This window comes from Antedon mediterranea, chromosome 4 (genome assembly GCF_964355755.1).
Source record: "Antedon mediterranea chromosome 4, ecAntMedi1.1, whole genome shotgun sequence".
Taxonomy (NCBI): domain Eukaryota; kingdom Metazoa; phylum Echinodermata; class Crinoidea; order Comatulida; family Antedonidae; genus Antedon; species Antedon mediterranea.
Window position 1 is genome coordinate 19,712,253 of NC_092673.1, and position 143,820 is coordinate 19,856,072.

The 143,820-nt window shown below is 33.4% G+C and overlaps 14 protein-coding genes and 2 long non-coding RNA genes across 26 annotated transcripts in view; 9 read left to right on the forward strand and 7 right to left on the reverse strand.

Moving 5' to 3' along the window:
* The window catches only part of LOC140048076 (netrin receptor UNC5B-b-like), a 7,663-nt gene extending 675 nt beyond the window's left edge, over positions 1–6,988 (forward strand). Inside the window, exons 2-7 of one of the 3 annotated variants that reach the window (XR_011845050.1) lie at positions 2,322–2,840; positions 3,849–4,381; positions 4,930–5,070; positions 5,455–6,217; positions 6,339–6,437; positions 6,729–6,988. Coding sequence is in view for 1 of the 3 variants with exons in the window: in XM_072093083.1 (XP_071949184.1) it covers positions 2,588–2,840; positions 3,849–4,381; positions 4,930–5,070; positions 5,455–5,616 (1,089 nt within the window). In the remaining 2 variants the exon portion in view is untranslated. Of the gene's footprint in view, positions 1–2,321; positions 2,841–3,848; positions 4,382–4,929; positions 5,071–5,454; positions 6,218–6,338; positions 6,438–6,728 lie in introns of those variants that run through there. The other 2 variants (XR_011845051.1, XM_072093083.1) reach the window with 2 other exon arrangements.
* Positions 6,989–7,184: 196 nt separating this feature from the next.
* Positions 7,185–10,290, forward strand: LOC140047669 (uncharacterized). Its single transcript, XM_072092706.1, has 4 exons — positions 7,185–7,244; positions 7,702–7,761; positions 8,719–8,737; positions 9,995–10,290. Exons 1-4 carry the CDS (start codon positions 7,185–7,187, stop codon positions 10,162–10,164), a joined length of 309 nt encoding a protein of 102 aa, XP_071948807.1. The 3' UTR covers positions 10,165–10,290.
* Positions 10,291–21,409: 11,119 nt separating this feature from the next.
* On the forward strand, positions 21,410–27,589 carry LOC140047670 (extracellular calcium-sensing receptor-like). The gene is made up of 3 exons (XM_072092708.1): positions 21,410–22,268; positions 25,178–25,710; positions 26,604–27,589. The coding sequence occupies exons 1-3, from the start codon at positions 21,410–21,412 to the stop codon at positions 27,534–27,536; spliced, it is 2,325 nt and encodes a 774-aa protein (XP_071948809.1). The 3' UTR covers positions 27,537–27,589.
* Positions 25,719–26,602, forward strand: LOC140048077 (uncharacterized). Its single transcript, XR_011845052.1, has 3 exons — positions 25,719–25,842; positions 25,927–26,050; positions 26,578–26,602. It is a non-coding gene; the product is annotated as an uncharacterized lncRNA (long non-coding RNA).
* A 447-nt stretch (positions 27,590–28,036) lies between the features above and the next one.
* LOC140047671 (uncharacterized) lies at positions 28,037–39,423 on the forward strand. Its single transcript, XM_072092709.1, has 18 exons — positions 28,037–28,106; positions 28,558–28,982; positions 29,333–29,387; positions 29,597–29,722; positions 29,840–29,898; positions 30,173–30,200; positions 30,824–30,946; positions 31,112–31,179; positions 31,327–31,648; positions 31,960–32,018; positions 32,114–32,464; positions 33,205–33,525; positions 34,195–34,335; positions 34,799–34,871; positions 35,479–35,622; positions 36,052–36,110; positions 36,597–36,974; positions 37,216–39,423. Exons 1-18 carry the CDS (start codon positions 28,069–28,071, stop codon positions 37,551–37,553), a joined length of 3,108 nt encoding a protein of 1,035 aa, XP_071948810.1. The 5' UTR covers positions 28,037–28,068; the 3' UTR covers positions 37,554–39,423.
* A 91-nt stretch (positions 39,424–39,514) lies between these two features.
* Positions 39,515–41,749, forward strand: LOC140046819 (BLOC-1-related complex subunit 7-like). The gene is made up of 5 exons (XM_072091543.1): positions 39,515–39,636; positions 39,993–40,055; positions 40,195–40,238; positions 40,572–40,592; positions 41,074–41,749. Exons 1-5 carry the CDS (start codon positions 39,544–39,546, stop codon positions 41,123–41,125), a joined length of 273 nt encoding a protein of 90 aa, XP_071947644.1. The 5' UTR covers positions 39,515–39,543; the 3' UTR covers positions 41,126–41,749.
* Positions 41,627–49,114, reverse strand: LOC140046818 (vesicular integral-membrane protein VIP36-like). 2 transcript variants are annotated; one of them, XM_072091542.1, is made up of 8 exons: positions 48,939–49,114; positions 45,749–45,864; positions 45,427–45,541; positions 44,874–44,956; positions 44,521–44,682; positions 43,369–43,483; positions 42,886–42,999; positions 41,627–42,458 (listed from the first exon to the last, which is right to left on the reverse strand). In XM_072091542.1, the coding sequence occupies exons 1-8, from the start codon at positions 49,054–49,056 to the stop codon at positions 42,295–42,297; spliced, it is 987 nt and encodes a 328-aa protein (XP_071947643.1). In that variant the 5' UTR covers positions 49,057–49,114; the 3' UTR covers positions 41,627–42,294. The 2 variants fall into 2 exon arrangements, with proteins under 2 accessions (XP_071947643.1, XP_071947642.1); XM_072091541.1 differs by lacking the exon at positions 44,521–44,682 and adding an exon at positions 44,287–44,448 and having other exon boundaries at positions 41,633–42,458.
* A 203-nt stretch (positions 49,115–49,317) lies between these two features.
* LOC140048078 (mitochondrial proton/calcium exchanger protein-like) lies at positions 49,318–61,410 on the reverse strand. Its single transcript, XM_072093084.1, has 14 exons — positions 61,149–61,410; positions 60,842–60,914; positions 60,202–60,679; positions 59,602–59,745; positions 57,063–57,197; positions 54,927–55,130; positions 53,778–53,897; positions 53,492–53,623; positions 53,136–53,297; positions 52,608–52,685; positions 51,984–52,115; positions 51,099–51,310; positions 50,376–50,517; positions 49,318–50,141 (listed from the first exon to the last, which is right to left on the reverse strand). The coding sequence occupies exons 1-14, from the start codon at positions 61,294–61,296 to the stop codon at positions 50,022–50,024; spliced, it is 2,280 nt and encodes a 759-aa protein (XP_071949185.1). The 5' UTR covers positions 61,297–61,410; the 3' UTR covers positions 49,318–50,021.
* Positions 61,411–61,651: 241 nt separating this feature from the next.
* Positions 61,652–71,346, reverse strand: LOC140048079 (uncharacterized). 2 transcript variants are annotated; one of them, XM_072093085.1, is made up of 9 exons: positions 71,203–71,346; positions 70,456–70,596; positions 69,762–69,912; positions 68,829–69,188; positions 68,043–68,128; positions 67,266–67,398; positions 65,139–65,325; positions 63,986–64,090; positions 61,652–63,426 (listed from the first exon to the last, which is right to left on the reverse strand). In XM_072093085.1, the coding sequence occupies exons 1-9, from the start codon at positions 71,252–71,254 to the stop codon at positions 63,256–63,258; spliced, it is 1,386 nt and encodes a 461-aa protein (XP_071949186.1). In that variant the 5' UTR covers positions 71,255–71,346; the 3' UTR covers positions 61,652–63,255. The 2 variants fall into 2 exon arrangements, with proteins under 2 accessions (XP_071949186.1, XP_071949187.1); XM_072093086.1 differs by lacking the exon at positions 68,829–69,188.
* Positions 71,347–72,117: 771 nt separating this feature from the next.
* Positions 72,118–87,514, reverse strand: LOC140046821 (DNA nucleotidylexotransferase-like). Of its 3 annotated transcripts, none has more exons than XM_072091548.1 (9): positions 87,361–87,514; positions 76,056–76,257; positions 75,504–75,611; positions 75,001–75,186; positions 74,501–74,572; positions 74,277–74,400; positions 73,667–73,799; positions 72,497–73,115; positions 72,118–72,291 (listed from the first exon to the last, which is right to left on the reverse strand). In XM_072091548.1, the coding sequence occupies exons 2-9, from the start codon at positions 76,146–76,148 to the stop codon at positions 72,205–72,207; spliced, it is 1,422 nt and encodes a 473-aa protein (XP_071947649.1). In that variant the 5' UTR covers positions 76,149–76,257; positions 87,361–87,514; the 3' UTR covers positions 72,118–72,204. The 3 variants fall into 3 exon arrangements, with proteins under 3 accessions (XP_071947649.1, XP_071947647.1, XP_071947648.1); XM_072091546.1 differs by lacking the exon at positions 87,361–87,514 and adding an exon at positions 76,444–76,658; XM_072091547.1 differs by lacking the exon at positions 87,361–87,514 and adding an exon at positions 76,550–76,622.
* Positions 79,773–95,447, forward strand: LOC140046822 (uncharacterized). Of its 3 annotated transcripts, none has more exons than XM_072091550.1 (7): positions 79,773–79,894; positions 92,104–92,297; positions 92,818–92,931; positions 93,049–93,163; positions 93,372–94,246; positions 94,371–94,457; positions 94,765–95,447. In XM_072091550.1, exons 1-7 carry the CDS (start codon positions 79,854–79,856, stop codon positions 94,848–94,850), a joined length of 1,512 nt encoding a protein of 503 aa, XP_071947651.1. In that variant the 5' UTR covers positions 79,773–79,853; the 3' UTR covers positions 94,851–95,447. The 3 variants fall into 3 exon arrangements, with proteins under 3 accessions (XP_071947651.1, XP_071947650.1, XP_071947652.1); XM_072091549.1 differs by lacking the exon at positions 79,773–79,894 and adding an exon at positions 90,955–91,079; XM_072091551.1 differs by lacking the exon at positions 79,773–79,894 and adding an exon at positions 91,713–91,754.
* LOC140048081 (uncharacterized) lies at positions 85,691–87,066 on the forward strand. The gene has a single exon (XM_072093087.1). It carries the CDS (start codon positions 86,008–86,010, stop codon positions 86,995–86,997), a length of 990 nt encoding a protein of 329 aa, XP_071949188.1. The 5' UTR covers positions 85,691–86,007; the 3' UTR covers positions 86,998–87,066.
* Positions 95,448–95,546: 99 nt separating the features above from the next.
* On the reverse strand, positions 95,547–109,427 carry LOC140046820 (ATP-dependent RNA helicase SUPV3L1, mitochondrial-like). 2 transcript variants are annotated; one of them, XM_072091545.1, is made up of 14 exons: positions 109,364–109,427; positions 106,116–106,193; positions 105,683–105,760; positions 105,054–105,276; positions 104,422–104,590; positions 103,494–103,605; positions 101,753–101,830; positions 101,357–101,629; positions 100,891–100,984; positions 98,289–98,589; positions 97,671–97,847; positions 97,071–97,219; positions 96,429–96,619; positions 95,547–95,843 (listed from the first exon to the last, which is right to left on the reverse strand). In XM_072091545.1, exons 3-14 carry the CDS (start codon positions 105,750–105,752, stop codon positions 95,647–95,649), a joined length of 2,034 nt encoding a protein of 677 aa, XP_071947646.1. In that variant the 5' UTR covers positions 105,753–105,760; positions 106,116–106,193; positions 109,364–109,427; the 3' UTR covers positions 95,547–95,646. The 2 variants fall into 2 exon arrangements, with proteins under 2 accessions (XP_071947646.1, XP_071947645.1); XM_072091544.1 differs by lacking the exon at positions 109,364–109,427 and having other exon boundaries at positions 106,116–106,527.
* Positions 109,428–114,751: 5,324 nt separating this feature from the next.
* LOC140047673 (uncharacterized) lies at positions 114,752–121,241 on the reverse strand. The gene is made up of 3 exons (XM_072092710.1): positions 119,861–121,241; positions 114,961–115,011; positions 114,752–114,777 (listed from the first exon to the last, which is right to left on the reverse strand). The coding sequence occupies exon 1, from the start codon at positions 121,239–121,241 to the stop codon at positions 120,063–120,065; it is 1,179 nt and encodes a 392-aa protein (XP_071948811.1). The 3' UTR covers positions 114,752–114,777; positions 114,961–115,011; positions 119,861–120,062.
* A 2,290-nt stretch (positions 121,242–123,531) lies between these two features.
* On the reverse strand, positions 123,532–124,892 carry LOC140048082 (uncharacterized). The gene has a single exon (XM_072093088.1). It carries the CDS (start codon positions 124,786–124,788, stop codon positions 123,928–123,930), a length of 861 nt encoding a protein of 286 aa, XP_071949189.1. The 5' UTR covers positions 124,789–124,892; the 3' UTR covers positions 123,532–123,927.
* Positions 124,893–133,828: 8,936 nt separating this feature from the next.
* On the forward strand, positions 133,829–135,040 carry LOC140048083 (uncharacterized). Of its 2 annotated transcripts, none has more exons than XR_011845053.1 (3): positions 133,829–133,878; positions 134,387–134,501; positions 134,739–135,040. It is a non-coding gene; the product is annotated as an uncharacterized lncRNA (long non-coding RNA). The 2 variants fall into 2 exon arrangements; XR_011845054.1 differs by lacking the exon at positions 133,829–133,878 and adding an exon at positions 134,067–134,108.
* The last annotated feature ends 8,780 nt before the right edge of the window (positions 135,041–143,820 follow it).

Genomic DNA, 143,820 nt, shown 5'->3' on the forward strand with positions numbered 1-143,820 from the left:
CCCTTTGTCTGCAAACCCTCATTTCCCAGCAAGCCCTTTTGATTTATGAGGATAAGAAACATCAAATCATGTCAGGACAAGATGTCTTTAGATAGGGGTGTGACCAGGGAGTTGTTACAAATCCATGGTTTGAACATAGATATAAAGCTCTGTCTACACTATCAAACTTTATGTGATGTGCCCATATGGACATGATGACATACCATAATTGGGCATATCACTACCATATTTGGGCACATGACACCATTTTTGTCAAACTAGTTTGATGTGTAGAGAGAGCTTTATAGTAGTTTACTCTTTCATTTTCTCCTTCTTGGACTACCTAAGGCATGTGGTGCACCCTAACCTTGTGTTGCTCCCAGAGCCTGAATTAATTTTAGCGGCTATTCAATACCTGAACAATGACTCAACATCATCTGTTGAAATTTCATGTTTAACTAAATTTGTTTATACCACACTTTCATTTCAAAAGATATAAATAATATAAACTGACATTTCTGGTTTATTTTAACATTTGACTGAAAGTTATGTATCTGTCTCTACAAATGTTTGTGAAAAAATTATATAAGGTTAAGGATATATCTAATATGTAAAATTTCCTAACCACATATTGATTGTGTGTGTATTGTTCACCATCATGTAACATTTGCTATTGTTAAGCCACATTGATATTATAATATGTATTGTGCATGTGAGGTTCAAGGGTTACATCAGTCTTAGAAGACGTCTATGGAAATGAACAAATCAATAATGCACAAACACAATGGTACTGTAAATTGTAAAAAAATGGATATGGATGTCAACATGTATTTTGCTTTTTGCATAGCTGGTTATGCAAGTTTCTCTGTAATTTCTGGCACTTTAACCTCTGAACCTTGGAAGCCTCCCTTTCTCCCAGCCTAAAGTTGCTCACTCCACTAGCAAAAACATAATAAAGTTACTGGATTTGTTCTTTAGTTCCCCTCACACCTTCTAAAACAATTTTCTAGTTAACCCAGGGTATTTTTTTTCTAGGAATGATATGTTATATATTTATATATATTATAAATTTTAAGTTCTGTTGTCATAGAATAAAAAATACTATAACATGCCGTAGAAACTAATCGTAAAATGCACAGATGATAATACTGTTTTATTTGGCAATATATATCAAGCATTTATAAAGACTCTGAAGCCCTCTAAACACACAAAACTCATATTTAGGAACCCTATAGCATCATATTTTCTGTATTCCTTTAAGATTGGTAAGATATATTCGTCATTAAATGTGTTATGCTGAATTACAGTATATACCACCATGGTAGTTAAAAAGCTAGTTACAACCATTCTCTTCTGGGAATATCTGTACTAATATATTTCTTGACTGTGTCTTAAATGTTGCATAATCTCCAGGTCACTTTTAGTGATACGTTCGAACAAATGCATCAATTATTTATTATATTATCATTATAACATAGAATCAATGTTTTTTGGACATATTAAAGGTGTATTGTCCTCCTGAAAATATAATTCTTATGCCATTTTAATGTCACATTAAATAGTTATCCGCTATGACCAAAAGTTGGATTGAAAAAAAAAATCGTATTTAACTTAAAAAACCCCTGTAATTTAAAGCAAAAATCAGTCAAATTAGCTGCCAGCCAACGGGTTTTTGGTTGAATTTAACCATTTATTAGAGTATATCATTGTATGACTGAACAAATTATTGTTTTTCTTTTTTTTTCTATAGAAGTGATTAACTTTATTAAAACTACAAAATAACCTATAGTATTCAAAGTCTGATTTAATTAATCTTCATTTTTCAAGTTTTTGGGGGACAATACAATATCTTTAAGCGACTCCCTTCTATTTTAGTTATATCATGGACGAATAACAACTAGTTTACCTCCATGGTTATATAAAGTAGCTGAATTATTAGCTTTTCTTAACCAAGCATTCCTCTCTCCAGACTAGACAATCACAATACTGTATGTTTGGTAACATTTCCACTCAAAGAAACAAAAGTCTAAATATCATACATTATTGAGTTAGGAAATAAAGACTTTAGTTTAAGAATTTTGAAGTCATAAAATTGTCTCAAACATTTTGGGGTTCAGTTTCTTCAAATCAATAATCAAATTATCTATAATTCAAAGTGATATTGTTAAAAATCACACAAAGTGTGAACATGATTTATTTCTTTATTCTTTATGGATTTATTGTAGATGGTGTCATTTTAAGAATCTTCCATGCAATATAATCTGTAACCATAATTACATGACACCATTGGATGTAATCAGTAGTGTACAGGCTAAATAATATTCTTTTATGGAATTTTGCAGGCTAAAGCAAACTTTGAAATGGAAACAAATTTCCAGCAACTGAAATTGTCTTTCAGTGGACACTATAGAGGTGACAAGTATAAGTGGCTGAGGTTCTTCCTTTCGATCACGTAACTGTAGAGGATATTACACATTCTTTTAATAGTGATTTTTTAATAGACAAACTCGAGCAGGAAAGTATAATCTCACCACAGAATGTCAGCCTTCTGTTAGATATTGCTTTAGTAACACAATTGACGGATGCCGTAGATCTGGTAATTCAGTATATGAATGTCAATGGTCAATACACTGATAAAGAAATTTCAAAATATCGAAAACAACTATTTGAGGTCTTAAGAGAAAGTGAACAAACTAATTTGAGCAGGGTTATTGCTCACTATGGTATGAAGTCAACTGAAATTAAAGATATTTGGGATGCAGTTTTGATGTTAGAGATTTGTGGCGATTTAGAAGATGACAATGACAAAATTAAACATTTTGAGAGTCTTCTTAAAATAAGCTCAAAGGAAGCACTAACTGGTAATAATTTTTTCCTTTTGATTGTATAGTTTTAATTTTTTAGGGTAAAAAAAAGATAATAACATCAGAGGGTTAACTAAGGCAATGTAAAGATGTAAGCCCACCGTAAAGTAATTTGGTAGGTCATTCAAACTGCTTGTGATTGATCAACTCACTTGCGTTGCGCCTACATTGTTGCGTTGTGTCCAAGTAGGAACCAAGCTTAAGCTATCTTTTGTACAGTAGATCAACTTTATATTGTGAATGAAAATATGGCGGTGCAGAGATTAAAGCTTCAAAACGCTTCCCTGCTCAGCATTGTTTGTCATCTATTGAAGTTGTCTTCCGTTTTGTGTGAAAAGTGTATCCCTTGTGGTCAGCAGCTTGATATTTGACCTAGGCATATGAAAATTGATTCACATGTTCCCATACAGCAATGAAACCAGTCTTTAAAATCTTATCGGGAATCGGGAAATAAATTTTTGAGTAATCCTGCTAACTAACAAACACACACAAACACACCCGATCTACCTCATAACCTCTTGCCATTCTGGCAGAGGTAATAAGTATTAAAATAATTATGTAGAATATATACTGTACACAAATTTAAATTATAGTTTTTGTTATTACCTACCTAAAAAACCATTTTTTGTTGAAAAAAGATTACTAAACACTGCAAAATTCCAAAAATACAGCAGCCGCCATCAAAACCAAAACAATTCTGGCAATTTTGACACCCCAAACTTTTTCCCTGGGGTGAATAAAATATAGTTTAAAACCTCTGGTCATTTTGATACCTCATTACGCGCTAGAATCCCCTCCCCCAACCTCTACTGCTGGCCCCAATAAAGAAAAAACGTGAACAACTATTTTTTAAATGTAATTAGACTATAAACTAAACACATCTGTTTGATATATCCTGTTGAAATAAAAAAAAATTGCGGAAAATGGCCAATCTTGCATTGTACTGAAGGTGATCATGGAAATTGCTATAACAAATACCATAAAAGTAATATTTTTATTCTGCAGATCAAATTGTGGAGGTAATTGTGGATTCTACAGGTGGAACGCTTCACCTTAAGGATGAAGACATAAAGTTAGAGATACATTCTGAAGCAATTGAAGGGGAGGAAGTGAAAGTAACGCTAGAAATTTTTTCTGAGGAAATAGACATTCCCATATCTCATCCTCGGGAATCAATAATATCACCTATAATTAAATGTGGACCAGAAGGTACCACCTTCAACAAGCCTATTTCATTGTCATTTCCACACGATGCTGTAAATGAAGAGAATTGGGAATTCACTCTACTTGTTAAAGATCACATTCAAGATGAATGGAAACAAATAGCATTGACAAATGATAGAAAGGACGTTCATTTTACTTTAAACAAAGGTCTATGCTGTATAACATTAAATCATTTTAGTTGGTATGCACTAAAGGGTCATGTCAGAAATGCCGTTCATGCTAAGAAAAGAATGTTGTTAGGAGTTTTTGGAAAGATGCTTGCAAACGATGAGTATCAACTTCAAACAAGACTTTGTAAGCCGTCGGATGTAAAGGTAATTAATATATAATTAATTGTTATATTTGAATAATGTAGTTATAATTTGTATTATTTTACTTACATTAACCTTTTAAAATATAGATATATTTTAATAAATGCATTTTGCTAGGTAGCCTTGTACTTTTTATTATGCCAAGTTAACTACTTTAGGTAATATTACTATTGACCAAATATCTGATCCCAACCGAGAAGTAACAGTGACTTTTGGCTTTTCGCAGAATTATTATTTCTAGAAATGGTGACAAAGTGGATTTTCTGCTTCTTTTCACAAGCACTAAATTTGAGCTAACGTCTAATACATTGATTAAAATTGATGGCAGAAACATTCAAAATGTCATGTTGAATCATAAATTGAATTGATTCCTGATCATTATAAAATATACAGTGAAAAAGTGAACACGATGATTACATCTGACTTCCCTCAGATAATAGAAAACGTGTAATAAATCGGGAGATCAAACCTGGTTAAACAATTTATGCAGATTTGAAAAGGGTGTAGGAAACAAATATGTACACAAATAACATTAAGTTTATGTATTTCAGAAGATAAAAGAAGACCACAGAGAAACCGGTGAGCAGCTTTTACGACCACCTGTAGATTTACTTTTTATGTATAAAAAGATGAAAATTACTGTAGCGGCAGTATCAGAACAAGAATGGAATGTTCAAGATGAAAATGTACAAGTAAGAATATTTGTTCTAATTTACATTACATGTATTATACAAATCATCACAATTTTTTAGGTTTGCATGGTAAAGAATATGCATTAAACACGTTTTTGCAATAATACCACATAACTTGGGAATTCATAACTTGATCAATAAATAACAAAATCTCCATTGCTATCAGTATCAACCATGGACCATGATGCTGACTTAACATAGAAAGTCTGTCTTTGATTAGTCTCTTTGAAGGATGCACACCATTCTTTTTGTGGATTTATCATTGAGAAAAAAAAGAAAATTAATTTATATATAAATAAATAGTAATATTAATCACCGCAGCAACCAATTTTTTATTTACAATGCCTTAGAGCTGTAACATTTTATGCATGACTTTTTTCCTAGACTGTCACTGCTGAATACTTATGGCGTGGAACACCATTGAAGACATTTCTTTTAAGAAGAAGCAATTCATTAGAAAATGTCTTAAAGGCAACAGTATCACTGTCACAAGAGTCAAATCGTATTGATCCAGTGCCTGTGTATTTTAAGTATTTCAAATGCTAACATCAGTTTAATTTAAGTAGCAAATCAAGTCTACATTTATGATGAAGTAAATAAAATGTGGTATTCAAAATGTTAATCAGACATTAACCATTAGAGTGGGGTTGGCTTGTTTTTATCTGGCACTACAATATATTGTTACGTTGTTATTTCCTATTAAACACCTTAATTCTTTTGAGATTCTACTTTTAATCCACACATTTGGAATAGAGATTGAGTGTAAATGTTACATTGTGTTTTACATTTTGTAGGGCGTAACATTTTATTTTACTATAATTCAGGAAAGTGATTTGAAAAGCTTATTAATTATCAATTGTGAATATTGGCGCATATAATGTAATAACATATGTTAAAATTCCAATTACCTACACAACATGTATATGACGTACGTCTGTATTTGATTATTGAAAATCTTAGTTGGGGTGGTTTTCCTGATCTCACAGATTTCCTCTCTTCATCGTATATAAATTATTAATTTCCAGTAAAATATCACTTCACAATTGTACATTATTTTGTTTCTTTTTCTATTGAAATAATTATGATTGTATATTTTTGTTTGTATTTTTTGTTACAGGTGATGTTGAGACAACAAGGCCAAATCCAGGTATGTTATATAATTATATTATGATAATGCTTGAGATTAATTTCTTTTTCAATAATGTTTTATGAAGAACTCAAGCTTTAATTATTTAATTTTTTATTTGTTTCATCACATGCCGGGACAGGTGTTCCTTCCAGTACAGATGTGTCTTCTGGTGCAAGTGTGTCTTCTGATACAGGTGTGTCTTCTGGTACAGGTGCATCAGACCAATGTATTAAGCAAGGTAATAACACTCTTTAGTTACAGTACTAATGTACTTACATTTAGAAAAATAAGTAAAAAAATAAGGGTTTTCTCAAATCTATCATGTTTACTGTATCTGTACGGTGACATTTAGCTGAGACAAGATTGATACAAGTTTGTACCTTGGTCTGATGGCTTAAAAATATATAATCTGAATCATCATGTTTCATTTAAAATGGTTACTTCTTATAAATTGGTTGTAAACATACTAATATTCATGTTATTAGTGATAGGTTATGGTGACTAAAAGAATATAATTAATTTGTTGCAGAAACAAGAAATCCGTTGACAGAAAAGTTAATTGTGTTAAATGATGATCTCAGTGAAGTCTTTACAAAGAATAAGAGAAAGTTACTTTTTTTGAGATGTTGTCTAAATGAGCATGTTGAATTACAGGTCCTTTGCAATAAACATTACAAAGTAAAAGATTATTTTAATGACCTCTCTGATAAAGCAAAGATTAAACCTACTGATGTCAGCCTTCTGCTGGAGATTGCAAGGCTATCCGAAATTCAGGAAGCTGAAGATGTTGTACAACAGTACATGAGAGACAACAATGTTCAAAATACTGATCAACATAGATTGTCTCCGTATAGAAAGAGGTTGTGCAAGGCATTGACACAGTTTAACCCAAATGAATTAAATAGAATTAATGCTTTTTATGAGTTGGAATTACCAACCATTTGGGATGTAACATTTGAGTTAGAGAGGAAAGGAAAATTAAGAGATGAATCACAAAGAAAAAAGTTTGCAGATCTTCTTGGAGCAATCCCAAAGGAAATACTATGTAAGTCAATTTATGTAATTTATAACCATACTATAAATCTAGGAAAAATAAACAATAAAAAATAAAATATATATAATTAAATTAAAGAAAGGAAAACAAAAAGTTATACATTATTTTAATAATGCCTAATAACCAGTCAAAGATTTTTTAAATTATTTTCTATTTCCTTCCGTTTTAACTTTATTTTGACCCAGTCATTGTTCGATGAATCAATTGATCAAATGCAAAATCTGATAGTGAACTAATTCAGACATGTGAAGTCTCAAAAAAGCTATACCCCAGTGGTTAGAATTATACCACACTTTTCAAATCTCATAATAGTAATTACCATGCCCTCTAATGATATATAATTTTGTTTACTAATCAATGAATGTTACATTTATACCAAACAAAAATATTACTGCACATACTGACATGCTATGGAATTATAATATTACCAAAATCTATGTTTTCACAGATGGACAAGATGATTTCAGTTTTGCATCACTGCAGTCTGTCAACCGAAGCAGTCAACAAGGTATGATCTATTAAAAATATATTGTCACCCTGAAAAAAAATTTTTTTTTATAAATATTTTTGTTGAATATGCTATTTTATGTCACATAATCGTTATTCAGTTTGACCAACAATTGGATCAGATAAAAAAATATTGATTTACCTGAAAAATTGTAATTTAAAGCTATAAATAGTCAAATTGACTGAAAGTGAATGGGTTTTTTTGTTGAATTTAAATGTTTATTTTTGTTTTGAGTGAAGTGAGTGTGAAAACATTACTTTTTTAAATTTTACTGAAGTGATAGGCCTAAACTTTATTAAAACTGCAAAATGGCCTATTCAAAGCATATTATATTAATCTTTAAAATACATACAAACATGTGTATAAATATGAAATTGCAGTTGTACTGTGTCAATTATTTTGCCAATTACTAGATGTATATTTAATTAACCCAGAATTAAACAAATGACCCACACCACACCAATATTTTGGTTCCTTTAATTGTTCAGTCAGCAAAAATACTGAAATTATATATGTCAACACTGACCTGTTCTTGTACATTACATTTTCTATTGTAAAATATTATGCATTAATCTTTCCTACAAATTGTTTTAGCCCTAAATTCATCAAACTATTTAGTTAGATATTTTATTCATTTATTTATAAACATATTTTACATGGATACAATATTTATTTACACATATAAATTACAAGATAAAAACTACAAACTTTGATAAAAATAAGAAAATAGAAACTTGTTATTAAATCTTGGCAACGTGTATACTTGGAAATCAGCGCCATCTAATTTTATTTTGACAAACACAAATTCACTGAATTTGTGCCATGTAATGGTGAAATTGTTTGCAATTCTGATGGTTTTAAATTTTACTATGTAGGAAGTTTAACACAGGTGAAATGTTTAGTTATGTAATACATTAACATATAATACAATCTTATTTTAATCATTCATTATTTCAGGTTCACAGCAACCACATAGGTAAGTGTTATCTTTATGAGTAATCTCACTATAGTAGTGTAAATATGCAATTAGAGCACCAATGGTACAGAAACAATTTTATATTGTTATTGTGACTTTAATATTAATTCTCAGTACATATATTCTGGATATATTCCACAATGTCAATATAGCCTACTTAGAGTGAACTGTAACATTTGACATCCCCGAGGGAATGACATTTTTCTCAAGGAACTATATATTTTCCTGAAACAAGGCTGAGGGAAATATCATTTCCAGTAGGATGTCAAATGTTGTAATGCACCAATATAAAATGTGATATTTGTTTTATTATATAGCCAAATATCAGTAGACCTGGCTGGGTATGCCAACTCATCTGCTGGGTCTGTCGGCTTTTCGGGTATGTCCCTATCAAGCCAGGTCAAAACCACATTTGGTATATGCCTAATAGAGCCTAATCTATTTATTTTGTTATAAAGTTTAAAGACTAGATGTTCGGCTTATTGATCGGAAGGAGTGTGCTCCTTCTAATAAACAGAGGTGTCCCCTGCACATAAAAGTTTATAATCCAATCCCAAGTTGCTGCACATAAATTACTCTTTCAATATAATACTAGTCCTCAAAAGTAAACAGAATTTACAGTCAAAATAAACTCGATGTTTACAATCCACAAAACGGTAGCCATTCCAACCAATCACGTTCATGTATTCACATAAGTTATATAGAACATTATAACTGGATCCATAACTTGATCCATGATGAAAATTGTTTGATTGATTAATTATTATGCATCATCTTAATTCAATATTTATAAATAAAACAACAAGTTAAAGAAACAATTTGAGACATGCTAAGAAATGTTCATAAAATTAACATTCATCAATATCTTTTGAATGCATTTATGCGATCTATTTACAGTGCTAAGCAAATAAACCAATTCTTAATGAATTTTTAATTTTGCGTATATATCTTTATTTAAAGGAGACAAAGGATACCGACAGGTAATTTAACCATTCTATTTTTAACTCCTGACGCATTTTAAAGTTTTATTTCTCTTGAAAAACTAAATGCAATTTAGGATATGATACGATATTATTTATTTTCATTTTAACAACATGGTTCAAAGGAAATTTGGTTCGTTTGTAAGAAAAATAAATGATTACCTAATAAACAATTTTGTAATTTCCAAAAAGATAAATTTATATGAATGTTGTATTTTTAACTAATGGTGATTTAAAAAAAACAACTTTATGAAGTTTAAATTTGTTTGTATTTCAGAGTACTGGGTAGCACTTATTTGTATTTTAGTAGCAGTCTTTGCAGTTTATATTTATGGAAATATAAAAACCTTATTTTTGTATTTTGTTGCTATTGTAATTCTAGTTGTATTTATTGGTTATTTATGTGATAAACTGTGGAAGTTTTACACTCAAAACAGAGGGTGCTAACAGCTGACTTAATCAACAGTCTGATTACTAATTAATCAATATTTAGAAATGTAATAATAACTAATCATGGTACCATTTTAAAGGCAAAGAAAAATAAATGTGAAGTGAAAAGAAGTGAAAATATATGAGAATAATCAAATATCTATATGTATTCCTATTATGAATCTAAATAATAATTTGGTAAGAAATATATACATTTCATTTTTGTTCTCTTCATTTTATAATAAGCGTAATCAAATGATATATAATTTAGTAATTAGTTTATAGCATTATAAGTGTATCTTCTGAGTAGTAGTATTACACATTTTGTTCTCAATTCATTCTTTATGCAAACTTGATATCTGCTGTCCGTACCAAATGACACAGTCATAGTCCAATTCTTTACATGGCTAAATTGTTGAATGTGACACTCTCGCCATGTCTCCACATATCAGATTGATTGCAGTGGAAATTGTAAGGTCTTTGAGCTCAGCATTTCATTTCATTTCATTTCATTATTTATTAGGTCTATTTAAGTATATACAAAACAAAAAAAACTGAAATTGGGGAGACCAGGGTCAACCTAAGTGAACTTAATCACTGTAGCTGAGCCGGTTGACCCAACCCCAAAGTCAGTTTACACATAAAAGACAAAATACAGTTAACAGCGAATCAAAATGAATATGAACTTTTCTAATGAAGGCTGATGGGCTTTCTAGGACTGCACCATCTGTCAACGGCATCATCCAATGTGATCGCAAGATTGATGACCTGTTGACGGTAATCTCGTAAAATAGTATAATAATAGTTTCTGAAACAGGAAGTGCCTCTCTTCATCCAGAGGTCGTCCAACCTAAGAAAACAATCATTAAAATAAAAATAAAATAAGCATCTCTCAAAAAGTAAATAATATTACCAATTAATATACCTATAGCCTATGATTTATACCTTGACATTTTCAACAGAGTGTTCGAACAGTGTCCTGCACCTATAATAATAATAATAATAACAACTTTATTTAAAAACGGATGCAACTCTTGAATCACCATATTGGTGTTTTTCACAAGGCCGTTACTTACTACAAAACTATTAGACACAAGTTATCATTTAAAATACATATGATTAAAAAACTATACAAAAAAATAAAACAAGATGATACAATGCCTCTTCAGCTACCAAATCTATGATTCCAGACAGACGTCCAGCAGCAACCTCATGTCCCCATGCATCACCTCGTTTCACTGCTGTTTCCATAATGTTCCTTTTCAGTTGATCCTTATAACGGTTATCAGGGACACGATAACATTTTCTAGCCTTGTCTGAGGATGGACAGTATTACAGAATAAGATTTACGATTAAATAGTTTCATTTGAAGACTACTGTGTAGCATATTAAGGAGAAAGTTTAGAAATGCAACTTACTAGGGTTTTTGGCAAATGCTCCAACATTATTTGTTACACAATATATAAACTTCACGATAGGATTAGGGTTAGTGTGTTGGTGGTCAATGGGAATTGGGATTGGGAGTCTTTTTATCCTGACTGACAATTGGTCATCAAGGCCTTGTTCTACATAAAATAATTATTAGTAAAATGTTATATAGTTTAACTTCAAACAATACTGTCTGCAAAAACTAATTATTGTAATTTCAAATTACTGAACTTGCAATAAAGAATATTGAACAAGAAGTAACTCTACGCACGATTAGAAGTTGAAGTAGATTTTACAAGACTATATAACTATGTTTTACAGTCTACATGTCATCTACATTGTGGTTCAAGTCCTCATTTAGTCTTCTTATCAGTGGTGCATTGTCCTACAGATAAAACGTCTTAAAGCATGGCAGCTTACAACATACTCTTCTTTTTCCTAAACAACAATGTTAATTGCATGTACAGTATAACATATTGATTGGAGATCAGAGAGTAAATTTAAATCTTTATAATCCAGATTCATTTCTATTTTAATGAAATGAAAAGTAATAAAAGTAGTAGAATTTTGCTAATAACACTCTATAAAATTTCAACTGAATAATTAGTTTATTGAATGAGACGATAACATACATGGTAACCTAGACCAAGTAGGCCAACCCTATAATTAGCCTCCTGAGGAGGCTCTTTGTAGGCATAGTTTAGTCTATAAAAGTAGGAACTGGTTACCTTAAACAAAGCCTAAGGTCATGCCTACCTAAACTAAAGTCTAATTACAATAATAATCTATTTATTTATTAAACTACTTCATTCAATGTTGCATATAAAATCGAAAAGCAACTAAATTAACTCAATATAAAAACAATTAAATTATTATACATTGTTCATAACATTTGTTATGCACCTGTATGGTAAATGTTGATGGTTTGTCGGTTGACATTTTGTCAGTTGTCAAGTGTTGCTATGTATCAAAACACATGATCAGGACACATGATTAAACAAAGCTCTTTGCTGATTGGATAAAAGTTGATCAGTATTGGAAATGCCATTTCAAATCACTTGGGACAAATATCTCCATACACTCTTTTAAGTAGGCATTTGCCGAACATATTTTTACCACAATACCGTATTATAACCAATAGCTTTTTAAATAAGTTCAGGTCGAAGGTCAAGTTGTCAAAAATTATATTTCTATTTAACTTTGGGGAAAAAGTTATATTAGATTAAATACAAATATGGATGTTTGGATGAAGTTAAGACCGATTTAAAGTGTCTGCGACCAATAGTTACCTAAATTAACACTAGATTGGGTCAAAGGTCAATAATGGTATTTCTGGTTAGTTTTGTAAAATTAGTTTTATTAATGTAAATATAAACATGTATAAATTGAGACCAGTTTGAGGTATCTATGACCAGTAGTTACTGAGATACTGATAAGGTCGGGTCAAGGGTAAATTGGTCATAAAACCATATTTCCGGTCATTTTTGGAAAAAATATTCCATTAGAGTAAATATAAATATGTATATTATGAACATTTTGAGACCAAATATAAGTCTCTATGTTTATTAGTTAACGAGATATATGAAAATGTCTTGTTAAAGGCTGCCATTTTGAAAAATGGCTGCCAAAAATTTTCCTCTAGGAGTTGAGTTGGAACTAATTGATAGATGTTAGTAGACATGTTTCTTGACACTTTGGCGAAAAAAGCTATTAGTAAGCAATTTTTTCCTAGATTTGAGACAAATTTGCTTAAAAGTTAGTTACTCCATCCATGATATTTTGTCCACGTGCGATGTTGCCGTGTATGAGTTTTGGGGATTCCCTCATCTGTAACCAGAGCATGATTGGTAAAATGTGATCACGTGGTACAGTTTTTAAGACGTAGAGGATAATTTGAAGTGTAATGTTCGCCCTGACCAAATCACTCACGCCGTGTATATTAAAATAAAGTACAAAAATATGAAACAGTAATAATTGCAACAGAATTTTTTTCAATGCAATGCATTTCTTTGAGGTCCCCAGAACACTATACTAAAAGTCCCAACAAATCCTAATAAGGGAAGACGTCTAATTTGCATAAATCCAAAAGGGCCACCAAAATTAAATAATTTGACATATTTTGACTTCTAAACGGTCAAGGCGCTTTTGGGGAAGTTTCTCTGATGAGACACACTCCGACCAACTCATTGGTTGCTGTCAAAACCATCTTAACTGGCAGTGAAGATAACATCCACCTAGAGGCTCGCACAATGCAACTATGTTCTGCTCACCCATCATCCGTTCATGTTTGGCGTAGTAAGAGATGATAATAACATCATTCAAATTGTCTCTTCATTTATTGGAGTTGACAGTTCATCTCTTACTCTTCGAAAAGCAATAAAGAGTATTAAATTCGCCAACATAAACAGGAGGTCAATTCTTAACATCCTATTGACAGTATCTGATGGTGTGAAGTTTCTTCACCAGAAAAAAATGCACATAATGATATAAAAGCTGAAAACATTCTCCTGTCAAGAAGGTTAGTTTACTAATTGTTGGTTTGAAAAAAAAGAATATTTCCAAAATCTACAAACCAGATGAACATTTTCAATCATTCTCCTTTCACATGAAAGTGATGAATGGGTGGGCAAGATTATTGACATGAGTGGAATAACATCACCACTTGTGGAACCACCTGCTGCTGAAGTAACATCAAGCGACATCTTCGCCCTCTGCTTTGTTATGTGTGAAGTAGCCCAGGCATGCCATTAGCAGCAACTTAATGAGTTGGCCGTGAGATGCAAGAAAACTCGACCACCGATTAACACATACATTATGTTCAAATTCAATAATCAATATTATATTTAATACTGAATCTCTGTTTTAATCATGTTTGCAACTTTCAACATAGAGCAATATTTGAATTATAATTATTTATAGATTTTTATACAAAGAAATGTTTTAAATACAATAACGGTATAATTATATGATATAACAAAATGATATCTAAAATGTGTTTGTTGTACGTTTAGACAATATTGGTAGGCCTACAGTAAATCATTTCGTTGTAAAAACAGAAAGGGTTGCTTTCTGTGACGGATCCTCGCGAATTATTTTACAACCTGATACAGAGACAGTGATGGCGATGACTGGTAGCGGTAATAACGCAAGCTGTTTTTTCTCTATCATGTGCTTTAATAATGTGCGATATATTTTATTATATAACACCTAAATAGATTCCTGTAATTCGATTGAACGATTGTTTGGTCGTTTGTTTACTACAGTAGGTGTGTTATAAAATCCAAATGAATATAATGTAATGTAATACATTATTAAAAACCAAATGTTACTATTTCAATCAATAATGCTAGGCCTATCTTTTATTTGATTCAAATGATAGGAATCTGTTTAGTTGTATAAAACAACTAATAATTTTTTTATATTCGTGTAATGGTACAAATAATGGCATTTGGTGAATGATGAAAGGTTATAATAATATGTCAACTTGGCTTCGCCTCGTTAAAGGCCGATAACAATCGACGATAAATAGATAAAAATACATTTTTTTAAAGAACAGTTTTTGTTATAGGATAATCATGTAGGCCTATGCTGTATTTGATAAGAATAATATTTTTTTAAATCCAATCAAATGTCATGATCAATAAAAACAATAAACTTGTTGTATTGTAACGATATTATTGCTCTTACTAATCATGACGTCATTTGATTGCACGTGTGGAAATATTATTTTCATCAAAGGCAGCAGAGGATAAAACTTTGTAAATAGGCCTACGTGAACGTAATTGGTTGAAACTGCATCACATGACTACCGCTGCGAGGATCCTAAATCGTATAATTATATCTTCGAGTACAATGATATTAAACATATAAAATCCACCAAATTATCGAGTACGATGATATTGACTGTGTCATTTTCGTGTGGCAACACTCGCGAAGAATCAGTTTTCAGACATGAGCACAATAGAGAAAATCTTATGTATCTTGAAATTAGTTTTTCAGCATTTCCAGATATAGCCTTCTACTTTTGGCATTTAGGCCATAACGAGCTGCTGCAAATATGAAAGCATACGGTAGATGCTATATCTGAACCTATAGCTCTCATTTGTACAATCGTGCCTAAAAAGTTATACCATCTAATAATACAGCCACAGTAATGCTCTTGATATCTTTTTGACTTTCCGCGTCTGACGGAAAATGGCAGTTTTCTTTTTCTAACTATTTGCAATCTTTACGTCACATTGGTTGATCGAAGGTTATTATGACTGGCAGATAAGCAGCTAGATTTACATTTGTGCATAAATGCAGACCATTTAGGGTGACTAGTGTTGATCTCCCAGTGTATTCATAAGATCTGTTACTTGCTTTATCCATAAGTTGTACTTTAAACTGCAAGTTGGCCATGTTTCTCTCTATATTTGGAAAATATCTTTACAGTCTATGTAACTTCTTTAGAATATCTTGTTTGTTAGTTTCTTCTCGCGAATGATAGTTACCTTACACTCTCTGGTATCTTCTTGTGTACCTCCTTGGTCGTAATCAGTATGGAACTCGATCTTGTGATTAACTCACGACGTCGACATAGTAATAATAAGGATTGTGATAGCGATAGATCTCGGAGACTAGACAAAGAGGATTGTACATAAATGTTATTATTGTGCCCGTTTGATTGGGAATTTTAAAACTATTACTGTATTTAACAAACTGAATGCAAAAAATGAAACATCTAAAACCAGTGGAGCAGAGCCTTCAACTATGAAGTTTGGTCCTAAATGGAATAAGAAGATCTGATCCCTTTCCGACTATGTATTTTAGAATGCTGATTTTCTATTCTGTAACCATCAAAACATAGACTTAGTTATCAAAATCATGTCTTCATTATGAGCTAAGAAATGGTGGCCATTTTTAAAACAAAATGGTGGCCATTAAGTAAACTTTAAAAAAAATGCTGTAATTGAAATCCTTGACCCTCAAACATATACATTGCCACCAAAATCACTTCCATACATTTTGATTTAAATTTATATTTATACCTCTTCAGTCAAAGACTGGTTTCCCAGAGGGCCCAGTTGGTGATCAGTGGCTGTGATGTACTAATACACCGGGGTAACCCCCTACTCGTCTCGAAAGATGTACTAGGTTCTTTAAAGTGCACACGAGCTAGTTGTGTACACTGGACCTACGGTTTATACTCCTTATCCGAGAAGACTCCTACTCGTTCTACCACCAGGACCATGGAGTGAGTGAGCCTCGAACCCCTGCCGATGTTATGGCTACGTAATTACGGTTCCACTGTCTTAACCGCTCGGCCACTCACTCACTCACTCACTCACTCACTCATGCCGTTGAAGCTGAGATAAGAGCAAAAATCTGCAATTTTATGGTGAAAAACAAAATGGCGGCCATTTAGTGAATTACGAATATGCTGTTTTTCTATTTCTTGACACTCACAACTACACTTTGCCACAAAAATCACATTCATACGCTATGTAGAAATTGAGATGAGTACGGTACAAATCTGTATTTTATGGAGGCCATTTTGAAAAACAAGATCGCGGACATTCAATAAACTTCAAAATGCTGTATTTGGATTCATTGACCCTCAAAACATATACTTTGCCACCAAAATCATATCCATACATGATGTACAAGCTGATATATGAGCAAAAATATGTATTTTATGGCGGCCATTTTAAAATCCAAAATGGCGGCTTTCCCCAGGCCAGATGAGCTGGAACTTTTTTTGTGGATATATAGAACCTATTTAACTCAAATCAGTTGAGAAACACTTGTTTCTAATTTTTTCCCAGATTGACCCTTTTTAGACTTAAAATAGGGATACTATTGGCTGGCAGCCAATTTGAATATTTTTTGCTTTAAATTACAGTTTTTTAGGTAAAAACATTTTTTCTGATCTAATTTTTGGTGACATAAAATGGCATATTAAAAAAAAGACAACAATTATTTTTTCAGGGGAACATATATATATATATATCTATAAATTAATCTTAATTACTAAAAAAAACATAAATAAATAAAGAAATTGTATTTTAACTTGATTTTAGATGCATTTGTGACAAAAATAAATGGAGGATAGTAATATCCCTTTTTCATAAATAGCTTATTGTTTAAGCAAAATACCTTAACATATTTGTTTATTACATAATGTAATAGGCCTATGCTAAATATGTACAAGAAGAAAGCACATTCTTTAAAAAAAATCACTGAAACTATTTAATATTAAATAGTAATAATAATAATATTGAAAATACATTTTGTTTTCAGATGTTAGAATCAGTTGAACTCCGTTATAATTTAAGGATATTTTAATCATACATGTTTTAGCCAAATAAGTGTTTTGGTATGATTTAAAAAACAATATTTATACTTTCCAACTTTGAAATTAACCTTCTTAACTACAAGGTATCAACCAAAGAACTTATAATGGCGCCGCCCATTAGCTCTATTCTATCCCACAATGCCTTTCGAAATTGTTAACTGTGTTTATAAATGTGGCAATTTCTCTGAGTATATGTACACTGATTAGCATAAGCATAATAATATGAATATGAATATTTAATATGAATCAGTACATTACTTTAATTGAATTGACTAGCAACATTTTGAAATATCTACATAAATACATATGCGAGACCAGCTCTATAATCCTGCCACAACTTTATAACGAGTTTTATTAACAATACTCAATATTAGGTATAGGTGCATTTTTGTTTAATTTAATGTTATACTTGAGCATCAAACTAGATGATACCTCTTAATATTTAGTAAGTAAAAATATTAGATATAACTTGATTAAAAACATCTCTCCATAATCGTTCAATTGTTTCATTGTGTTATTGGGACCCTGAACTAGGTCCATAAAAAGAGCAACGAAAAAGTTTTCGCCACCATGATCTGATCGTGTTCTTGATGGAAGGTCATATTGTATGGTAGCATTTACAAAATGACTCAAAACAGTTTTTGAAGAGTTATCATGTCCACAGTTAAAAAGGTAATGCACCGTGAAAAACCTTCAATATCCATGGATGACAAGCTTCCACCTGGAAGAAAAAAAAACAATCATCAAATTTTCAATAAGGATCTATGCTTCGCTAATGCTAAATCACAGATTTTACTTTTAGCTTTCTGAACAATTTTTCTTTTATTTGGTATAAAACAAAATCACAACCCCAATGGGCAAACCTGTGATTTACAAAACAAAGACAACGGTGATGATTTCTACAGTATTTTCATTTAAATCAATTTATCAAAAAACATTGGCAGAGGTTTGTAGGTACAGGTGGCTCAAGGTTATGAATTTTGTGCTACATCTTATCCACAGCTCAGACTTTTGTACTATAAATACTAAGTATGAAGAATTTATATTAGAATCGTAAAGGTGTAACAAAAAATCTTTATAGTAATAATCATATTTACAGACCCCTTTAAAACTACAATGTAGTAATAATCTTCGCCTCATACGATAAGCAAGTTGAGCAACATTTTTCTATTTGTTACCTTATAAGCTTCATATCCATCCATACGGTATGCCATAAACTGTTAGGTGTTGGGAAATAATAGAAAGGTTTCGCAATCTTACGAATACGATAACGAAAACGGATACGTCACGCACACGTATTCGTTTTCGTAAGCCATAAAAAAATCTGTTTCGCATGGCAACGAAATATTGAGGCGCGTCTAAAATATGACTGCGATAAATTTGAGCGAAGCGCAGGTACGTGTTGCTTGGTGCTTGACTGCCTAGGCCTAGCGTAACATCAACGCGAGTGAGGACTTTAAAAACTGCTATTTATCAAAATTGACTTGGCATTTTAGTAAATTACTTTAGTAAATTACTTTCAATAAATCTATAATCAAGTTTCAAGTTTCAAGTTTCAATTATATTATAATCATGAATCATTCCTGATTCAAATGCAAAATGTGCCAAAATAGATCAAAAACTATACTCGTTTTGTAGTTACGAATAGGACTGGTGATATTCGTCAACACGAATACGCTTTACGAATATGAAATGGGGATCAGCTCAAAAGTTTCACAAATGTATGACGTATCCGTTTCGTTATCGTATTCGTAAGATTGCGAAACCTCTCTATTATTTCCCAACACCTAACAGTTTATGGCATACCGTATGGATGGATATGAAGCTTATAAGGTAACAAATAGAAAAATGTTGCTCAACTTGCTTATCGTATGAGGCGAAGATTATTACTACATTGTAGTTTTAAAGGGGTCTGTAAATATGATTATTACTATAAAGATTTTTTGTTACACCTTTACGATTCTATGATAACCTCCCTATTATGTTCTCCTTTTTACAGCTTTACTCCATCGCTCAGCTACAGCTGGTGGGTCTACCCGATTTGGCGAGCTACAGTACGAACTCTCCTTCGCTGTATTACACACACAACCATTTACATTAAAAAATGCCCTCATCATCTAAGAAAGAATTACAATATAAATTTATAAAACATTTTGTTGAGTTGAGGTTTGACAAATTTAATATGGTATTTTTTATAATACAATATTTTTTCTGTAAGAAGGACATTAATAAATTTTTATTTAAATTAATTTTAAATTGATACCGTACGTTATTCATTTACATAACAGACTCAAATGAATTAGTTCCACCAACATGTTTGTAGGGGCTGGGGTATGTACTTAAATTTTAAAAGGGGTTATTTCCAATGAATAATATAAAAGAACCTTCAAATGACAATGACAGGTTTTATATTGTACTATTTTATTCTGTATTTCATTTTCACTGTTTATTAAATATTTTTAAATATTTTTTAAGAGTTTGGCATGAAAATGTTTTAAAAATATAATATGAGGGTTGTATTAAATTACCTGGTGCCCTGCATTTAGGAAGTCTGAGTGAAGAGACTGTACTTCTTGATCTATTTCCTCATCTGTGATGCCCGAATATTTTGAACGGAACCGTAAACCAAGCGATGCTAGCTTCTTATATACAAATGATGCTGAACATCCTAATTGTTTTACTTTGCAGTGTAAACCTAATTATGGACGTCAATTGCTCAATAGACATTTTGATTGTGGGTCTTCCTCCTTTTTTACCTGCAGTTATTCAAATTATAAAATAGACATGACATACATTAATATAACAAGCCTATATAATATAATTCAAAGCCGGAACTTTAATGTTCTTGCATCTGGCCCAACAATGGCCAGGACAGGAGGTGGCTAGGGGAGCTCGAGTGGCATAGATATATACATTTTTCGTATGATTGAAATAAAGAAACAAACAGAGGACTATAAAGTAGAAGGACGTATAAAATGAGGCCCCTTCTGCTTAGTGTAAGTGTCCGAGTACATTTCTCACGTACCGATTAGAAAAAAAAAAGTTTTTGTCTACGTTAGGTTCCGATGTTGTGCTGTCAGAATTTACCATGGGATCTTCCTCTGTGGAAAGATGATCATTCAACGTTTTGACTTCATCGGAGCATGTTTATTTATAACAAATTGATAATCGAACTAATGATACGTTTGACTTACCTTGGTTGTTATACGGATTACAGACTATTCTAATTAAAAAAAAGTCGTCATTTTTAATGACAACGCTAATGAAACAAGGAAATAAGTGATTGGCTGGTTCATTGCTATACTTGAGTTAAAAGGCCTTGGCTTAATTTAAAATCATATCGTACTCTCGGGGATACGTTCTTATTAAATGATCGAACTAACGTATCTCACCTTTTGTACGTTCCTGGCGGTTTACGGTACTGTATTTAGATGTTGTCTCTATCGACTACACAGCAGATAATACCAAACTGACTTCTAGACAATGTATTCCATATACATGTATCAATACTTTGTAATCGTAATATCGGCAGTGTATGCAGATGATACTTATCTTCTCCAGACAACAGCGCCTCAGACACCCGCCGAAAACTGCCAAACGATGTCTGGTAACATTTACATCGGTGGTCTTGTTAATATCCATCGTGTCAGCGAGGTAATAGACGATAGCTTGACAGAAGGACCAATTAAAGAAAAATGCTCAGAACCATACGATAACGGAATATACACTTCCTTGTCCATCATCCACGCTATTGAAGAAATAAATTCTCGCACGTACTTAGATTTGAAAAATGTAACTCTTGGATACGTGTTGGCGGATAGCTGTCGTTCAAGAACTGGTGCCCTTCGAGGGACGATTCAACTCTCCAGTGGTACATGCGGTCCTGAAGAAGCTCCTATTGCAGTCGTTGCTGATACTTTCTCCGGTTCTCTTAGTCCCGTGGCTCATTACTTACAGCTTACGACAACCCCACTTATTGCCGTATTTTCTACAAGTGTTGAATTCACTAACATGGAGTTTTATCCGACCTTTTTTCGAACTGTGCCGAACGACGACCACCAGTCTGAAGCATTGGTTCACATTGTCGACAGTTTTAATTGGAAGTGGGTGGGTGCTATTGCCACCGATGAAAACTATGGTCACTACGGTGTTAGCCACTTTAAGGAAATTGCTATGAAAAGAGGAATATGCCTTGCTTTTGAATCCTACGTGCCAACATTTATAGATTCGAATAGCGTTTCTGATGTTGTCGATTTAATAATGAAATATCCTAAGGTTAAAGTTATTATAACTTTTATTAGTAGCGGTTACGAAGTGTTAAAGGTACTGGAGGAATGTGACAAAAAGAACATTGACAGTAAGTGTTTATTATATTTACTAGAATATTTACTCGCTTTGCCCACGGACCACCTAGGCCGTGCCCTCTCGAAAGAGAAACCATTTTAAAATATATTCTTTATCCATTTAGTTACGAAATAATAATTGTTTTATGTATGTAATAATATACCACTAAACACAGTGTCACAAGATGAGTCCAAATGTTTGAGTCAAATTTACACAAATAGTCGATTGAAATAGTAAAGTACAAGTAACGATACACCACTATGACGTTTATATTTTATGTAATTCCAGTTTTAATTAATACAAACGTTGAGAAGCAACTGTCAGTAATAATTTATTTGTATGTGTTTATATAATGTAAAACAGTTTGTGTAAAACACCTCTATTGGGGACAAATCGTAAATTCGCTTCAATCGTCAATAAATTATCTAAATAAATCTAACTAAATTAGTAGGCCTAATGGTTTTCAATTGTTTCTTAGAGCCAATTTTATTTTTTTTTTTTTACATACTATGTGTTTACATTTACATATTTTGTGTAATTGCGATAATTTTGTTTAATGATGACCATTACTTTACTTGTCTTTTGAATGTATATTGTTTCTTACCATGTAATTCAGCAGATTTGCTGAAAATTGGTTTGATTTTTAATAAAAAAAAAATTTATACTTAAGTGGGTTCCTACCCACCAACGTTGTTCTGCGTTAGGGTATGTGATCCTTCGTAGGCTAATGTAGGCCTATCCCAATTTGTTTAGTATCTTAATTAGAGCCAGTTCATACGGTACTTAGTTATTTACAAGAGTAAGTTGGTTCCTACGCACCAAAGGTTGCGGTAACTGCTCTCAAGAAAGCAACTAACTCGGGTATATAACTATGTAACCCTTAGAAAGTTATGTGATACAGCGGTTTTGGTAAAAGCATTGAGAAAAATGTTACGCGCGATTTACTGAAATGTCCTAATACGAATACGAATAAAGCCCTGAATACGTCCTATAAAAACCTACGTCCTTACGTAAAGGAATACAATGTCATACGCTCTTTCAATTGCCCAAATGGCCCTCGAATACAGAACTTTGACGTTAATAACTGGAAATGGTAAAGATGAACACAGAGTGAATGAATACAGCGAATAAATAAACTTTAGACTTGAATTGTCTGTATCGCATGGTTACTGGCCTGCCACATTCCTGTCTCATTATTTTAAAATATGATAGAGTGGTATCTTCATATTTATAAAATTCTCATCAAACATGGATTGTTTTCTTACAACAACGTCTTGCAATTAAGGAATATTATATATTATATGTATTTGTTGTTCACTACTCATACATCTACTGGTATTATTAGCATTATATATTTTAACTGATCAATTGAAATATTAAGATGTACTGGCTTTACAACGTTACTAATGACATTGAGGGGGGAAGGTGTTGTGGGTGGTGATTGAACTGCAATAATAAAGTTGATTGTACAGATATAGACGGCGACTGAAACTGTCAGCTCATTTCTGTTTAAAAATACTTATATCCGCAGTATATCTGCAGTCACAGATTTTTAAAATCGATCGATGAGTGTACTTTCCTTTGTTATTACGCCTGCGGGAATAGACGCTTGTGAAAGAGCGATTGGAATGTTCCATTTATTGCAAATCAATACATTTGTATAAACGTATATCAAATCTATCAAAACAGTATTTTTCTATTCTTCAACATTATGATGCTGTACTAGAGCTGTGGATTTTCAAATATTAAAAACAATTATCGTAGAAGGAGATAGGTAAATGCGAAGAATCCTCGTATTATTGTGTGCGGGTATTTTTCAAGATGGACATCCATTAGACCGTGTATACCACGATCGGAAAATCGTTGAACCTAAATTCGTTTTAGTTGTCAATAACTAATTCTAACTCAATTTAATTAGTAAATAGAGTTACATCAGGTGGTTAAAATCAGTACCCGAACCAACTTTATATACCATCGAGTACGGTAAACATCTAGAAGTAACGCGCGATTTACCGAATTTTGCTCTAACGTAAATTTATATATAGATAAATACCATAAATAAAGTAATTATTTACAGAATAAAAAATAGAGAAAATATGAACCGAAGCGAGGCGATAATTCATCCTTCAAACAAAAAAGAAAAGAATTATGTATATGAATTATCATATACAGTCACGTCACCGGTACATTTCATCATCATCATTTTATATAAATCGTTATTTTAATTTTGTAAAGATGTTTTTAATTTCGATTGATGCATTTTGACATTTATAATAACCTTGGGTTTTAAGCTTTCACAATATCTATGATTAAAAGATTTCTATGATTTGCAAAAAACTATAAGGTAGATTGATTTACAACATAGTTAAAAAGTACATTATTATTGTATTTAATGATTTACAAAAAATTCAATTTCAAATTCAAATAAAAAAAAAATCATTATTATTTCCTTGAGAAAAGACCAAAATACCTCTGATTTGATGGATTTCTTTCCATTTGTCGATAACTTAAATTTCTCCCTGAAATTGTTTTTGTTTATTAGGCCTATGCCATTTTAATGTTAAATAATAGTTGTTCACTTCTACAAAAAATTGGATCGAAAAGAAAAATATTTACATAAAAAACTGTCAAATTTTCTGTCAGGTGTTTGGTCTTTATATAAGTAAAATCATTATTTTTGTTTTGGTTTTTATTATGTGACATTAAAATGGCATTCAACAAAATCAATTTTTTTTTAGGGGGCAATATATCTTGAAAGCCCGTAGTCTCTTAGACATTATGATAGACTATTCAGAAAAATATATAATGAATAGGCACAATTCCAAAAGAAATAATCGGCTCTCTGTCCAGTTTGTAAATCATGGGAGGTGGTGTTCATTGTGATCTATATAAATCAATCCAATGTATTTTTGTTTCTATTAGAAAAGGTTTGGATAGGAACAGATGCTTGGATAATTTCACGAATATTTGCTTCAAATGTATTTTACAATGTCATTGATGCGGTGATTGGTACCTCTATTGAAGAAGTTCGTAATGAAGATTTCTGGAACTATTTCTTATCTCGTAAACCCAACAACACTAATCTGAATTCTTGGTTTATTGAATATTGGGAGAAAATATTTTCTTGCCAGTTGTTTAACTATAAAGAGAACAACGAAACGGAGGTGAATCAAGAATGTTGGTCGCATTCACTAGAAGAAAAGGCTGATGAATTCAGAACATTCATTGATTTTACAACGTATAATGCCGTGTATGCTATTGGTTATGCCATTTATGACATCATTGAATGCAGGCCTCCTAATGGACTGTTGCAGGATGGACGTTGTCCTGACATAAACAACCTTGAACCGTGGGCACTAATGCAGTATCTTAGAAACGTGAACTTTACTCATCCTATTATTAAAGATCGTCAATTTATGTTTGATGACAATTATGAAGTTTTAGCTCGCTACACGGTTTACTACTGGAAACGTACGTCAGAAAATACCGTTAAAGTTGAAGTAATTGGAAGTTATGACCAGTCAAGTTATCCACACTTGGAAATGAACACGTCAACAATATTATGGAATGGAGGAAATTTGACGAAGGTATACCACTTTCCTTGTAAAAAATGTTCTATAAAAAGTTTTCTCTCATGTATCAGGCACTTATGTTTATATTTAATTTTAAAGATTCCAATGTCGGTTTGTAGCTTTCCATGTCAGCCAGGTAGCAGAAAGGCGATTGATGCGAGTAAGCCTAGTTGCTGCTTTGATTGCTTCAAATGTTCCGATGGTACAATTTCGACTACTCAAGGTACGGTGATGGTATACATACTTTCAATCAGTATTTTAACAATTATTCATTTTTTATATTTCTAAAAATGTTCTTATTTCCATTTATGTGACGTCAATATTAATTTTCATTGTATTGTCCTCCTGAAAAATGTAAAAAAAATTTGTTGTAATTTTAATGTCAGATAATATTTATCCGCACCACGTGATATCCACCACAAAATTGGATTGAAAAAAAATGATTCAAATTGGTTGCAAGCCAATGAGTTTTTGGTTGAATTTCACCATTGATTTGGTCATTTTAGAAATGAAAACATTAATTTTCCCGTTTTTTTCTACGGAATTGATTGAAACTATACAAAATATGAAATATGAAATATGAAATAAGATATTGAAAGTCTAATTACATTATTCTTCAATTTTCACATGTTTTTTTTTTTTTTGGCGGGGGAGGGGGGAGTGGGGGACAAAACATCTTTAAGTATAATTTGCTTGTCGGAAAATATTTGGATAATTAAATAAAATTATTGTTGAAAACTTTTTGTCTAGACCAAACCAAATGCACAGCTTGCGAGGATGGTTACTTCTCAAATGAAGAAAACACCAAGTGTTTATTAAAACCTCTAGCAGTAGTGGAATGGAGAGATCCAGTTGTAATTGGTTTCCTAATCTGGTCCGGTGTTGGCTGTATTTTCACTTTCATCACTGTCGCTATATTTTTCGTAAAACGAGAATCGGAAGTAGTAAAATATTCGTCACGTGATCTGAGTGTAATACTACAAATCGGAATCATTGCTGGTTACCTATCTTCAATATTGTTCTTAATTCCTCCTACTGACGTCATATGCCAACTGCGCATTGCGGTTCCTAGTATTATAGCTTGTCTGTTGTTGGCGGTATTTCTAATCAAGATATATATGGTTATCAAAATATTTAACCGCGGGAAAAAGGGAAAGTCAATGATAAATGTAAAAATTCGGTTTATCAAATTCCGTTTGTTGTTTGTTTTGTTAATTACCGGTTTTCAAATTTGCATAGTACTTTTATCGTATTTTACATTTTCTGTTAAGAAAGTAGAGGACATTAAATCATCTACAAAAGAAACAATAATCGAATGCAATGTGACGATTGAAGCCTACATATCCAACGAACTATTCAACTTAATGTTGATTATCGTCTGTTTCGTGTTCGCATTTCGCGCGCGTAAAATGCCGCATAATTACCACGAAGCACGCTTTATATCCGTCGTGATGACGTTTTGGATAATAATCTTCTTGTTATCGATCACCACTCACTTGTTCACTGTTGGCGAACTACAATCTATAATTGCTGTCATGTTCGTCTTAATTCTTTACACGCTCATTCTGATCATGCTTTTTGTACCGAAATGTTACATTCTAGCAATGAATAAAAACAATAACGCGGGAAATCCAATCAAGTCAAGTGGTTCGTGTGCCACAATATCTACTATAAGAGAGACCGAGATTCAACATTGTTCACATATTTAAGACACTTTCTTGCTTCTATTATTATATAGACTTGTAACATATTTATTATTATAACTTGCATTGTTACGGTAAATAAATATTGGTGTTGACTACAACTTGTTTGTGAAAAATTAGTACCTGTGTTTAAAATAAGATCGTCACAATTATGACAGAGATAGCACGCCATACATGATAGGGTAGTTTATTTGGTTTACTTGTCTGTAAGTTACACCGTCACCTGGAATGACCTCCTGTTGTATACAAAAACAATCGTCAGGATCTAGGCACTGACGGAAATTACAGTAATTTGATTTTCCGTTAGTGATCTCTCCAATTTATTCGTATTAAGGTAACAATACGGAACTATGCTTATTACATTTTAAATTGAAAATAACATCCTGTCGCAAATTCAGGGGCAACTAGAAAAATATGCCAGAAAAAAATGTGGGATTGGTTATTTTTGCTTCCTGTCTAATATTATAACAGTAAGGTCGAGTCATATTGAAAAAACGCGAACACCTCAATCAAGTGTTGTTTCTGCAATCTGATAAACATGTATCCAAATTTCTTAACTCTGCTGATATTTGTAAGGTAAGTGTAAAGTTTTACTACGTACGGTATATTGTCATTAAAAAATTATAACCAGCTGAGTAATAATGTTCATATTCATCCGAAAAGTTATTATAGTGTAGGCCTAGCCTACCACTATTACGTGTTTTCACTTAGTTTTGGTTCCACGCAACGGAAAATAATGGAAATCCGAAAGCTGTATTCTATAGCAATATAGAATAACTACGTATACAGGGCAGGGAAAAATGAAGGGAAGAGTGAAATGTCACTCTTTCACTCTTCTCTGTTCTAACTTAGCCAGCTGCCCTAAGCCAGGCTGCCAAAACATAAACAAAGCTATTTTACCTCCAGCGTACCTCTGGTACCTGCATGGTGGATTAAAAATAATAGTAGTAGGAGTATGGTAATTGTATACGATAATCTGAAAGATATAACATAAATGTTATATTAAATTATCAATTTGTTTTAGTAGTTGCTTACAGATAGTTTATGCAATCGTAGGATCAGGATGTGAGAGGCGTTTTGATGTAAATAACGGCGAGTTTGGAGTTGTTTACGAGTATTTTCAAGCGGGCAACAATGTATCTTGTTCATTCCAATTCCACGGACAAGAAGAACATCGCGTTATGTTAGCTATCAGCCATATTGGTCTGTTACCAACAAAATCCGATGAATGCAAACCAGAATTGATAATAACAGATGTATTACCGGATGGTAAAAAGGCAACTTCAACGGTGATATGCGATGAACATGATGCCAAGGATGGCTTTGTATCCTCAACAAACATGGCTACAGTTGACTTTAGGGGTCCATCTGCAGTAAATGGGATACTTCTTCTGCAGTATTGGTTTGTACAAGACGTTACATTAGTTTCTAAAGACGATGACACTTTAACAGGTAACAGATGAATTTAATAATCTTCTTTATAATGTTAATTAATATAATAAAGCCTATCTCCTAATTTCCTAAAACAAATTGCCATGAACAATCATAATCATCAATCAATCAATCAATCAATATCATTAATTAAATTCTAAAGAATTTTAAGAATTCTAAGAAACCATAAACGCAATAAAGCTTGGTTCCCATTGGACCAACGCAACGACGTTGGCATTAGTGCGTTGACCAATCACAAACAACAGTCCCTGTGATCCATAACATCGGGATTGGTACAAAATTGCAAACGTCTATTGTTGTTGTGTCAAATGGTACAAGCTTACTTTATTTTATTTTTTTTTATCTTATAGGTAGCACTACAGTATCTCCAATGATTGGAATGCCTAACCTGACAAAATCGGAAGGGTAATTAACCTTTTGCTCATTACCACCATGGAGAAATAAGTTGACTAATTTATCCATGTTATCCATTTTACGAATGTAATATAACATATTCAAAGTCTAATTTAATTAATCCTCTTCATTTTTCATGTTTTTATACATCTTTACATCTTTACAATACATATTTAAAAATCTCCCATCACAATATATATTATTTTGTGTTCATACATTAGGAAAATTGGTTGCTCTGGACGCAAGATGGACTTTTTAAAAGTTGGGATCGAGGCGCAATGTGATGCGAGTGATACATTCAGACCGTTGCAGTGTTCAAAATGGGGTTCAGAAATCAACCTTTCTCGGTAGATTAACTTTATTGATTCTAATGGGGATAATGAGTAAAAGCCAATTTACGGAAGATCTTGATATATTCTTACCTCAGTATTATTGCTCATCATTATTTTGAATTATCATTATAGGTGTATGTGTGTTGATGTGGTCACGGGCGAGGTAAACGGTCTAAAACCTCCTTACTGTTGTAAGTTACCAGTATTTGATAAACGCACGTGTCGAATACGTATATCATGTATTTTATATTACAATTTATGCATTTATTTTCAATCACATTCGACAGCGGGAAACCCGCCACTAATAGAATGGATTAAAAATATTTTCCTTATTAGGACTATAGCATGATTGTTCTATTCTACATTAATTCTACAAATTAACATGTTCTATAATGATTCTACACATTTTAAAACGTATATGACAATATTTATTTAACTAATTAGGATATTATTTATTTTTGACAGTGGTTTCATCTGAACAATTTGAAACCAAGTAAGTTCTTTTAATGATTACCATTGCATTGAAATATAACAAAACCAGAATGCACGTTCTTGTTTGATCTTCCTGTGTTGTGTCAACGTCATCTAACTTCTAAATCAATCATAAATGTAATCATACACAAGAAATAAAGCTTGGTTTCAATTCGACCAACGCAACGACGTAGGCATTACGCAAGTGAGTTGACCAATCACAAACAACAGTTCGGATGATCCATCACATCGTGATTGGTCAAAAATTGCTAACATTTCCCGGAATATAACATGATCGTGAGCTCCGGATATCAAGGCTTTATCTGTGGCTGCGACACGATCAGTTCCACACCCCCTTAACCAGGGAAGAGTGAAATAAAAGTTACAAAATTACACTCTTCCCTGCCTTAACAGACACCGTATACTGTTGGTATTTGTCGCAGCCAGACATAAGATACAAGGACTGTTACGATATTCCTATCTTGGCAAGACGAGATGTCCTGTTGTTAGATTGCCTTGTGGGAACCAAGCTTTATTAACATTCAAATACATCATATTTATAAATGTAATAATAATCAACAAAGGAACACTTAAAATATTGATCAATATAATACAACATGAAATATTATACATAATTGTTTTCAGGTGTTTACAAGAGCTTGCAAAATTCCGCCATACAGTGACTCTTATTAACGAGGCTTTTCTATTACCGCCATCTTGTGACACTTCTGGTAACTACGACAAGTTACAATGCACATTCGTTTATAAGTAAGTAATTATATTAGTAAATTATTTAGTAAATTATTCCTTTTAAAATGAATAATTATTTTTACCGTACGGTGTTGTTTTGATAATTCTGACAATACTAAATACCATTTGGCCTAAATGAAAATGGCTAAAGAAAAATGTAATTCAACAAATTTAACATTGCAGAGAAGACATTTGTAAATGTGTTGACCAAATTACTGGTGAAGTTACCGATCTCGCTCCACCTGCATGTGGTAAGTACAATTGTAATATACATATACATTCCTTTTAACGGGACATCACTTTCAATTATATTTAACACAACAATTGAGGGACACATTTTGGGGTTCAGAAGGAGGATGTTGTAGCATGTGTTCTAAATTTAATTTTTTTTCCAACAGAATCTCCATTGACCACTCCAAGACCGTTAACTACTGACCCTCTAACGGCCGTCAGTTTACCAGAACCAAAATGTTTCGTTTTCTTCTGCACTTTGGTTTGTGAATCTGGTTCGTATGCCATTGATGAAAACGGTTGTCAGATGTGTGCTTGTAACCAGACAATAACCGAACAAACAGCTGAGACATGTCAGCAAGCAAGGACCCGCTCTATCGAAGAAAACCTTTATCAATTCAATCAAGAAGACCCATCTCCGCCATATTCGTGGATTCCAGAGTGTCAGTTGTATTTATATGAACGAAGACAGAGAAATCATTTGGCAGGGTAAGAAATTAAAATAGTAGGCCTAGTGAGCACCGGTACCATTAAAGATATAGGCCAGAGATACGGTATACATATGTTTTTTACGTTCAAACGCTGTTACCATTGAAGATATAGGCTAGTATGGTCCGGTATGATAACAGGTTATTTAGGCCTACGCGCGTTCAAACGCTGTTACCAGAAGACTTTGTGACCAGTGAAATAACTATGTAAAATGATTCATGGTTCGAAACGAAGGCCATGGTAACAATTTACTGGTACACCAAAAGGTCATTTTAAGCTGAAGGAAGCATCTTAATACTTTTCTATTACAGTTACTTCTGTGCAGATCAAGAAACTGGGAAACCAAGCGGAAAAGACTTTCCAACATGCGGTGAGTTAGTAAAAAAAAAAAAAACGTTGAAAAAAGTTTGTTTGCAGAAACTATAACATTATTATCATTATTCCGTGTTCATTGTTTGTTTTCAGATACCTACAAAGCTTGTGTTAATAATAGAATTATGGGATTTTCAAAAGCGCTTCGAAAATCCGGTTACAAGCAAACATCTAAAGAAATGAAAGGATTACTGTCTAAGCCTAACGACGCAAATAGTTTCCAGAATATTTGGAATTTGATGAGTGATGTAGAACGAGAAAACATTTTTAGCAAAAGTAGTATTTTTGTCCCAAGTTGTAACGCATATGGAGATTTCAACCCGTTACAATGTAATTACGCTACTGGAAATTGCTGGTGTGTCGATGTGTTTGGCGCTCAGATCGAAGATAGCAGACGATCGATTACTCAGCAGATGCCAGATTGTACTAAATTTGTCAGATGGTGTAAGTCTTGCATACATTTTTTCTCTTTTGTGAAATTCACTCACATTTTTTCATATTTTTATACTCATTTTGACTAAATACATTTTTTGCAATCAGTTTCAAATTATCTTTTTTTGTTTTTGCATATACAGTATAATTATGATGACCTATTTATTATCACTGTGCTCAAGTACAACCAAAATGGGTATGATAGCGCACAGTGCAAAACTAAATCCTATTTATTATCAAAGTGCTCAAGTACAATCAAAATGGGTTTGGTAGCGTACAGTGCAAAACTAAATCCTATTTATTATCAAAGTGCTCAAGTACAACCAAAATGGGTATAGTAGCGCACAATGCTAAACTAAATCCTATTTATTATCACTGTGCGCGAGTGGAACCAAAATGGGTATAGTAGCGCACAGTGCTAAAATGAATCCTATTTATTATCACTGTGCGCGAGTGCAATTAAAATGGGTATGGTAGCGCACAGTGCTACATGCGCCAAAAATTAATTCTGAACCGCCCGGATGATGTTCTTAAATGAATTATATGATATACATATATTTCTTTTTATATATTAAGTTTTAGATTTGCGTACATTATTAAAGACATTGATTTGTTTATCTATATTAATTTTTGTTAATTTGTGTTTAACTTTTGCAGTGGCACAATTGTCTTGGTCTGTTTCAAAAATCGTATCGTTACATTTATTTATTTTAATCATCTCGTTTTTAAATTCTTTAAAATTTGTTTTACAGCCAACCCAGTCCCGCTTTATCTAGAAGACATGTATGATTTTACTTTTCAAGTGAATGATAGTTGGGGTATTCACGCAACATTCGACAATTTTAACGAATCATCCAAATTTGACTTTTATAACTTCTGGACTAAAGATGGCGTACCTGTACCGTTGATGAATGAGGAAAAATACTCACTTGACACTTGGTATGATGAGCAGAAATTTACAAGTGGTCTCAGTGTTTACGATACAACCGAAATGGATGCTGGGTCCTACGTTTGCCATCTAGTCAAATTGTCTATAGGTTACGTTTATTCATCACCTTCAGCCACCGCCGAACGTGAGTGCCATTACTATTAAACTTAGACTTTTTTGTACATCATCGCCAGATTTATATATTTAAGTCATTTAAACCTTATGATATAGATCAACAACAACAACCGAGTCTGTAGGCCTAATTATAGCTAAACGAACTCTCAGGATAAAGTGAAATTTCACTTTTCCCTGGTATAGCCTATAGGCCTACTCGACACCATCGTCGCATATTAAGTACAAACAAGGCTGAGCTATTATTGTTTTTTTTTTATCATGTATATAAATATATTGTATAATCCGGGTTGTAAAATGAAAACAAACAAATGAAAATGTGTGAACTATTTTAAAACGGGATAGATGATAATGATGATCCTGTCAAGTGTATAACAAAATATAAGAAAATTAATGAAAAAAGGAGTAATACAGAATTCATATATGTAAAAATGTTACTTATGAACTGTAACGACATTTACAAGTTAAATAATACGATTTTATGTAATATGAGATAACATGAATGTGAATAAAAGTGGTGTTTGTGCCACAAAAGAGAGAAAAAAAAAGTACAAACAAGGCTTTATATTTTCCTTATTAGATTATATAAAGGGTGCATACCAGGCTTAAATCCAATGTAGACAAACCATATTTACTTATTTCTTTACTTAATACTTAATACGGTACATCTTCTGTTTTAAAGTTTTTGATGACTACAAATACGACTACGACTCCTATAACTACGGCGACGAGTGTGATGCGCCGGACGCTTGTAACAAGGTATGCGCATTTGGATATTCATACAAAAGGTCGTGTGCATTATGCAAATGCAACGAGAGAAAAGGTACGACACGAATTTCTATTTATTTATTCAACTTCTCACGAAGATGTAAATTAGTAAAGGATGCCACCAACAGGTGGTAAATACTTCTAAACGTTCCAATGGCATTTGCACAGTGGATGTGTGTGACAGTAGCTGTGTGTGTGTGTGTGTGTGGACTACTGTAGTACACCGGTATAACCCAAACTCGTTTCGAAGTAGTACTAGGTTCTTTAAGGTGCACATGAGCCAGATGTGTACACTGGACCTACTACGGTTTATAGTCCTTATCCTTATGGTTTTCACAAGCGCCTTGCACTTTAGTGGATATGTGCGCTGTATAAATCTTATTATTATCCGAGAAGACTCGTTCTACCACCAGAACCATAGAGCGAGTGACCCTTCCGAAACACAAACATTAGTAATTGCGCCGAAAACTGAGGCCTTTTTGCAGAAATTAATGTAATTTCTTTTAAATCTTTTATAGATATAATACATTTCAAGATTTTGGAAGAAATTAAATTTGTGATTGCTACTTCTTTTGGAACAAATGACGGAAGGTATAGGCTCTACTTACTATCTATACTACTATATTATTCTGTTTTAAGTCTTCAGCTCTGTCTACGCTATCAAATTTATGTGACAACAAAATGTGATGTGCTCATGATGTCATATCACTACCATATTTGGGCACATTACATTGGGTTTTTTTTCAAACTAGTTTGATAGTGTAGACAGATCTTTAGATTTCAGTGGTGGATCTAGTATGAGTTGCCACAACTACTCGTTTGAAAGAAATATACCAATATCAGTTTCCAATACATTATCATCATTCATACACTAATACATTTTGCATGGTGGTTTTATAAGTAAAACCCTCACAAGTCCCTTTAAAAATTTAATCAATTATTATCATATTGAGAATAACTATTTTGAAGTAAGGAATCTAACAATAGTTGTTAGATTTACCTTGTTCAAAATAGGCAACAAAACAGCGAACGTCAGGGAACGAATTTAATTGCTCAGATGTTTGACCTACTCTGTATGTACATTTCGCAAGTAGGCCTATTCAGCATAACGTACCATTACGTCATAGTATAGTAAAAACATCTGATACTTACATTTTGAATTATTGGACAATTTGATGTATTTATACCTTCGTTGTAGGTGTGAGGCAAAACGACAATGGATCATAAAAAATATAAAAGAAACTAACTTAGAAGAATATACAAGATTAACGCATTTTGATATTCCTCCTTCGTGTGACGTCAACGGAAATTTTGCAAAAGTACAGCATATAGTGGAAACCGGGTAAGTACGTACATTCCATAAACAACAACACAGATACTTAAATTATTAATATTAAAGTTTACGATAACGATACAATTTTATTGTAATTATCTTCATATAAAACAAGTTTAAATCAAAGTTTGGTGGAAAAGAGCAAGTTAAAGAAAAACACATTATTACAATAAAGATCTGTCTGTGCGAACTTTAGGTAGTGCGTGGTTTCTTAGCCGTCTTAAATTGTGTTTGTGAACTTTTCTTTAGAGAGGAGATGATGAAGTCTGTGATTTTCATTCTTTAAGTTAGAAAAAATATTGTTCGCTTAGTCTTAAGATTCTGTCGTTTTTGTTGTTAAATTTAATAACTGCAAAACATGAAGTTTAGAAGATATAGTTTAAGGGTAGAAAATAATTCGGGAAACATTATGTAAATGTTCATAACTTTTAATCGCAGGCCAGCCTGTGTTGACGTCATGACAGGTCAACCAAACGGAAGAACGCTACCCGACTGCAGTAAGCAATTCAAATTTTTAAAAATTTAAATTCATAAAGTTTAGGAACACCGGAATATAGGAAACTTTGTTTTCAGTTCAAAGTTTCGGAAGCAGCAATTCACCAAATTGTCATCAAACCGAGTGACCTGTAGGTTGAAGGTTAACGTGCTCGCCTTCCAATCCCAAAGTCCAGGGTTCGATCCTGACTAGTGCCATTGGGTTGTAATAACTCAGAACTTTCACTTATTTCACATCTTAAGCCTCAACTGAGATAAATTATTAAAAATAGTTTATCCATCCTCTAATTGGCGAGTTTATGAATGATGCGTATGAAAAAAAATAAATAAATGGGAGTAGGTCCAATTTTGTTTTACAATACTAACATGTAGGTTTATGTACAATTAATAATGTACGATTGCTTCAACAATTTAACTATGATATGTTTGTATTTCAAGTCAACATACGTTATTTAATTATTACGTTACTCATTATTATATTAATTTAGGAGAATTGAGTCAATGCTCCAAAGACAACATACTCGGAATGGAGACGTATCTTAATGCCTTTCTAAAAAACGAATCAGTTACTGATGATATCATTGCGAATGTAGCTAAATCGACGAGTTTGAGGGAGAAAAACATAATATACTATAATTCGTATCTTGACTTTGATGCACCCACCTACGTAATGAAAAATGAAACTTCAGCAGACCTTCTACCCGTCATGATTTGTAACCAGCAAACGGGACGGTTTTTTGGAAATCATATGTGTAGCGATGAGGAGCCTTGGAATTGTTTGTGTGTCGATGTGTACGGAAACAGGAAAGAACGTTCTCTTGTTGGAACCAATCAAACAGAATATTACTGTGGAGAATTAATGCCAGGTAAGTATCAAATAGACCTACGGTATAATTGTACCACGTTTGTGAACACATTGCTAGGGTCCCAGGAGTCCAACTACAGGCTTCCACCTCCCCCAACCAAAAAGAGCGTAGAGATTGGCCGTGTTTAACGAACCCTTTAGCATAAACTTTTGTAGTTTTTGGGGAGGTAGAAAAGGAGTGCTTCAGCAGAAATTCATAATTATGTGTGCTAAATAATCACTTTTAAATTATTCCTTTATAGATGACGACGCCACCAAAGTTTCACTGAAAACGGCAAACGACACATACCGGTATCTATCCGTCCACATGGATACGACAGTAACGCTTCTTTGTGCAACAGAAACAACAGTCGACGGCAACAACATCTATGGTGTGTGGAGAACGCCAAACGGATACCTGCAACAAGTTAAGATTGTTGATAACCGTATACAAATGATAGGAGACGGAATCAATGATTTTACGTTGCAAATTACGAATATCAATAATAGCGATGAAGGATCTTATTATTGTGAAGTTTACAATACCATTTCTGGTAGAATGCAAAGTGCTAATTATTACATCACGGTTTATTTGGGCTAAACAAGGCACCCTTGGTCATCGGGCGTCGGCTCATAAAAATGTTACGTAATTGTAATCGTGATTAGTGTAACTAAACTTTGGAAGTCTGGGCGTCCGGGCCTAGAGGCCTACTAGGCCTATGAAGGGCAGCTATTTTGTGATAGGAAAAATGTCCTTCTAAACTTAATTAGCGCCAACGTGAAAATATTTATAACCAACGTCCACATCTAACCCATACGCCTAACAGAAATCAAAATCAAGTAACATTTAACAAATTGTAATCAATTATTTTTAACAATTGAAATATACCATATTTCATTTCAATTATAATTCATATATTTGTACTAAAACATTCTTAATGTAAAAGATTCTAATTATTTTAACACTGTGTAAATGTACTCATATTATTTCCATTTTAATTGGCAAAATAAATTGTTTCTTTTTTTTTGTTTCGTAATATTTATTCAACCAAAAAACATATTATTCAACATAAATATTAAACATTTTAAGATAACATTTCTACTTTTTTTTTTTTTTGGCTGGGATCTGATTTAGAAGTATTAAACTTGTCTCAATCAGACCCCTAACAAAACAAATATTAGAAATAGTTTAAATAAGGAAAAAGGTATACGTCTTATTTAGACTTCAAATTATATAAGTAATTATGAGAATAAATACAGTATATGTAAATGACAGTTATATTTTTACTCATGGTAATTAGACAAATAAAAATACTTTATACATTTCTTAAAAATTATTAAAGTTTTACAGTCAGTAAGTTCATCATCTAAATCATTCCACAGAGTTGGTCCTGAGAAGGTTATACAATATTTAGATTTGGTTAATCTAACAAGTGGTACAAGTATCTTACGTGGATTTCTAAAATTATATTTGTTTATAACAGTAGATTTAAGAATTCAAGAATAGGTCTAGGTAGTGAGCCCTTTATGAATTTAAACATAAAAATAGAGATTTGAATGTTATGGATATCAGTAATTTTAAGAATATTTGATTTCTTAAACAATGGTTCAGAATGAGAATTAAATGGAGCTAAATGCATAATTCTAATTACACGTTTTTGCAACTTTAATAGTTTATCAAGATGAGATTGGTAGTCAGCTGCCCAAATAAGGTTACAGTATTGTAAATGGGGGAGTACAAGTGTGTTATAAAGTTGTATTAAAATATTGTACGGGAAAAAATGTTTAAGCTTATTTATTACACCCAATACTCTTGGAAATCTTATTTGCTATATAATGTTGCCTGTCCAGTTTAGATGTTCATTTATCAAAACACCCAGGAATAATTCTTCACTTTTTCGAGTGATTTTAACACCATTTAGTAAAATATTATGATTGTTATTGAATTTTATTCTTTTTTGATGAGAATGAAAGACAATACAATTTGTTTTTGTTAAGTTAATCAGCAATTTGTTTGCAATAAACCAGGTGCTAATTTTTTGTAATTCATTATTAAATACATTAAATAAGGTATCTATATTATCATGTTGGAAAAAAAACTCATCTGCAAATGAGATTACTTGAGATAGGTCATTTACGTAAATTAAAAATAACAAGGGGCCCAAAACAGAACCCTGTGGCACTCCACATGTAACCTGACTTGCAGATGACTTACAATTATTGCTTTGTACAAATTGTTTGCGGTCATTAAGATAATTCCCGAATCTGAATCTGAATCTTATTTGTTGGACTTTTCTTAAGAACTGTGTCTCTATTATGAAAGAGAAACATTAAAGTCATTGTCAATATTAGTATAGACATAATTAGAAGTAAAAACGTTATTTTAAATTTTCAAAAAAAGGAATTTTGATAATGTAATTACGAACAATTTTTATTTTTATTTCACCAATATTTGCATTGGTAAAAAATTAAACGGCATACCTGGTAAATATTATACCATAAATTTTAATCTAATTAAATAAATTAACGATAGCGCCCTCTATATATGAACGCTTGCAAAAACTTCGTCGTGGAAAATAAATACACATAAAATGGATACAAGATTACCACTCAAAATTCAAGAAAATATAAATGATTTGGGATCACTCGCAAGGCATATAGCAAAATCTTCGAAAAGTAGTGAGGTAATTATGTTATTTATAAATGGCAATAACTATTTTTTATTTTCTTTAGCAATGTTTTATCTAGGCCTAGGCTACCTAGCCCAAGAAAGGATATCTCACTACGTAAAAAGCTCACTTTTCATGCTGATACTGGTTTACCAGGTCGATTCGCCCGGTAGATATATACGCCCCTGTCTGAAGGGCGTGACGCGTATTAATATAATACAGTTTATAATATGAATGTTTAGTACTACCACTCCACTGTGTTGTGTAATAATATTACAAGCGCAATTAAATGATTAATATTGAATATTAGGCTACATACTGACTGAATATTTATATTATTATATTCACTTCTCTCTTTTTTTTAAATTTAGCATATTCTTCAGTCAGCTAGAATCTTTGCCGCACAAGAGCAAACAATCTTGAATTCTGAAAAGGTGAGAAATCAACTGTCATTCAATATTGATGAGTAAAATTAAATATTCTGAAACATTAATAACTAGCCTAGGCCTAGCCTAGAATATTCACAAGAATTCACATTTATTAATATTTTTGATTTCCACATTCAAAATCTAGAATTTAGAAAAAATCCAGATACAAGTATCTCACTTGGAATTTCAGTAAGTTTTAAATATTCTGAACTACTTTTTACCTACCCAATATAATGCTCTGTCTACACTATCAAACTTTATGTGACAAAATGTGATGTGCCCATATATATGGACACGATGATGTCATATCATTACCATATTTAGGCATATCACTACCATATTTGGGTACTGTACATCACACTTGTTTTGTCAGACTAGTTTGATAATTATAGTGTAGACAGAGCTTAATACACTTCTTGCTACACTTCTTTGTACCATTTCGTTTGCTGTTTGTGTACGTGTAGGCAAGTCTCATCCATCATTTATCCATTTTAAACTTATCCTTTCTGGTTATGCTTTCAGAGAAGAAGCTATAGAAAGAAGGTTAGTATTCAGAGTTATCTTTGTTTTACATACCCTGATTTTACATGGATTTTACATACGCATATAATGACCGATGACGTCATCATTTTTAGTAATTTAATACATAAATTTTCTTACATTGAGGGTGCAATTTAACAACAACAACGAACCATCACAAAGCCATGGCTGATTTGAGACAAGCCACACACATCGCACAGCCTGCATATACTTTTCTAGTAGGCTAGGCCTAGCTAATGACTGCTGCATGTTGTAAGTAAAGTAGGCAAACACGGCAGCCTTTTTAGCTACATTCTACGTATTTGGGGGTCAATTAAAGGTCAACCTAGATTTTACGAATCCCATTTTTTACATACCTGTACCTCTTACGGTCCCGTATGTAAAATGAATATTCTAATATACTGCAAGAACGAACTATTATTATTACTGTACTAACACACATTATTTTGTAATAAGTCTATATAACCACAATTTATGTTCTTAGCTTTGAAGTCTTCGATACTCTTCAAGATCAGCTTCAAACATTGCAAAGATGATGCCAAAAGTAACCCACGTCATGTGTAGTTGTGAGGTCAAAAATGAGATGTGGCCATATATGGATGTGATGATGTCATCATTACATTTTTTTTGTCAAACTAGCTTTGGAAAGAACAAGAATAACAAACTTATGAACGATCTACTATTGGTTTGAGCAATTCTATTTATAGCGATGTAAATAAAAAAATATATATACAGTACTGATCACAGAAAGATTATTCTGTAGAGATAGCTAAAAGTAATCTTGCATGAGAAATCATGGAACATATGCAGTCAAAAATGAAACAAATTCCAACACTATAGTTTATTGCTTTGTATATAGAAATTATTGTAAATATTAAAGCACAAAAATAGGTATATTTCCGTATTCTGTGTCTGTGTTTATGGATGTCCACATGTATAAATGACAACAATAAAACACTCATTTATAACAAAAAGTATTTATTGAATAGAGTTTGTGAGCTAAATATAAATCTTTGTTTACAATTTAAAAAAACACCAATAAACTAGTAAGGCCTATCATAAATTAAATTATTTAAACTTGTGGTTAATACAATGTTTACTCCTATATTATTATTAATGCCAAATAAAAATGCCTTTTAGCCGAAGCCCAATTTTTAGTACAGGTAAAAAAATGATATACGATCTCCATTTAATTTAGTCACTTATTTACTGGTATACAGTAATATTAATTGATATTTGATGTATAAATATTACCTGGTATAAGAAAGGAGGTTTAGACAAAATAAATCAGCAACATTGTAAAAGAATTTGGAATACAGTACAATCTAATTATTTGGATATTATAAATTTTATATCATATAATGTAACATTTCTTTAGCAATAAAAACATAGAACAAAATGTATAACAATGAGGCAGGATTACCGTATTTATTCGAATAAATGCCCTGGATGTTTATTGTTCAGGAGTGTTTTTAGGGGGCCGTTTCGAGGGAAGCGTAAAAGAAACCATAAAAAACGAGTTGTAAAAATAAATACATTACAGGATTCAATTATTTACTATATTGCATGATACTGTACTTTGAAAAAGACCAATTAAAAAATTAATTCAATCCACATTCAGGATAATTGGTTAAAATGTGTCCACTTTATTCTTCTAAAGCCTCTCCAATAAAATAAAAGTTTAGAAAATGTTATAAACGAAAGTCTAATAGAATCGTTTGCGATTGTGTTCCTGTCTTTTCATAAATACTACAGCTCCAACTATTACGCATACAGCGATGCCGAGTAGTATACAAAATATCATTAGAAACATTTTTTTCCAGGTTAGCGTTACATTCTTGAAAGCGCCCTTAGGATCGTCAACATGATCTGTGAAAATAAAATTTAATTTCAATATTACTTTCATTTCCAATTAACTATATACTCGTTTTTATAGGTTAATCAATAAAATGTTTAATTCCAACAAATGTGTACAGTATTGTCGAACATTAAGTAGCGAGTAAGTGGCCGAGTGGTTAAGACAGTGGAACCGTAATACATTGTCATAACATCAGCAAGGGTTCGAGGCTCTCTTGCTCCATAGTTCGGGTGGTAGAACGAGTCTTCTCGGATAAGGTCCAGTGTACACATCTAGCTCATGTGCACTTTAAAGAACCTAGTACATCTTTCAAGAAGAGTAGGGGGTTACCCCGGTGTACTAGTTCATACACAGCCACTGTCTCAAACTCCTCACAGTACTATATACTGAGCCCTCTGGAAGAAGTCTTTTGATAATTTTAAATAATTGTTAACAAACCTCTAGGTGGTGCAAAGAAATCAGCACTTGGATTTACATTTGCGTAATCATAGTCTTCTTTAGCGCCCTCTATCTCAAGATCAAACACTTTGTATGATATGATGTCATGATTATCTGCAAGGCGACAAAAGATCATGTAGAATTAATATAGCAAATGTGTGTTTTACTTTTGAAATTTAATGAATGAAAACATACTCTATTTCTCAAAAAAGAAAGTTTACAAATTTTGTTAAGTTAATAAAATATATAAAATTATTTATTTATTTTTCACTGTACAGTCAACTCTCCTAATACTGGACTCTCTCAACTCTCTCAAAACCAGACTTTTCTCGAGGTCCAAAATTATTCTTTACTGTCATTAACAACATATTCCAAATACCAGACTTTCAGGAAAACCAGACATATTAGGTTAGCCCAAAGGTGTCCGATATTAGGTCAGCCCACAGGTGTCTGGGATAAGGAGAGTTGACTATATTACAATACCTGCTAGTTGGCCAGTGGCAGCTGAAGCGCCAAAGTAGTAGCCAGTTGGTAAATGAATACCTGGTACATCAAGACATGGTTTCCATTCACCTTTACCATCGATGTCGGTCATTATCTAAACATAAACATTACTGTGACCTTAAAACCTTATCTAAAGCTCTGTCTACACTATCAAACTTTATGTGACAAAAACATGTGATGTGCCCATATATGGACATAATGATGTCATATCACTACCATATTTGGGTATATCACTACCATATTTGGGTATATCACTACCATATTTGGGTATATCACTATAATATTTAGGAATCCAAAGGCGAATCCAAAGGCAAATTACTGACAAAAATGACAATGCTGTGGGTATCAGTGGCTGGATCTCAATGGAGATACAAAAATAAAACGAAAAGCTAAATCAAAACGATAAAGTAAACAGCCAGAAAAGTTAGCAGAGCTAATATTTAGGTATATCACTACCATATTTGGGTATACAGGTATCACTACCATATTTGGGCAAACTAGTTTGATACTATAGTGTAGAAAGAGCTTTTTAATTGGAGTCAGTCAAATTGCAGATGGTGTGTTTGATAGGACATACCAAAAATTAAACATTAATTATTTTCATTAATGCTATGATGGATTTAAAACAATAAATGGAAACTAAAAAATATGAACATGCAAAATATGCTTAAATTACTAGTAAATAAAGCTAAGCAAACATGCAAAGAAATCATGCATTTAATACTAAAGTTTCTTTTCAATTGAAGACCAGTTTTAAAGACATTTTACTGAGTGCCTCAATGGTTAGTAATCGGTACTGTATAGTTGGTCTTTAATTGAAAGAAAACATAGATAAATGATTATAAAGAAAAATGCAGACTAATTAAATATAAAAGCAAGAGAAGCGCCAGTACTCACAGTCAAACGTTGCTTCGCATACCTAACAGCAATTTGTGTATTGTGATTTTTATTACGAAATGAACAAGAACAACCCGCCACCTCTGTATGAGTACCATCAGTGTCATGATCATAGTGCGTTGAACCATTATTAATCTGAGCAGATATGTAAGGATGCGGATGCTATAGAACAGAAGAAGGACACATAAAGACAGACAAATAAAGAAATGAAAAGGCGAAGTTCTTAAAACTTACAATTAAATGATCTTTGGAATATCGAATGATAGCAAATGTATCGTCTTGTTTGTTTCTAAATGGAAAATGACAGCCACCGACTTCCGTATGGGTGCCGTCTCTGTCGTGGTCATAACTTTTTTTACCATTATTAATTTGTACTGAAATATAAGGATGCTCATGCTAAAAAAATAAAGGCAAGACAGTTAACATGTGTAGGTATAGTATCAGTTTTAAGAACCATGTCGTTTTCACCATTCACATTTTATCCCCCTGAAAAAATATTGAAAGAAATGTTGTTGTTGAATATGCTATTTTAATTTCACATAGTAGGGTGGAGCTAAACAAATTATTTAATAATCTCATCAACTTACATTGTGAGGACCATTGTGATTACTATATGTGTCAAAATATAATCCAAGTCCTATGTGATAATCCTTATTTCCAAAAACTGGACCTGAAAAAATATAAGACAAGACACTTAATTATGTTTGCCTCACTCCCCAGGTGTACTGTACAAATAGGCACCTGGGTGTACTGTACAAATAGGCACCTGGGTGTACTGTACAAATAGGCACCTGGGTGTACTGTACAAATAGGCACCTGGGTGTACTGTACAAATAGGCACCTGGGTGTACTGTACAAATAGGCACCTGGGTGTACTGTACAAATAGACACCTGGTAAAGGCACAACATTGCACTGATTACTAGTAACATTATGGGAGTATGTTTCCATATGTGTTTGATCCAAAAATGATCAGGGAAAATAATATGTACTGTACAACACTTTCACAGCATTAGACGCTTTATACATCCAGAATTATTATTTCCAGGTCTAATTAGTATTAATGTGTGTAGTTAATATTATTCATGCATTTTTGCAGAGTATGTAAAATAAAGTGAAATCAGCTAGGATTTATTCTTTACCTAGCTGCATTCTATCCTTTGTGTACCAGATAGCGAATCCATCTCCATATAGTGTCTTGCCTTGACCATGTACTTTAAAATGTAGATGTATCTCCCAATTTGGCGATTCATTTGGCTGAAACAGAAGATACATAGCACATTACTTTGTGAAATTTGAGAATTGTTTTAATTTCCCTTTTCCGTACTTGTAATATGTATCCAAAAAATGGCCGGGGTATTAATGTGCAGCGTACTGAGCTTGCTTTGTATGTGCTATATAAAAATAAACCATTATTATTATTATCACTTTCGGAGACTACAACGTTTGAAACAAATTACTTACAACTTTATTCCAGATTGCTCCTCGCTTACTCTGTCTATCCGGAGTAAGTCTGATATAGTTATTTGTTACTATTGTACTTCCAATGAAGTCCCACATTGGCATGCTAGCTCCAGCACCTGCAATAGATCAAATTAAATATACTTGCATTTTAAAATTATTTCCATTATTATCCATTACATTAGCTAGGAAGGTAGCCGATCACTCCAGCCGCCGTATCAGTTTAGCGCGATGTTATGCACTCCGGCCGCTATTCAATTCGACTTAGTATGGAGCGCCCATATCTACGTTTTCTATACTGTTCAGTGTTATAACAAATTCTTGGTGAATTTAAATGGAACTAGTTGAATATTTATTAGCAACAATTTTACTTGTTTCATTAACAATAACATTCAAAGAAGTTGGAACTGCTTTTTCTTTCAAACTAAACTTAACTTAATTAAATTCAATAATAAAATAATAATCGAATACCCGTCTAATTAATGCTTGAATAACAATATTTAATTTCTTTCTATGTACATTTATTTTTATAGCTTTACATTTATTAACATTAAAAATTAGTTAAAACCCTTATTTTTATAACACTTTATCTTGCCAGTACCCATACTTACTAATTATAGTTAATAACAATATTTACAATATTAATTAATTTATTTCAAATAATCAAATATCCGTCTAATTAATGTTACCTGGAATTGTATCAAGAATTAATATATCATTTTTGTACAGTCCAATTTACAATGATTTTATATTTTAATTTATATATGATAAAAATAATATGACATATAGGGTACATTGCAATAAATTACATTAATTAATCACATTACAATTAATATACTAGCCTATTACATTGGATAAAACACAAATTATTTTATTCTAGCATTAGACCTAATTTAAAACACTTGATGTTGTTGTGATCCTGAAAGAGAAAAAATATACTGTATGATTACAAATGTTTATTTTGATTCTCTACAAAAAACGTGTCTCGGTTGTAAAAGACTCATTGGGCGCTCCATAGCTGCGGCCGGAATGAAGCGCGGCCAGAGTGAAGCGCGGCCGGAGTGATCTGTATTCGCTAGGAAGAGGGCTATGCTTATCTGGGACGATTCGGCCTGGGATGATTTGGCCCACTATACTGTAGGTGGCACAATTCAGGTCCAAAATGTCCAACACACTTACGAGTACAGGAATGATGTCAACCCAGTTCTGATTGGTCGGTTAAAATGCTTACGTATAATAATTAATATAGTATAGGCCTATGTTTTATTCATTCATACAAAAATAAAACCAGATTCGACAGACGAGCTGGGTGGTGTAATGATGAGGCAACACTGCTCTAGGGGTTGTGGGATCGAATGATTATACGCGATGATTATATGCTTGGCAACATTATTTTTGTGGAATTTTATAATAATTTTATGTGGAATTATTATTTCGACAACTTTGTTGTTTGCATCATTATCCCTGCCTGCCCTCCAGGCCCTGACCCTTCCCTAGTAGTAGTAGCTAGTACTAAGTAGACTAGCCTAGTGTAGTGCCAAGGAATACAGATCACTCCGGCCGCGCTTCACTCCGGCCGCGCTTCATTCCGGCCGCGATTCATTCCGGCCGCAGCTATGGAGCGCCCAATGAGTCTTTTACAACCGAGACACGTTTTTTGTAGAGAATCAAAATAAACATTTGTAATCATACAGTATATTTTTTCTCTTTCAGGATCACAACAACATCACAAGTGTTTTAAATTAGGTCTAATGCTAAAACAAAATATTTTATGTGTTTTATCCAATGTAATAGGCTAGTGTATTAATTGTAATGTGATTAATGAATGTAATTTATTGCAATGTACCCTATATGTCATATTATTTTTATCATATATAAATTAAAATATAAAATCATTGTAAATTGGACTGTACAAAAATGATATACAGTATTAATTCTTGATACAATTCCAGGTAACATTAATTATACGGATATTTGATTATTTGAAATAAATTAATTAATATTGTAAATATTGTTATTAACTATAACAAACATCAATAATAATTGATTATTTGAAATAAATTAATTAATATTTTACATATTGTTATTAACTATAATTAGTAAGTATGGGTACTGGCAAGATAAAGTGTTATAAAAATAAGGGTTTTAACTAATTTTTAATGTTAATAAATGTAAAGCTACAGTATAAAAATAAATGTACATAGAAAGAAATTAAATATTGTTATTCAAGCATTAATTAGACGGGTATTTGATTATTATTGAATTTAATTAAGTTAAGTTTAGTTTGAAAGAAAAAGCAGTTCCAACTTCTTTGAATGTTATTGTTAATGAAAAAATTAAAATTTTTGCTAATAAATATTCAACTAGTTCCATTTAAATTCACCAAGAATTTGTTATAACACTGAACAGTATAGAAAACGTAGATATGGGCGCTCCATACTAACGGCCCCTTTGCACAAGTTGTCGAATTGAATAGCGGGCCGGTTTACATATTGTTATTAACTATAATTAGTAAGTATGGGTACTGGCAAGATAAAGTGTTATAAAAATAAGGGTTTTAACTAATTTTTAATGTTAATAAATGTAAAGCTACAGTATAAAAATAAATGTACATAGAAAGAAATTAAATATTGTTATTCAAGCATTAATTAGACGGGTATTTGATTATTATTGAATTTAATTAAGTTAAGTTTAGTTTGAAAGAAAAAGCAGTTCCAACTTCTTTGAATGTTATTGTTAATGAAAAAATTAAAATTTTTGCTAATAAATATTCAACTAGTTCCATTTAAATTCACCAAGAATTTGTTATAACACTGAACAGTATAGAAAACGTAGATATGGGCGCTCCATACTAACGGCCCCTTTGCACAAGTTGTCGAATTGAATAGCGGGCCGGAGTCGAGTGCATAACATCGCGCTAAACTGATACGGCGGCCGGAGTGATCGGCTACCGTGCCAAGTAATACTTGCTAAACTAGCCTAGGCCATACTCCATATAAATCTCTCTCTTCCAAGTTTGGAAAAAAGGCTCATCTATGCTTATAAAATAAAATGCATATCAAAGCCGATAAATATAAATGGGCCGAATCGTCTCAGGGCCGAAATGTCCCGGGTCAATACAGCAGCATCTCGCCTTAACTTTTCTAACGAGCGTAAACGGTCTCGGCCTAGCCAAAATGCTTTACTTTCTTACCTGTATAGGGGCGCATCAAACTGTGTTCTTTTCTCAAATAATCACTTGCCGTTTTTCTGTTTGCATTTACAAAACAGCTTAAAAACAAAGTAGTTACAATAGCATGAATTAACGCCATTTCTTACACAATTTGGAAAGAAGTCCAGCATGGGCGCAAATGGAGAGCAATCTCGATATTTCTAATGTGGCAACGTATACCATTTTAGAAATACTAATCAGACGGCGGTCGTATATCGTAACTCGTTAGACGGAATACCAATAATGATTTCCAGCTACGGTCAAATAGAATTCAACGCTAGTCAAAACTAGTAAGCACGCTCTGAGAACCATAATGCGCATACAGTTTCCTTAGTATTATTAATTTGGTTGTTTTATTTTGTAATGCAATAATTTAAATATAAGCATGTTTTAACATGAATGGCATTTAGTTATTCTGCTTTCAAAACGTTTTATTATTCGTTTACAAGCAATCTAAAAGTAGAGGGCGCTTTACATAACAAAACCAAAGATATATTAATACAAAACATTTCATATATAATTTGCTACACCACCAATATAATGTATTCCATTATTACAAGTTATTTCACAAGATATTCCTCCCATTGTGAAGCATTTCTCCCCATGATGATTACCAACAACAAGAGCACACACCAATGAATTGAAATTTCAACATTTGAAGGTACTAAATAACATATTCAGTAACTGGTCTACTAAAATATTTACAAAATTAAATATATCAAACAAAATTAATGCAAGTATTCTTCTTTGGTTCAGATTACATCACCTCATTTTCAGCATTAAATGGACAAAAGTAGGAATAAACAGAAAATAGGAAATAAAAGACTATATATTTATGATATTATATAGCTTTTTAATAACATTATCTTCCCCAATACAAAATAATCGTTAATGCATCCCAATATACAGTAATCAATGTCGTCTGATCGAGGATACTTGACATTTTATCACAATAATTCAAATTTATATCCTATATATTATCATCTTGATGGTTTAACTATACACTTTAAAATAATTTAAATGATATTAGCATCTGGCAGGAAGTTAATTTTAGGATATCGTAGGTCAAGGGTTACTGGTCTTTTCTGACTCTTCCACTTGTTCTTCTTTTGACAGCATATTAATGATGTCATCAATTTGTTTTGGTGATAGATCTACATCCTGTTCTGTAATAAAGTCAATCACCTGAAAAATTCAAAATGTTACATGGTTAAGAGTGAAACAAAAAGACAATTCAGAATATGGTAAAACAAAACAATTATTGTCATATAATGACAGACATTAAAGATGCAGGGTTGTAGCCACCAGTATTGTTGGTTTTTGTGATCACCTAATAAACTACTTTATTTCTCATGGCTATGAGAACTCTTGGTACTGAAAGTATATTAAACATAGCGACACAGTCTAGAATCAACTTACTTTTTGAACATCTTGGATGTCTAGAATACCATCAGAATCTTTGTCTAATAGTTCAGCAAGCTGACGGAATTTTGCCTCATCTGAGAGATTACTAAACTTGCGCATAGCCTCTTCAAATTCCTCAATACGCAGCAGTTGTTTCCTAGAACAAAAAGTTAAATACTGTAAAATTCATTCAGACCTTCCAACTCTCCCGATAATGGCGGATGTCTCTTGATATTTCGTGTCATCTCTTATTTTGGATAAATATATCCCGATAATTTGCGTCATTTCCCGCTAAAATACAATATTCTTGACATTTTCTGCCTTTGGAATGCCATTAAATACTCTAATACTACTAATTATTTGAGGTAATTTTCAACATATTAGTTAGTTTGGACATGCTTTAAAAAATCCTCCCGATATTTATTTTTCCAAGTTGGGAGGTCTGTATATTCATGTGATTTGACATGCTAGTCTAATCTAGTGTAAAGGCCAATTTACACAGATGAGCGGTAATGATAATAAAAATATAGAATCTATGTTATTCCTTATGACCATTTACACACAACGCAGAGTGGACGGGTGGTTTCCGCTCTATGTGGGACGAGCTACGCGATTTTCTGCATACCTTTATTGCTCGTCTGGCCTTAATAGTTAATAATCAACACCAGGAAGCAACATTTTACAGAACAAAAACTGAAAGACACTGCCTAGTCAAGTTACACAAAAACAATAACCAACCTATCTCTCATCAATTTCTCAGTATCAGAATCTTCATCACCAAGTTCATCTTGTTTCTTAATGTCTTCTTTAAGTTCATTTTTACCCTTTTCCACTTCATCCACTATCTTTTCGAGTCGGTTTACGATACGATCAATTCGCTTTCCAAGTCGGATGCTTGCTTTAGACTCAACAGCTTCAGCTTCCATTTCAGTCTTCAGTTCCTCAACATCCTAAAGATATAAAAAAAATAAATTGTTTGTAAATATGGTGCAATGGTGCTATATCATAGAAGGTTATTCTTGTGTAAAACACCTAAATGAAGTGAATTAATATTTGTCGGTGGAAGACCGGAACTACATGAACGCAACCTCCCTAACAACAACGATCTCTGGTTGAAATTTTGAGTGATGTTGAAATTACTAAATTACATGAGAATCAAATGAAACTTTTCATTTTGGTTAAAAATTAAATTTTCTCACTTGGTGGTCTCCTCGTGAAAATAAAACCGTCATCTTTCACCCATGAAATTATTTGTACCATCGCACTCATAAACATTCATTATTTTATTTTGTATGCATGAAACTGTAAGCAACTTGCCAATTAATACAGGATGGATAATATAATTATTATAATTTATCGTGCTCATAAACTAAGTCTCATTTGAGGCTTAGGGAGTGGAATTAAGAGAGCCGTGAGATACAACCTGTCACTAGGTCAGGATTGAATCCTGGACCTTTGGATTGGAAAGCAAGCATGTTAACCATCAACTGATTTGTATAATATTTTAGTAAACTATTTAAAATAGTTTATTAAAATAACAGTACCCTCTGCTTATTTATCTTGAATCTGGCCCGGAGGTATGTCGCCTATCTCTATCAAGTACAAACGTTTTATAAAGTTTACCTCTTTATATTCCGCAATATCCTCTCTCAGTTCTTCTAGATCTTCTTTCTCATGACTCAGTTTCTCCTTCTCATCAGCTAGTTGATTTATTACTTCATTTAATTCCTTAAACTCTTCTTTTGTAACTTCCTCCTAAAAATTGAACGAAATATCCATTTAAGAAAATCTCACATTAAGGTTTACCAATGTATATACTGTATAAAGAGCAGAAGGTATCTATTTTAAAACATACCGTATTTATTCAAGGCAGGCATTTATTCGGGGGAGGCGGTTTTTGGGTGTAATATATGGTAAGATGTATAATCTATTCTATCAAATAGACACTTCGTAGATATGAAAAAATACAACACAATTAATTTCGAGAAATGATAAAATACAGTAATATTGTATTAAAATGCTTGGTAAATTGTAGATCATGTCAATCAATGAATTCTACTACAAATAGAAATGTGTTGTAACACAATATTGTGTATTGTATGCATGTGGTGGGTGGTTATTCCAGGAAATAAATAAAGGCCCCTGGGCGTTTATTCAAAATGATGTTCTATGGGGTGGTGGGAAGCGTTTACGGTAATAAACTGCATTACAGTATCTATACTATGGTATACATTAAAATGTTCTTACGATTTCTTCTTCAAGGTCTTGTCCAGTCATCTCTAACACAGGAGCTTTGTCAACTAGTTCTTCAGCCTCTAACTTGGCCTATATATCAAGATAGAAATGATAATACCAAGTGACATACTGTACAAGCGAAAGTTTTGGGATGCTGGAAATTATGGCGATGAATTGTTTTTTTTCTATACTTTTAAAAATGCCATATTCATCAAACAGCAAGCATCTATTTTATACTTTATCATGCTTATAAACAAAGCTAATTTGAGGCTTAGAGAGTGGAGTTGAAATAGTTGTGAGTCACAACCCTGGCACCAGGTCAGGATTGATACCTGGACCTTGGGATTGAAAGGCAAGTACCACTAAGCTACATCTCCACTACACACTAGTTGAATATTTTAAGAAGAACGATGTTGGTGATATGAGTGTTGATGGTAATGATGACAATATAAATGTGCATGAGAAAGTCAAAATCAATCAATGATGATTTGACAAGGATAATGAGGATGATCAAAATGAAAACAATAACACCAAACCAACCATTTTCTTTTCTAGTTCTTCTTTCTCCTCCAATTCTTCCTTGATCTTATCTTCTTTTTCCTTCATAATTTCTGCCTCCTCTTTCTTAATAATGTTCAACCTTGTTGTGTTGTCCACCTTTTCTCCTTCTACCTCTGCTAGTTTCACCTTTGCTTCTTCAGTCTATAAAAAAAACATTGAAACAATACATTTGCCAAATAAATCCGGGTCATGTGAATTCTAACAGTGTTAAAGATTTTCTCAGATTATAATCAAACATTTACACGCAAGTGGGATTTTTGTATGTTTGAAGTAGTGTAAATAGATACATTTGTATGATAAAAAAAGACAAGAAAACACATGACTATTTAACTTACAGCAGATTCTGAAAGCACAGCAATAGTCTTCTGCAATTGCTGAGCTGTTGGAAGTTCATCAGGTAAGTAGAGAGCTCTGGATAGTAGAAGTAATGATGTTGGGATCTGCTCGTCAAGGTGTAGCTCTAACCACTGTAAAGATAAAACATATGAAATCAGCTACAGTACTGGCTACCATTTCCTTCAGACCTCTATCCATCCATTTGCCTTGTCCTTCAGATAGGATGATAAGTGGTATTAAAATTGCACCTCCGTTTAAGATTCAAATAAACTATTGCTTTTTTACCTGTTGCAATTGTGACTTCAATCGTTCAACAGGCAGTCCAAGCGCCCTCATACCTCTTGCTTGACAAGCAGTTTGCATCTCCGAAACAGTTAAACTATCAATACCCTCTTTTTGGATCATCTAAACAAAAGGAGATTTTTTCATGATACCAAAATAGAATAACATGTGAGAATACATGCCTGTGTCCATAGAGATATCTCTATGCTGTGTCATTTTGATCTGTTGTTTTTAAGGCTCTGTCTACACATGGAGGTATACCTCCATGGTCTACAATATCAAACTGGTTTGACAAAAAAAGTGTGATGTGCCCAAAATATGGTAGTTATATGACATTTTCATGTCCATATATGGGCAAATCACACTTTTTTGTCACATAAAGTTTGATAGTGTAGACAGAGCTTTAGGCTAAAATATGTTAATCTAATTACCCTGTGTTACATTGTTGTAACACAGACTTGCTAAACAATAGACAATTGCATCCTATTGTTTGTGCTTATCATGGCAGAATAGCATTCTGTTTACTGACATGTCTATAGACATGATAGTGTCTATAGACACATTACTTTAGAATGCACTTAATGAGCAAATTAAATGTTGAAGTGTTAATGTATTTAAACACCAATACAAAAAATATTTTATTTCATTTTATATTTACTTAAGTTACAATGTTGTGTTTTTATAAGTTATTTACAAAAAATTCTGCACAGTGCTTTACATATTTTAAACAAAAATGTTAGCCTATTGTTTGCTTTGTGTAATTTGTCTTGTTTGTTTATGCATAGTCCTATCATTGTCATGTCCTTGTTATTGTGCTTTTTATATGTATAAGGGTAGCCACACTAAGGCCATAGCGAGAGGTTAAAAACAGCCGCCTAATATAATTATTATTATTATAAAACATGACGATCTGTGATGGGGAATTGGAGTGGATGGTGAGAATTGAAAATTTCAGACAAGGCGAGCACCTCGTCTACCTCATGCTGGCTACAGCACTGTACACAAACGAGCATTGCTCTTTGTTTTTTTCCCTCAGTTTTGCTTCAGTTTAATTATTTTATGTTATTATTTAATCCTATGAAAATAAATTAATTTTTTTATACTTTAATAGTTTCTTAGAACAACTATATAAAACATTGTATTATACAGTACCCTGTCATCAGCCATTAATGTTCTGAGTTTCAATCGTAATTGAAATCGTAGGAAGTTGTTGGTACCATAAGGTTGAAGCATCAGCAGCTTGCAAAGAGCAATTAGCTGCTCCCGAGGTAGATTATCTAAAGTCAGTTCATCTTCAAATAGTTTGGAGTATTTCAGAATCTCTTGATTGGTGGCCTGTTGTCCACTGGAGCGAATCTGACATGACAAGTAATGAAAAATTATACAAACATTTCATTTAATGTGTTTTAGGGATTTATTTTAAACCAAGGTAATCTAACAACAAGATGCTGAACTCCGGAGATCAAAGGGTTTATCTGTGGGTGCGACGCAATCAGTTCCATTACGCTTAACAGAAAACGCATGCCGCGGAGAATATGTAGATAGCACAGTACTGTTGGTATTTGTCGCAGCCAGTCATAAGATCAAAGGACTGTTACAAGTTCATATCTTGGCCAGCTCAGTAACCTGTTGTTAGATTCCCTTGAATAAACACTTTTGTACTTCTGTATTCTCATATGCTTCTTCTTCTGCATTAATTCAAAAGGCAAATTATTAAAAAAATGGCAATGCTTTGGGTTTCAGTGGCTGGATATCAATGGAGATACAAAATGGCAATGCTTTGGGTTTCAGTGGCTGGATATCAATGGAGATACAAAATGACAATGCTTTGGGTTTCAGTGGCTGGATATCAATGGAGATACAAAATGGCAATGCTTTGGGTTTCAGTGGCTGGATATCAATAGAGATACAATATGGCAATGCTTTGTTTGGGTTTCAGTGGCTGGATATCAATGGAGATACAAAATGGCAATGCTTTGGGTATCAGTGGCTGGATATCAATGGAGATACAAAATGGCAATGCTTTGGGTTTCAGTGGCTGGATATCAATGGAGATACAAAATGGCAATGCTTTGGGTTTCAGTGGCTGGATATCAATGGAGATACAAAATGGCAATGCTTTGGGTTTCAGTGGCTGGATATCAATGGAGATACAAAATGGCAATGCTTTGGGTTTCAGTGGCTGGATATCAATGGAGATACAAAATGGCAATGCTTTGGGTTTCAGTGGCTGGATATCAATGGAGATACAAAATGACAATGCTTTGGGTTTCAGTGGCTGGATCTCAATTGAGATACAAAATGTCAATGCTGTGGGTTTCAGTGGCTGGATCTCAATGGAGATACAAAATGGCAATGCTGTGGGTATCAGTGGCTGGATCTCAATGGAGATACAAAATGGCAATGCTTTGGGTTTCAGTGGCTGGATCTCAATGGAGATACAAAATGACAATGCTTTGAGTATCAGTGGCTGGATATCAATGGAGATACAAAATGGCAATGCTGTGGGTATCAGTGGCTGGATATCAATGGAGATACAAAATGACAATGCTGTGGGTTTCAGTGGCTGGATATCAATGGAGATACAAAATGGCAATGCTTTGGGTTTCAGTGGCTGGATATCAATGGAGATACAAAATGACAATGCTGTGGGTTTCAGTGGCTGGATATCAATGGAGATACAAAATGACAATGCTTTGGGTTTCAGTGGCTGGATATCAATGGAGATACAAAATGGCAATGCTTTGGGTTTCAGTGGCTGGATATCAATGGAGATACAAAATGACAATGCTTTGGGTTTCAGTGGCTGGATATCAATGGAGATACAAAATGACAATGCTTTGGGTTTCAGTGGCTGGATATCAATGGAGATACAAAATGGCAATGCTTTGGGTTTCAGTGGCTGGATATCAATGGAGATACAAAAAAATAAGCAAACAACTAAATCAAACGACCAGAAAGAAATTGCAGAACTTTCAGGAACAACTCCCTGCACTAACCCTTCCTTAAGTTCTGTCTACACTATCAAACTAGTTTGACAAAAAAGTGTGATGTGCCCAAATATGGTAGTGATATGTCCAAATATGGTAGTGATAGGACATCATCATGTCCATATATGGGCACATAACCTTTTTTTTGTCACATAAAGTTTGATAGTGTAGACAGGGCTAAATGAATGAATTTAACATTTTGAATCTTACACAAAATAGGATGACTTTTTTTTTTGTATTTTCACATTGATTTATAAATAGAAAACAAACCTAATAATAACAAAATGAATAGGCCTACCCTTTCTATGAATGATCCAAAGTTGAGAGTCTCAGATGCAGCCTTCTTATGGTCACACGGAGTTTCTTCAATCGTGTCTTGGAGAAACTTTGCCATCTCTAACTTTACTTTCAATTCTTTCTTGAGTTTCTCTTCCTATTCAAGTAAAATATAATGATGAGGCACCTACATTGCTATTAAGGTATGGAATAGAACCCATAATGATGAGGCACCTACATTGCCATTAAGGTATGGAATAGATCCCATAATGATGAGGCACCTACATTGCTATTAAGGTATGGAATAGATCCCATAATGATGAGGCACCTACATTGCTATTAAGGTATGGAATAGAACCCATAATGATGAGGCACCTACATTGCTATTAAGGTATGGAATAGAACCCCTAATGATGAGGCACCTACATTGCTATTAAGGTATGGAATAGAACCCATAATGATGAGGCACCTACATTACTATTAAGGTATGGAATAGAACCCATAATGATGAGGCACCTACATTGCTATTAAGGTATAGAATAGAACCCATAATGATGAGGCACCTACATTGCTATTAAGGTATGGAATAGAACCCATAATGATGAGGCACCTACATTGCTATTAAGGTATGGAATAGAACCCATAATGATGAGGCACCTACATTGCTATTAAGGTATGGAATAGAACCCCTAATGATGAGGCACCTACATTGCTATTAAGGTATGGAATAGAACCCATAATGATGAGGCACCTACATTGCTATTAAGGTATAGAATAGATCCCATAATGATGAGGCACCTACATTGCCATTAAGGTATGGAATAGAACCCATAATGATGAGGCACCTACATTGCTATTAAGGTATGGAATAGAACCCATAATGATGAGGCACCTACATTGCTATTAAGGTATGGAATAGAACCCATAATGATGAGGCACCTACATTGCCATTAAGGTATGGAATAGAACCCATAATGATGAGGCACCTACATTGCTATTAAGGTATGGAATAGAACCCATAATGATGAGGCACCTACATTGCTATTAAGGTATGGAATAGAACCCATAATGATGAGGCACCTACATTGCTATCAAGGTATGGAATAGAACCCATAATGATGAGGCACCTACATTGCTATTAAGGTATGGAATAGAACCCATAATGATGAGGCACCTACATTGCTATTAAGGTATGGAATAGAACCCATAATGATGAGGCACCTACATTGCTATTAAAGTATGGAATAGAACCCCTAATGATGAGGCACCTACATTGCTATTAAGGTATGGAATAGAACCCCTAATGATGAGGCACCTACATTGCTAATGCTATTAAGGTATGGAATAGAACCCATAATGATGAGGCACCTACATTGCTATTAAGGTATGGAATAGAACCCCTAATGATGAGGCACCTACATTGCTATTAAGGTATGGAATAGAACCCATAATGATGAGGCACCTACATTGCTATTAAGGTATGGAATAGAACCCATAATGATGAGGCACCTACATTGCCATTAAGGTATGGAATAGAACCCATAATGATGAGGCACCTACATTGCCATTAAGGTATGGAATAGAACCCATAATGATGAGGCACCTACATTGCCATTAAGGTATGGAATAGAACCCATAATGATGAGGCACCTACATTGCTATTAAGGTATGGAATAGAACCCCTAATGATGAGGCACCTACATTGCTATTAAGGTATGGAATAGAACCCATAATGATGAGGCACCTACATTGCTATTAAGGTATGGAATAGAACCCATAATGATGAGGCACCTACATTGCTATTAAGGTATGGAATAGAACCCCTAATGATGAGGCACCTACATTGCTATTAAGGTATGGAATAGAACCCATAATGATGAGGCACCTACATTGCTATTAAGGTATGGAATAGAACCCATAATGATGAGGCACCTACATTGCTATTAAGGTATGGAATAGAACCCCTTCTTTGGGGACACTTCTTATTAAGGGGACACTTCTCCATGAAGCAAATGAGGGAAATATATGTTTTAACACTGTGGTCAACCCTCATTCAGGGACACTTTGTTAGGTCGCAATGGTGCTCTCTTAATAGGGAATATCAAATAAATGCAAAGGTAATTCAGTACTACCAGTATTGGATCAATAAAAGTAATAAACTAGTAAAAAAGCTACCAATACCCTCAATACAATACTTTCTGAAATTGTTAATTCCTTCATTTCCTTTATTTCGGATATAGTACATCCATACAAAACAAAACATTTAAAACATGTTTGTCACCAGGAAAACAATAGTATCTTCCACAAAAACAACATAATATATCAATTTGCATCAATGCTGATGTAGGATGGATTACAACTATTTAATTACAACTGTAGTGTCATGGATTCTGTTCTTAAAACTATGGATGGAGTTCCTTCAATATTCTTAAAACTGAGGGAACGTTATTTGTTAATTGTATGTTATGTACTGTAGAAGTATATTTCCCCCCTATTTAAAGACTTTAATGAATAGAAATTATAAGAATGAAAACTCAAAAATAAAGAAATGAATTTCTAACCTTCTTTGATTTGTCCTGGAACGTACTGGGAAGCATTTGTGGGAAGAGTTTGAGAGCAACTGGTAACAAGAATTCCATAAATGGAATAATAACAAACACCAAGAAAGGAACAAGACGAAACATATCAGAAACTGTCCTGGTAAACTACACAAGAAAAAAATACATGTATTAAAAACTGAATAGAAAAGAATAGGAATAATATAGAATAATTATTTTAAATATATATTAAGAATACTTAATGAATTAATTTTATTGATTCTTTATACAGATATAAAAAAAAAAATTGTATGACCCCAAGAGAGGTGTGTCATTTGTCCGATGTGTTTATACCTTATGTATACCATGGCGCACCCCTGCATCAAAAAAGTGACTTACCTTTAGGTGACCATTACTCACCCATTTTGACACACTGTGACCTTGTTGTTCAGGGTGGGTGGTAAAGTGACTGACATTAACACACCATTGTTCATTAATGTGACGTACCATCTAGGTTTTTTGACGCACCCCTGTTTCAATAATTATTTTAAAATGACTACGCATCTATGACTCAACTTTCCCGGAGATCGAATAGTGGGTCATACATAATACCTTTGTACTAACCTGTTTGTACTCTCTTCTTGAAAGTGAATTACCGTTGAGAATTTGTCGTAGCATTCTGAATGCGATTGCCACGTCAATTCCCAACAAACGGAAGCCATGATAATAATGCACCACTTCATCCTTAAAACGAATCCAGAGCGACTTCTGCGCCGGTTTGATTTCTAGAACTATCGGTGGTTCTTGCTGGCTCGGAAGTTGTTGTAACCTCTCCACAACACCCTCGTCCGATTTTAGTTTCTCTTTTTTCTTTTCTTTCAAAGCTTTCACAGTTTGTTCTACTTTAGATTCAGGTTCAATTAAGTCTTTAAAATTGATGCTGGATATATGAAACTGTCTGACAGGTAAAAACGAGGTTAAATCTACAACAGACTGTGAGGTAACATGATTTGTTGGTAATATTCTTCGATTATTATTGCACCGTTTACATTCCTTAATTACAAACTTATAATTACAATCTTCAATAGTTGTATGCTTGCATCTGAAAGAAAGTATAAACAAATTCAATCCAAAAAATTACTAGTGGCATATTTTTGTGATAGTACAGCAGACGTATTTAAATACAGTATACAATGTAACAATAAGAAAATCTTTTTAAAAAAGCATTGAGGCATGCATGGCACCTACAGTACAGTATACTCACATATAAAATCTTTGACAACTTAATGCACCGTATTGATTTGCTTGTATGTATTTATGTAAGGATGGAGAAAGTCCTATAAAAAAGAATTTTTTAAAATGAATTTGTGCATTTCCATCATTCATATTAAATAATAACATATGGATTATCGTCTAGACCTAGGCCTAGCTAGGTATTATAATAAATCATGTATTATTAGTAATAGTATTAATATTAGTTAGTCAAAGCTCCCAAACCAATCACATTTAATTGGCAGTCCATTGCTAGGCATAGTAGGCCTAGAACAGCTTACCAACGCAGCCGTACTTACCCACTGGAAGAGGACTTTGACCACTGACAAAACTTTGCTTCGACGGGAACCTGTTTGGCCTAACTCGCACATTACGGGCCCTGATAGTAACACATTTAATACTATTTAAATAAGTACACACTTGGCCACTGGAGTATATACGTATCATCTTTAAAAATTCTAGCTTATTTAAAAGCAATTAATTAGTTTATTTAGTTGTAAAAGACTGACAATCGTATCAAGGTTGTATCTAGGCCTGGCTATACCCAGAGTTCATGTACCTTTCCGCCGGAAGCCGGTGCTGTAAACTCGTCAAAAACCAACTCGGCTGTGCGGCCTACATATCAACGTCAACTCGGACACAGTTTACTCAACCGTGTCGATTTGTGACCGGACCAGTAGTGCTTTTAAATTCATACAAAGTCTATGATAAACAAATGAAAACAATGACAATTGATGTTTTACTATAGTATTAGAATTTATTAAAAATATATGGTAATTTAATTAAAAAATGTATCAATTTATTTATATATATTTGTATTATTAAATACACTGTCTACACAAAAACACTTTTATTCATCAATTAAACAAATTGCATTGATGTTTGCTTAAAAATCAACATTTCATCAACAAAATAACATATGATAATATAATATATAATCTTAAATTATAAATCCAAAGGTAAATTGCTGAAAAAAAAAATTATATAAATATTTATGCAGATAACCTGATTAAGTCATAGTACAAAATTAATAGTAAATTAAAGTATTAATCCACAAACGACATTGACATCATTAATATTATCATGGAGTAAAGAATAACTTTACTCCATGATATTATCGTTGTTGTTAATTACTGGCAGTACAGAATGGCAGTCAAAAATAAAATACAATCAAAATGTACTTTTTACCACCAACAATTAAGTTCCTCTTATTTTTTTTTTATCAACATTTTGTTTTTATTCTTAATTAAACTGTCAGCCATTGTCTGTTTTATGTGACAAATCTTGTCATTATACAAAATATATTTTTAGGTTTACAGAATTTTCTACTTTAACTCTAGTCTTAAATTAATACATCTTTTATCAAAATTAGTCAATGGAATGTCATGAGATACACATTAGTCTTCCGCATGATAACCATTATTAATATTCAAATATTGAATTCTTACATGATGGTAAGAATACATGAGATTCATAATATATTTATATATAACGGTTCATTTATTATTAATTTTAAATTAACTCTAAAGCATATTTTAAATGTCTGAGAGAACATTTCTAACTTTTTATATCATTTATTATTATACTAACAAATCAGGCAAAGAACAGTAATTCTAAACCGCCCGGTAATATACTGAAATTTAATTAATTAATCTTAAACGATAAAGATGAGGAAATCTGTGAGAATGAGAAAAAGTCGCCCCAACCGAGACTCAAACTCGGACCGCCTGCTTGATATGCAGATGTCCTATAACCATTAGACCACTGGGGCTTTCATGGTATTGTTCAAACTCGATTGGATAGCGACTCTTTAACATTTTCGGCGTGGTACGGCGGAACAGCACTAGTCCTCAGTTATACGCACGCGCACCAGAGATCAAATTGATACGCCCTCATCTTTCAGTATTTATTATATTATGTATTTTCATGTACTTGTATATTTATAGTATATTTTCTATGTAAATACATGAATGAGATTGGTTGAAATGGCATCACATAGCTACTGCTACATGGATGAAAAATTGATTAACAGGGTTCATTTTAGTGTCAAATTATTCAAAACATATTGTGTTATTTATACATATATCTTATTGTCATAATACTACACTACCATTTATAGCACTTTGACCTCGTCTTCTTATATCTCAGTACTGATAAAGTAGGTAACTATTATGCAATAACACACTAGTTATATATATGTATAGTAGAACCCCTGCTTTCCTCTATTCAGAGGACACTCTTATTAAGGGGGAGGGGGGGGGGGGAGAGACACTTTGTTTGGTCTCAAAGGTGTCCCCTTAATAGGGTTATACTGTAATATTTAAGTACCCGCACATAAAAACAACATCTAGTTGCATTTATTGTACCAATAATTTGGAATTGATGAACATTAAACACCGTGAGAAATCATAACCCTGCATATACAGGGTTTTGTCCCGACCGTCCCAAAAGAGGTTCGTGCTGTCCGCTTCGTCGTCGCTTTCGGAGGTAGACTGTAATTGCGACGGCTATAATGATGGCCATAGCAACGGAACAAGTACAGACAATGATATAAAATTGAGCAGTAGGAACACATCCCTGGAAAAAAAAAATACAATTTAAGAAGTCGATATTTTAATGTAACGTTTTCAACTTTCATACATAGTAAAAGGGCCACTAACAATGTTAAATAAAGCCTTGTTCGCACTGGACTGGAAAAATGGTAAATTTAACCATGATAGCTTTACAAAGATTTGACCATTGTTTTTTCATGCAGTTAGTTTACTGAGACCATGGTAAGTTTACTGGACTGGCAGTGGTCAGTAAAAGTAAATATTGCATATTGGTTAATAATTTAACCCTGTGGGAATTGTAGCTAGTGTTCGAATTGGACTTTCTTGGTCACTTTAGCCGGTGACTAGGTTAATTTGAACAAATCAAGTCCAGTTTGAAGACTCTAGAGGCAGAATTACACATTATTTTCATATTATCTCATCAAGTTTAGCTAGAGGTAGATTTGGACCTCATTAGTATTTAGTAAGTATTTTGCAACTAAACATACAAAATCAATGCAGAAAATCAACTGGATTTTAGGAGTGAAAGTTTGAGGAGGTGCGTGCGATATATTTATAAAATATTTAGAGATAATTACACTCACCTCTTCCTCATTACTGTACCATGTTGATTTACAATAACTGGGCTGTACACTCCCTGCTGGACAGTTGGCGTTGCTAGGGCAAGGCTCAGGTACACAAAATGGACACTGTAAAAGTTATTTAAAGATTGAAAAGAGGAAAAAAAAGCAAGAAATATAATTTGTAAAATGGTGAACTAAAAATAAAACAGGCAGAAAGACAGACTTTCAATCTACAGTAGCAATGGGATCCAACAAAATGTCCCTTTAATAGGGCTGTCCCTTTAATAGACGTGTCCCTTTAATATGGGTGTCCCTTTAATAGATGTGTCCCTTTAATATGGGTGTCCCTTTAATAGATGTGTCCATTTAATAGATGTGTCCATTTAATAGATGTGTCCCTTTAATAGGAGTGTCCCTTTAATAGGAGTGTCCCTTTAATAGACGTGTCCCTTTAATATGGGTGTCCCTTTAATAGGAGTGTCCCTTTAATAGGAGTGTCCCTTTAATAGACGTGTCCCTTTAATATGGGTGTCCCTTTAATAGACGTGTCCCTTTAATAGACGTGTCCCTTTAATAGACGTGTCCCTTTAATAGACGTGTCCCTTTAATATGGGTGTCCCTTTAATAGACGTGTCCCTTTAATAGACGTGTCCCTTTAATAGGGGTGTCCCTTTAATAGACGTGTCCCTTTAATATGGGTGTCCCTTTAATAGAAGTGTCCCTTTAATAGGGCTGTCCCTTTAATAGACTTGTCCCTTTAATATGGGTGTCCCTTTAACATGGGTGTCCCTTTAATAGATGTGTCCCTTTAATAGGGGTGCCCCTTTAATATGGGTATCACTTTAATAGGGATTTCCCTTTAATAGGGTGTTTCTTTCATAGAAGTGTCCCTTTAATAGGGGTGTTCCTTTAATTGGTGTGTCCCTTAAATAGGGTGTACCTTTAATAGGGGTGTCCCATTAATAGGGGTGTCCCTTTAATAGGCGTTGGCTGTAGTGTTAAAACATATAAGACACTCGCTTCACAGGAATATTCTAGAATTTAACGTTAAAACTCTGCCTACACTCATACTAATTTGGCCAAAAAGTGTGATGTGCCCTAATATGATAGTTTTATGACGTCACCATGTCATGTTGTCATTGTAAATTGAATGCAAAATCGCAATTTATCTTACTGGACAGAAGTAACCTTGAGGGCACTGAATACAGGATGTCTGACCAGTCTTGTCCTGATACCAGCCTTGATGGCACACAGCACATAGATTGGTACTGGTGGATGACTTGTGGTATCCTTTAGAGCACTTTGTACAGTTTGTGGCGTGGATTTCATTTGCCTCATAGCCTGGCCCACAGCCTGAACAACTACAGTGGGAACAAACAAAAAATCTTTAACAAATAAAATTACTATTTTAATTATTACTGTAATGTAAAAAACATTTAAGACAATGTAATGCAGTAAGTTACATCATCCTCAAAAAGAAATTTTGAATTATACTTAAAGATGTATTGTCCCTTTGACTAATCCCAAAAAAAATAAAAAATTAAAGATTTCGAAAAAAGGTGGGTCATTTTGAAGTATCATAATAGTTATTAACTATCACCAAAAATTTGTCGAAAAAAAAATCATTTAACTAAAATACAGACGTTTTTTTGTTTAAAAAATAACTTTGACTTCCAGTCAAAGTTTTCCATCAAAACATATCCCATAATGAAACGCGCTTGTTTCGCTACTCTGTATGCATATTTCATAAAACTTCTTTACGATCTGTGTGAAAATACCTTCTCAACTGTGACGAGTTGTAAATAATCCTAATTAGCATATGCAATATGCGTACTCGTGGTTTGAAATCTTTGTTTACTTTCGCTCGCGACAATTTTCCAGACGAAATGTTATCAAACTAATTTACCTGTTATTTACGTAAACTTGTTGTTTTGGCTCGAATTTTCGACTTAAGGTGAATAAATTTAATATTACTTTGATATGGCCAATTTAAATTTAGAATATTTTGACCATCATTTTTTTGTGTTTCAAGGGACAATACATCTTTAAATAGTTTGTTGCTTTATTTTCTTATATAATTATTGTGAATTGTTTTATCATTCATTGCTAGTAGGCCTAGTCTAGGCCAAGTATGTCTTCTAAAATAGCTAATAATCCTGTCGCTTCCAGAGTGTATTTTCAATTGCCTTTTTTATTTGATTAAATTAAGATACAGTTCGTGATTTATACCTTTTTTCTTCTTTTTTTTTACGTCAATTGTTGGTTGGTTTATTTTCTTGTATAAGTAATTGTTAATTGTATTATTACTCATTGATGCTAGAGTTAAAAAGTTTAAAGTACATGGGCTTGTAAATAAAGTTAACTATACAAAACAAACAAGGCTAAACGATGTCTTTGTTGACTCATGATAGTAATAGCTAATGGTATTTACATACAGCACCTATTGAGTATGCCATTATCAATATAGCTTACATAACGCATGTTGATACTGTTGCTAGTAGCACTTAATATAAAAACATACATTTGGGGACAGATAAAGGCCAACAGAACTTTATATAACAACATTTCTTATACCCAGTTAGAGGGAAGGATATACTGTAGCTCAAATTATTAATATACCAGGTGTACTACAAGTTAAAAAAACTAGTGCAGAGATGGCTACCATTACATCTTATTTAATATGCTAGTAAATATATGCTATATACCGATTAATTTGAATAATAATTTATTTTTAAGGAGGGTTTTTAGAGGGGCATTTACCATTTACCATTTACTTTTTGTACCTGTAATATGGTAACATGTATAATCAAATAAATTTTCCCTAAATATGAAAAAAATACAACACAATTAATATCAAGAAGTGATAAAATACAGTAAAATTTCTATCAAAATGCTTAGTCAATTGTAGATCATAAGTCAATGAATTTTACTAAAAATTTAAATGCTGTAATAATTGTGTGTATACTGTTTTATTGAGTGGGGCATTTATTCAAATGATATTTTATACAGTAGAACACGTCCTCTCTGGGACACTTGCACATGAAACTAACAAAGGGCTATAAATGTTTCAAACACTATGGCCAACCTCTATTGAGGGGACACTTTTGTGGAGTCCTGAAGGTGTCCCTTAACAGGGGTTCTACTGCATATGTAAATAGGATAATATTCAGGCCAGCAAACTTTCACTATTATGGAAAAAAATAATGGTAAGTGATTGTTGGTTCATTCAACCATGGAGGTACCTCCATGATTCAACTTTGAAACAGAAAGCATACTATTATGTATGACATACAATACATACCTTTGGCAGCCAGACACATTGCAATATGACCCAATTCTACATGGTTTACACTCTGTCTTTCCTAATTCATTCTGGTAATAACCACTACTGCATGAGGTACAATTGATTGTTGCATATTCTTCACTGTAATACCCTGTAAATAACCAAATATAAACACTTTTACATAGAAAAAAAAGACAAAAATGATGCAATAAATTTTGATAAAAATGAAATTCAACGGAAAAACAACTTCGAAATCGAAACTTCAGCTGACAAATGATACAGAAAAAAACAATTTAAAATTGTGCAACATATTAACTATTATACCATTTGTTTTTATAATATTATTCATTTTTTTCCTGTCTTTTTGAAGGTTGAACTTCTATTGTTCTGAAATTAAACATTAACTGTTTATGAGTTAACATATGTTTTTCTTAAATGCATAAGGTCACATTTTGGAAAGAGAATATCATGAGTTTTGGCATTGTTTTGAATAGTCTTACTTGAAAAACTGTTCTTACCCTGACAGGCCCCTTATTTGAAAAACTGTCCTTACCCTGGCAGGCCCCTTATTTTATTCAGGGAAGAGTGAAATACACTCTTCACTGTTTAATTATACGTTTCCTTAGCTCTGTCTGCACTATCAAACTTGATGTGAGAAAAAAATGTGATGTGCCCAAATATAGTAGTAATGTGCCCAAATATGGTAGTGATATAATATCATCATGCCCATATATGAGCACATCACATTTTTTTGTCACATATAATTTGATGGCGTATACATAGCTTAATACCTACCATAAAAGCACGGAAGACATGTTTTGCTGGCAGTTTTATTAGCATAAAAACCAGGAGCGCATTCTTTACATGTTTCACTACCTTGTCTGTGTACAAAATATTGAGACATATATATTCTAATTAACAACATAATGCTAATATTTTCTTATATGTTAATTCAGTAATTCATATCAGGCCTAGGGGTGGGTCCCGGATTTTGATCTGCCAAGACCTTAGGTATTTGAGCCACAGCCACCAAGGTCCCACTCCTCCCCCTGCCACCCTCCTATATGGTGGGGCCAGTGCCAAACCTAATTTAGGTAAATGGCATCCCCTCGCACATAAAATTCGTGATAAATGCCACTTCCCACTAAATTTGTTGGCCCAGAAATTACAATTCAATGTATCATCCAGCAATCAGCAAAATGATTATACTTTTTCTGCCGTTAAACACACTAGTGACATAACATTTTTGCATATGTTAGAGATGTGCATGTTCTTTGTGAATGGTTGATGGTTTTCCACACAGAGTCAACAGTTTTTTGTTATACATTCAATGCGTAGTCATGATTTTATATTAAAAAAAAGAGAGGCTTAAAAGAAAAGGCTGTTGAATTTTAGTGGCTGCTACGGCCTGTCCGCACATGAGAGGACAGTTACAGACCACCATTAACAAACAAATTGTTGTATTTGTTGTTCCATTTGCATTTGTTAGTTGAATAGAATGGACAGAATGTCTCTCCCACGGCCCCCCCCCCCCCTCCTCAGATATGAACAGAATAACTACTAATCGCTTTAAATACTCACTCGATGCTTGAATGACCCAAGTTACAGGGGTTACAGTCAGTTTGTCCCGTTTCATTTTGAAAGAATCCTAGCCCACATAACGTGCAATGCTCACTTCCTGTTTCATTGCTATAAGATCCTGCATGACATTCCATACAATGCTTAGTCTTTTCTGTATCAGCATAGTGACCCTTACCACACAGTATACAGGATGTTTTACCAGAAGCGGGTTGCTCATGGCCTTTTGGGCAATTTATGCAAGTGACTGTAGAAGTGGCATTTGTGAATGTGCCAGGGTCACAGGCCAAGCATTCATGAAGACCCTTCTGATTAGCATAATATCCAGGTGTGCAATCAGAGCAGTTGGCACTACCTGTAACACTGTGACAAAAAAAAGGATCTTTTTAAATTTGTAATTCATTATCAGCTTAATAGAATTTGGTATTTACTGTAAAGCCCTGTAAAGAAAAGTCATTGTTCTGTGTTGCAGTATTTATTGTACTTTAAATTCCTTAAATTCCATTAAATTCAGCTTAAAATTTGAATTTGAACACCTGTTTTCTCTAATATTTATTTATTTATTTATATATATCACTAATATTTATACTAAAACAATTTATTAAATATTAATTGATATGAGAACAAGTTCAATATTTTAGAATACACTGTAGACTTATGCACTTATTGTATGACCTACTATACTAACCCCTGGGAGAGGTGCATCATTTGTCTGTGCGTTATACCTTATGAATACCATGACAGACACAAAAAAAAAAATGACATACCTTAGGTGACCATTACGCACTCATTTTGACGCACTGTGACCATGTTGTTTATGATATGGTGGGTAGTAAAGTGACACACCATTGTTCATTGATGGATAATTATTTGTAAATGACGCAACTCTCCCGGGGGTCGTATAGTGGGTCATACAATTGACAATTAATGACTTACTTGGTAGCTGTTCCTTCTGAACAATTCAAGCACTTAGTTTGACCAATGTTTGGTTGGTATGTACCTGCCTCACACACTTCACACTGTTTTTCACAACATCCCTTCTGTTTACTATTACTTAATGTACCACAGCAGTAGCAGTCTTTTACCTCTACAAATTGAAAACATATTGTGTGCTAGAACATGGTTTCAGTTTCAGTGATAATTAATAAAACACTTTATAATACAATGCGATTGATTGATTTGATTAATCCAATTTGATTAATCCAACTGTTTCAATATACTTTCACTGAATTCCATGACTCAATAACTATGTTATCTACATTGCTACATTAAGTAAATTGAAAAAAAAAAGGGGGGGGGGGAGGGGGTTGGTGGTTTTTTTTGTAATAACCTGTGTTTAGTCAGGTGATTTTATTTACACTTTTACTATATCTTGTTTTGTATTTATTTGTGTAAAGTAATGATCTACTGTATGTATCGATGTAAATTGGGGTGGGGGGGGGGGGCGGTAGGATAGGGTTGATAGTTGCTTTTGCCTTTTTTTACTTTTCTGTTAATTGTTATATTTTATATTGTGAAGGATGGTGTGCCACCGATCTAAAGGTGTAATTCCAAATAAATAAATATACTGTTTGATTGCTTAATTAATTGATTGACAGTGTGATTTTTATTGACTGATTGATTGTCTCACCTTGATTAGAGAAATGGCCAGGTAAACAAAGTGAACAAGAGCTGTTGTCAAAGGTTGTACAATTAATATTATTATCTTCAGGAAAATCTATTAGGCCTAGGTGTTCAGCAACCGAGGAACTACTTGTTGTCAAGCAAAAACCTTCAAAAAATTAAAAAAAACATTTTGTTGTAATCCTGTATAACAAAAATAATGGTACGGTAACAAACATTGATCGATATGATTGATGGTGAACTAGGCAATGTGAGCATAATAAATAAAAAGTTTTTGAATATAATACTTCAATTTTTATTATATTGTTTTAAGAGGTGTGCACTTCTGTGGGTCTCTCTGTGTTGGCCCATGGTTTCCAAATTTTTAATAAATAAGAAGTCATGTAATAATAGAGAGTAAGATCAAATGAACAAATAAATAGTTATTAATTATAGGCCTAATTTACTCACAGACACAGCTATATAAATTAATAAATAGTAAATATTTCAAATATTACCTAAACATTATAAGTGATAAGACATTTATATTTTGGTAACAAATTCTACAGCCTTCTTATTTGTTACTGCTGTATAAATAAGCCTCCTATTATATAAAATCATATAATAAAGAGCCTGCTGCCTACCACTGCACTATATAGTACATATAGCATTGAATGGTACCCACCCCCACACAGTGATCACACACGTACGTAGTAAGTACGGTCGGTGAGTAATCAATATTGGTAAGTTTTTATCAGGTAATTTCTACACTTACCTTGAAGTAAAATACTAATTGTAATCAATATACACAATTCCATAATATTCATGACCAGGATATTTCAGTTGACATGAAGAAAAACGTTATATTTAAGCGATTTTATTATAACAATAATACATCCACCTCCATATCTCACATCATCAAAACAACATTGCGAAAGTAAAGTTTGATTAAATACTGCCCTCTTGCGTCCCACCAACTCCGTCCCCAAATACTGTACTATGAAACGCAAAAAAAATGCAACCAGGTAGTCAGCAAAGTACTGTACCGTAAATCTTCTAACCCCCCTTCCATTTTTCTAATAGTAACCCACCTTATAAGTCAATCTATAATAATAACCCATTATTTTGAAAATAATGAGATAATGCATGTTGATTGATGATATGAGTTGCTGACCGCAAAAGTTAGGGGTGGGTTACTATTTCCAGGTGCCTAAATTAAGATTAGTAATAGTAAACCCACTACTCTAATGGTGACTCCTCTTCTAATAGTAACCCACCCTAAAAAACAATCAAAGAATAACAACCCAGGGTTACAACTAGAAGATTTACGGTAATTGCATTATAAAAATATGTCCTAATTCAGTTAATATATATCATTTATATCACAATATAAAGCTTGCAACCAATACAATATTTCATATATTGATATGACAAATATATTGACATGATAAAACAATTGTAAATAAGTTAAAAACGAAAATGGGTTTATCAATATTTTGCTTATTGGACAATGTACAACTCCTCCTAGAGTGGACCATTTAGATTGAATTCATGTTATGTCATGAAGTTATGATGTCACCACAGAGAATATGCTCCTAAATTTAAAATCGACCTTATATAGAGCAATAAAAACAAATGTACAAAAGAAACTCTGAACTCAGAAATGCAATGCAAAGCAATTTATTCTTCCTTTCTTAGCCTTTATAAAATATGTCATTTGAGATGGAAGTCTAGAAATTGTTAAAAAATATTTCTGAATTGAATAGAGCCCATTTTGTTAGCAGTTTCTTTCACCAGGTTCTCGATACTCAAGGCATAAATGTTGGAAGATTTCTCTCTCATCTTTGGCTGTCAGCAGTTTATTCTATGAAAAGAAAATAACAATTAATCAAACATATCAAACAATAGACAATTAATCAATAATTAAATCAATCAATCAACAATCAAGCAATCACTGTCTCCACTTAAAGACGAAATGTATTTTGGATTAAATTATTTGCAATGAGATAATACCATTAAAATATGAACATAAAATTTTAAATTATGAAAAAAAAAATAATATTGAATACCGTTGTTTTATCATACAATCCATGACTTGTTAATATCATATTCTTTTCCTTTCTTGAATAATCACGGATTGACCTTATAAACATTCTAGATCCAGTCCAACCCAGGAGTGCAAATGGGTACTGACTCGCAGGAACAAAAATCAGGTCCACCCTCCTTGCAAAGAAGCAATTGGTAATAGTTGTGTCGGACTTGTTGATTGGTTGATCTCTGATTGATTGCTCTCTGATTTGTTGATCTCTGATTGATTGTTCTCCGATTGGTTCATTCAAACATAGAGCATTATCAGAAATGTCCTTTTCAGTACTTTGCTTTGCTTTGCTAATGTTGTCTAGTGAATTCTTTTTATTTTCACTATTGACATCATTAATATCTGAAACTGCAGCGGCTGATTTTGAAAGCTTAAAAACACTAAAGCATCTAGCATAATGATCCATGTGGCCTTTGCGAGGCTCAGTTGTCGAATACATCGATTCAGAATAATTGTTTTCTTTCGTACTGGTGTAGAGTAGAAGATTCAAGCTCTTGAGCTTGTTTAGAAGTTTGTGTAGGAGATCAGCTTCTTTGCTTTCTTCTGGATGTGATATTAATAGATCTACATCATGACCATACTCTTTGCCTCTGTAGATTACAAAATATAAAGTGTAAATGTATTTATTCTGGTCCTCAAGCTTTACTGGAAACTGAGGAAATTCGGATTTAGACCCTCCATAGACCCACGGCTCTTTTCAAATAGTGTACCAAGTTCTTTAACATGCACTATATGTACACAGGGCCAATGGCTTTACATCCCATCCCAAGGACGAGGCAATGAGATTAAAGCATCTTGCCTAAGGATGCAATCAGTATGGTACAGGTAGGCTTGAAGTCATGCATATCACATGCTAGTCTGATATTATCATTACACCTCCCTTCACTCTCGGGTATATGCAGCACATGTCGCTATTCCCAGATGGTCTCCCATCAACACCGGGTCCAACGTTGCTTAACTTTTGTGATTTGACAAGAATCGACAATATTTCAACTGTATTTCGTAATACTGAATAAACAGGACAAATATGATCCAATGCTTATTGAATGAGAATCAAATTAATGAATAAAATGATAAATATATTTCAATGCTTTACTGCTCTTTACAATTGAAAATAAGTAAATAACAAAATATGTATTACCTACTAAAGCCTCCTGTGATAGTAACTGTTGTTTCTGGTAGAATACGGACAGCTTCATCACAAACTATTTGTCTAATCAACTCAGCTTCCTTTTGCCTGACAGGGGTATTCAGATCACTGTAGTATTCAATACCTGAAAAATGAAAAAAAAAATTTTATTTGTAAAAGATTAATATGTATTGTAATGTGTGGAATACTGTAAACATAAAGGGGAATTTCCCTCCTTTCCCCACAAGGGAATGTCCCACTGTAGGTGCTGACCAGTCGTGTGCGACCTACTAGTTTTTTTTAAATTTTTTTTATTATATATGTTTTTTTGTATTATGTTCATGAATGTTGTCTTGTATGTGTGTATTACTTAATATTATTAAAAAGATAAAAATGTTGGCACATTTGGCATTTTATACGTATACTACTTGAGCTTGTAAACTATGTATTATTGAGGCAAGTCTAGTGTGTACTGTACATGTAAGTGGTATCCAAACTGACAAGCACCCACTTCTTTTGGTACTATTGAACATTGTAATTGTGAATGAATAAAGATGAAATATTCTCTATAAAAAAAATTTAAAAATTAGATATCCATAAAAGTAAAGTTAACGTTACAAACCAATTTTCTGTTCTCTTGATAGAGAATTAACAAAATGTTTCTTAACATCCTCCAAGGATCGGCACCCTTTATCAAACCACTTCTTAGCTGTTACTGGCCCACAACCAAAAACACCAGTAAACATCTAGCAATGATAAGTGTATTGTTTAAGTTTCCTATTTACAGTACATTTTTCACAGCACTGCTGTCACAGAAGATGTAAAATGAATCATGTTTATAATTACCAGTATAACTTTGTACCATTCACTACCTGCTATTCGTTCCACTTCCGAACAAAAACCCTCGTCTAAGATTTCCTGTAAAACATAACAAAGTAGTATTTGGTTTAACTATGGTATAATTCTATGCTGGAGAATAATCATGTCTCCAAATTTTATTTTAGCTAAAATTCGGCAAAATACTTCAATCTATTGTTAATGCAATCCCAGAATATAATTCCATACAATAAATAAACTGTTTTGTATCAAAGCCCCTGGAACTACACTTGGTGATATACATAGAAATAACTACAGTAGTCTAGTTTCTACACTGAAATTAGTAAAAAGATAAAATATTTTGGCACATATGGCGTTTCATACGTATAATACTTGAGCTCACATTTTTGTCGTTTTCAGGTGGACCAACATAAAAAAGACAACATCAACTACACGGAAATCCAAGAAATAACATTCTTTCAGCACTCCCCATTCAGTCAACCTTTTTAGAACATTTTTATGATTTTCACCTGTATAACTTGTTTGCAATGCTGTCCACCTTTTAAATCTTTTAAATTCTCGACTTGATTCATCATTTTAATTTCACTTGGATATGCTTTGAGGGCAGCAGTCGCCTTTCTGAATGCTAAAGCTCGGGCATTATTTTGATCATCAGTTAAAAATTCTGCATGCTTCTCAAGAACTTCCAATGCATCCTGTGAAGAGACAAATCAAATTATTATTTTTTTTTCTTTTTATATATTTAGGCAAATTGCCAAGGATAACCATTTAAGCAAATTCATTCACTATCCTTCTGAAAGGTGGCAATCCTGTTCACAAGACAAACATATACACAAGATGTTATACATTAACAAAGTCTTATTACAAGCCTTTGGGAGTGGAGTTATAAATTGTCATCAGAAAAAATCCTGACACTGGCAGGACTTGAACTCAGGACCGTTGGATTGCTAACCAAGCATCATAACCACCAAGCCACAACCAATCAATTATGTTGATATCAAACTGCGCTTACTGTTAATTTGCGATTTGGATGGTGGAAAGGAGTTGACCTCTGACATGCATACTTAGCATTCTTGTATTCAGTTTTCTCGACATTTCTTTCATCAGTACTAGATTCATTCTGTAAAGCAAACAAAAATGAAATTATGTGTATTTATTTATTTATTCAAGATCCAACAGTCTAAAGAAAAACACCAAAACAGGATTGCCGTAAAATATACATTTGATTTAATTAAAAAAGGATAAGGAAACAAACAAATTTATATATTAATAAATTAAAAATGACATTAAAAGAAGAAGTACAGATGTTTACAGAAGTTTATTCAACAATTAATAATAATTATTAATTATTTGATGATTCTAGTACAGTAAATAAGGTATTTCGCCAGTGTAGCATAGCAAAAAGCTATACAAAACAACCTTATTGCTACACATTTTGAAAATTGTGTAGCAAAAAATACTATACAAAACTATGTTTCTCGACCTAAAAATCAGCTTGATTAGCAATATTGCTAAACAAAATTTTTAAATGAAAATTTTCCCTGATAAATGTTCATCATCTTACCTTATCTTCATCCTTTCTCTCTGATGGCAGCCTGTATTTGTCTGTAACTGGAAGTGCACTTTCAGTTTCCATGCAGTCTACAAACCATTGCATCGATAGTATTTCACATGAGGATGGCACAGTGAATACTAATTTATCAGCCACATGTTCTAAAACCTCATTTTTCGTCTTAAGCTCAGAAACAATGTGTGTTACATTTTCACTAAAATAAAAAAAAAACAATTTTAAAATCATTATTTTAAAATAAATTTCCTTTTAGTAGATCTGCACGTAACAAAACAACGAACTCAATCAATGTTTCGAACTTTATAATTCAATGTATATCATATTAATATATTCAGGCGATCCGGTACGAACCGACTCGAACTTTGTGAAGGTTTCTGCCTACCTCATTATATCCGTTATCTCAAAACCTTTCCTGCGCGCTAACTTTTTCATGTGTTCTAATCTTAGCCTCTGAATTCTAATTGGAATTATAAAAATGGTAACATTACGGAATCGTATACTTGAAATGTCAGTCGAAGTTTCTAGTTTTAATTTCTTCTTTTTATGGGATAACATTGTAAAACACTTTGTCAGGTTAGGTTATTATTTTTGTTTATGATGGGCGCTGCCATTTTTATCCTCGTACATGTATTGTTTAATAATTTAAATAGTTTTATTTCTTTTATGAATTTATAAAAATAATCAGATTATTAGAAATTAAAAATATATATCTTTTTTATTTATTTTAAAGATTTGAATAAATATAATTAATTTTAACAAAAATTTGCACAATACATTCAACTTTTCTTTGTGTAATACAATTTTAACATCCATGTTTCGCTCGTCGCATAGTGTAGCGCCATATTCTTAATTTAAATGCAGATAAGAACCATCTTAAGCCTAAATTATTACAAAATTTGGGTATTTTATATATTATTAATGTATGTATTGACAATAAATTGACTTACTTTTCGCATTAGTCGTTTTTGTAGGCCTAGTTCCACTTAGCTCTAGTAATCCACAGTAATTGCATGGGATACAATGCAGTGCAATTGCGTTTTTAAAGTTTGTAGGTCGTTTCGGCCTCAGGCAATCTGCTTTAGATGGATCCTTTAGATTACAGTGCAGTAACTAACAGGATTTAAAGTTAATATTGCTGGGTTTTTTTTTCATTTTTCATTAGGTAGTAGTGTACTGGCATTTATAAATAATAACAACCGCAACAAAAATGAGCAAAAGTAATCCACAAAAAGACCCGGCTGCTGCGAAACCTGGATTAAGTGGTGTTAAAACAACTAACTTTTTTCGTGTATTCAACTTTGAACTTTTTGTCAAACCTGTAAGTTGTTCAAGGCTGTGTAAACACATCATTGATTGATACAACCGATATTCTTATTTGTTGGCCTGTTCCGTTTTTCTTAACTTTTTGTACACTGTATTCAAATACTGTCAATATTTACTTGCTATATCTAGAATAACTTTTAGGCCAGAGGTAAATAAACAATATCACTTAAAACCTTTATTTGCTGAAGAGATTTACTGTTAACGGTCTGAGGTATTGCATTCCTTTTCAGAACAAAGTGGTGATGGCATTTGGCTTAGCAGCAATAACTGGTTGTGTGTGTTATATCGCGTATATGAATGCAATGAGTGAGAATAAACAAGACAAGCTTTATGAACAATATAACCCAGATGGAACTACAAGAATGCGCAGAAGCACCTCAAAATGGGATTGAGATTTACATTACCGGGCTTACAGAGTTATTTATAAACCTTGTATAATATGGATGAAATATACGACGTAAAAATGAACACACCATCCTCTATAAACACAAATATAATATACAAATGTTTTTCTAATTATTTAACATGTAGAATCGTTTTATGGTAACGACAGTTCGTAACAGTGGCACCAGGGACACGCACAAAGTTATGCGCGCGTTAAACAGTTGATATCATCTAGGCCTACACGGTACGTCTTTTGCGCCCCTCATGTGTAAATATACACATAGGACCACCAATTGTGTATATCATTTATACGTCACAGAAGTGTATTACTGTACTTTAAAGATACTATAAATCTAATAATAATATGCCATGATGCAGGCCTACCGTAATAAATGATAATGCTGTATTAATATAACGTTTAAAACAAATCCACAACGTTATTGCAACATATATTAAATCACATCTATATGACGTTCGTTATTATTGCTAAAAGTAAATAAAAGATTTTATCACGAACATGTCGACTTGTAATACACTGTTGTATAACCCAGTTTAAACAGAACATAATACCTAAAGATGTATTGTCCCTTGAAACACAAAAAATGAAGGTCAAAATATTCTAAATTTAAATTGGCCATATCAAAGCAATATTAGAGTTATTCACTTTAAGTCGAAAATTCGAGCCAAAAACAACAAGTTTACGTAATTAACAGGTGAATTAATTTGATTACATTTCGCCTGGAAAATCGTCGCGAGCGAATATAAACAAAGATTTTTTTTTTTTTTTGTAACCATATTTAATGAGGGTGATCCATCCAGCTATTGCTGATCATTAGGGACCCTCAGAGCTTCACAAGACAAACATATACACAAGATGCTCTACATAAACAAAGTCTTATTACAAGTCTTTGGGAGTGGAGTAATTTGGCCCTTAGAAAAAATCCTGACATGTGACGGGACTTGAACCCAGGACCCTTGGAGTGGTAGACAAGCATCATAACCACCAAGCCACAACTCCACTCCAAACCACGAGTATGCATTATGAATGATGCCAATTAGGATTGTTTACAACTTATCACGGTTGCCAATAGGGTAGAGAAGGTGTTTTCACACAGATCGCAAGGAAGTTTTTATGATACAGAGTAGCCAAACAAGCTCGTTGCATTATGAGATAATGTTTTTTAAAAAACCGGAAAAATTAATGTTTTCACTTATAAAATGACAAAACAAATGGTTAAATTCAGCAGCCCATTTGACTATTTTTTTGCTTTGAATTACAGTTTTTTAGGTAAATACATTTTTTTCCGATCCGATTTTTGGTAAAAGTGAACTATTAGGCCTACTATTAGGTGGTAACATTAAATGGCATATTCAACAAATTGTTTAAGAATTATTTTTACAGGGGGACAATACATTTTTAATTTCAGCCTACTTCTTCCTATAAATGCGATGTTATGACATATGGCATTAATAAAGTTGTTGCGTAATGATGTCTACCACTATTAAGCATTGTTAAATTGATGATAAATAATAGATAATGTATTCCCCTCCTGTCTATAGAGTTACGCACGCAGCCAATTTATTATGTTAAAATACTAATAGCTATTTAAACACATCGATTTTGTTTGATTAGTAATTTAGTATTAAAAACAAGCTATTAATAGAAACTTAACATTTCTAATATTTGCGTAACTCTTTAATCCAAATAGTGAAAACACGTTCTTGACAATAAACTCATTATCGCAATGCACTGTGACATACTTTCTTAAACCTCCATTGAATGTGTAACCGTAGCAACAGTAAACAACAACCAACCGATTCGCATGAGTACGTCATAAGGTCCGACACAAAAAAAGGTTCGATAAAGTCGACAGGATTAACTCTACCCATTGAATTCGAGAAGTTGTTTCTTTTAATTGTAATACTGTCTAAGTTATTTCGGTATACATTACTCAATACTCAATCGTCTTCAATTAATTATTTTACGTTGTTAAACTTGTTGCTGATATTACGTCATGGAGAATTATTAATATGACACATGAACAACGTTCGTAACTTACGATTTCTACTTCCACTCAAGAAAAGATGGGTTCAGATCGCCGGATCGACCACATGCTTCGTATTGCGTAAGTATTAAAATCAACCATTAATGCCTGATACGGTAATTAAGTAATTGTGAGGTGTTGTAAACAATATTATACATAACAAATGGAATATTTTTTTTTTGTCTTATGTAGGATCGACCCACTTTTATTTCTTCATCAATAAAATGTTCGTTTACAATGAGTACATTGAGCACATGAGTAATGTAATGATACAATACAATATAATTGACATTAACTAACTTTCAGTACAAAAAAATTCCTCTATGTTATACACTCTTTACACGTTTTTCAATCCTTAACAATGTACGTATAATTTACCACAGAATTCTTAATTTTATAACTCTTTTTATCTCTTTCAGGCAAGTTATATTTTACTTTACCTAAATATCAATTTTATAAACGTTAATTTTATACCTTGCTAAATTGTTACGGTCCATATCTGACCACATTTTTTTTGCCTTTTCTTTATTTATTAAAAACTCACAATTGATTATATCTTCTAACTCCGCAGTGAACATTAACCATGGACATTTTTTAACAAGTCCTAGTCTGTGTTTGACTTTATTTTTATAAACACAGAAAGTTAAAATGGAAAATATTTCATTAATTTTGACATCATATTTTCCAAGTAAAATTTTCTCCCATGTAACTTCCTGAGTAAATGCAAAACATAACATAACAAATGGAATATTATCATATCATATCTTGTTTAGTGTATGAAGCTGTCATAAGTAGACGGTGAGAAAATGATTCGATGGTGATTTTTTTATTTGATTTGAATTATTTGCATCTCATTAAAAAACATGCACAGTTCATACGATTTAAATTTAAAAAGAAATTTACAGACTTACAGGATAGCCTATGAAAGTCCCGACGTGGGACTTTATTTCCAATGGGGTCCTCAATAACCAATTTAGAAAAGACAAAAAAAAAATTACAATACATAAAACATGCTTAAAAATACTAGTACATTTAAATTACTGTACTTACCGTTGAATCACTATCACAGGTTCTAATTCTAAGATAATCTTTAACTTTTATTTTAAAATGTCAAATAGATTTGCTTTGTTTTATTAATATGGGCAGGGCATTAATTATCATTGATATAGGCCTATATTTATTATGAAGAAGTGATGTTTTAAAATGGTTAGGCTCACCTTCCAACTAAGAATTCAATTATGACAATGGGTTTTGCTTCAGGCACTTTGAACAAAACACCTCACAATAAAATAAAACCACAACAGTCAACTCATCCGACGAGCTAGGAAATATATATATTTGATCAACTCCACCACCACAACTTTCCGATACTATTTGTGCGTGTATTATACATAATAGTAATAATATCAGCGGCCGTACCCGTACGTCTCAAAATGCTACCAACATACTCGCGTATATTTTTCGCGTGAACAATATTGGTCGCCGCATGTTACACAAAATACATAGTTAATTCCAATAATGTATGCAACTAAAAAGAGCATTTAGGGGTATTTTATTAATAAATGTTTACTATACTACGTTTAAGTTGTTTGCCTTGGGAAACCATAATCGGCATGATATTGGTGGCGTTGATTATATTGGTTGCCATTAACTCATTTTCATTAAACTGTTTGATCAGGTTTTGGGTATGTATACTTAATTGAGGTGTATTGATATTTTCACAAGAATTATCAATAATCCACACCGAAGTGTCGCAAATAGGGCCTACAATCTTTACGAGCGGCATGGTCATCGTTTGTGAACACGTGCAATGTGATGGGTAGGCTACGAACAATTGGGCTATTAATAGATAAATTCTATTTCGTCATCAGCCTATGTCGCTACGGAGTAGTACGAGAGAGAGTACCGCGCATGCGTATGCTAGTTGTACCGTTCATGTACATGCTGCTAGTCATTTTCACTTATCAGATAGAAGAATAAATTTCCAAACTACAGTTTTTCAAAGTTTTTGTAGAATTTCCATCTAGACTGGTCAATTCAGATAAGTATATAGACACTATATACTTGTATATAGAGTTATCGTATAAAAGGAGGGACACATTAAGACCGCTATTAAGCACAGACCTCAAAAATGCATGTTTAAGAACAAACAAACCTGAAAGAATGTTTTTTAGAACAGGTTATTTCTTGTTTTCTCTATGGAGAACAGTGATTATGTTATGCGCGATTTGAACGATTTGCGCAATTTGAAATTGCGCAAAAAAAATCCTTGCGCAATTTGAATTGAAACATGTGTTTCAAATTGCGCAAGCAACGTATTAAATTGCGCAAGTAATCTGCAAATTGCGCAAGGTTTTTCGACAGATTGTGAAATCATGCACACCCATATTTTTATAGTAATTTCTAAGAATGATTCAAAATTAAAGATAAATATCGCATTTCCTTATTTTAGTAGTGCAAATATTGTTATAAGTTAGCATACCGTCGAAGAACCGACGAAGGAAAACGAAGCGGTGGTGTTACACCAGGCGGGCGCGGCGCGGGCGGCCGGCTATACTACTCTAGCCTAGCTAGGGTCTGGACTACTGATACTGACTAGGTTACATGGCCTAGCTTAAACTAATATTAAAAACTTAATTTTTACATTTATTTTGATTTATTTCAAGTTACAGTGATAATATTATTTAATTGTAATAATAAATGTTATGTATTTATTATACACATGTTATCTTCGCATTTATTATGTTTTATTTTGAGTTATTTAGTTTCCAATAAATTATTATAATACCGATTGTCTGGTAGAATTTTGTTGCGCAATTTGAAAATTTACAGTTCGTTTTCAAATTGCGCAAAGGTGTCATATTGCGCAAGAACTATCTTGCGCAATTTACAAATTGTGCAGCGCAATTTAAAATTGCGCAAAGATTTTCTTGCGCAATTTGAAATTGCGCAAGTTGATTGCGCAATTTGAAATTGCGCAAAAAAATCCTTGCGCAATTTTAAATTGCGCAAGAATTCTTTGCGCAATTTCAAATTGCGCAAGGATTTTTTTGCGCAATTTCAAATTGCGCAAATCGTTCAAATCGCGCATAACAATTACATTTCTACTACGCCTAGGTCAAGCGAGGGTTTTCCCGCCGGCGCGCTTCCCGCCGTAGTAGGCGATGAAGAGACGGACCCCCCGCTATCGCCAACAGCGAAGGGCTCATCGCTTGTAAATGTGTTAGCTGCAATGCAGCGTAGTATGACAGAGACTAATACACTGTTGGGCGAGCTTAGTAGAGCCAAGCCTATTCAATTGTCTTCAAATGAAGCAATTAACACACCAGCTTCACAGGAAGCATACACACTAGCTTCACAGGAAGCATACACTCCAGCTTCACAGGAAGCATCAAATACTGCACATGCAGCACATACCTCTAATGATAACTCAAATAATCACCCCATATCGGAGGACGAGGCCTTGAGCATATTCGGAGGGGATGAATTTGAAGAGGCTGAAGAGGTGGAGGAGGAAAATGTAGACTCCATCCTTAATCTAATAGATACGTCCCTATGTGTTGACAACACTGTTGGGCCTGACATATCGGAAAAAATCGCAAAGATAATAAATGCTAAATTTGAATCTGCACTGAGTCTAGATAAACGCAAGGCTATCATTGAGAGATATAAGATACCGGGAAATCTAAAAGAAGTATATGTACCAAAAGTAAATGACCAAATTTGGAATGGACTGAAGTCTTTTAATAAACAAAGGGATCTGCGTGTAGCAGCCCTACAGGACTCAGTCGTAAAGGCCACAAGTGCCATTGCTATTTGTATCGAAGATATGCTTAAGGCGAAAGAATCCAAAAAGGCTCCTGATTATAAGCTAACAGCTACCCGCCTGTACTCTGTAGCCCTCTTGGGTTTTGTCAACAAAGAGTTATCGTATAAAAGGAGGGACACATTAAGACCGCTATTAAGCACAGACCTAAAAAATGCATGTTTAAGAACAAACAAACCTGAAAGAATGCTATTTGGCAATGACTTAAAACAGGTTATGACTGATTCAAAACTGGAAGGGAGGATTATGAAAAACCAGGGACAAGTAGGCAGATATGCCCCATACACTACACAGAGAAGGCCTTTTTTACCTCAGAGAGGGTACAACCCTCAGACATATCGACAAAACTATCAACAACACCAGGTAAATCCCCACGCCAGCGGACAAAGGGGACAGTCCGGACAGTACCAGGGAAAAAGAGGCAGGATGTTCAAGAATTACCGGCGATAGATTCACAGGTAAAGGCACACTCTGTGTTAAATGATCTTAAACGATACTTAGACTATCGAGTAGAACATTTTGTTGGTGGCCAATTGAAAAAATTTATAGAAAAATGGCAAGAACTAACTTCTGATCATACAATCCTAAATTCAGTGAAGGGTGAAATAATACAATTTTTAAGTCCTCCACCACAAACCATTACACGTCCATCAAATTTTATTGCAAAGAATCACATCAACTTAGTAGAACATGAAATACAGACACTGTTAACTAAACGTGTACTGGTTAAATGTGCATATGAACCAGGGGAATATGTATCTCCAATTTTTTCAGTTCCTAAGAAAGATAATAGGGTACGCATAATCTTAAATTTAAAATCACTAAACAAATATATTGAATATAAACACTTTAAAATGGACACAATCAATACCGCATTAAGTATGATAACGAAGAATTGTTGGATGGCCTCTATTGACTTAAAGGATGCATATTATAGTGTGGGAATACACAAGAATTCTCAGAAGTATCTAAAATTTCACTATCAGGGAGAACTTTATAAATTTACAGCATATCCAAATGGTCTTTCCTTTTGCCCACGAACATTCACCAAACTTTTAAAACCACCACTTAGTTTTCTGAGAAAGAGAGGACATATTTTATGTGCCTATATTGATGATTTACTATTAGTAGGATCCACATACAAGAGATGCGTTGATACTATTATGGAAACAATAAAGATGTTTGATAATTTAGGTTTTGTCATACATCCTGAAAAATCAGTTTTTATACCTACACAAAGTATCACATTCTTAGGTTTTAACATTAATTCAGGTAATATGAAAATTAATTTGACAAGTCCAAAAATTGATCGACTTACTAACTGTATTACCAGGATATTGGCAACATCTACTCCAACAATTCGAGAGATAGCACAGATTATTGGGTATATGGTGTCAAGCTTCCCTTCTGTACAATATGGTAAATGCCATTATCGGGCAGTGGAGAGGGATAAGATTAATGCTTTAAAGACAGCCAGAGGAAATTTCGACTCTAAAATGTGCTTGTCGTCCTCGGCTATTGAGGATCTACAATGGTGGCTGATAAACCTACCACAATGTTTTAATGTAATTGGACATTTAGCAATTGATTTAACTATTTACACAGACGCCTCTCTTTCTGGTTGGGGGGCAGCAATGGGTGAAGCCGCTACAGGTGGTCATTGGACAGTAAATGAGAGAAAATACCATATAAATTATTTAGAGCTATTAGCTGCATATTTTGGCCTGAAATCCTTTTCCAAACAAGTTCTAGGTAAACAGGTAAAGCTCATGATTGACAATACTACTGCTGTTTCCATTATAAATAATATGGGAACATGTCACAGTGACCCTTGTAATGATATTACACGGACAATTTGGGCATTTTGTGAAAGTAATAATATTTGGATTACTGCAGCCCACATACCAGGAGTGCTTAATGTTACTGCTGATTTTGAATCTCGAAGACAGAATATAGATACAGAATGGATGCTAAATTCTAAAACCTTATGTGAGGTTCTAACGAAACTTAATGTTCTACCCACAATTGATTTATTTGCATCAAGACTAAATAAACAATTTGATAAATACATCTCTTACAGGCAAGATCCATATGCAACAGATATTGATGCGTTTACAATATCATGGCAAAATATATTATTCTATTGCTTTCCCCCTTTTAATTGTGTTCTCAGGGTTATACAGAAAATAATACAAGACAAGGCGCAGGGAATTCTAGTAGTACCAGATTGGCCATCCCAATCGTGGTACCCCATGCTGCTGGGGATACTCAAGGAAGCAACACAAATTCAACCGGCACCAGACCTTCTGTTGATGCCAGCACAACCGGGATTGATTCATCCTCTACACAAGAAACTACGACTGCTCATATGTCATGTATCAGGAGAAGCTTATTATCAAAGGGATTTACCTCAGGCACAATAGAGATCATACTAGCATCGTGGCGAGCAGGAACAAAGGTTCAATATCAAACTATGGCTAACAGATGGTTTGAATTTTGTGAGAGAAAAAATTGTGACATTATTTCACCACATGTGACATTACCACTTGAGTTTTTATCAGATATGTTTAATTCAGGTTTATCGTACAGTTCTATTAATACTGCTAGAAGTATGTTGTCTTCTCTTTTTGCTGTAGGTCAAGAGTATGCATCTTTTGGTCAATTACCTATTGTGAAACGCTTTATGAAGGGTATTTTTGAATTAAGACCATCTTTACCAAGGTACAGTTATACATGGAATGTCAATGTTGCCCTAGATTACATCAGAGGGCAACCATCAATCAAAGAATCATCGCTGAAAGAAATATCACAAAGATTGGCGTTCTTATTGTGTCTTTTAAGTGGTCAAAGGTGCCAGACGATATTAAATCTCTCGATTGCAAATATGGAAAAGAGTGATCATAAAATTGTTTTCTATGTAACTGAAAAATTAAAGCATACACGGGTTGGCTCACATCAAAAGCCATTGGAATTCAATGCGTTTCCATCTGACAAAAAATTATGCATTGTGTCTTTGTTGACAGAATATCTTTCACGTACAAGTGTTTTTCGCCAGGATAAGGCACAGCTACTGTTAAGTTACATTTCCCCACATAAGCCGATTTCAAAGGATACAGTGTCCCACTGGGTAAAGAAATTCATGTGTAATGCAGGTATAGATACAGTCCAATATAAGCCCCATAGTACCAGATCAGCCTCAGCTTCTCATCTTCTAAATAAAAATGTTGACCTAAACAACATCATGAAGTCAGCTGGTTGGGCTAAGGAGGAAACTTTTCAGAAATATTATAATCGTATAGCACCTCCTACTTTTAATTATGGTACTGCAGTTCTTGAGTCATGCTCAAGCGAGAAATGAAGTGTTATTGAAACCATGTTTGCATTGTTTAAAGTTAATGTTTCTTATAGTTACTATCCAAAGGTATGTTTTACAGTGTTATTATACCTGAATGTTATTTTTCCTGTAAGCAGTGTATAATACATGAAATACAGTGATTTCAGTTAATTATTTACAGACTAAAGTATCGTACTACATAGTTTTGTGGTAATAAAGTGTTTTCTATTGAAAGAATGTAAACGACTTGAATGACTGTTAATTTGTTTATTAATCTGTTTTTCCACCGTTTTGCGAATACTGGCTCACTGTGCTCTAAAGTCTCGTACTACTCCGTAGCGACATAGGCTGATGACGAAATAGAATTGAAAATTAAACGAGACTTACCTGTAAGTTGAAGTTTAATTGTAATTCTATGAGTCATCAGCCGGGAGTGGAGGAGTTGTACGCCCTCCCTTACGTAGGTTGGCCCTGACCCAGACTCCTCCACTCTCCTCACTGAGCCTGTATTCTGCTCTAAAGACTGGCATACGCATGCGCGGTACTCTCTCTCGTACAACTCCTCCACTCCCGGCTGATGACTCATAGAATTACAATTAAACTTCAACTTACAGGTAAGTCTCGTTTAATTTTCAATTAAATATAGAGTGATAGCCTTAGTACGAATGACTAGAGATCGCAGATCTATGTAACAAGTAATAGTGGATATTTCATTGTGTTTCTTATTTATATAGCTTAATTTTTTTCTTAAAGATGCATTGTTTCCCCAACATCAAAAATGAAGATTAATAAAATCAGACTTTGAATACGCCATTTTGTAGTTAATCACTTCTGTAGAAAAAAAACCTCGAAAATGTTTCACTTCAACCAAAAACTCTTTGGCTGACAGCCAATTTGACTATTTTTTTGCTTTAAATTACAGATTTTTAGTTAAATAATTTCACTTCGATTCAATTGTTGGTCTAAGTGTTTGGTTTAAAATAGCATATTCAACAAAAACATTTAAATTCAGGGGGGAAATACATCTTTAAAAGTCTTTGAATACGCCATTTTGTAGTTAATCACTTCTGTAGAAAAAAAACATCGAAAATGTTTCACTTCAACCAAAAACTCTTTGGCAGACAGCCAATTTGACTATTTTTTGCTTTAAATTGCAGATTTTTAGTTAAATAATTTCACTTCGATTCAATTGTTGGCCTAAATGTTTGGTTTAAAATAGCATATTCAACAAAAACATTTAAATTCAGGGGGAAAATACATCTTTAAAAGTTAGCGATTTTAAAGTGAAGTTATAACTACCAAAGCTAAACTTTCCTTAAAGTGATTTTATAATGTGAATTTTAATTTAAATGCTGTCAGAATGGTCTGTTTTTGCTTGGTTAACAAACAATCATATATTTTAAAAACTGGTGGTACTCCAAGTACTCTCACTTGCACTGATAGTGTTGCCCGAAAGCTCTGCTACTTTTTCTGACTGTTTTACTTTATCGTTTTGATTTAGCTTTTTGCTTATTAATTTTATCCATTGATTTTCAACCATCTCCATTGAGATCCAGGCACTGATACCCGCAGCATTGTAATTTTTTCAGTAATTTGTCTTTGGATTTATAAACTGGTGGTATATATAGTATTTGTAATATTGAATAAAAAACAAAAGTTAAGTTAACAACAACAATCCTTTAAGGTTGATTGCGTTAGGCCGCGGCAGTCATAGTAACATAACACAATAGTTTACTTAAGAATACTTTGCAAATAGGATTTTGTTCATTATATATTTTACAAACAATAACACGACCTTGCCGCCGTCAAAAGAATTGAGTGTGTTCAAAATGCACTTGACTAGAAATTTCGGATCATTAAACATGGTGATCTCATTCTCAAACGAGATAGGCCTATCTATGGTCCCGAAAATGAATTATTTGCATCTCATTAAAAAACATGCACAGTTCATACGATTTAAATTTAAAAAGAAATTTACAGACTTACAGGATAGCCTATGAAAGTCCCGACGTGGGACTTTCTTTCCAATGGGGTCCTCAATAACCAATTTAGAAAAGACACAAAAAAAATTACAATACATAAAACATGCAGCACTAGTACATTTAAATTACTGTACTTACCGTTGAATCACTATCACAGGTTCTAATTCTAAGATAATCCTTAACTTTTATTTTAAAATATCAAATAGATTTGCTTTGTTTTATTAATATGGGCAGGGCATTAATTATCATTGATATAGGCCTATATTTATTATGAAGAAGTGATGTTTTAAAATGGTTAGGCTCACCTTCCAACCATGGAGTAAAACTTTACTCCATGCTTCCAACCTACTCCATGTTCGAACTAAGAATTCAATTATGACAATGGGTTTTGCTTCAGGCACTTTGAACAAAACACCTCACAATAAAATAAAACCACAACAGTCAACTCATCCGACGAGCTAGGAAATATATATATTTGATCAACTCCACCACCACAACTTTCCGATACTATTTGTGCGTGTATTATACATAATAGTAATAATATCAGCGGCCGTACCCGTACGTCTCAAAATGCTACCAACATACTCGCGTATATTTTTCGCGTGAACAATATTGGTCGCCGCATTTTACACAAAACACATAGTTAATTCCAATAATGTATGCAACTAAAAAGAGCATTTAGGGGTATTTTATTAATAAATGTTTACTATACTACGTTTAAGTTGTTTGCCTTGGGAATCCATAATCGGCATGATATTGGTGGCGTTGATTATATTGGTTGCCATTAACTCATTTTCATTAAACTGTTTGATCAGGTTTTGGGTATGTATACTTAATTGAGGTGTATTGATATTTTCACAAGAATTATCAATAATCCACACCGAAGTGAATCGCAAATAGGGCCTACAATCGTTTGTGAACACGTGCAGTGTGATGGGACGAACAATTGGGCTATTAAATAGATAGATTGATAGCCTTAGTACGAATGACTAGAGATTGCAGATCTATGTAACAATAGTGGATATTTCATTGTGTTTCTTATTTATATAACTTAATTTTTTTCTTAAAGATGCATTATTTCCCCAACATAAAAAATGAAGATTAATAAAATCAGACTTTGAATACGCCATTTTGTAGTTAATCACTTCTGTAGAAAAAAACCTCGAAAATGTTTCACTTCAAGTTCAACCAAAAAATCTTTGGCTGACAGCCAATTTGACTATTTTTTTGCTTTAAATTACAGATTTTTAGTTAAATAATTTCACTTCGATTCAATTGTTGGTCTAAATGTTTGGTTTAAAATAGCATATTCAACAAAAACATTTAAATTCAGGGGAAAAATACATCTTTAAAGTTAGCGATTTTAAAGTGAAGTTATAACTACCAAAGCTAAACTTTCCTTAAAGTGATTTTATAATGTGAATTTTAATTTAAATGCTGCCAGAATGGTCTGTTTTTGCTTGGTTAACAAACAATATATATTTTAAAAACTGGTGGTACTCCAAGTACTCTCACTTGCACTGATAGTGTTGCCCGAAAGCTCTGCTACATTTTCTGACTGTTTTACTTTATCGTTTTGATTTAGCTTTTTGCTTATTTATCCATTGATTTTCAACCATCTCCATTGAGATCCAGGCACTGATACCCGCAGCATTGTAATTTTTTCAGTAATTTGTCTTTGGATTTATAAACTGGTGGTATATATAGTATTTTTAATATTGAATAAAAAACAAAAGTTAAGTTAACAACAACAATCCTTTAAGGTTGATTGCGCTAGGCCGCGGCAGTCATAGTAACATAACACAATAGTTTTGCAAATAGGATTTTGTTCATTATATATTTTACAAACAATAACACGACCTTGCCGCCGTCAAAAGAATTGAGTGTGTTCAAAATGCACTTGACTAGAAATTTCGGATCATTAAACATGGTGATCTCATTCTCAAACGAGATAGGCCTATCTATGGTCCCGAAAATTCTAAATTGACTAATTGTTGCCCGTGTAGAAGGCACAATGGCTGGAGGAAATGCTCACAATTCTGACACTGATGCTAAACATGTTCTACCGATGCTGAATGTGTTGCGAGCTAAAACGGTTGATGAAAGATCTGGTTATTTTCCAAGGTAGGTAAAGTCGACAGTTATTGCTGATAAGTACATATATCGTGAAGATTGTAGAATCACATGTGTTTTGATGCCAGGCAGAGGAAAATAAAATAAGAAAAAACAACTGATTGGGAAAATCAAGAATGTGCAAAAAAAGTTTCGGTTATCTAAAGAAAAACACAGGCCTACGACTATAACACATGTTCCTATTTTGTTGGGGATCGGAATACGGACACACTGAATCATCCTAAAACCTTAACCTCCAATGAGAGGGATCAAAGTAACTCTAAACTAAATGCCATGGTAACACACACAAACACAAAGACATTTCGTTCAAGTCAAGTTTTAAGATTTTGAGAGAATGTTTGAAGGGAATGTCTTCCGACGAAAGTAAAGTGTCATTTCCAAACATAGTTCGTGTTAATGCACCATGGTGGTCGAATCTAAGGTATTTGTTACGTATAGGCCTATCTCTATAATCGTCAATTTGCAATTATATAATTGTTTTGTTAGATATTCTATTGTGTAGCTTGTCACCTTTTCACGTTTTACGGTCACGCTCCAACGTTTGCCCCCATAGGTTACTAAGGGCATGCATGACTATTCACGTTCATGTATTTCTTTGGTTTACATTGTTGAGTATCAATATGTCTTTTTCGAAATTTCTCAATTTTAAGAAGAGGCTATTATAATGTAAATAGTGTGATTGTGGACACAATATTCATGTAATCAGTATTATGTTCAGTATTTTAGGATTTGTCAACGTTTGCAATTCATTGTTTGACCAGAACCATATATTATGTCAAATTCAATATACTAGAATAGTTTATGTTTCTTTGGTAACTTTGAAAGAGGCAATGTCCGAGCTTTTTGCTCTCTGTAAATAGTGTGGAAACAAATAGGCCTATATTCATGCAATCAGTGCAATTCGTTGTTTGACCAGAATAATATGTCAAATTTAATACTAGAATTCATTTTTGTTTCAATTTTAATTAAGGTTTTTTTACATTATATGATAACAAACATCTTTTTATTTTTGCAGCATTTCTGGAGGCGGTCAACTAAAATTCAGCAATAATAAGAAAACTGTACGATCTAAACCTCAAATGGATTTGACCTCGGCGCCCCCAATAAATCTCCCTGGCAACGCTTCCAAACAACCAAAATCAAGGCAGCATCGTAATCACCAAGTAAGAACAAGTAAAAGTGACTCCTTCCCGACAACCAACAAACATGGTAAGTAAAATTCGTTCACTATTAATTTCTCGAATGGATATGATAAAAAATACTTGACCGATTAAGTTACTGTTTTACGATTTTTTAAATTCCTAATAGAAAAAAAAAGGTTTAAATATTGTCCCCCAAACACATGAACAAATGAAGATTAATTTAAAAAGACTTTGAATAGGCCATTTTGTAGTTTTAATCAAGTGAATCACTTCCGTAGAAAAAAAAAAGCGAAAACAATAATGTTTTCACTTAGAAAAAGACAAAATGAATTGTTTAAATTCAACCAAAAACCCATTGACCAAACCCAATTTGACTATTTTTTGCTTTAAATTACAGTTTTTTCAGGTAAATAATATTTTTTTCGATCCAATTTCTGGTCAAAGTGGATAACTATTATGTGACATTAAAATGGCATATTAAAAAAAAAAATTAACATTACATCTTTAATTTAGGCAAATAAAATTCATTAAATATTAATTAAAATGCACCACAGGAAAATTATTTATTATTTATTTGTTTGTTTTAGGTATTTCAACGCGTCCGAACAACTCTGCTCCCGAAACACGTAAAACTGCTGCTAACATACCCAAGGAAAATGAAAAAAGGGAAAACTTTCCAAAAATGAATACATTTGTACAAGGTTATTGCATATTATATTATCGACTTCTGTGTATATTTTCATTCTGAAAGTTCTTAATCAAACGTTTGTTTGTAATGAAACTATGGGATATTAACTTTAACGCATTTTTTAACACAGAAAACGTATATGGTTTGACTACAGCACAACTGGCGTTTCGAGACATGCCGAATGGAAAGAATTGGGCTAGACAACTAGCAGGGTTACAGCAATCAAATAAATATCTGAGAGCAGAGTAAGTACAATAGAAATGTGTTATTTCCACCACTTTAGTACAAAATCACTTTAAAGTGTAGTTAGTCCTAATCCCCCATCTCAGGATCCTTTAGCTCTTTTTCTAGACTCCTTTGGAAAATGTCTGGATTCTACGTGTTTTTCAGTGTTATACACGATTTTGTAGTAGTTTTTGTAACCAAACTAATTGTATTCTTATATCACGTTAGGGGTTCGAAGGACAAACTAATTTTACGAAAACATAAACCTGAAAAGTCAAACCTGAAAATTATACCACAAACTCAGACTCCGGAAACTGATCACGGGCAAAAGATAGACAAATACGAAGCACACAAAACTTTTCCCAAACTAGACGTATCGAAAATAACAGCCAAAACTGATAGCGGACAAACTGTTAAAAAAACGTTAAATGAATCAACAGAAACGTCACGTTCGACAGTGCGCACATACGACCATTTGCTAAGGAAACGAGTTCGAACAAGATTAGCTGCTAGAAGATTAGCATGGACAACATTTAGACGGAAAAATAAACATAAAGCTCAGATTCTAAGCCAGAATAATGTGAAAACAGAAAAACAACTTAATGGTGTTTATGCAAACAATAATTACAAGATGCAGCGACAGGCACGGGTGCTGAAAAAAGTTGAAGATGTCCAGTACAACAAAGTTCAAGATATAAACGAAGAAATAACCAAGCGTGAAATGATGCGAAATCACAGTATACTAGCTCAGCGCGAACATTTAAAGTTACTTCGTGACAAATTCGATGCCGAACAAGTTAAACGTTTTAAAAACCAGTACGTGTCGTGGAAAAGTGTTGAAACTGATCGTTTAGCAAGATCAAGCGAAGCGTATGGACTACCTGAGAATATTTACGTTGATAGATACAGTAAAGAATTACAACCCGTTGCGGCTAAAATACCCGCGAAGAAAACATTTAAGTTAATGGCAACACGAGTTAGAAATATTCAAAGATTTCGGCTTATTTTGAACCCTAAAACGACCTCTGACCCTGACAAAGTTTTAAAGGTTTCTGATAAATTGCTAGTTGAAGGTATTGATACTGTACAACTTCCGTCGACAGGTAAGTTATCAATTTTGTTTTGAATCACTGATATTGTTTTATTACCTCCGTCCAGGTGGTTATGATGTCTCCCTGTGGTTTTGTTTGTTTTGTTTATTGTTTTATTTTATCATTTTTGTTGTAGATGGTGATCAACAGAAACGTAAAAAACCGATCAAAATTCGTGCAGTAATAGGTTCCGCTAAGAGATTGATATCTTCAAATACAATTGGTATGTACACACAATAAAAAAAATCAAATGAGGCTTTGATACTACTGTACTCTAGGTTCTAGACCGAAATTAATAAAAAGATAAATATTTTGTCATATATGGCGTTTCATACGTATAATACATGAGATCGTATTTTCAAACAAATATCGAAAGGCGGACTACCATAAAACATGTCAATAAATACAGAATTTGGGCAAGTCTACTTTGATACCATTAGTGCATAAATGTGTTACATTCAACAGTACATTCAGGTCAGACTTATAATAATCCAATGAAAAACAAGAGTTTCATCATTTTTATCTTTCAGATGCAATAAATGAACTATCAGAAGGCGAATGGGATGACCTATCTTCACTCGATATTTCTGATACTGAAGAATTAGATAAAAAATAACATTCTAAAATGTAGATGGTATAACTAGACTTAAAAATAAATACTCTACTGGGTCAGTGTTACAAGAGTTGGTATTTTACTTGGGTAGCTAAAATTCAATATATAACTATATAACTTCAATTCTTTTCTGACGACAATTTTGGAAAAAAAGATTTTACAAATTAAAATTTGTTTCCTTTTAATCATCATGAGTTTATTTACTAAATTGTTCAGTGGATAATTGTTCCCCTTTTTTGGGCACAGTTTGTTTAGTAACAACATTATAGTAGGTCCATTGTACACACATCTAGCTAACCATCTGAGTGATCTGAGTTCCAAAATAGTTATGGAGAAGCCTGTTATTATATCAAATTGTTTTACTTTAATATAGGATTAATATAATATACACATTTTCTTACTATTTAAGTTACTATTTTTCCATGCATACTACATGGCACTCAATATGTGAGGAATCCAAAAACCAAGGAGTGCTTGTATTGCCAGTGTTAGACCCAAAAGGAGAAGGCTAGTCCTCACAGCGCATTGAGAGCTTGCTTATATGCGCTATATAAGAATGACATTTTATTATTGTCATCAATACTTCTACTTCAGAGGGAAGCATGACTAATTCTCCAATTATTAATATTGAATATGTAAAGTTAATTACGGTCAAAAATCATTTCAATTGTAACAAAAGCTGTGACAAAGGTACAGTAAATTACAGTGACCTAAAAAAAAAAAAGAGTTAAAACCAGGTAATGATACTCCAAATCCACTATATATATCCATAAAATAAAATATAATCTTTCATAATTTTTCATTTATATTGATAATCATTTTTGCCCTTTGTGTTCCTGGTACTACTTCGCTTCTTTTTATAGTCAGCGGTTTGAAATTCCTTTTTCAGCATTTGCAGCATCTCTGGACTAATAACGCCCTCCTTGATAAGGGTATCACTCAACTTCGGCGACCAACCGGACTTCACGTAACTACCATCGTTTTTAGGTGGAGGAGCTATAATTAATTTTGAAATTCAGTGTTGTTACAAACAAAAAAGTAGACCTTTAAATGTAATTTTCATCAAAGCATTATATATTAATAGATAATTTTTTAAAAAAACAACTCCATTGGGTGCCCGTTCGTCTCTCCACGACAGGGGCTGCATGGACCAGTAAACCGGGGTAACCCCATACTTTTCAGTGAGGATGTACTGGGTTCTTTAAAGTGCACATGAGCCAGATGTGTACACTGAACCTACAGTTTTTAGTCTTTATCTGACCAGAACAATGGTCGAAAAGTGCATTAAACCTGTTCATTATATATTGATAATAATTGGAAAAAAAAAACCTCCAGTAGGTGCAAACTTACTGCTAGGCAGCTATTGTCACCCATTTGCAAGATGAAAAAGAAGACCCCTTCCATTTATTTTTAGATGCACAACTACGTACCCCTGATCACTAAATCTCTGTCTACACTATCGAACTTTATGTGAAAAAAAATGTGATGGGGCCCATATATGGACATGTCATATCAATATTTTTGGCCATATCACCACCAAATTTGGGCACATCACACTTTTTTTTGTCAAACAATACTCACATCCTTTCTTGCTAAGAGATTTTTTTCTTTCAATCTCATCATCCGGCAGGTTGGCAACATCATCCATTTTCTTCTCACTCGCATGTATTAACTTCGTAATGTGAATGACGCCCTCTTTGATGATGTCATCTAACTTTCGTTGAATTTCACGCACCATTTCTCCGTGTGGGAACATATCCATAAAACGATAACTAAACAAGAAAATAATTTTGCTGTTAGACAAGAAAAAATCCATTCCAGTCATCCAGGTATTAGATTGTGTTCTGTAGATAAATAATAAGACTTATCCAGTCAGTTTAAAGATATATTGTCGCCTGAAACATTAAAAAAAAATATTTTGGTTGAATAAAAAAAAAAAAAAAATTGGATCGGACAAACAAATATTTATCTGAAAAAAACGTAATTTAAAGCTAAAAATAGTCAAATTGGATTGACAAGTGGGTTTTTGGTTGAATTTAACCGTTTAATTTGTTTTTTTGTAAGTGAAAACATTTGTTTTTCTACTAAAGTGTGTAACTTGATTAAAACTACAAAATGGCCTATTCAAAGTCATTTTTTATTAATCATGTTTTTGAGGGAAAATCTTTAAACTATTATTTACATAATTTAAGTAATTTTGGTTATCAAGATTATTTTACAAACCTAAACCAGAGGTACACATCCATGACGTCATGAACAGCCTCTAAGTGCATCAAATCACGCAGGTTACGAGGTACAGCAAGTGGCCAATCAACTTGCCTACTAAACCACTCAAAGGTCAAAGGTTGATTCTGACTGTATCGTCTTGCAAACTATCAAATAATTACAATTTAAAAATATTATCAAATATATTTTATTTAATAGTAATGTAAAATGTAAATGGTGGCATAACCTACAACTTGCAGCCTACTGGGCTGAATTGTGCACAGGTATGGATGTCACATACCACACCTTTCTTCTCCCCTAAGGGTCCCTTCGTGTTGCGTGCTGCCACCAAATGGCGCCTGTTCGTCTGTCCACAACGACAAAGATGTACTAGGTTATTTAAAGTGCACATGAGCCAGATGTGTACACTGGACCTCCAGTTTTAGAAAGACTTGTTCTACCACCAGAAAAATGGTCGATGAGTGCCTTGAACCTGTGCCGATTGTATAGCTATGGTTTGTGGCGCCCCAGCCTTAACCGCTTGACCACTCGATTCGACAAAATATGTTCTATACATGCATTTTTATGTTATATATAAATAATATATAATTATTATACCTTGAGAAAAGCGGTGCATATAAAAGCATGCTTCTTGTTGATTGGTGCACAACAAAACACATATCTTGTACGCAAATTGAGCGGAATATGTTGGATCATGTCCGCCAGAAACTTGAAGTCATCAATATTACAAACAAAATAATTGCTATCTACTTTTGATAGACTAACAAATATATCCTGAAAAGAATGAAATATTAATAATTTATTTATATATCACTGTCAACTCAAAAATTGTAATACAGATATTTTAGGTTATAAAAGCTCTGTCTACACAATCAAACTAGTTTGACAAAATAAATGTGATGTACCCAAATATGGTGGTGATATGCCCAAATAAGGTAGTGATATGGCATCATCATGTACATATATGGGCACATCACATTTTTTTGTCACATAAAGTTTGATAGTGTGGACAGAGCTTTAATATTATTTTTTTTCTTACGTCCCATATTACTTACACTATGTAGTGCAAAACAACATGAACAGTAATGTGTCTTGTTCAATTTAATGTGAAAACATTTTATTTTGAAACTAAAAAGCCTTTAAAATGTCATCAATTCATAATTCCATAATGCAGCACCATCTTGTATTTTATAATAAACAGTTTTAAAAACTTACAATTAGGTTTGAGAGTGTGGCATCAGGCAGGTGATATGCAAACAACTCAATCTGCTCTGCTGTTGGGTGAAGTCCACATGCCTCTATTGGTTCTACCTTCGCAGCTAATATCTCTTTTAAGACAGGAAGGTCACGTGGATAAAACGTTGTAGCTTCGCCCTGCTCATAATCCATTCCGTAGCGACCAGCACGGCCAGCAATTTGAAGAGCCTGTGATGTAGATATTGTACTAATTTCTTTCTCTCCATCTTCTTTGATCATTGGTTTGGTGACTGAGTAGAAAATCACTCGTCTGATACTCCTGTAAAAGGTTAAAGTTCTTTTAGGACTTTTAGATCATGTCCACTATGTCGACTGCTACCCTATTACACTATTTTTATGATATGCACATGCGCTAGGAGATTGACACGTCGACTGACAAATTTGAGCAATTTTGGCGTTTGCTCTCTGACATGAGTATGAGTGGACATGACGTCATAACACTGCAAAAGTTTACCAAAATCATGGCCGAGAATGATCTCGCGATAATTTTCTGAGGAAAGTGAATTTATTTTATTAGTTATTTTAAATAAAGCTTTTAATAATACAGGTTATGGCCTGGGTCACTAGGACGGCAGCCTTCGTTAATTAAGGATCTATACTAAGCCTAGCCACCAGACTAGTGTGGTGGAATAGCTCCACAGACGAGTGCTACTAGAGATTACAAGGTCAGATCAGAAGTTCATTACGTCATACGTTCAACGACACGTCAACGTAAATGTCCACTTAATGTAAATGTTCTTATATCTGTCAACGAGCAACAGTAGGACCATGTGGACGTGGTCTTCGTTCGTTTTCACGCAAATCTAAAAGTCCCTATTTGTCACAAGTGATTTTATTTTTGTTCCATTGTACCGTATGAGGGGGGTCATTCATGCGTAGCGGCCTCTTATTGGATGATGGGTTGGTATATAAAGTGTGTGCGGGAACGGCGCGAGGTTGAAACAAGGAGTTGGGAGTAAGCTGAGTGTTGCATTTCTTGTTTGGGTGTGGCAAACTACTATTGTTGTATTGATAAGTTGCTAAGCAGAGAAAATAAAGAAAACCACAAAGTAAGAGATATAGATATTTGATGCACACTTCAGCGATATTGTAGTCGGGTAATAAATAACTGCTTAATTTCTAATCTGAGGTCTCTTTTTACGACTGTTAATTGAGTGGTAGGCTACATTGAAGAACGGATTGACTAATTGAATTTATAACTAAAGGACAACCAGAACACTTGTGAGTACAGAATAGTAACGATATTGGAATTGAACGAGACGGAAAGGAAAAACTTACTACTAGTACGACACACCATTGAATTGGAGACATTAAAGAAAGACGTTAAAGAAAAGAAGGACGGTTACAGAAATAATGCGTGGAATGTTATATACAACGGCTACTGGTGTGTGAAATAGCCACCTGATTGGAACTTACATGGCATTATCAACGTGTAAACTTATTGTAATTATATATATATATGGAATAGATAGATGAATTATGAAATAACAAATATTATATGTGTGGAAAAGAATAGAATACTAGTATATGAATTTAAGAAATATTGTGAAACAACTTATTGTAATTATATATATGGAATAGATAGATGAATTATGAAATAACGAATATTATATGTGTGGAAAAGAATAGAATAAGGTACGAATTTAAGAAATAGTGTGAAACAAAGTTTTGTTATTATAAATATGGAATAGATACTGAATTATGAATTAACGAGTATTATATAATTATGTGAAAAAGAAATGAACATAAATAAGACAAATTGATAAAATTAGTGGCTAAAATATATTAGAAGATGAATGATTTATAATCAAAGTGTATAAGACGAGATAGAGAAAGTGTTGTATTAATTGTATCATAGGGAATGGGGATAGTAATTTAAGAGGGTAATTCGAGATTTATATGATGAAATTAATTGAATAATATTGTAAAGTGTAACGATGATGCAAGTATACGTATAGGGGAATTAGGGTAGAGTGTATTTGGAATAGAAGTAATTATTTATTTATTGTTGTATTCATTTATTTGTTTATTGTATTTAATTGGGTTTTGAGTATTAGGAACAGGGGTAAAGGCCATCTCTAGAGATAATTGAGGGAGTAAAGGGAACTTGTAAGATATTTATTTATGGGTTTATTATTAACGGGTATTTATTTATTAGATGTTATTGAATGGTTAAATGTGAAACTTCATATGAATGCTCGTTTGAGCCTGAGGTATAAATGTTTAAAAGAAAAGGAAAAAAAATAATTAAAATAACGATAGAAGCTCTTGAAGTAATTTGTAATTGTTTTCTGTATAACTAAATTGGCAAGGTTTCGTGACACTATTATTAAAATTATTGATTTTATATTTACTGTATTTTTTCTTTTATAGAGGTGAACTTTTTCATTACAAGATTGTTTCCCCAGAGGGCGCTGAATAATACATGATCAGCACACTAGCAACGTAACAATGTCTCGCTTGCCTTGCATTTCTCTCTCGGTATGCAAAGGTGCATGTACATCACTCACTTCCCACAATATGTTGTTTGTACCAATGAGCAGTAAGTAATAATACTTACAGATTCAGCCCCATTCCAATAGAATCTGTTGCCACTAGTATTTTACAAGTATCTTCAGAATCATTGAACTTCTCTGCCTGTCCTAATTTTGTTCCTGTGGAAAACAAATCGCATCTGTAATATGTATCTAACCAAATTTGAATTAATAATTAAAATGATGATCCATCCATTTGCATTATTTATATGGTTTTAACTTTGTTAAGTGATTTATGTAATTGTTTAAAATAAAATTGATTATATGAAAAATGAATATTTATGAGTGTGATGGTAGAAATAATTTCATATTTAAACACGAAAAGAAGATTTTTTTCGTACAAGAAAAAAAAAGTACATTTACACGATCATTAAATATTACATATTGTATAACAACTAAATAAATGCTGTCATTTGATTGGATGATTGTGGGTCACATGGCGTGCAATAGTACGCACTATTTGAACAGTTGTTAAATAGTAACTCAACTAACCTGGTGGTAGGCTGCCATATATAACAGCACATTCATGACCCATTTCCTCAAGTTTTCTACTTAACGTGAATATATCATTCTTACTAAAAGCAACGATACAATCACCAGGCCGTATGTTTTCCAAACTATCTAATGACTTGTCAAGAATCTTGAGTGGCATCAACCTCTTGTATCGACGCACCTCCATGGACTCACCAGTAGATGTCAAAAGCTCATTGAGAAGAGGAATGGCAGCCTCCTCTCCACAAAGATGGATTTCCTTTGCACTGATGCCTGACAGAAAAGATTAAGATTACTATGGACTATAAATTATAAATTTTTTCTCTTTTTATTCAATTTGAGTATTCATTATACTCATCAGAAAACAAGGAGTCGCATATCATGCATAACAATTACCCAAAAGAGCACGAGTCCACGCCCAGCCTCGACTTGGATCACGCAACATCTGAATTTCATCTATTACAGCAATATCATCTGAATTATAAAGAATAAATAAATAATTAGAATAATTAGTAAATTCAACAAAACAAAAAAATATTAATCTTTTTTAATTCAATTATTTCAATTACATAAAGTCTAGAACTTCTGTGGAGACTCTGAATTCTGTTGAAAATGAAACGTGCGACTACACAACAATTTAAATTCTATATATCAAATAATATCGTGAGGTAAATTCCCGATTGATCGTAATCAAAACGGTACTGGGTATGGTCTACTAGATTTTCTGCTCCCAACCAGTACATCCATTCATAGAAGCCTTGATGAAGCAAGCCTACCTGGTGGTAACCATAGAACGGTTCCGAGATAACGACTATACTTCAGCTTTAGTCGATAGAAGATTGAAATATTGTTAGAGATAGAGTATACGATGCTTGATTATGTGTAGATGTGTGATTTGTTCTATTATCCAAATGATGTTCCGCATATAGGAGATGAAGATAGTAGGCGTGGTTGGGTGTAATGATTTTGTATATTAAATAATTATCCTACACTGCATATTATGCGATAAATAAAATTTTATATATTTTAAAAATATTTATTGTTATGATTATAATATTAATAAAAATATATTAGTATAAATTTTAAAAATAAAATATAGATATAAAGAAGAAAAGCAAAGAGATTATGGAGCGGCTATTCCTGAATATACAATAATAAGTATCGTAAGTTTAATTTATAAATTTTAGGCGATCTTGTCAAAGGTCAAGCGCCTATAGCCTGCCACGTTTCGATATTCAATATTGAACTTGACCTGACGTGGTTCCACAATATCTTTATATGAATATGGTAGAGTGGATAGAAACATAAATTAATTTAAATTTAAAAAGTTTACCTTAATAACTGGTTTTGAACTGAATCGGTTGATGTCTTATCGTTGTATATATGATTTGGTTTGGTTTAAAATTATGTTCGATAAAGTGCGTATGCGTATAGAATGAAATGCTCGCGTTACGATGTACGCGTGTAATGTTGTTTATATCGTATAATAGATAAAGTATGAAAATATAGAAGGTATATGGTAGAAAAAATAAAAAAGTAGTTTAGGATGTAGAAATAGGAAAAGTTTGTTAGTGCCAAAGTGTAGATTTTGAATGCGAGAAATGACTTGATGGTACAGTCCAACTAGAGTCCTATGTCGGCACCTAGGCCTATATAACGTCGTGAGGTAAATTCCTGATTGATCGTAATCAAAACGGTACTGGGTATGGTCTACTAGATTTTCTGCTCCCAACCAGTACATCCATTCATAGAAGCCATATACTGTATCTATGGGTAAAACTTGCATACTACTGTATGTCACATTCTGTGTAGCTTGACATCAATACTGTATGTGATATCGATTTTCGATGCGTTTCGACGTGTAGATTACATTTAAGATTTATTCATTGAAAATTAAGTTGTTAAGCGTGGCACAGAACACATTTCACCAGCAAAACTTAAACATAAATTATTCAAGAAAATTCAGACAGAGTGTTAGCATAAAACTGTTTCAAGAAAATGTTGGCTATGCCTAGGTAAAATGATTTTGCCAAAATGAAAAAAGCTATAAATTCAAATGTATCTGTATTCATGTTGTGACACAGATACGTTTGAATTTATTTATACACGGGTTTGCCAAAACTCTCTAATGTCTTACAAGGTTGCGTAGTGCTGGTCATCTCAACGGTACAAGCCACATGACCTGAAGGATGACCTTGTGGGTCAGCAAACCGTCTTTCCTCTCCTGTTATAAGATCACATTTTATACCCTAAAAAAAGATAGAAAAACGATAATTTTAATTTCTTTTATTTCTGAAATGTTTCATCCATATCAAAAAACAGAAAAAGAAAAAAGAAAGTTATATACAGTTGAACACTTTTAAGGAGCAACAAGAATATTACAACTATTCAGCATACATTGCATGAAACTATAAATAGATTTGTGCATATACTCATTAAAAGAAGGGGCACCATGTTCAATATATATTCAGGTATATTTATTCATAAAAAAAGAAATCAATAATACAACGGCAGTCAAAAGGCTGAAAAGTAGTATTTTACTAAATTTGATAAACAATAAACATCATAATAAAATCATCATAATATTTGATAATAAACATCATTCAAGATTCAAGATTCAAGAAATTTAATTTGTCCATAAAAATGGAAATTCACTTTGCTTGGTAGATTAAAACAACAATATTGCAACAATTTAAAACGTGCAGAATTATAACAGATTAAAAATACAAGATAAAAAGTTAAAAATACTGTTAAAAATGTAAAACTATTTAAAAATTGCATTAACGTCTTACATTAGAATTAAAAATATGAATGCTATTTACAACGAAGGATTTTCTAGTTCTACAAAGATTTGCTCTTGGAGGTCGTAGCCTAATGCCTGATCTATTTAAGTTATAACAGTAATGTAACGGATGAGTGGGGTCTTTCATAATATTGTTTACTTTTTTTAAAATACATCACATACTGGCACTACTGCTTCTAGAGACATTCAGTATACAGTATTATCATAATCTATGGTATAGCATTCACAATAAAAAAAGGTGAATTTTGAAAAAAAAACTTACTCTTTCATTGGTTTTTCTATGTACTTCGTTCGCCAACAGTTTTAAAGGTCCACAATAGACGCCAGTTTCGGCTTTTGAGAAGCTCTCAAGAGCATGATATGTCTTACCACTGTTAGTTGGGCCAGCATGGAAGATGATTTTCCGGTCAACGGCTCTAGCTCCAGGGTACCTTGAATAATGGAAATCATGAAAAGATAGAATAAAACAATGTAATCTGTCAGAAGGACAAATGAAAATGTTGTAGCATTGTTAATAACATTCACATAATAATAAAAATATTCATTTATATATAGCGCTTATTGCACAATGCTTCACATTATTAAACCGGTCATTTTTTGGATGAAACATAATATGGAAACATACTGCAGCTAGCAATCAGCGCAAAGTTGTGTCTTGATCTAACAGGGTAACCATTTATCCTGGGTGGAGAGAGGCAAACTTGCCTAAAGATACAAGTAATGCGGCAAGAGTTGGATTCATTCTCACGATCAGTAATCCAACATTCAACACTGCACCACATGCCCTCACATAAACAATGTAATAATACACTCTGATTATTGGCATATAGTAAAATTGTGTGTCTATGCTTTGAAGTAATTTCTACTTCAGTTAAAATTGTTACCTTTACCTACCAATTAGCAGGATCAGTGAGGTCACTAATCTTCTTTAAGTCTTCAATACAATCCAAGTGAGGAAACACCCTTCTTGCATGCTCAAGAAAGTAGGGTAGAATGTCATCTACATGACCTCCGCCGACAAGAATGTCACTAAGTACAATGTGTAGGTCAGGCTCAAGCGATTCAGATTCAGCTATATACTTCCTAAAACTAACAAATGCTTGATGAAATAAATATTCTGAAAGAAGAATGAAAGAAGCTGGGATTAAAACTGTATAAAACCTCTGTTATAGTGCATTTGACAGTGTAATTTTTACTGACTAAATGTAGTTTGCCTTTTTGATATTTTATCAAAATGTCTGAATTGACAATGATAATGATAAGTCTATAGAATATTGTTAAATTTTTCAAATATTTAGAATTTAAAAAAAGTAAAAAGACAGTGACATACTTTATGGGTCAGGGGTACTGTATTCATTTAATATACCCCTTTTCAGATTGCCCACCATGACACCTGTGTTTGCATGGTGTACGCACTATGTGGTAAAACCTTGATTTTGCTAGGTGATGCGAAAGGGGTATTATTGCATTCCCTCCCAGTACTATGTGCATAAATGATGTATTTGTAAAAGAACAATATATACCATCTAAACCATTTTCTGCTGCAACACCTCTAATTTCCCTTCTCTTTGAAAATGTTGCAAGTAATTCCATCAACTCTTCTGAAAATAAAACGGCATCACAATCCAATCACAAGCTTCATAAATATTAGTTTATTATTTACCAATAATTAACTTATTTATTTTATATTAATAATAATATTCATAAAATTATGTGTTGTGTTCCTAACAAACAAAAAAGGGAATACTTTTAACATTCTTTACCATGTACAGTATCTAGTTGGTAAGGCCAGGTCTAGTAAGAACTTTTAATTAGGTCTAGTTAGGCCTATAATAAATTGGGCCTAGGCCCTAGATTCATCTTCAATTTGCCATTCATCATAATATGAATTAATTATATGATATATTTATATTATTATTAAATATTATATATTTTAAATTTATATATTAAACCTACCTGTCTTTTTTGACAAATCTGTTCCAAATTCTTCCCCGATATTTATGTCATCTGGATTACTTGTAATTTTTACTGGAACTGGAATAAACAGAGCCGATGGCTTTTTACCATTCTTTTTGTTACTGTAGGACCGCGTATTTAGGTTGTTTTCATCTGACTGAACGCATCCAGTGGGAAATACCAGTCTCTTCCCGGATAAACATTTCGAAATTCTGGGCCTAGGGCTAGAAAGTCTATCCGTTGGACGACTGCTGAACAATCGAAGGCTGCAATTGACTGGCCTACTGTGTTGTACTAATAAAAACGTGGAACAAGACAAGATTTTATCGAGACATCTAACACATATATTACTGTTCATTGCACTGTGTTTAATAAGATATTCAAGCTAGATTTTAGGACTAACTTTTTACAAAACACAATCCTGTCGTAAAAAAACACATGGGTTTTTTGTGCTTCGACTAAAAGAAGGTTTGCGGTCTAGGAAAGTGTTAAAACAACGATTCAATTCATCAAGGCCCGAATGTAATATTCGAACACTAATAACGCTTCCTTCGAATAAAACGCCCCCTAAATAGAACATCATTTGGAATAAAAACGTCCCCCTCGAATAAACGTTTATTTATTTCCTCGAATAAACGCCCAGCAGCCACATGACGTATTATATACACAAAATTGTAGGCCTACATTACATTACAACATTTGTAATGAGTATTATTTGCATGCAAATATAATACTCATTACAAATGTTGCTAAATCTTGGAAGTTGTCATTTGAGATTTGTTTTCTTTAGTTTATTTTTTTGTTTATTTTACAGTACAGTCAAACAAGTATTACTTATTGTTATTCACTTTTACCACAATTTGGATCGAAAAAAAAATATTACCTGAAAAAACTGTAATTTAAAGCAAAAAATAGTCCGACTGTCGAAGCTAATAGTTGATGAGGATTTTTATTTCACATTTTTAAATATTCATAATCTATGTTTGATCTTGTTCGTTGTAATAATGTAGCTTTTGTAAACAGTACATCAACTTTCACTCCCAAACAATTCAAAAATCTTTATGTGGTTGGTATAACATTGTATACAAATAATGAATGTTATGGGTGTAATGGTACAAAATAATGGCATGAGGTGAATGATGAAAGGTTATATATCAACGTTTTTTTTTTCGTACGCAAAAATGTTTCAAAAAGTACTATTAAACGATCGTTTAATAGTGCGTACACATAGTCACGCCATGTGACCCACAATCGTCCAATCAAATGACAGGAATTTATTTAGGTTATATAAAATCTAATAATTCCTGTCGTAGTATGGAGATGACTATTACAATAATAGCTTTTTACAGTAGGCATTTCATGTGTAAAATTGAACAAGGCCAACAGCCATAAGTCGCGTGCTAAAACGCATAGTGATACCGGACCGACAGACAGACAGACCGACCGACATAGTGAACTATAGAGTCGCGTCCACGCGACTAAAAAGAAAAAAAAAAGTATATATGGATTACTTAGTACTGTATCTTTAAATTTTCCAATTCCTGTGTCACATGTGGCACAGAATTATCCTAAGATACTGTCAAGAATGACATGTGGAGATATAAGCCGCAGTACAGAAAATTAAATGAAATATGGAAGGATGCTGTGATCTTTTAAAATAACGCCTAAACTGAAAACATATTGTTTTTTTATTTGGGATTTGTGTACCCAACAGGTATCCCCGGATTTCAGGATTGGAAGGCAAGCACGTTAACCACTAAGCTATCAGCTAGCTAGACTATGGTGTTTGATGCCCCTCCCTTCACCCACCATGATTAAGAAATAAAATATTTATACTACTCGTAATTAAATTAAATATGTAACTGGAAAATACCAAAAAGGACACCTACTAAATTTGACACAGGTATGTACTAATTTGATTTTTTTAGATGATTTTTTAATAGTGTAAATACTATAGAGAAAATAAAATATATTTTATACTATTTATAGAGCTTTTAAATATTTATGAGAATAATTTAAACTTGTGACCTATCAAACAAAGGAGATTATCGATCATATCACGTGATTTTGGAAGACCAAGATGGATACCAAGCGGATGGGGTGTGGTTGTGGTTTATATTCAGAAATCCGCTAAATTATCCAGAAATCGAAAGAATCAGTTATTCTATGATGTAAAAAAAACATAAAAAAAGGGTAAGTTATTTGAATAGCTAGGCTAACAAATACTCACTTACTATCCAATAAAACCTTCTTTAGGGCAACAATCCATACTCACATAGCAAGACCCGGTACCTACTAGTACTACTACTGGCAGTGGTGTAGCGCGCTCCAGGTACAGGTAGTAAAGTTAGGGCCTTTAGGCCTATACACTATTTAGACTTATTTCCGGGTTCGTATAAACCTCGGAGAACACGATCAGGTCCACAACAGAAATAAGCATGATTTAGCTGGTTCAGAATGAAACTTTTATCGAAATAATATGTTGTTCAATCATGTCTTTTATTTGATATTTATTACTTTTTCCATTTACCTTTTATACTTACTACTAGCCTTTCTTAAGTCTTAGGCCTTCTTTGTAAGGTGCTGAAACTTTCAGCTTCCCTCCCCTATGATTGTGTATGCCAAAGTTGTAAATGTTTTCAAGACTTGAATCAAATCATTATTGCCTTGAAGTTTATTAATACCATAAACATTTTTTCCCTTCAAATAATCAATTGAAATGTATCTTAACCATCTGCACACTCTATGTTCTTTTATTGTCTGTTGTCTGTAACATGATCTGATTGGTTGAATCTTTTCAGACATAAAATGACTGACAAAATTAAAACAGTACTACTATTTCTCACAGACATCAGTAAACTAAACTTTGTGAGGCCCGTTGTGAGGTCAGCAGACAATCTACTGAAAGGTATTTATTTCCTTGTACACTGTCAGTCAGTGAAGAGTGAGAATGGTCAGACAAGTAGCCGCAGGGCCGTAACCAGGTTTGACGGCGGGGTGGATCGTTAAGTTGTTTAGTGGAACCCAGGGGCGGATCCAGGATATTGAAATAGGGGTGGCGTAGATTTGCGAGCGAAGCGAGCAAACATTGGCTGGGGGCCAGGGGGCCGACGGCCCCTGGAAATTTTTGGCGTTCTAGCGCATTGTAAGTCGTTTAAAACGATTTACAAACATCTCATAATATCATTTACCAAACACTCTAAAGCGATCGCAAATTACGACATGTGGAATATGCAGCTGATACTTACCTAGGGTACCAAAAGCATTACCTAGGGTACCAAAAGCAAGCTAACAACTTGCCTGTACTTTACATCTAAATTTTTACAACGCGACGATGTTTTTCACCGTTAATTATTATAAACTTGTCCTAGCCTAGGCCGGTATTATTTTTTACACGCGCGCCGGGTCGATCGCGGTCACTATACTTCGCATGCAGCTAAAGTAAAATGACGTCACGTTAAAGCGGGTCGTCACAGAGTCTATGGTCTCATGCATATTAATGAAGCAAACTTGCTGAGAGTGTTTTCTCCACGCAACACATGCGACGCGAGATTTATCGAAACTCCGAGCCATCGACTGACGGTCATGTTTTTGACAATTAAAATCCAGTGGTGGCGCCAGCGGGGGGGGGGGGGGGGGGGCTACGGGGGCTCTAGCTTCCTCGTCGGGGAGCCTAGCCAACCCGTCGGGGAACACGGGTACTTTTTGTCAGGGAATATAACATACAGTAAAAAACGTTCGCGTTCACTTCATATAGCTTCAGCGCCTAGAAAACCACGACGTTCCATTGACCGTGAGAGTACGTCAGAGGGCTTTTATGCACTTTTATGCATTCATTATTGCCAGAGATCTAACTACTAAACAATAGCTAGTACGCACTTGTTTGGTGGTATCCCTTTGTACGAATCGTTCACCGTTGGGTCGAGACGCGTGATATCATGTTCCATCCAGGGACCAAAATGTGTAATGTAGTTATTTTCCAGGCGAAGTTTACCGACGGTTACCGAAGGGAACACGGGTACTTTTTGTCGGGGAATATAATATACAGTAAAAAACGTTCGCGTTCACTTGGTAGCTTCAGCGCCTAGAAAACCGCGACGTCTCATTGACCGTGATAGTACGTCAGAGTGCTATTATGCAATTTATATGCATTCATTATTGCCAGCGATCTAACTTACTACTAAACATTAGCTAGGTACGCACTTGTCTGGCGGTATCCCTTTGTACGAATCGTTCAACGTTGGGTCGAGACGCGTGATATCAAGTTCCATCCAGGGACCAAAATGTGTAATGTAGTTATTTTCCAGGCGAAGTTTACCGACGGTTCGGGTACTTTTTGTCGGGGAATATAATTCGTTCGCGTTCACTTCGTAGCTTCAGCGCCTAGAAAACCTCGACGTTTCATTGACCGTGAGAGTACGTCAGAGTGATATTATGCACTTTCTATGCATTCATTATTGCCAGCGATCTAACTTACTACTAAACAATAGCTATAGGTACGCACTTGGCTGGCGGTATCCCTTTGTACGAATCGTTCAACGTTGGGTCGTGATATCATATCAAAATGTGTACTGTAGTTAGTTTCCAGGCGAAGTTTACCGACGGTTACGTCGTGTACTGTGTCGACGTACGCTACACTACAGCAAAAAAAAATATGTTCACCAATTTTTTAATTTACAAGTAACCTTCTGTACCGTGGGGCACCTAAAATAAATATTTCATCCATTACTAAACAAAAAAACATGCCATTTTCGCTTAGCCAACATCTTATTATAGCTAAGTTATTACATTTTCAATGTCCTGTATGTCATGAATACAAATACAAAAAATACAAAATTTCCCCGACTGAAAAAGGTCTACGCTTGCGTTTTTTAAGCCTCTGGGCCTGATGTTTCCAAAGTATAAAATGCAATTTTTTGAAGACCTGCAGCTCTAGTTTTAAACATTTTCTTAGCTCAGCCCCAACAATAAAGCTGGTCATATTTCGAAGTACAAGAAGTGCATTTTCCGGGACCTAACATCTCTATTTTTCAAACATTTCTTAGCTCAGTCACAACCATGATAGGGACTTATATATTTTGTTTCATGTTTTGAAGTATAATAAGTCCAATTTCCAGGACCTCCAACTCTATTTTTCTAAATTTTCTTTGAACTTTTATTTTTTAAATTGAAAAATATGGATTGAAACAGTAATCGCGCATCGTTTTTTTGCACGCAGTATTTTATTTATGCATTATAAAAAATGGAAAAAATGGCTACCCTAAATCTGAATAAAATGACCTCAAATGACGCTAGAACGCGTTGCTTCCGGGGGCTTCGCCCCCTGGACCCCCACCGGGGGGCCCTTGGCGGCCCCCTGGCCCCCAGCCTTGTGATCCTCGCTTCGCTCGCATAGCCCCCCCTCGTCGGGGAATGTAGCCCCCGCGTCGGGAAGATCCTGGCGCCACATCTGTTAAAATCACGGCATATTCAACGACCTGGTTTAAACGATCGTTTAAAAATTGGCGGTCCGGCTCGATTACATTATATTTAGTGATTTGAAAAAAACAAAACACCTCTTTTGTCATGATGTCATCGCGATGTGTTTATGAGAATCATCGACGGGAAAGCAAATAAAACAACAAGGGTCATGAAATGCTGCAGCATTGTTAATATTTTAATAGTAATACGTTTTAATAAAATTTAGCCCTAACGGGATAATTTTCATAGGCATACAGTCCTAGCCTTTGTTTTTATTGTACTTAATAAATGGGCGCGTAGTATAGTAGCACTGACCATGTGGCTTCATCAACATTGATCGTCTGAGGTACCGCTACTCTACAATACGGGAGTGACGATCACAAAGGATGCCGACCTGCTTAGTGGAACGCGACCAAGCTCACCACGTGGCTTTTATCAACTTGCTCCTTTTACACTTAACTGTGAATGATCGTTGGTAACGCTAGAGATTGATAGTACACAAAGGATGTCGACGTACATGCTTGGTGGAATGCGATCAAGCTGACGATGTGCTCCGACGTACTATTTTCACTATGAAAATGTGCAAACCATCGGTGATTGATGACCGTCGAAACGATACGTGTTTTTAAAATCTATTTAATTTTTTAAAAAAATATGCCCCCGCTAGATCCGCCACTGGAACCATACCCTCGAAATTTTTTTCTCTATAGGCCTACCAGCAAACAATTTTACGTTTTGGTAACGTTATAATTACGTTATTTTTTGGTTATAAAAACGTTTTCTAATAACGTTGTACGAACGCAAAAATGTCGACCTTTTTATACGACTTTATAACGTCCAAAATAACGTTCAAAATAACGTGTTTATAACGTTTTTTGAACGTCCTCAATAATGTTCATAAATAACGTGTTAAATACGTATTTATAACTTCTACAATAACGTTGCACGAACGAGAAAATGTCGACCTTTTTATACGACTTTTTAACGTCCAAAATAACGTGTTTATAACGTTTTTTGAACGTCCTCAATAATGTTCAGAAATAACGTGTTAAATACGTATTTATAACTTCTACAATAACGTTGCACGAACGAGAAAATGTCGACCTTTTTATACGACTTTATAACGTCCAAAATAACATTCAAAATAACGTGTTTATAACGTCTTTTGAACGTCATCAATAATGTTCATAAATAACGTATTCAAAACGTATATACAAGTTCTGCAATAACGTTGATAAAAAACGTGTCCTAAACGTTTTTTTAACGTTTTATGTAATGTTTGTAAATGACGTGTTTGCAACATGTTTTTAACGTCCAAAATAACATTCATACATAACGTATGCAACGCGTTTTTATAACGTCCTAAAAATGTTCACAATTAACGTGTTAGGAACGTGCCTTCTACGTTTGTAAATGACGTATTTGCTACGTGTTTTTAACGTTCTCAATGTTTTTAAATAACGTATGTAAGGCGTAATTATGACTTTCGCACATACGAACTAGTAACGTTCATTATAACGTACCAGATACATTTTCAAATCGTAGTTTGATAATGTTACATCATAAACTTTTTACCACTGACGACGTATTTATAACGTCCATATTTGACGTCCTGAAAATGTAATACTAGTTATATACAACGATTTGGCTAACGTTACCACATATTATATATAGTGTTCTGCAGATATACGCGTTACATAGCTCGTTATTTGTTAAAACATGTAGTTAGTACTGTATAAGACATATAAAAACAAGCAATTTAAAATGAAATATTGTTTTTGATTTATTCTATTATCTGATTAAAAAAAGACATACAGTATTGCAAATAGCTTAAGAGGTAGGAACTTGATTATTATTAGAGAGCTTTCGCTATTTTTGATCAGGAACGAGAACCAGCAGTAATTACCCGTTCTCGATGATACGGAGATCGATAATGAGAAACATTGTTCCTAAACGAGAATGAGCAAATTTGCCTATAAGTCGTCCTCCTCTCTGCTGTCTGGCACATTCCGTTCCTGAAAAGATAACAAATTGTAAAACTAGGTAAATAAAATTATCTCTTAGCAGCAAGTCTTTAAAAAAAAAATTTAAGTGTTACTAGTTTACAAAATTAAATTATTGTCATTCTAATCGAATTTTCCCCACGTTTAAATTATAAATGATTTTGGCTATTGACTATTTGGTGTTTTTTATGTGGTGGTTGCACATTCCCTATTAAATTTACATTACAGTATGTAGTTGTTATGTTTATTTCGTATTGGATAGTGTTGTTGGGTCTAAATACCAAGCCCTATCAGTATAGTACCAGACGTTAGTTGTAATTTACTTTATTCCAACATTTGTATCCCGTAACTTTACATTAATTATTCGTTTGAGTGCGATTGTACGAATGTGTTTTATTGCTTTATATACCACTTGGTGAAACTGAACAATAATGACTAGTATATTTTAGTTTGTAAACTATTTAGTCTTTAAACTGATGCAGACTATAGTAAACTTCATCATTACAATATGAGTGATACGTAAAAGCATGGAGGAATAAGTTATTTCGCCATGGTAAAAAATAAATAAATGATAAATCAAATTAAATTTATTCTTACCTTGTATCTTGAGCCACCTGGTCTGTTGGGAGCATGCTTCAGTGTTTCAGCAATCTCTATCTCACATTGCTTCAATATTTTGTGGGTGAGCTCGCATACACGATTCTAAAGATGAACAATTTGAATGAGAGTTATTAGTCACAATGTACACATTTAAAACTTTAAAATTCGGTATTAGCAGTAAACATTAATGCCATTATGACATAAATTGTTGTTAGTAAATAAACGACTTATAATTTAGAAAGTTCAGTACTTTTACATTATGCGCGCGCCGAACACATAAGTACTAATGTGCATGAGCACATTTGGTTTTAAGCGTCTAGTATTATTTGTCTTATTTGACCTCCTTTCACACTTCTTTGTTTTTTTTTAAAGTACAAGTATCCCTATATATTTTTTTCAAATTAGTTTGATTACCTTATTGTTTATTACTATGATACCTGTTATCATTGTTTCACATAACTTGTGTGTGAAAAAAATTGAATAAAAGAAAAGAAAAGAAAGAAAACTTGAACTTCAAATACAACTTGTTAACGGCTACTTAAAAAAGTCCTACAGAGAAGCGACCGATGTTTCCGTTATTTCTTCTATCTTGTCATTTGCTACGATAATAAAAAAAAAATATTTCAATAGGCATAGTCTGTGAGAATATACCTGTTATATAACTTGCCAAAAAACAAAGTATAAATATTAGCAACTACTACTGTATACTTGACAACATTATTTCGCAAGTACTGTAATAATGAAGGTAACTCAATGTTTAAAATAGAGCAACTATGACTTACTATGTATTGTTACCGACTCTTGAGCCATGCTGTCATCACTTTCACTATCATCTATAATTAAATTAAAAATAACACATTATTAATTTAACATAAGTCTTTGTTTAAATTGATTTTCTTTTAAACGCTTAACTTAATTACTTTTTGGTTCCATTTTTTTCAAAAGTATTCCCAAGATGAGAAAGAGAAAACATTGACAGTATGGGTTTTGCTAAACCCCGCAAACCTCCCAAAAAACATAGCAAACCCCACCGAACTAACATAAAAGTGATTGAATCATGTACTGTACGACCCACTGGGTATATCCATGTAAAAAAAAAAAATTAAATTTCTACTGTTTTTTCTCTTTCGTGGGGGTCACCCACATTTATTCATTCCTTTTACAAATATATATTACATAACATACATACATTTTTATAAAATAAAGAACAATAAAATGCAATATAACAGCTAAAAAGGCACTATATCTATACATGTACATAAAATCGATGGAGTAAAAGTATGCTTTAAAAACGTACATTTTATGTTTATTGCAAGTTATAGTAAAAGTACAACTATTTATCATTTAAATTTACTTTATATTAAGAAATGTATTAAAAAGTAGCTGTTTCTTTTATTATATCTTAAATCAGTACTCACAATTTGTTTCTTTATTTCTTTTGACCTTATATTACATCCGTTACAAATAATTATATACACACATACACACATTAATATACCTATTTACATTTACGAATCAGTTTAATATAGGTATTATAAACACATTATATGCTACTTTTTATGTTTTGGCCTTGTATAACATTTGTTTCACTCCACTATTTCTATTCCTTTAAAGTTCTTTTCTTACTATGTTGGCCCTTTACATTTACCAGTTTGTTTACTTATATGCTTGACCGTGTGTTTCAGTCTATGTTTTACCCTAATACATTTATTTCTATCATGTATTAGTTTTAGTATAAGTCTAGGTGTTAGTTTTACACTACAGCTTGTACTAGTTTTATATTTTTCTTATTTTATGAATTCTAATAATTTAATTTTAACATCATTCCATTTTATAACTGCTTTATACTGATTACATGCGTATTCATTTTCTATAAGATTTTTTAATTCAAACTTAAACATATTCAAGATACTTTTTGATTCGTTACCCATCATGTTATCTAATAAACTAAGCCTTATGCGGGATTTGTATATACAAAACGTAAAGATAGATGTTAGCTCATTTACAAGTTTATCTTTGGAACCAGTAACTATATCAAACCAATGTATTGGCGTTTCATTGGGAAAACATTCAACAATAAGATTATTGAATTTCCTCCAAACTGGCTTAATCACTTTACACTTAAGTAACATATGTTCTTCGTTTTCTATCACATTCTTACATCTATCGCAAATATTAGTTTTAGACAATTTCCAAATATGTAATCTTTTATTACAAACAAGTATGCGATGTAAAAGTTTAAAATTGAATTGCGCAACTTTTACCATATGTTTCATATCTTTGACTTTATTATTCCATATTTTGTTCCATACCATAGTCTTATTTAAAAACTCTGCTTCCCATTTTACTTGGGAGATTGGCACTGTCTTTAGTTCAAATATAAACTTATCATAAAAACCTGTTTTAACATTTTTTGATTTGAATAATTCATTTTTAATATCAACATTAACTTGTTCTTTCTCTAATCTATGTCGTGCCAATACTTCCTTCCATTCAATAGGAATAGCATTCATGAGCTTGAAGTATTCTATTATCCCATTATGCTTTACTAATAACGTGGGAATTAAATCTCTAAGACTTACAATTGTGTTATTGACCAAAATGTCACCAATTGTTTTATAGCCCGACTTTAACCAATCTTTGAAGTATAAAGACTTTCCGTCTGACAGTATATGTTTATTTTCCCACAAGGTTTGAGATTTAATTTCCTGTACATTTTGAGGATCTAACATTTCAATATTATTTATTTTCACAATTGCATTAATCATATTTAAATAAAATTCAGGCATAATTTGTAATTGTTTATGCTCTTCAAAATTAAGCCTACTTATCTCTAATGTACATTCTATAGGGTACATGTAATATTTTGGAATACATTTCCACTTGCCTGGGTCTGGGCTAAGTAGTCTCTTAACCCAGTTTAGCTTTAACGAGTTCACAACTACATAAAAATCAATCATATTAACCCCTCCTTCTTCTATTTTATTTATAAGTGTTTTCCTCTTAATCTTTTCTTTTTTATTTCCCCATAGGAATCTATACAGTAACTTCTCTACCATTGGAAATACATGTTTTGGTACATTGATAATACTAGCATTGTATATTAATTTTGAAATTGCTAGACTTTTAATTATTATCATTTTTCCAAAGAAGGTAAGGTGTCGTTTTTCCCATAGCCTTAAAGTATGTTCTAACTCCATAATTTTATCATCCCAGTTTTTTTTTTCACAAACACCTTTTTTATAGCCTACATAAATTCCGAGGAATTTCACTGGCTCTTTCGTCCAAGTGATACCACAAGGGGTTGCTAGGTTATTCTGAATTGATCCAATCCAGATTCCTTTACATTTTCCTTTATTTAGCTTCAACCCTGAAATATTACAAAATGCATTGATTTCAGTGAAAAAATATTTTAAACTATTTTCACCTGATGTAAAAATCACAGTGTCATCAGCGAGCTGAGCTATTTTCACCATATTATCAATATTTTTATTCTCAGGTAATTCAATTCCCTTACACAATGAATTATTCTTTATATTTATTGCCATTACCTCGACTACAACTGTAAACAATAGTGCAGACAACGGGCAACCTTGACGTACTCCACATTCCATATTAAAACTGTTTGAAACCCATCCGTTATTTTTAACCATACATCTAGTGCCTGTGTATATTACATTTATCCAATGTACAAAAGATAAACCAAAACCAAACTTTCTTAGAACATTTAACATTAGCTTTCTATCTATTGAGTCGAATGCCTTAGCAAAGTCAAGAAAAATCATGGCTCCTGGTATTTGCTTTTCTTTCGTATAAGACAACACATCTTCAACTAGTCTAATATTTTCTCCTCCAAATCTCTCATTAATATATCCTTTTTGATCATTACTGATAATAGACCCTAATACTTTTTTTAGTCTGTTTGAAAGAGCATGTGCCATTATTTTGTAATCTACATTTAGCAATGTAATTGGTCTCCAGTTTTCGAGACACTCTCTCTTTCCACTCTTAAATAAAAGATTTATTACACCTAACCTCTGTGAGTTACTTAAACTCTTATTGTTGTAACTGTAATTTAAAGAATTACACAAAATATCTTTTAGATATTCCCAAAAATGACGATAGAATTCGACACTTAGTCCATCGGAACCCGGACTTTTATTCAACTTCATGTTAGATATTGCTTTTGTTAGTTCTCCTTCTGTTAATATTCCCTCACATTCTATTTTATCTTTTTCTGATAGTTTTTTAACTGTAGTATTTCGTAAATATTTATTTATTTCATTTTCTGTTAGAATTTTATTTGAATACAGATGTTCATAGAATCTAATTTGTTCCTCTAGTATCTCGTGAACATCCGTAGTATGTTTTCCATTCCTTTTTAAGAGCATGGTAATATGTTTTCTTTTTGCATTGTTTTTCTCCAATCCTAAAAAAAAAATGTTATTTTTTTCTCCCTTTTCAAACCATTTAACCCTTGATCTGACTATGGCGCCTTTTGCTTCACAATGATAAATCTTATCTAAGTCATTAGTTTTATTTTTTAATTTTTCTTCTATATTTTGATCGTATGCGATATTAAGCTTGTTCGTTAATACATTGACTTCCTTAGTTAGGTTTAGCTTATTAACATTCATCTCTTTTTTTTTACTTGCACAGAATTTAGCTGAAAATTCTTTTATTTTTATTTTAAGTAGTTCCCACAGCAAGTCTGGAGTAAGATTAATTTCATTTTTTTTTACATTTTCAATAATTCTTTTTATTTTTATGTTGTATTCTTCATCTTTAAGAATACTACAGTTAATTTTCCATATTCCTGGACCAGCTTTTTGTTGATTATTTAATATTTTTAATGAGATAGCCTGATGATCAGAACATATTGATGGTCTAATGTCGGTAGACATCACATCACCATTTTTATAAAGGGCACTTGAGATGCACCACAGATCCAACCTCCTGTACGTGCTTTTTCGTCTCCAAGTAAATTGGGTTTTTGTTTTGTGATATTGTCTCCATATATCTATTAATTTATTTTTTGTCATGCAATTCTTTAACACAGATGGTGACTTGTCGTATTGATTTACACTATTTTTTTGATCTAATTTTCTTTCTAAAATGCAATTCATATCACCTCCAATTATTGTATATTCTTCTTTTTTAAAACACATCAATTCAATCTTTTTTTCTAATTTTTTGAAGAAGTTTGCTCTTTCTTTGTAATTATTAGGTGCATATACATTAATAAAATTAAACACCTTCTCATTATATCTTACTTTAAGAATAAGCATTCTACCTTCTTCGTCTGTATATTTACATTCAATATCACTTTGATCAAATCCTGGCTTAAAAAATATTGATACACCTCTACTATTAGTTGTACCAAAACTATGAAACATGGCCCCATTCCACAACAAATTGTTACATCTTATAGATTTCTGATCAAAGTGTGTTTCTTGGAGGAATGCAACATTAAATTTTTGATCTTCCAGCCATTTAAATATTTTTTTCTTCTTATAATTTTCTCTAATCCCTCTAACATTTAGCGATATTAGATGTAGGTAGTCATTTTTTTTGTTGTTTTTCATAATTATTTTTGTTCGTTTTTTTTTTGTTTTTGTTTTTTCTAATTCAATAATTATATCAAATTTACAGTTGAAGCAAGAACAACGTAATTTAACTTACTGAATCAGATTTTCTATCTTTCTTTTCAACATTTTTCTCTCCACTTTCAGTAAGCTTTTTCTTTTTGCTAGATGCAAACTGGTCTCTAGCAACTATTGCTTTGGTATTAGAGGCATCCGTTGTGCTAGTAGTTGCGAAATCTGTAATTGGTCTCATACCCATGTTTATACTACTTGCTCTCTCACCAGCTTTATTTGTCTGCTCAACATTGCTTGCTTTTTTTTTTATCTCGTTTTCTTTGCTTCTTCTTTTCATTCTTTTGGTCTTGTGGTTGCATTTTTTCATTATCTTTCTGATTTATTGTTTTCACTCTGTCTATGGCTTCCTTCATTATTTGCTGTACCTTTTCATCTAATTCTATAGATTCGGGCTTATTTGTTGGCATAACTGGTTTGTTAAGCAGTTCTTCTAGAACTACTATGACGTTGCTTGTTGCTTCATCTTGTTTATTCTCTTCTTCAATGATGTCTAATATCTTTTCTTCCTCTTCTTCATCTTCCTCTTCTATGTCTACTTTCTCTTCCTCTTCTACATTCATTAATGTTTCCTCTTCTATATCTACTTCCACTTGCACTTCCTCTCCCATTCCTACCTCTATTTCTTTTACTTCGTGCGGGTATTCTTCCTCATTGTCAATCCACTTAGTGATATTTGTTGCAAGCTTTGGTAATGTATTTGTCGAGTTTATAACTAATTTGTGTGGTAGGCCTACATATTTATCACCTTTACAGTTTTTGGCAAAGTGGCCTGACATATTGCATTTGTGACATATTATACTGTCCATCTTTTTCGGGCATTCATTAATTTTATGTCCAGTTAGACCGCATTCGAAACATGTAATTTCGAATTTCTGGTCTTTGTGAAAGAGCCTAGCACTGAAGTTATTCACTTTAATGAATCTTGGCAAGCTTCCTTTGAAGCGCTCTACAAAGATGGCACGATCACCGTTCAGAAAACGGGATAGTTTTCCCTGTATTCTGAATTTAATAAGTTGTATCTCTCCAATAATCTTACATCCTAATTTTTTTAAGGCGTTAGTTATCTCCTCATTTCTGACTGACAGAGGTATGTCTTTCACTAAAACTCTTATCAAGTTCTCATCTGCGTTGATGTATGGGTTTAAGTCATATACAGTCACTTGCTTTCCTTTTATGCTGAGTCCAGAAGTTATTACTTTGACTCTTTCTCCGTGATCATTTATATAGATCCTCCATAAGTTTTTCACTTTTTGAGTACCAATTAGGTTGTCACAATTGATTACGTCTGTCAAAGCAAAATATATGTCTTCTTCTTTTATATAATCTTCGTTTTTGTTCCGAATGTCGTCGTCTTTGACAAATACCGGCTTAACCCGTGTATTAGGTTGTGTTACTGTCTCCATCGCAACAAGCGGTTTCAAGGACAAAGAAGAATTACTAGAGCGTGAAGCGTGCGTACACAAGTAAAGCTAGGCTCTAATCCTTTGTTGCTATAGGTTGCTAGTGTAAACAATTGTCTCACCAATCAATCACTTCTTTTCACCGGTATTTTGTGGCTCTTTGATCAATCTGTTATTGAACACGGGGCTACGTAGATTTACACCTCAAAGTACGATCATAGGTTTCTAAATAACACGATTTAGACAGAAGTATACTCTTAAGAGACAACAGCTTACTTTTTTAAGTTTCTAATATCGAACCTGAATCCAAAGTATTGTAAAAAACTGAATATTAATCGTAGGTTTTTTAAATTTCTACTGTTAACTACTTATTTTGGGGGTAAAAAGAGAAAACAAAATATTAAATTGTTGTAAAAATACTTTTAACTGAAATGTTTAAATTAATATTTAAATTAAACAAATTGAAATCTTATTTAAATGGAGAAATACATTTGATTGTTTAATTAAGGAAATGCATGGAAGAGTTGGCAAGTAAGCGTCTTTTTTATTTTTAAATATTCATCTACAAAAGGGAGTCCGGACTCATTTTAAACTGAATAAATCATATAACATAAAAATGACATAATGTTTTAGCACAAAAAAACCAGTAAATTGTCAGCATGTTAAGTTAGTACTGTAGCATATTTAAAACAACAAACAAGTGCAATTTTGTGAATGATAAATAAAAATAACTCACCGAAAATGTGTCTATATAATAGAAGTTGATGATGATTTGGTTTTGAGTTATTTTAGGCTATTTATGCAGTCTTCTAAAATCTGTATAAAAATGTTGATAGAGTCATAGTTACCTTTTCAAATTAGTAAAGGTCTTGAGTTATTTCATATTTCAAGAATGTTTTTAATGATGAATTTATCGGGTGCCGAATTAATCTAGCCAAAGCCAGATATATAAAGAGTTACGACATTGGATTATAGTCACGTGATATGTAGATCAATTTTATGTCAAACTTGTCTCCGTTAATGCATGTAAAGTATAGGAGCAAGAAAATACTTAAAACTTTTTCTTATATTTAAAAAATGTAATTGCACATTTTACGTTGAAATATCGATGTGCACAGCGTACAGAAGTACTTGCGGCAAAGAATATTGCGCGCGCGTGCGCTAGTACATTATAAAGTTCGATTGATTGATTTTGGAACGAAACATCCCGTAACTACGTCCTATTAATAACAATTATGTAATATTTTCAATTCATGCTTTGATGACTTAAAAAAATAATAAAGTGTCGTGGATATATTTGTTAATGTATTGAATAGGGTATGAACAATATTAAAATAAAGGCAAATTATTACAAATATACTTATTGTTATTATAGACCCAATATATATATGTTACCAAATTAATACCATTAATAAAATTAATTACTAAAATAAAAATGGAATATAAGCGTTATTTCATAGACAAAAAAATCTAAAAATAATGCATGAACTACAGGAAAATGCTCTATATATGGCTCTGATACAAAATAGACGGGCGCGCCCTCAGCGTGCGAATTCTTTGACACAAAAATGGCTTCTAATTTTCAATGTCGTAACTCTTTATATATATATGGCTCTGGTCAAAGCTAGTCATTAAGGTCGTGCTAACAGTGAACAATTTACGTGGTTTAGAAACTACTGTACTATTCATTTAGCAAAAAAACATATGCATGTTATATTTAATGGATCTCACTCCATCATCATGACTATTTATAACTATTAAGTTAATTTACAACTTTATAACATTAGTAAGTAATGATATAAACGAAACCTAGTCTATAGGCCCATCCTTTGTAAATACTAAATAGTTTAATAAGTACGGTAATTAAACGTCAAATGTGATCACTGTAAAACTGTAACAGTTTATAACCAGGTCTAGGCTAGGCCTAGTAGTAAGCCTAATTAGATTTGGTTTTCTAAAAAGGTAGTATAAATGTAACATCGCAAAATTGTATTATTTATTGATAATGTATTCCAAACAATAAATAAACCATGTTATGTTAAATAAATATTCACGGATTTTTTAATATCTAGTAACATAGAGATATTATAATATCTATTATCTATTATTATTATTATTATATCTCTATGCTAGTAATTACATAAGCAACCTACATTACATTGTTTTCTGTAGGAAAAGATACAAAGCATCGTCGATTAACCAAAAATTAAAAAGCCTCAATATATAACGATTAGTGAAACAATAACTCACCGCAAATATATTGGCTTGATAGAAGTTGTTAAGAAATTGTTTTTAGAAAATATAGTGTTCGTTTTGTCTCAAGGGACATAATATATTCATAAAAGTATATTGCCATGCACAACAAGTAATAATAAATACATATACATATATAATAAAAATAAACGACGAAAATAGAAAAAAAAGGTAATATGCCTTTAATATGTAAATTAAAATATTCCAAACTTCTAATGGAGTAAATTTTAAAAAAGTGTTGCATTTGTAATCTGCAAGGAAAAGTCAACAAAAACAGTTATTTAATAAACAATGGTATCAGAGTCTACTCTCGTCTACGTTTAACCGAATGTGATAAAAGAAAATATCTTTTAAATTATTATGTGGAGAAAAAGCTACTAAATAAGTAATGTTAGTTATAAAATAATAATAATAACGTTAGGTTTGACTGTCCTGCCTAAGAGTGCAAACTTCCGTTTATGTACAAGTTGCCATTTCTGAAGGACGGCCTTTTCCCCTCTCTATAAGCTATGGCCATTGTGTCTTTCAGGCTTCGTTTTTTAATTAGGTCCGCCTCACAGAGATCATTGAAGACATATATGTTACTGCTTTTTAGTGATGACTTCGACTTGGAGAGAACTTGATGTCGCTGGGGACGATATATGAACTTGGCGATGATATGCCTGGGCTTGTCGTTAGGTCCTCGCGGCTTACCGGACCGGTGCGCATTTTCTATTTTAACATTAGGAATGCATAACTCATTTTCAATCAGGTCTGTGATTTTCTGGACTGTATTTTCATTGATTTCTTCCGGTAAGCCACCAAATCGCAAATTAAAAGACCTTGAATAGCGTTCAAGCTTGTTCAGTTGATTTTGTACCAATAAGCACTTTGATTTTTCAGCTTCAACAGCAGATGATACGCCTTTAAGCTCTGTAGTTACATATTTCATTTTGATTTCCATTTTTGATATCGTATTGCTAACAAATTCAATTGATGTTTCAAGTTGAGTTTGTTTGTTTTCAATTTTGTCTATCCTTCCAAGTATGGTATTCTGATTTGTTAGGACCGTGTCCAGCTGGTTACGTATACCAAACAATTCTCTTGCTATTTGTTGAATTTCGCGCCTCAGTGCTTCCGTGCTGGTCGCATCGGCTGCTTCAAGCACAGGGGGCGACTCCAGTGATTGTTGGCCTATGTCTGATGTTTTTTGGATTTCGCGCCTCAGTGCTTCCGTGCTGGGCGCCTCGGCTGCTTCAAGCACCGGGGGCGACTCCTGTGATTTTGCGCCTACGTCTGTTGGCTTTTTTTTTCCCATTTTGAGTGCTTGATTTCTCTATTAAAGTCAGATTCAATTTGTTAAATGCACTTACAGTTTTTTTACGGTTTATTTGTCCAACGTTGTATTAGTGTAGCATGTATTATTTATATATTTAGACGGAGCAAACTATCCACGTCTGTTCACTCACTTAGCATCTTACATCTGGTTTCCTGGGGTGGTAAACCCCATGATGTGGTATATACCACGCTGCTATTTCCTTCTCATTTTCGGGCACCTCTTCTGCTTGGCCTTCCTCTATTATTTTCTTCATGAACAACTTGTATTGTTCGGCATACTTGGGATTCTGGCTCATTTTCCCTTTCAATTGTTCCAGTCTTCTCCTTGCTTGGAACTTGTTGTCAGGCAATATAGGGTTTTCAACCTTGAATGGTAAAGGTATTTGAAACTTACCATTAACCATCTCAACACCATCATTCAATGTCTTAAGAAAACTTTCATCTTCAATAGACATAGACTGGGTCTTTTCAGCTTTTTCAATAAAATCGGCTTCAAACAGATCCAGTACTTCCTTGGTAGTTGTTTTAAATGAAAAGTGTGTTTTGTTGACTGTTTGCCCCTTGCTCAGCTTAGTTACGCCTACTATGCCCCATCCCAAGGAGGTCATTGTCGTTTTCACCATGGAGTAATTCCCTTGGCATCAATGCTGTTGAACAATTATGGCCAATTATAAGGCCGACATCAACATTCAGAAGAGGACTCAGCTCTTTCTTCATTCCTTGGAGATGTACCCAACCATTGGTTGCATCTGGTGTGGGGATTTGATGTCTGGACACTGGTATTTGATCTCGTGTGTATGCGGATGGTAACTGTATTGTCTTCTTTTCATTGAGGCCCTTTATCACCAAACCATCTATCTTTTTGGAAGTGACTGTCCCCTTCGTCATCATAGTTGATATCTCTAACCTTATGTCTGCTCCTTTAGTATTCAATCCCTTGGCAAGAGCTTCCGCAATAAAACAGGCATCTGATTGTTCATCTAGTAAAGCATATATTGTTATCTGCTGCTTATCCTCATACTTTATCCATACAGGGACTATGGATGAGCAGCATTGTTCATTGGATTGGGAGTTAGTACACTGGCTTGCTGCAACGAACCGATGTAATGTTGTCGGGTGATCCCCTTTGCAGACTTCGCATGTCATTCGATGCCTGCAATCTCTCCAAATGTGTCCCTTCTTTAGGCAACCTCTACAGAGCCCCTTTGTTCTTACTAGTCCATCTCTTTCTTTCAACTCCATTGACTTGAACTTATCACAAACACTAACGGCATGATCTTCACCGCAACAGAAACAACCCTTCCGCCTCGACAGTCGACTGGGTAGCTTGAGTGCTGTATGACCTGGTCTTGTCCGACTTCTCAGACTTATGGCTGTCCTTAGACTTCTGGGCAGATGTCACCTGGAACGACGGATCGTTACAAATCTTTGCCTCCTTGGCAATAAAATCAACGAATACCTTAAATGGCGGAAACGAAACGTCTTTATCTGCCTTGTATTTAGAACCAGTAGTGCGCCACCTTTCTTGCAGTCGGTATGACAGCTTTGCTACTGCGATGTTCACTCCCCTGGCGGTGTCAAAGACTGCTAGCCCTGGCAGCCGCTTGTCCCTTTTTGCTGCTTCGATTTCACGTAGGAGATCTGCCATCTCCTTCATCTGCTTGTTTTCTTTAATTTTCGGGAATGTTTCCAACTTGCTAAGAAGTACACTCTCGATTAACTCCGAAGCTCCATAATCTTCGTCCAGTCGCTCCCACATGGCCTTGAGTTCCTCTTCAGAATTGTCTAAATGGACAGCTTTCAATCTTAATATTGCCTTGTGGGATTCTTCACCCAACCACTTCATCAGCAGATCTGATTCTTCCCTGGCATGCAAGGACAGCTCTTTAGTAATAGCCTTGAATGTCGCCTTCCATGTTCTATAATTGATTGGGTCATCATCAAATTTAATAAGTCCATTGCTTATTAAATCCTTTTTCATCAGAAACTTGGCGATGTTGGATTTATCTTCATCACCATCATCAGGCTTGTTCGCAGCTACTTGCGAATCCTGTCTATTTAGTTCGGCTAGATATGCCTATCTGTAACCCTTGGGTGAACTCCATCAGTACAGATTCCATGTATTTCTCTGCTTCTTCGAATTCTGGGTCATCTTCAATAATTGCTACAAGAGCATCATGTACATGCTCAACTGCATTTGAGGCACGATTAAGTCGTTCAAGCGCATGCTCTACAACCTCCTTCTCACTTTCATCCACTGTTGCTGCCTTGAGTACATTAAGAGCTCTGGTAAAGGCTCCCTTCTTAACCTTTCTGGCATGCTTCAGTTTGTCTATTTGCTCCACCGTATCAGCAGGCATCTTTATCACCGTACTGTCAGGCTTGGTTGACAGTATCTGTAATCAGGTTGCTTAACAGTCGTAATTTACTGTAAGTTCACCGGCAACTAGTACTCAATGACATTTTAAAATGAACGGCACCAACGAATTTACTGGCTCTTTGTTTTTTATTTCTTTCCATATAATTCTAGCATATTTCAGCGTTATTTCAACTTCTTGTCTTTAGCCGTAAGTTACTGAAATTAAACATTAACAACATAACAATAATAAGCAATGTAGAATAAATCTACAATCAACGATTATCACGGCTTCAAAGAAATACCGCATTCCTAGTACAGAGTCCCAAATTGACCCTTGACCTTACATGCTCACTCAAGTGGAACGACAATATGGCCATCACATAATTATTTCCTTGCAACGCACGTGCGATGAAATCGGTGACTACTTCTTCGCATGCAGCTAAAGTAAAATGACGTCACGTTAAAGTGGGTCGTCACAGAGTCTCATGCATATTAATGAAGCAAACTTGCTGAGAGTTTTTTCCACCACACCACACGCGACGCGAGATTTATCGAAAATATACAACAAAATATAATTGTTTTCACTGCTGAGGATAATAAATAATATACTTTAATTTTAACATGACAGGAGAACCTAGATACTTCCAGTGCGAATAAAAAATAATAATAATGTACAATATTAGTATGTATTTTCAAATGCTGAAATAGGCTAGGCCTCCTACTGTCTAGTGGCAGCGCAGTGCATACCTGAGAGCAAGGCCAGGGTGGGTGGGCTAGTATGCTGGGTTATCTGCACAATGCCACGCGGTAACGATGAAGGGGAGGATATGGATGGCCTGATAGTGGGTAGTGTATACTGTATTTTACTTGTCTTTAGTTAGGCCGCTAGTGAGTAGGTATCATAGAAAGTCTTTCTAGGGCTAGGCATCTAAGTCAAATGGGTCGAATAAAAAACTATATTTAATCTGCTTCTTTGTTATCTGGAACAATATCGGATTATTTTCTGTACCACAGATCGCACCATCATTAATCACTCTGAAAACATTTTGTAAAATCATGAGCGCACAAGAAGCAGAAACAAAACAACTTTTGCATATGCATGAGACTACTCTGTGACGACACGCTTTAACGTGACGTCTTTTACTTTAGCTGCATGCGAAGAAGTAGTCACCCACACCATCATAGTACTTTAGGCAATAATACGGTGTCTATTCTAGGCTAAATTCTATATTAATAATAGTCAAATAAATTTCCGATACGCATCAATTACTTCTATAATGATTCTAACATTAGATGCATTATTCCATATCATGATAAATGGTCAAACAATAAAGGTATGAGCAATCTAAAACAATGAATAACTCTCAACTACTACTGGGGTTAAAACAATATCGCCGCCAGCGGGTGTCACGAAAGCTCAGACCACGAAAGCTCAGACCCCCTAAGACCTAAGATCACGAAAGCTAAGACCCAACACCTAACTAAGATTACAAATATTTATCTTTCGCACCTGCCTTGTATTTTAACTCCTAACATTTATTCTGAATACCACACCTTAGAATTGGCACTTTCATGAAAAAGAATCACATAAAAAGTAACAAATACATTTTTAAATTGATGATTTTACAGACGTTTTTCTCGCACACAAAATGACTAGCCTACAGTACAGTAGGCCTACCCCATGGGCCGCGATTTTTTTTTCCGTACGTGAGTTCCTCCATCGGTTCGTTTCGGACTCAATCGACTCTCTTCGGTATTCGGTAAAGTCAGCTCACTGATGCGTGACAACATAATACAATTTACATTTACAAACCGCGAGCTTACTTTCACACAGGCTCTCACAATAGTAAAATAAATCTACACTAATACGAGTTTTGATTTGATGACATTAATTAATATATACTAGGCCTACTTAGTAATTACATTAAGAACCCAATAGCATATTGAAGATATTTAGGTCTACGACCCAATAGTAGGTCGTATCAGATATTATTTTTTGAAGTTGAACGACATTTTGTCGCGAACGAGAGGCTCTTTTTCTTATCGTTTATGGTATTGTAGCTAGCCCATGGCTAGGCTAGCTTGTGTAAGCCTATGCAAGGTATTACTTTTGAATTTAAAATGATTATGTACAGTAGGAATTCCTATGCACAGTGTATGTTTTTTATACCTTTTAAAATAATATTATTAAATTAATATTTATATTGTAAGGTAATGGAAATTTTACGTTAAAGGTGTACGTATTAATTATCCCCAATCTTGAAAAAAAGATTTCAGACTTTTAATAATAGGCAACTTTGGAGTTTTAATTAAGTTATAGGCCTACAACTAATATTATTGTTTATATGTAATTTGGAAAATCATAAAAAATACATGCAAAGTAAAAAACATTCAATTACGGTACTGACACGACTGCAATAGTACAAATACATTTAATAATAACACATTTTCCAGGAAGCTTATAATTATATGTGATACTATCATCAATTATTAAATTAACACGATATTAAACGCGTTATAAGCAAGCATATGTTTCTATACATAATACATGTTACTAATACTAGGCCTAAATGTATACAATTTTTCAAATGTTACACTTAAAAACCTGAAGAAAATTGTAATTTTCTTGATAAAAACATCTGTTAGTGTTACTTCTGTACATATAATTTCTAACCTACTACTTCATTTTATTAAAATAAAAAATAGTACTGTAGATGGAATATACTACATTGAAGCACACGTAGGGCTAGGCTAGCTGGCCTTGCTTGTGACGACCAACAAAGTGCTGCTGCTGTGTGTGTGTGTTAAGGCTGGTTTCCTGTCGACGTAAGAACATCACTTTTGTTGCGACTACGTCGATTTGTCGTAAGAAATGCGGATTTTACAGGAAACCGATTACGATCGAAAATTTACAAAATCGACGCAACGTAAGAAAAATGGTAACGACAAACGATTTTACAGGAAACCGATGACCTAACAATTGTTGCGTTATGACGTTTTCTCCCGATTTTACAGGAAACCGGGATTTTTTATCTTACGCTTGAATGAACGCCCTTGCGTCACGTTTCTTACGTCTCTTACGAAAGTTGACTTGAAGTCAACTTTTGCAAGAGACGTAAGCGCAATCGTAACAAGCAACCAATGAGCGACAAGAGTTATGACGTAATGTGTATGTCCTTATAGTGAAATAAAGCCGGACAATAACATTTGTATGTATTTACTACTATAATTTTAGCCCACTTTACGATGTTGTACATACTTTACAAATGCACAGTAGTGTCAATAATATGCCTAATAATGTTCTAATCAGGGAGTTTACAACTCATATCAAAATCTAATACTCTTATTTATGGACGTGCAATAAACAATCAGCATCGGTAGAAACGTCACGAAAATGAACATTTGCAACAAGATAAGATATAGAAAGCCCCTTTGTAAACAATATAATATTATTATGTAACTTTCAAAAAAAATTGTTTGCTTGATTTTGTATAATTTATATTGTTTTGTTAAATTTATTCTTATTATAGGCCTGTAAATAATGGGTATCTTACTGCGGTAGTACTATCTCATGCTCGATTAGAGTATGCCTGGGCCAATAGGCCAAGGCCTAGCCTAGGGCCTAGGTAGGTCTAATAATAATAGGAATCCCGAAATGATTTGCCTTTTTTTAATTTTGAAAACTATTTAAGGCTATGCCTAAAGGGCCAGGATAATTCATTCATATTTTGATTCATACAATAATACATAGGCCTACTAGCCTAGGCTCCTATAGGCTAGTTTGATTAGATTTTGGTCAAATCAATTCCTATTAGTACAGTATTAATTAAGTATTATTACTAATACTAGGGCCTAGCCTATCTACTAAAAATAATATGTTGGTGTGCTGCACTGACACTGATGCTGAGTTGCACTGACACTGATGCTGAGTAGCTACAGGTACAATAACATCATTCAACATTTCGCGCGAAAAATGATAAAACCCGCTCTAAAAAGAAACACCAATCAGAGATGTTGTTTCAAATACGTCATAAATCTGACCGACGTAAGAAAAAAATTTCAACTTTCGTAACAACACTAAAATCGACGTAAGCATACGACGTGTGTTTCACAGCTAAAATTTCAACTTTCGGGAGCAGCATAACTACAGATGTTTTTCTGCGGCCCGACACGATCTTGACTAACGTCAACGACGTCAATTTTTTCTCAACTTTCGTAAGAGACGTAAGAAACGTATGAAACGCAAGAATCGTTACAAAATTCGACTTCTTACGTCGACAGGAAACCAGCCTTTACTGTTTGTGAATCTGATGGTACATACATTGGTTTGTGGCTGCCTATACAGTATTATATTATTAAAATTCTAGGACTATTATTGTTATTACAATGACGTTCAGTACTACTATTAATATTTATTATTATATTAATTTACAGTGAGTATAGTATTAGGCCTCTAGTATAGTATGTATAAATTTGTCACTCGTGCAAAGAAGCTGCTCACGTTTTGTTGTTGCTGTCACGCATCAGTGAGTATCTGTGGCTTACCGAAGAGTCGATTGAGTCCGAAACGAACCGATGGAGGAACTCTCGTACGGAAAAAAAATCGCCCATGGGCCATGTTCAATGTTTTTGTTTCTATGGAACGTCAAAAGAGCAAAAATTATATAGAGGGCTGAAAACTCTGTGGAGTCCATCTACAGTGTGGATGGAACAATGTAAAATTGTAATGATAATAGTATAATCATGCAAGTACGAAGAAATAAATACTGGCAAATAAATTTTAATTTAAAAATCATGATAAGTTTTTTTGTTTCGTTTTCTTTCTGTTTTTATACTTGTACTATTATTGTTGCTCTTTTGGCGCTCCATAGAAACAAAAACATTGAGCATGGGGAGCTCGAGGAGTTACATTACAGTATACAAAGAAACACATCTGTAAAATCATCAATTTAAAGGATTTATTTATTTGTTATTATGTGTTTCTCCTTCTGAAAGTACTTATAAGTCCTAATTTTAATGTGTGGTGTTCAGGATAAAGTTAGTCAACAAATTTGGAGTCAAAATACAAGAAAGGCAGGTGCGTAAGAAAAACATCCTCTGAATCAACACAATGGAGTAAATATATACCAACAAACAACCCGTCAAGTTTGTTTGTTGTAAAGAAAAAATATACATTTACTCAACGGGCGAAAATAATGTGAGTTTATCTATGTTTTGCGGTAGTATTAAATTATATTTATGGTAATAAATGAAACCTACTGTGTTTAAAATTATGTATGGATAAACAAGTATTGTTTTTAAGCTGTAGTATATCTTAGTATTTGTAATCTTAGGTGTTGGGTCTTAGCTTTCGTGATCTTAGGTCTTAGGGGGTCTGAGCTTTCGTGGTCTGAGCTTTCGTGACACCCCGCCGCCAGCCTCTCAATACGAGCGCAATCCAACAGAATGCTAGCTCCAGGTGAGAACTTATACTCCTTTGATATCATTATAATTAACATAAAGTAAAACAGAAAAACATAGTGAACCATGTATTACCGGTTCTGGTGTCGTAACCTTTTTACAACTTATTATTGCTCTAAAATCTTGCGAAAACATTCATTGTCAACACATCACATTCTTTCATCATGTCTGCCCAAAGGACCGCTCCAAGAGTGGGGGCGCTATAACTTTAAACTACTGAAGTCAATTCAGTACAGTGATCAATCAATCAATCAATGTATTATGTAATTATTTTCACGTAATATTGACATTTTATTTTTCTTGTATATTTTTTATTAGGCCCAGGAGTAGGAATAACAGAAAATCCACTGTCGCCTTAAGGGCGTGTGGCTCCCTATAGATGAATGGATGCGAGTGTCAGTGGCTCTGTTTGTAGGCCTATACTAGTACTCCGGGGTCACCCTCCTACTCGTCTCGAAAGATGTTATAAACCGCCTGGCCAGTCACTCGCTTTCAAGTCGCCATGTTTTGTGACAAAGTTATGGTAATACCAAATATATTTTCTTTTGTGTAAATGTAAAAACCATTCTTACGTCATTTACATAAACCAGGAAGATGTCCTATTAGTATTACAAGTCATAACCTTCACCGATCAACCGGTACCAGAAATGACAAAACGACAACGTATTTTGAATACTAAAATGTAGTACTGTCTCGGTTCGGGAATCCCTAAACTTTGATTTGTATAAGGTTTGATGTGCAAGACCAATTCCCCAATGCAAAATATTTATCAGTGTTTAAATATATAACATACACAATTCCACGGAATAACAATAAAAAGAATTACAATAATTACGAAGCGCCATCACACTTTGATTAAAGATGTATTGTCCCCCTGAACAAAAATTTTTTTTTTTTAAAGGCCATTTTAATGATACATAAAAGTTATTCACTTTGAAAAAAAATTGGATAAAAAAAAAAATGATTTACCTTAGAAAATCGTAATTTAAAGTAAAAAATAGTCAACCGGAAGTCGGTTGGCTGGCAGCCAGCTGGCTTCCGGTTTAATTTAACCCTTGACCTGAATTAGCTTAATATGAATTATGCATATTGTATGATTCTTGTGCGTGTATGTGACCTCTAGGTCATCAGAAAAAAAATACGACGTGATATGGCGAGACGACGATGTGGGAAAGTTCTGTAGTTTAACAACAAAAAAAACAACTCCTACTGTACTTGAAGAAAAGACTATGGCTAGGCCCTAGCAGATTGGTAAGTAAGAACTGTAGTTTATATGGTGCAGCTTTGTTAGTTAGTATAGGAAGCCTAGCTAGCCCATTACAGCTGTACTGGCTATCTAGTGTACTATCCCCTATCTATTGGCTAGGCCTAGAGTAGTAGCTAGTCTAGTAGTAGTAGTAGTACTAGGCCTAGTTGTAGGCCTGAGTGAGGGTTCACCCTGAGTGAGTAGCAGGCCTAGCTAATACTAATAGATACAACTTGTATTGTAAGCCTTATTAATAGTTATTGCCAACCTAGCTTTAAATAGGATTAGGCCTATAACATTCATCTGTGAGTAAGGAATAAGGTTTTAGCATGGAGGTATAAAAATAAAATATTTTATACCTCCATGGTTTTATTGTGACTTGTGTGAATTTCGACACCACCAACTCGTCTTATTTTTAGTATAATACTATAATATTAATAATAGTCTTTAATTTATCATTATTCATATCACTTTTCATTCATTTTAAAACATTTAATTTTCTTTTCTATGTAGAGTTTGTGATTAAAAAAAATTATACATAAGAGCAGCGAAACTCAAAAAGCGAAAACTTGTGAATGGCTGCCAAAAATAGAAAATAAGGTCACCACCAGGGCCAGGAGAGATTATGGTGCTTGGTTTTTCCTTCATGATTAATTAGATTTTAATGCTAATATAAATTTGTGAAAATTGTAACTAGGCCTATACTGTACATCCAATAAGTTAAATATTTTTTGGAATGTGTACTTTACAGTACTTAGTACCGTTATGTTGAAAATTCTTCCAAAGCAATAACGTTCAAACCAACATTCACACAATTAAACTTTTTATGTACATATTTTAATAAATAATGTCTTTCTTTTAATAGGTATTAACACACTTGAATGAACAATATGAGCAAGTAGTGGAAAATGGTGAAGAAATCAACACAAAATGTGGTAGCAACATTCACAATATTTATTTGAACGTTTCTTACTATGACACTTTAAAATGGATGAACAATCACAGAAGACAAGCTATTGCTGTAATGCCACAATCAACACATCAATTAATAGTTGAAAATAAATTGTCAACAATAATGCAGAAATTCAATGAAATATACTAGTAATTAACTCATTTTTTACTGTACTGTACTGTAAATCTTCACACATTAAAATTATGGTGATTTTATCTCATATGTACTGTAGTAGTATTTTTTATTTATTTAATGCTGTATACAAATGTTATTGCTCCGAATTATGAAAACTATACAACATTTTAAAAGCTGGAAAACAACCAACACATTTGCCTAATGCTTTATGATAGTCATCCAATATTTATCCTGTGTTCCACTACCGAGTCTACTGCCAGTTGCCTTTAAAATGCTGTATGGGTGTAACTTCTGTTCCAGTCTTCATTAGCTTAAGTCTATAAATTGAAAAACAATGATGTATAAATACAAAAGTCAAATAGAAAAGTTAAATATTTCACAATTTATTGCTTACATATAATTATTATTTCTGTACATGAATCTGAAGTTTTCAATTTGGGGTACTAATGTACAGTAAGGAATCCCTGAAAAGTGCATCTCCTCCCTCAAAAAGGCCTAGTCTAATTACTAGTGTTTTTGTTTTGGTTGCTATCAACAACAATCTATTCTACCGTCAACTTCTTTGGTACTGTATGCTGATCATTTTCCAAATGTTCGTTTTTTGTCATCAGTTAGTCTTTTTTTAGACTTTAAAATTAATTCGAGCTCCAAATGTATATCAGTGGTACATCAACATAGTAGGCCTATTTCCTGTAGCTAGTTGTGGAGTGATGGCTTAGCTAGGTGAGTACGATATATAGGACATAGCTAGGCCTCAAAGTGGGTTCCCGTCTACTTTTCTGACCCGATTATCTGCCTGCCTACAGCTGTTGCTACACTACACTACACAGTAGTAAACTACAGTACTAACTAGGCCTAGGCCCTACTAGATAGTAGAAGTAGGCTTATATTATAGCCCTAGCCTAGATAGCTAAGCCTATAACTATACGCCAAAAACTATTATAGGAGGATGTGTCATTCATCTAAAATAGAATTCTACTTACCAGCAAATTAACGGCAGAGCTTTTTACATCATACGATCAGGGAAACCCCAGCACTTTCTTCTGTTCTTCGCACATGTTTGTTTACGTGGTGAACAGATCGGATCTCCCCTGTTTGGATACTCATTAACATATCATGCATATTTATGAGCTGTTAGCTAACCATCGTTATTTTGGAATTTCTGAACTTATGAGTTCGAAAAAATGGTAAACTTATTTTGATTTTTTATAAGCGAAATCAATATTTTTTCCGGATTTTTTTTCGGCGAAAGTGAATAACTTTATTATAACTACAAAATGGTCTATTCAAAATTTGATTTTTTTCATCTTTATTTTTCATGTTTTGGGGGACAATACAACTTTAATTAATTTCGGTCAATAATATTCGTAGTTTGTTGTACAAAACGACAGCTTAAATTCATTCGTACACTATTTACAACATCTAACTTGTTGCAATAGTATGACGTAATACCAGACTCCCGTACTCACAGTGAACCACGAGTACAAATCTCTCTCCATATGTACATATGTATGACGTTAAAGCATTACTTAATTCTATTAGTCAATCACGCATAACGGATTGTAACTAGTGCCATCACAACAAGATACTTTCAAGAAACGAAAAACAATCGTGCGATTACAGAAATTAGTGCAAGTTTTGAAATCATTAGTTAGGATCAGTACAGTAATATTGTGAGTGCTATGAATTAACTCAGTAAGTCACAGACTTGACATCGTAGTCTTCTACACCCATTGGTATATGTTAAAACTTGAATCAGTTTTGCTTCCATCATTGCCATTTCGTTGATTCGACTGACTTAAAAAGTACTCCCCATCTCGCTCAAAAAATGTTATATCATAACATTCGTGTGATGGTATGGCTCCGTAACTTACGAACATACTCCCTTCTAATTTAATTATTGGTGATGATGGAGTATAGAGTTCAAAATTGTCATCAGCATCACGTGATTCCGTTCTGCTTGTGGTTATTATCATAAATACTTCTCCGCCAACCTGTAAATATAGAAAACATCTTCATTGACATAGAACACAATATAAAATATACAAATAATGAATGTTGTTTAGCGTAATGGTACAAACAATGGCATGAGGTGAATGATGAAAAGGTTATTTTTTCAACGAGGCGAAGCCGAGTTGATATATAATCATTCACCAAATGCAATTATTTGTACTATTACACGAATATAAAACATTCATTAGTTGTGAATCTAAAATATCTAAATAGGTTCTTGTCAATGAATTAGCAAGGCTAAAATGCCTAGGCCTAATACCTAAAGGCCTAGATTTTTTTTCGTACACGAAAAAAGTACTATTAAACGATTGTTTAATAGTTCGTACTATTGCACGCCATGTGACCCACAATTGTCCAATCAAATGACAGGAATTTATTTAGTTGTTATATAATACTTAATACAGATCTAGAAAAAACTGCAAAAAGTCACAAAGATCATCAATCAGAGAAAGTAACACGTTTTAAACTTGTTTTACATCAGAAATTTCAACATTAGAATAATTATTATATTGAACCATTTTATTCGGTCAATTTATCAATTTCCAGAAAACAAGTAGTGTATTTCAATGTTATTTTGCCATGTAATTTTGTAGTAGTGTGAAAATGAGGAGACTGATTTCACAGGGGTGGTACTTACTTTGAAAATCGTAGATTTCGTGGGACAATGTTCCACAGGAATATGTTGATGAATTTTAAATTCTTCAGACATCTTATCCCATCTATACACCATTATGGTATGTGCACATTCCAATGGATTCACAGCTACTAAGTAAGTATCGCCACCATTTGTGAATGTCTCGATTCCAGTTGCCCAGAAAGCGCCTTGTGAGTAACAAAATTAAAACAGTTTACAAATTAGAGTAATAACTAGAATTTAATTCCATAAGTGATCTTACACGTACATTAATCTATGTGACATCATATGACCTGGATTTTTAAATAAGTTTAAAACATTATTGTGGGTCACCATTCATTCTGAAGAGCTATTCAAAATAGGTATGTTTTTATATAAATTTGCATTCAATTGCCTATTGGTGAGTGCACGATTTTACATGTGCCTTTTATTCACATTTTCTCTTCATGAAAATTATATATAGGAATATATGACTATAGGGCTGAAGAACAAATAGCATGTATAATAATTATTTTTGATTTACATCTATGTTGTCCGCAAAGAAAATGTTTGCGCGACGCGAACAAATTCAAACGCTAAAAATTGATTTTGAGCATTTAAACAAAATGTTGATTTGCCATCATTGTCATCAATAGCAATGTCACCAGTATTGAAACTTCCTCTAATGCCTTCAAACACAATGTAGTTTTCTTTATCACCATTGTATGTACATTTTATTGTACCAGAATAACGCCATGAATCTCCTTGGTTACCACTTCTTGTCCATAACAGTTCGTCTCCCAAGTTCGACGTTCTGTAAACGTTGAGTTTTCCAATAGTAGCTCCGTACATGTGATAGTAGAATGATAAAGATACAGTACTTTGGCTGTTTGATAGTAATGGACTTCTCAGGCGAGCTGACATCCCTTCAGTTATTGGATTTGATGTTTTAATATAAATATAATAATCTGTTGAAATAAACAAAATGGTATTTCGAAATTTAGTACAATATTTTACTGTACTGTATCAAAAATAGAGTTACCAATAACTCCAATCACCTACAAACTTGTATGTACCTGTATGGCCGTCTGTTGGTCCAGTGTTTGTTGATCTCGTTGCACCTTTTATCCGTGTCCAATCAAACCCATCATTATTTACTTGAGCCCAGCCATCAAAACCTGTCTGGAAATCTGTTTGAACTATAAAGAAAATGTTCATACAGAATAAGCATAAATGGACAAAAACCCTGGGCTGTAGATGTTGGCCACAACCCGTAGACGCAAGATATTGTGTGTAAAATATTCTATTCTTTTACAAGATTTATTCTCCGGCTACCAGACCTGTACCAGAAGAAATGGGTTACAAAATGTTTTATTTTTATTTTAGTAATATGTACCGTAATAACAGTACTGTAATTCCATAATCTTTAAACAAATATATCACAACATTTCAAAGTTACATACCATCATTATATTGAATGTCATCAATTGCAATGTCACCAGTATGGGAACTCCCTTTAATTGCTTCAAACACAATGTAGTTGTTTCCATAACTATTGTGTGTAAATTGTATTGCACGAGAATAATGCCACAAATCTCCATGGTTACCGCTTCTTGTCCATAACCTAGTCTGGGTTCCAGACGGAGTTTTGTCTTAATATTAGTTAAAAGATAAATATTTTGGCACATATGGCGTTTCATACGTATACTACTTGATTTTGGATACTCCGTCTGGGGAAACACGCACAAGTCACGTGGTTTGACACCAAGAATTCTTGGTGCATACGATTATCCGGTTGACTAGTTTTAGCTGCATGCGATTGGCTACTCACTCGTACACTGTTTAAATATTCATATTTCAGAATTTCAAAGACTCAACAACTAAGATGATGCGCATGCGCTATGTCACGTTTAGACAATGTGTACTTGGGTACATTTATGAAAGTCTGAAGGCTAGAAATCATTTTATATGCCTAGTAGTCTGGTAAACATTTGATGGGATCTTTGAAACATGAAAACTCGTCTTGATATATGATATGCTAGCTTCTCCGCAAATCAAACATTGAATGGATCATTTATTACGCGGAGATAATTTTGGTTTAATTCCCACCCAGACCCTGTCCTGTTCTGTCTGTGTGGTGGTGTAGCCCTGTTGTGTGCCGGTGGTATGTAGGCCTACTTCATTGGCGTTTTATTTGGCAAGTCATACGTGCGAGTTGAGTAGGACCTACGAAAGAGGCCTAGACCAAGGACTAAACAATTAATAAACAAAACAACTTGGCATTACTATTTTATATTTCAACAGTCTCGATCGTACATTAAGCACTGGTAGGCCTACGTACTCGATCTCTTTCATTTTGAAACAAAATGATCATTGGTTGATTCGAAATCCATATTTACATACCGCCCGCCCCATATAGCCAAATACGGTATGATAACCTACGTCATTCTTATCGTATGTTTGCGGTCTGCAAATCGATTTCTATACGTGTTTCACAAGTCTGTATTTTCAGACAAAAATCGCGGTCGAAATAAAAACAAATAAATAAAGAAAAAAAGATAATACAGACTTGGGGCAAGTCTAGTCCATAACCGTTCGAACCCCAAGTTCGACTTTCTGTAAACATTGAGTGTTCCAACAGTAGCTCCGTACATGTGATAGTAGAATGATAAAGATATCTGCTGCCCTTGCGATAACAATGGACTTCTTAGTCGAGCTGACATCCCAGTTGTGTGCAATGATGTTTCAATATAAACATAATAATCACCTAAGTATGTTGGAAATAAACAAAATGGTATTTTGAAATTTAGCACAATATTTTATTGTATCAAAAATAGAATTACCAATAAATCTCTAGCACCTACAAAGTTTTCTGTACCTCCTGTATGGCCGCTTGTTGGTCCAGTGTTTGTTGAGTCTGTTGCGCCGTTCATCCGTGTCCAATCAAAGTCATCATTATTTTCTTGAGCCCAGCTATCAAAACCTGTCTGGAAATCTGTTTTAACTAAGAAAAACGGTACTAAATAAAACAGAAATTTGAGTAAAACTGAAAAAGTGAAAACAATAAACAAATGACAATCATCTGTGTATTTGGAAATAAACAAACTAAACAACAGAGAATTCGAGTTCTATGATGCTTGTTTTGCCGAAACTTAAAGTCCCATTCCCTACGTTTTATAGATCTAAAGGTCACAAACTACATTTAATGTAAAAGTAGATACTATATGGTCCTATTCAGATACCTTTTTTCTTCTTTTAACGGTTAACAAGATCATATACATGGCTGCAGTCGCGTGCTCAAATTTGAGTTAGTGTTTACCGACCAATCGACCAACGATCAGCCAACCGACATAGTGAGCTGTGTGGAGTCGCGTTGCATGCGACTAAAAATGTGAAAAATAAGTCGATTCTAATCATTTTAGCGATGTTTACCAGCTAGGCCTACAAAACAAGCCTAGCTAGGCTAGGCCTAAAGACCGTCCACGAGAGAACATTTACCGCGATCTACTTGGGTAGTGCATTGTTTCTCTCTTCTTATCATACCATAAAACGTACAATTAAGACAAGGAATGACCTGGTTTAATGATTTTAAAGTATATATATGCATTATTTTTACAAAAAGTCACAACTTGTAGGCAATGGGTCTTTAAAAATATTTTACTGTATTAAAATAGAATTAGTTTTAGTACATTCATTATATCTCAATGAACCGGAATTGTTTCTTTTGCAACCAAACTCTTATTTCTCCATGGTTTTAGTGTATTCATTAGATCTCAAGGAACTCTAGGATGGATCACTACAATACGTTTCTCTAACAATCACAAACCTGTACGCACTTACCCATTGATGACGTATCATTTTCTTGAGTCCATTCATTAAAACCATTATTGAAATCTGTATTAACTATAAAAAACATATCCTGTATTTGAATCGATAAATTAGCATTTTTCACTGATAATGTATGATACCTTGCCTCGCGTAAGCATCATATGGCGTCAATGCGCAACACCACTAACCATCACCTTACAGACATTCACAGATAAGAGACACGCTATATATTTCATCGTAAATGAGGTACATTATATGATAATGTAACTGAAAGGAAATAAAATTATCAACATTATATCACTTACAGTTTTCTTTTATTTTCCAAACCTCTGGAGCTGCTGCTGCTGCTGTTCCGTTTATATTTGCTATTGCCGCGTACATTATACCATCGACTGAGAATAGTTTACCACTCACAGACCCATGACTTGGTAGCTGAGCATACTCCACGAATAGGTTACTGGTAAAATTCCATTTATACACCGTTGAGTTCATTTCGTATGATGTTTCGTTAGTCACAAGTAAATAATGATTTGTAGTCAATTCTAAATACGATGCATCACATGCGCCATGTGTTGCCATCGCCTGATGTTGTTCAAAAAAACCTAAAACAAATAGAATTACATATTTTTATAGAACAGAAATTAAAGTAGTGTGGGAAGATGGATGTTTCAGAATAAGTTGGACAGAAAAACGAAAAATGGATTGGAGAGCAAAACATACAGCAAGTAAAAATCAAGAAATCGAGACGGACAGGACAATCAATTAATCAACATCCATCAATCAATATCAATAAATATCAATCAATAAATCAATATCAATCAATCAATCAATATCAATCAATCAATATCAATCAATCAATCAATCAATCAATATCAATCAATTAATGCCAATCAATAAATCAATATCAATCAACCAATATACAATAATTAGTAGAGTACCCTTACCTGTATGTGAGTTAAATGTGTAGACGTAAACTATTCTGCTGTCCGCAACAAACAAAATATAGAGTTGTTCATTTATTATAAAATTCTCAACTTTTCGTACATCACTTGTTCCAGTCAAATCTTGGTAATGTTCATACAGTTTATTAGTATTGTTGTATCTTTATATTGGAGTTCCACAAGAACTGTAAACAAAAAAATACCTCGCCTCAATACTCCAAATGTTTCCAGACCGTTCCCTTATAATGCAAGGACATAATACGCAACGCAAGCCAATTGACCAATGGCAAAAGACAGTTCGTACAATCCATCGCTTGTGATTGGTCAAATCAATTACGTTGCGTCTACGTCTTTGTGTTGGACGCAAATGGGAACCAAGGCGTTTGAATGATTTCACGTAATAAAATAATTATAATCATTAAACAAAATTACGGATAAGAATAATAGTATAAAAAGGCGTTTAATTAAAAACTGTCTTGAATTTGAGTTTCGAGAACCATTCCTCATCTTTGCATGACAATAGAGGTTACACAGTATAGCCCTAAAGAATAGCGTTGGGTCTTTGTTTTACTTTTTTATTTTTTATTTTCCTTTTGTCCGAGTTCAAGATACTTACAATCCGCCAATCACAAGATAATGTTTGTTCTTGTGTGTGAACGCCGTATTGCTTGCTGATGATATACCAACAATGTTTGATTTAAACTCATAGTCGTGGATAAATTCTGAAAGATTCAATCTAAAGTGTCAGAGAGCTTAACTCTGCTAAAATTATACACGGCCTAAATAAGAATGGTCTGCATAACCAACTGTAAATTTAATAAACAAGGTGATAGCTAGGGTCTAATTTCATCGATTTCTGTTTGATATCCAAAGTACAGAATTAATGATTAAAAAAACTTTAAAAAATTATGTTTTATCGAACGTCAATGTTTCGTTGCTATGCGCATATCGATTGGTGCATAGCCGCGTGGAGCGCCGGACGTGAAAACAAGTTTAAAAGACCATTTAAGCCTGTTTTCCGCTTGGCGATTTTATTCACGCGGAAAGAAGCGTCTACTAGAAAAGGGTAGCGCGATATCTCTGCGAAACGATTGCATACACGTGACTAAATTCGCCTAGTAGAAAACAGGTTATTATTCTGTCTACACTATAAAACTTTATGTGAAAAAAATGTGATATGCCCATTCATTATGATATCATATCACTACCATATTTGGGTATATCACTACCATATTAGTGTAGACAGAGCTTTAGGCAAGAGAAGACTATGGACTGTACTTACTGTTTTCACAAAACTTCCCGTAAAAATCTGTTGGACATACACAGGTGTATCCCAGTTCTGAACAGTCATTGACACGCCTCCGTTGACGCATTTGTTTTTTGCTTGGCATGCCCCAATGTAATTCTATAACCAATAAACAAATTCTAACATCTTCGCCTCAGCATCCCAAGGAAATCGTAAGAT

What these genes read in the sequence shown, in the direction of transcription:
- LOC140047669 (XM_072092706.1), top strand. Translation starts at nt 7,185, where the DNA reads ATGAATCACAAAGAAAAAAGTTTGCAGATCTTCTTGGAGCAATCCCAA. An exon ending in AATCCCAAAGGAAATACTAT is followed by an intron (nt 7,245 to 7,701) that starts GTAAGTCAATTT and finishes ATGTTTTCACAG; the next exon opens with ATGGACAAGATGATTTCAGT.
- LOC140047670 (XM_072092708.1), top strand. Translation starts at nt 21,410, where the DNA reads ATGTATCAATACTTTGTAATCGTAATATCGGCAGTGTATGCAGATGAT. An exon ending in TGACAAAAAGAACATTGACA is followed by an intron (nt 22,269 to 25,177) that starts GTAAGTGTTTAT and finishes TGTTTCTATTAG; the next exon opens with AAAAGGTTTGGATAGGAACA. An exon ending in AAGTTTTAGCTCGCTACACG is followed by an intron (nt 25,711 to 26,603) that starts GTTTACTACTGG and finishes ACAGCTTGCGAG; the next exon opens with GATGGTTACTTCTCAAATGA.
- LOC140047671 (XM_072092709.1), top strand. Translation starts at nt 28,069, where the DNA reads ATGTATCCAAATTTCTTAACTCTGCTGATATTTGTAAG. An exon ending in AAAAGACTTTCCAACATGCG is followed by an intron (nt 32,019 to 32,113) that starts GTGAGTTAGTAA and finishes GTTTGTTTTCAG; the next exon opens with ATACCTACAAAGCTTGTGTT. An exon ending in CAGCATATAGTGGAAACCGG is followed by an intron (nt 35,623 to 36,051) that starts GTAAGTACGTAC and finishes TTTTAATCGCAG; the next exon opens with GCCAGCCTGTGTTGACGTCA.
- LOC140046819 (XM_072091543.1), top strand. Translation starts at nt 39,544, where the DNA reads ATGGATACAAGATTACCACTCAAAATTCAAGAAAATATAAATGATTTG. An exon ending in CAATCTTGAATTCTGAAAAG is followed by an intron (nt 40,056 to 40,194) that starts GTGAGAAATCAA and finishes TTCAAAATCTAG; the next exon opens with AATTTAGAAAAAATCCAGAT. An exon ending in GAAGAAGCTATAGAAAGAAG is followed by an intron (nt 40,593 to 41,073) that starts GTTAGTATTCAG and finishes TTATGTTCTTAG; the next exon opens with CTTTGAAGTCTTCGATACTC.
- LOC140046818 (XM_072091542.1), bottom strand. Translation starts at nt 49,056, where the DNA reads ATGGCGTTAATTCATGCTATTGTAACTACTTTGTTTTTAAGCTGTTTT. An exon ending in TTTGATGCGCCCCTATACAG is followed by an intron (nt 45,865 to 48,938) that starts GTAAGAAAGTAA and finishes GATCTATTGCAG; the next exon opens with GTGCTGGAGCTAGCATGCCA. An exon ending in GAGCAATCTGGAATAAAGTT is followed by an intron (nt 45,542 to 45,748) that starts GTAAGTAATTTG and finishes CTTCTGTTTCAG; the next exon opens with CCAAATGAATCGCCAAATTG.
- LOC140048078 (XM_072093084.1), bottom strand. Translation starts at nt 61,296, where the DNA reads ATGATACGTATATACTCCAGTGGCCAAGTGTGTACTTATTTAAATAGT. An exon ending in CATTAATGGCTGATGACAGG is followed by an intron (nt 53,898 to 54,926) that starts GTACTGTATAAT and finishes CCTTTTGTTTAG; the next exon opens with ATGATCCAAAAAGAGGGTAT. An exon ending in CTGTGCTTTCAGAATCTGCT is followed by an intron (nt 53,298 to 53,491) that starts GTAAGTTAAATA and finishes TTTTTTTTATAG; the next exon opens with ACTGAAGAAGCAAAGGTGAA.
- LOC140048079 (XM_072093085.1), bottom strand. Translation starts at nt 71,254, where the DNA reads ATGAATATTATGGAATTGTGTATATTGATTACAATTAGTATTTTACTT. An exon ending in AATTAGTATTTTACTTCAAG is followed by an intron (nt 70,597 to 71,202) that starts GTAAGTGTAGAA and finishes AATTTTTTGAAG; the next exon opens with GTTTTTGCTTGACAACAAGT. An exon ending in TCAGAAGGAACAGCTACCAA is followed by an intron (nt 69,189 to 69,761) that starts GTAAGTCATTAA and finishes TTTTTGTCACAG; the next exon opens with TGTTACAGGTAGTGCCAACT.
- LOC140046821 (XM_072091546.1), bottom strand. Translation starts at nt 76,616, where the DNA reads ATGTTATCCCATAAAAAGAAGAAATTAAAACTAGAAACTTCGACTGAC. An exon ending in GAGATAACGGATATAATGAG is followed by an intron (nt 76,258 to 76,443) that starts GTAGGCAGAAAC and finishes TTTTTATTTTAG; the next exon opens with TGAAAATGTAACACACATTG. An exon ending in GATTGTATGATAAAACAACG is followed by an intron (nt 72,292 to 72,496) that starts GTATTCAATATT and finishes TTCTTTTCATAG; the next exon opens with AATAAACTGCTGACAGCCAA.
- LOC140048081 (XM_072093087.1), top strand. Translation starts at nt 86,008, where the DNA reads ATGTCATGTATCAGGAGAAGCTTATTATCAAAGGGATTTACCTCAGGC.
- LOC140046822 (XM_072091549.1), top strand. Translation starts at nt 90,970, where the DNA reads ATGGCTGGAGGAAATGCTCACAATTCTGACACTGATGCTAAACATGTT. An exon ending in AGATCTGGTTATTTTCCAAG is followed by an intron (nt 91,080 to 92,103) that starts GTAGGTAAAGTC and finishes TTATTTTTGCAG; the next exon opens with CATTTCTGGAGGCGGTCAAC. An exon ending in CCCGACAACCAACAAACATG is followed by an intron (nt 92,298 to 92,817) that starts GTAAGTAAAATT and finishes TGTTTGTTTTAG; the next exon opens with GTATTTCAACGCGTCCGAAC.
- LOC140046820 (XM_072091544.1), bottom strand. Translation starts at nt 106,473, where the DNA reads ATGAACAGTAATATATGTGTTAGATGTCTCGATAAAATCTTGTCTTGT. An exon ending in ATAGAAAAACCAATGAAAGA is followed by an intron (nt 103,606 to 104,421) that starts GTAAGTTTTTTT and finishes ATCTTTTTTTAG; the next exon opens with GGTATAAAATGTGATCTTAT. An exon ending in GATGTGTACCTCTGGTTTAG is followed by an intron (nt 96,620 to 97,070) that starts GTTTGTAAAATA and finishes TTTCTTGTTTAG; the next exon opens with TTATCGTTTTATGGATATGT.
- LOC140047673 (XM_072092710.1), bottom strand. Translation starts at nt 121,241, where the DNA reads ATGGAGACAGTAACACAACCTAATACACGGGTTAAGCCGGTATTTGTC.
- LOC140048082 (XM_072093088.1), bottom strand. Translation starts at nt 124,788, where the DNA reads ATGGGAAAAAAAAAGCCAACAGACGTAGGCGCAAAATCACAGGAGTCG.